At 51.0% G+C, this 121,896-nt stretch overlaps 2 protein-coding genes across 5 annotated transcripts; both read left to right on the forward strand.

The window, feature by feature from the left end:
* Window positions 1-58,456: 58,456 nt before the first annotated feature.
* GPR61 (G protein-coupled receptor 61) lies at window positions 58,457-69,993 on the forward strand. Of its 4 annotated transcripts, none has more exons than XR_008444806.1 (4): window positions 58,457-58,522; window positions 58,601-58,942; window positions 65,302-67,355; window positions 69,100-69,993. XR_008444806.1 is itself a non-coding variant. In XM_054026937.1 (4 exons), the coding sequence occupies exon 4, from the start codon at window positions 65,725-65,727 to the stop codon at window positions 67,072-67,074; it is 1,350 nt and encodes a 449-aa protein (XP_053882912.1). In that variant the 5' UTR covers window positions 58,457-58,522; window positions 58,601-58,942; window positions 61,210-61,384; window positions 65,302-65,724; the 3' UTR covers window positions 67,075-69,993. The 4 variants fall into 4 exon arrangements, 3 of the variants coding, with proteins under 3 accessions (XP_053882912.1, XP_053882911.1, XP_053882910.1); XM_054026937.1 differs by adding an exon at window positions 61,210-61,384 and having other exon boundaries at window positions 65,302-69,993; XM_054026936.1 differs by having other exon boundaries at window positions 65,302-69,993.
* A 9,681-nt stretch (window positions 69,994-79,674) lies between these two features.
* On the forward strand, window positions 79,675-121,359 carry GNAI3 (G protein subunit alpha i3). The gene is made up of 9 exons (XM_054025070.1): window positions 79,675-79,899; window positions 105,523-105,565; window positions 105,683-105,824; window positions 107,970-108,127; window positions 114,908-115,036; window positions 117,921-118,050; window positions 118,849-119,002; window positions 119,890-120,088; window positions 120,187-121,359. The coding sequence occupies exons 1-8, from the start codon at window positions 79,782-79,784 to the stop codon at window positions 120,078-120,080; spliced, it is 1,065 nt and encodes a 354-aa protein (XP_053881045.1). The 5' UTR covers window positions 79,675-79,781; the 3' UTR covers window positions 120,081-120,088; window positions 120,187-121,359.
* Window positions 121,360-121,896: the final 537 nt, after the last annotated feature.

Genomic DNA, 121,896 nt, shown 5'->3' on the forward strand with positions numbered 1-121,896 from the left:
CTATTTTCCTTTTCCTCCCTCTCTTAATCTCTTCACCCTCCCGCCCACTCATCCATCACTTGCCCCCCATCTCTTTCTCCCTCTAGTTTATACAATCTCTTTCCTTCTTCTCTTCCCTGCTCCCCTATCTCTCGCTTTCTCTCCCTGCGTCTCTGGCCCAAGGTCACCCCTCTATACAGCCGAATCAATGGCATTCTCTTCTAAAGCTGGCTTTGGCTGTGGTGCTTTGGCTGCAGTGAAGCAGAACAGAATGAGATGAGAATCCCTCCCCATTGGAGGGGAAGCACAGGGAGTGTCATCTTCAAAGGCTGAGTACAATCATGTATATTATCTTCAGAGCCAGCCCTGGCTGGATCTCCTTTACTCTGCCTTTGCGCTGTTCTGCAAGTACATGGGCTGCAAACATTCCAAGCACCGAGCACCCCTGGGACCTGGCCTCTGTTTTTCTCTCTATTACGTTATTTGTGGGCTTCTGATTAGTGCCTGGAATAAATAACGGCGCAATAATGATTTCCCTGATCACTGCCTGGCGGGAGTTAGAGGCTCTGCCATGCAGCTGGGATGCCGCAGCGTTGCGGAGGGTGCCTGCAGGGTGGTGGATTCTCAGCCATCTCACTCAAAATCACCCAGGCTTAGAGCTGAGCTAGTATCATTCCCTTCACCTGCACCCTGGGGCCACTCAAAGCGGAGGCACCCCCATCTCCTGTCCTGGCCAAAAGACCCCGGGACAGGGTAGATAAGGGGTTAATTTGCCCCCCAGTGTACCTGTGTTGGCTGGGAGGCCTCAGTAAAGAGGGAGAACCCAGGCTGTGGAATCCCAGGCTAGGGGTGGGGGAAGCTGTGGGAAGGGTGTCCTGCCTCCCTGGCCCCTTCAGCTGAATTCAGCATTTCAGAGCCAAGAGCCAGGCTGGTCTGACGTCATGCAGCTAATTAATAGAGTGCTGGGGGGAGGAAAGGATCCAGCCCCCAAGTCTGAACATCAGGACTTTAAAACCCAGGCCCAGATTCTACCGCCTGTGCACCCATCTCTTGCCTTCTCCCTCCCATGCCCAGTGGTGCTGCCCCTTCTCTGCATGCTCATCTGGGAGCAGTCGCTGTCCCAGTGCCAAAGCCACATCACTCCCTAGTTTCCCTTTCCTGCGGTGCTGGCGGGGGGACACAGACTTAGCACATGGGGCTGGTGGGCCAGGGAGGGACCCCAGCACAGTGGGTGGAGATTAGCGAGTAGATTAACTGCAGAAGTGAAAGGAGATCAAGATAACAGATTACAAGGGAGGAGATTTATTGTGTTTCTCTCCTCCCCCTCTCCATAATCTCCCCCTTCATTTGGATTCTGTAGGTGGAAGATCTGCTACCTCTGGCCAGGGTCCAGAGAGTGAAAGTCCCTGTGATTAAGTGGTGTTGCAAGGGCACATGAACACAGAGTGCTGGGAGGGAATCAGTGTGGGCAGGACAGTGTGGGCATGAACTATAAGGTGGATAGAAATAGAAAACTGGCTAGATCGTCGGGCTCAGAGGGTAGTGATCAACTGCTTGATGTCTAGTTGGCAGCCGGTATCAAGAGGAGTGCCCCAAGGGTCGGTCCTGGGGGCCGGTTTTGTTCAATATCTTCATTAATGATCCGGAGGATGGTGTGGACTGCACCCTCAGCAAGTTTGCAGATGACACTAAACTGGGGGGAGAGGTAGATACGCTGGAGGGTAGGGATCGGATACAGAGGGTCCTAGACAAATTAGAGGATTGGGCCAAAAGAAATCTGATGAGGTTCAACAAGGACAAGTGCAGAGTTCTACATTGAGGATGGAAGAATCCCATGCACTGCTACAGACTAGGGACTGAATGGCTAAGCAGCAGTTCTGCAGAAAAGGACCTGGGAATTACAGTGGATGAGAAGCTGGATATGAGTCAGCAGTGTGCTCTTGTTGCCAAGAAGGCCAACGGCATATTGGGGCTGTGTTAGTAGGATCATTGCCAGCAGATCGAGGGAAGTGATTATTCCCCTCTATTTGGCACTGGTGAGGGGACACCTGGAGTATTGTGTCCAGTTTTGGGCCCCCCACTATAGAAGGGATGTGGACAAATTGGAGAGAGTCCAGTGGAGAGCAACGAAAATGATTAGGAGGCTGGGGCACATGACTTATGAGGAGAGGCTGAGGGAACTGGGGTTATTTAGTCTGCAGAAGAGAAGAGTGAGGCAGGATTTGATAGCAGCCTTCAACTACCTGAGGGAAGGTTCCAAGGAGGATGGAACTCAGCTGTTCTCAGTGGTGGCAGATGACAGAACAAGGAGCAATGGTCTCAAGTTGCAGTGGGGGAGGTCTAGATTGGATATTAGGAAAAACTATTTCACTAGGAGGATGGTGAAGCACTGGAATGGGTTGCCTAGGGAGGTGGTGGAATCTCCATCCTTAGAGGTTTTTAAGGCCCAGCTTGACAAAGCCCTGGCTGGGATGATTTAGTTGGTGTTGGTCCTGCTTTGAGCAGGGATTGGACTAGATTACCTCCTGAGGTCTCTTCCAACCCTAATCTTCTATGATTCTATGGCAGGAGAGGGGCGTGCAAGTGACCAGACAGCAAGTGTGAAAAATCAGGATGGGGGTGGGGGGTAATAGGAGCCTATATAAGAAAAAGACCCAAAAATTGGGACTGTCCCTATAAAATCGGGACATCTGGTCACCCTTGTCCAGAGTGAGTGGACTCCCTGAGGGGGCTCACGGTGAGAGACAGGCGTGCTAAGGCTCAGAGAGGTGCGGTTCCAGGAGGTGGAGGGGCTTAACCCCCAAGAAAGAGTGGACCCCCAAGAAGGGCTGTCTCACTGAAGGGGATTCCTCCCAGGGACCGTACGGGGCCAAGAGTGGGCACAACCTGGGAGTCCGTGATACCCACTTTTGTCAAAAAAGTCAGGACGGCCAGGACAGTGCTTAAAAAAGGGACTGTCCCAGCCAAAACAGGACATATATGGTCACCCTATCCCTTCAGCATATGATCCTAACTCAGCATATCTCGGGCTCTGGTGGGTCAGGTGTCTTGAACGTAGCAGCTCTTCTTTTAGGTTACCAGCCAGGGGAAAAATCGCCAACCTGGCCATTTGCATGTTCTCTGACATGACCTGTATCCTCAGCCTGCAGACTCCCTGGATTCAAATCCTGGGCCATTACTCAGAGAGATACAGTCATTTCCCAAAAGGACATCAGTGCTGGTATCTTGGAGGACCCCAGCTACTAGCCACCCCAATCTGTGCAGGGATCTGAGCCATAGGCAGGGTAAATGGCTTCATATTTGAGACCTTCACTCAAGTGACTCATCACCTCACCATTTAATGGGCTTGCACCACACACAGTCTGACAAGAGTTCTCTCTGTCCCAGGAATGTCTCCACCTCAGGAATGTCTTTCCATTGACCACCACCACTTTCCTCTCCCATTGGGGATCAGAGGTGTCTGAGCCCTAAAGAGTACAAGAGGATATGTACATGGGGCCCTGGAGTGGGACCCTGTCTACCACCCTCTGTGCCCCCAAGGAGCTGGCTGGCTCCAAAAGGTCACTCACCCAGTCAGGGCCGGCTCCAGCATTTCTGCTGCCCCAAGCAAAAAAAAAAAAAAAAAAAGCCGCGATCGGCAGCGGCAGTTCAGCGGCAGGTCCTTTGCTCCTAGAGGGAGTGAGGGACCTGCCGCCCCCGAATTGCCGCAGGTGCCGCCCCTTTCCCTTGGCTGCCCCAAGCACCTGCTTGTTAAGCTGGTGCCTGGAGCCAGCCCTGCATCCAGTTAAATCTCTAAGTCTGGGCGCACCGAGGCTGAGTTAGCCCCTCTGTCCTGGACAGTCTGGCAGACAAAGGCATAACAAGATCCAGTGGTTGGAAGTGGAAGCCACAGACATTCAGATTGGAAATAAGGCGGAAATAACAGTGAATTTTACTTAACTACTGGAGCAACTTTCCAAGACTCATGGTGGATTCGTCATCCCTGGGAAATTGTTCAATCCAGACTGGCTGTTTTTCTCAAAGCTCTGCTCTGGGGATTCTTTCAGGGTCATTCTCTGGCCTAAGATCCCTTCTACCAGAGCCTCTCCAAGAGGGGCAGGGCCTGGCTCTGTCTGTAGGTGGATTTGTCATTGTGTGGGAGTTTGGGTGCATGTCTTTCGGCCTGTCTGTGTGTGGGAGAAGGTGTAGCTATGTGTGTGGTGCCCGTGTTTGTGGGGGGAAGTGTGTGTCCATCTGTGTTCTGCCCCTCTAAGCTTCAGCAGCTTTACAACACGGCCATTTGTCTGTGTTCACTCCGCACCTGCCCTTGTTAAGGTGGCCAGGTGGGCCAATTAACCACCTAGGCTGCACCTGGAGGAGCCAGAAAGCATGAAGACTAATTCATGATGACACTGACCAGGACAGACACAGGCTGGCTGGTATAATGCCGGGTAGCTGAGGGCAGAAGGGGGCTGCAGTCCCTCTCTCTGAGGCTCTGGAGAGAAGGGAGCTGGGCTGAAGGGAAGAGTATACCTGGAGCGGGTGGAGAAGCAGCCTGATAGAGGCAGTGTAGGAAGCAGTCCATGGAAACAGCAGCAAGGTGCAGGACAGTGCAGACCTTGGCCACTGGTTGTAGGGTCCCTGGGCTGGAACCTGGAGACGATGGCAAGGCCGGGTTCCCCTACCAGCTACTGGGGAAGTGACACCATTGAGGGGCAGTGAATTGGAAAATTGCCTGAGACAGTTGGGTATGGAGAGACTTTGGGCAGAAGGGGAAAAATACGGTGAGCTGGCTGGTGGGCCAAGCCATGAAGCTGGAGCAGTTGAGTCCCAAGGGAGAGAGAGAGAAATGGAGCATGCACCTGGCAGAGCTAATCCCCATGCTCCAGTGGTGAGTAGAGCTCCCGGGACAACCCCGTTCAGTGGGGGCTAGTCAGGGATAACAGGCAGCAGGAGATGGGGTTAGACTGAGTCTCAACAAGCCACACAGTCCCCTTTTGCTTTGCGGTGCTGCCGCTCAACCCCTGCAGAGGCAGCGAGGCCCTGTCCCTGCTGCAGTGGCCGGTGCTGTGGCAGGGGCAGACCTGCAGTTCTCCTGCAGCCAGCGCAGCCCTGGCCAGCTGACCACAGTTCAAGCTCCCTCTCCACGCTGGGAGCTGAGCACACTGCCTCCACCCACAGGGAGCAGACACCAAAGCTCAGGACACTGCCTGTGAACAGGGTTACACTGACACCTTGAAGAGCTGGGCCCGATGCCTGGAGCATTGTAGAAATGGTTCACGCTGGGGCCCATCTAGTGTGAGGACTCGGCAGTTCTTCCCCTAATCAGGGATTGTTCACCTGGGATCAGGACCGTCCCTCTCAACTTCATCCTCTGATGTGAGGTGGAGCCAGCTGACGGTGGGGAATCACAGAAGGGTTAATCAGCCACATGCCCGTCAGAATCAGCCAATGGGAGTTTGTTCTGATGAAGAATGCTTGAGTTTCATTGAATGAGTGTATTGTCACTTTTCCTCTTGGAGCTGTTGAGCAGGGAGCAGTCCTGGTCAGAGCTGCATGCCCCAGCTCCCACCTTCTCCTGCAGGTTCCATGAAGCTTGGCTGAATTCAGACCATTAACTCATAATGATGCCCTTATCTGTCAGCTCTTTGGGGCAGGGGCCATCTCTTTGTTATACACGTGAACAGCGCCTGGCATGAGAAGGCCCCGATCTGTGATTCGGCCCCTATGTGCTATGCAATGTGAATATTCAGTATGTTGAGTTAACATAAGAACGGCCATATTGGGTCAGGGTTCATCTAGTCTTCCGACAGGGACCTGGTGCCAGGTGCTTCAGAGGCAATGAACACAGCAACTTCAAGTGATCCATCCCCTGTCGCCCATTCCCAGCTTCTGGCAACCACAGGCTAGGGACACCCAGAGCATGGGGTTGCATCCCTGACCATTTCCCCCCCAGATCAGCAGATCACCAGCACTTGTTAATCCAGATCCTCAGCGATCAGGAACATGATGCTTTGGTACAGCACAAGGGCTGAAGTAATCCTAATGGAGAGTCACTTGCATGCGTTGGGGAGCTGAAGGTGCAAAGTTATGCCCTTTCTCTTTTGAGTTGGACCAGCCATAACCCTTGACTTGCTTCCAAAACTCAAACTACTCCTTCTGTTCTGAAGCGTAGACATGACCTGTTCTCAGAGGCCAACCCTTATGTTTGATTTCCTTGTTCCAATTTTTGTTCCAATCTGTAACTTACTTGGTTTTCTTAGCGAGACAAAGTGGGTGAGGTGATATCTTCTATTGGACCAACTTCTGCTCATGAAAGAGACAAGCTTTCAAAGAGCTCTTCCTCAGGTTTCACACTGCCACTCCTAGTCAGATGGTGTCTTTGGAGTCAGAAGGGAACATTGTGATCATCTAGCATTATCTCCTGAGGCACGCAGGCCAGAGAACTGCCCTGAAATTATTCCTGTTTGAACTTACTAAAGTGTGTATTTTATAGCAGCGTGGCAGCATCACAACTTCTAGTTAAAGTTCAACCTCTTCTAACCTCTGAAATCGAGGCACTTAGTAGATTTCCTTTGAAATTTGGTGTGCCTCGGAAGGGTGCAGGGAAGGAACTCAATTTGGGTGTCATTTGGGTTGTGGAACCCAGGAGAAACCCAGGAGAAAAAAATAGCCATTTTTTCAACAAGTTTCTAGGTGTTTTTTGTTTTTATTTTGGGGTTTTTCGTTTGTTTTGCGCAGAGCTCGAGATCAAACCGTTGAGGAGATGCGGGTCCGAATAAGACCCCACTGAAGATGAAAAGTGGGAGTGAACCTGCCCAAGAGCTTTTGGCTTAGTATTGCTTTGGGCAGAGGGGTGTGTGTGTGTATGTGAAGAGAGATCACAGAAACTGAGAACAGACAAGGCCCAGTCAGGGAGGGAGAGGCAGGAAAGCACAGCAGGAGCCTATCAGCACAGTGTGACCCTGGGAAAAGCCAGAGAGAGCTTTTGGGCTCTGATGTTGGCTCCTTTGGTTCTTGATTTCTTCTGCGTTCAGAGACATGGGCTGTGGTACGTTCCTTGTAAATAAACCAGATTCCAGCAAAGTCAGTACCAGACTCCATCAATTGCTGCTTCCAGTTGGCACATCCTCAGGGCCCCAAACTTTGACGACCCAGTGAGATTAAAAAGGGGCCATGCTGAGGTGAGGAGCAGAACCCGGTTTCCACGGGGAGAGGTTGTGAGCTGGTTGTTCTGTTGAGCCCAGGGGGAACACCTAATGGAGGTGCTTGCAGAAATGAGAAATGGCCAATGGGCTTTCACATCAGACTTGAAATAGGAGCTGGAGATGACACAAAAGAATTTAAAACAAGACCTGGAGGTTTCACTAAAGGAACTAAAGCAGCACTGGTGGGTTCCTTGTAGACGGAGGTTAAGTCTCTGTTGGAGCAACAACTCCAGCCAGGTTGACAGGCCCAGCTGCAAAGCTCCCAGGCTGGAAGGAGAGGACAGATCAAAGAGGTGCCAGCAACCTGACCGCCACAGACCAGGAGTTCTTCCATGAAATAGAGGAGACCCCACGAGCATTAGCTAGCAGTTGGTGGAGGGATAGCTCAGTAGTTTGAGCATTGGCCTGCTAACCCCAGGGTTGTGAGCCCAATCCTTGAAGGGGCCACTTAGGAATCTGAGACAAAAATCTGTCTGGGGATTGGTCCTGCTTTGAGCAGGGGGTTGGACTAGATGACCTTCTGAGATGAGTTGCAGCAAGGCCTTCCCAGAAGTGTCACAACCAGAACTTAATTTGTGCCAGGGTTGAGCCCCCCGCCCCCCCCCAGCACCTCTGGGCTTGCTGCATCAGTTATGAATGTAAAAGAATTTCTTGAGCTTCGGCACCTCTTTCATTCCAAATTCAGCACTGGTCACCAGGAGCGCCACCAGCTTTTCTGCTGCCCTAGGCAGCAGAAGGTCCCACCCCAAATGCCGCCCCCCCACAGAGGCGGCGGAAGGTACCACCGCGGTCGCCGCCCCCCAAATTGTAGTGCCCTAGGCGACCGCCTATGTCGCCTAATGGGTTGCGCCAGCCCTGCTGGTCACAACATCTAACTTTTAGGCACCTAGAAATTCACCAGAACAACACTGCGATCCACAGACCTTGAGTCAGGTGCCCAGGCTCTGAAGCAATGAATGGGAGAGCTAGGCGCTTGGAATGGGACCCACGGGACAGGGAGCTGCTTTAGGTAGCCAGTGGGTGATACCGAGAAGTAGAGCACTACGTGAATACAAATTTATACCCGCGAATGCGGATATCTGTGGATATAAATCGGTATCCGTGGAACCGCAGGACTCTTCTGGGAACTGCAGTGGCGACGCTGGCAGCTCCTCCAGTGTGGCTGTACCAACCCCATCCACTGGGGCAGGCAGTGGAGCACCAGGCTCACCGGCACTCTTGTGTTCAAGCAGTGTGCACGTCCCCAGACAGAAGATGCAGACACTGCGTGGAAGGGACAGGGGTGGGGCTGGGGCCAGTACAGCTGCACCAGAGGAGCTGCTGGCTCTGGGCGCTGGCTCCTGGGAGCAGCAGCCCTATGTTCTGTTCCTTTCGCCACTGCAGTTCCCGGGAGAGCCGTCTGGTTCTGTGGATACCGATTTATGTCTGCGGATACCCACATCCGCGGGTACACATTTGTATCCACACAGGGCTCTCCTACCAAGGAGAGCCCTGCCCCTCTTTAGGAGATAGGTGCCTATGGCTGGGCTGCAGGACAGCACCTAGCTGTGCTTACACAATCTACAAAGGGGAACCTGCCACCCAGCTCAGGCTGCTCCAGGCACCTACGTCATTTCTTCCTGCAGTGAGTTAGGCGCCTGCCTCGCTCTACACAAAATGACCAGAGGAGCCGCTGCTGCCACCTACCTTCTAACTCTTAGCCCCATGTTAGAGCACTCAACTGGGAGGATGGCGACCCAGGTTCAAGTTCCCATGCTGCTAGGGGGAAAGAAACGATTGGCACCAGGGTCTCCGACCTCTAGGGATAGGTGTGCTAGCCACTGGGCTAGGGGATATTCGGAGGTAGGGCTCCTTCAGTCTCTCCTGTTCCACTGGCTAAATAATGATAGTGGATTAACTCAAGGAGGCTGGATCCTGGGTTTCCCTCTTCTCAGATGGCTGCTCTACCCACTGGGATGAGCCATTCTCATGTGTGCTCTGCGGAGGGGCTGACTTTGTGATTTCCCTGTGGGTGCTGGACCCCTGCTGTGCCCCAGGCTCCACCCCTTTCCTTGTGCCTCCTGTAGACTGCTGAACAGCTGATCACCGCTAAGGGGGAGGAGCTGATCCATGGGGCTGCCAGTGGGTGCTGAGCACCCACTATTTTTTTTCTGTGGGTGCCCCAGCCCCAGAGCACCCACGGAGTCACTGCCTATGGTGCTCTGTCTGGCCTGCTGACTGTTCCACTGTGGCTAGCTACGTAACTAGGCATTGGGCCAGAGAAGAGACAAGTGGGAATGACTCTGTAGCATGGTGGTTGGGGAGACCCGGGGCTAGTCCACCTGCTCCAAGGGCTCTTTCATTATTTATCCCCAGGGGAATGGTGTCAACAGGAGAAACTGAGGGACCCTGCATCAGAAGATCCCATAGCTCACTGGTTAGGGCATCCATCCCTTGAGAGACAGGAAATCACTGTCCAAATTGGCTCTAACCACTGGGTTAAAAGTTATAAGGGTGGGGTGGGTGCGTGGCACCTCCTCCTGCCAGATACTGCCTGAGCCCTGCTCTGGGGGCTGTGCCCTGAGGCTGCCTACCCCACGGGGATCTGCATTAGGCAGCGGAAGGCCCATCTTCCCCAGTGTGGCTCGCCCTGGGGCTTAGGTGGGAGACAGACATCTGGACACCTGGAGAGAGCCAGCCATGCACAAGTGAGTTTAGGCACCTACAAGGTTCAGAGGGAGTTTTGTGGAGCACAGTGGGGTTCCGATGCTTAAACCCGTCACTTAGGTGCCTATGTATCTCTGTGCAGGGGGGAGGGGCCCATATCTGGCTCCCAGGCTCACCGCCATTAACGCTGTTCAATTCAATAACTTACTTTTCAGTCATGTGATCCCAGTCAGCTTCTGGTACGGCTCTGGCGAAAAATAGGGAAAACAAAGGTCAAAATTAGTAATGACCTTAAGCCAGTCTAGATCCCCCAGAGCTACTTACGCCCACTCAGCAGTGTGGTGGGGGGTGTAAAGAAACCTACACTGGTGTAACCTGCACACTGAGAATCTGGAAGAGGTCGCAGAAGGTGCATGGTGCAGCGCAGAGAGACCTCCTGACATTGCTGGTCTTGCTGCACTCCTTGCCCTGAAGTCAGTGTGGGCTCAGGGATTGACACCAACAGGAGATCTCGCCATGTGACTGATTGTCCTGCTCTGGAGCCCCATTGCCCTCTTCCATGTGAGATGTGACTGTGCCAGTGGGCAATGCTGCTCTTTCCTGCACCATTTTGCCCTTCTCTGGAGGTGTGTTGTGTCCAATGGGTTTGTTCTCTGTAGAGTATGTGAGTCCCTAGACCTTAGAGCTGGAGACCAGAGAGTGGCTGCTACAAACTCCAGGGTTAAAAACCAAAATCCAGGCCCACTGGCAGATGTTGCTGCTGAGATAAGAACACTTTGCGGCTCTGACTTCTTTGAGCCTTCCTGGAGACAGATCAGGGCTGCTGGAAGCAGCTGGCATCTCTCCACAAAAAAGGCAGATTTGAGCGTAGCCCATTGCCTTGGCTGCAGAGCCCGAGTTCTCATTTTCTGGGCTGCAGAAGGCTCTGGAATCTGGCTCTTGGCAGTTCTGCTGTGGTGGCTACCGGCAGCGACCAGAGCGACCGCGCTGTCTAGGGAAGTGGGTGTGCATCCCCCATGGCACCACCAAAAGTCTGGAACTTGCTCCCCAGCCCTTGGTGTAAAACAGCCCAACTCTGATGCTCTCCCAACATGATTCATTAATAGCACCTAGCTCTCAGATAGCATTTTTCAGCTGGAGAGCTCAAAACAGAGCACTAGCATTACCCCCACTTTAGAGATGGGGAAACTGAGGTAGAGAGAGAAGGGCAGTGTCTTGCCCAAGGTCACCCAGCAGCCTCCTATCATTTTTGGGAAGGATGATGTGGATGAGAGGATTTTCCATTTTGATTGTCTGCTGACTGAGGTCTATTGTTAGCACTGGGTACTGAAGGCCGCTGGCTAGCGGGGGTACCTTTAGTGTGTATATTAGTACTGAATGCTGCTGGGGTGATTGTACATTGAATTCATTGGGAGGTGGTGTGACCTAGTGGACTGGGAGGTGAAAGCCCTGCCTTCTATTCCTGACTCTGGCCTGCTGGTGACAAGTCGCTTCCCTGCTCCATGCCTCAGTTTACCCACCTATAAAATGGGGACAATGGTACCGACCCTCCTGTGAAGGACTCTGAGATCTATGATGAAAAGCGCTGTATCAGAACTAGAAGCTGTTAAGAACTGTCCAGGCGCCAGAGCTTTCCCTGCAGAGTGCAGACACTGGCTCGGCCCAGTGACCCATGCAGGAGCTGGTTAGTACATGCTGGACTGCTGGCTGAGACTGCTCAAGACTGCCTGGCCCAGGGGGCGGACAGGGCTGGAGGTTGTTCAATGCTGGCACACCTCCTGGCCACCCCGGATCTGCACTCCTCACACCCTCTCACCACAGCGTCACCCGGCTGCCCAGAGAAGAGCTGGTGTGTGATTGGTGGGCACTTGTTGCCACCCTTGGAGGATGGGTGAACCCTTTAAAGACACAGGCCATGCTGGCAAGACAGCCCTGCAGACCCAGCTCTGCCCTTGTCCCGCAGTACCAATACTCTGTCCTCCCTCCCTCGGCTCTCACCGGAATCTAGCCTCACCACCCCGGTGGGATCTCTCTGCTGGGGGGACGCTGACACTCAGGGAGGTGAAGTAATTTGCCCAAGGCCACAGTGGGGACACAGGCTGAGCGTTGCCGCGCCTAACGATAGGTGTCCCCAGGCTCCCGGTACAACATGGAGGAGAGCCTGGTGCCTATGGGATGGATTCCCAGATGCCAGCCCGCTGAGTGGAGAACCGCCTAAACCAGCCAAGAGGACATGCCCAGGAGGGGGAGGGGGGGCTAAGCCCTGCCCCAATGGGAGTTAGGCACCTATCTCTACTTGGGATGCTCAGTCGCGAACCCGCTCTTGGAGTCAGCGCCGAGGCGGGTCAGCCCCTGCTCAAAATCACATATAAAAAAGGAGGCAGCAGCAGCCCCCCATAATCCCGGGATTAGATGGAAACCAGGATGTAAGTCCCTGCTCCGGGTCAGGCAGAGGGGAGAGCTGAATCTAGGCCATCTGCATCCCCTGGGGGTGCTCTAAGCACAGCCTCCTCCTGCAGCCCTGCTGGTGTGGAGCCAGATTCAGGAGGTGGCCTCCAAAACCACCCCCAGGGTCAGGCCGCACAGGTGCGGGGACGTGTGGCCTGAGGGTCCTGCGCCAGGTGAGGCTCTGAGCAGCTTTGGGTGTGCGCCACCAGCTGGAAAGTCGTGGATGGTGCTGTAGAAATTAGCCCTGAGAGGTGAGGCAGGAGCTGAACGGGGGGGCGAGGATTTTAATGTTTGGCAGAGGCAGGTGGATGCCTTGATCCCTTTGTGGAGCTAGCCCACAGTGACAGAGCTGAGGACAGATCCTGGGGTGCTGACCCCCTGTGCCCTGCTTGAACCAATAGAAAACACTTCCCTCCCTGACTTCTGACTGCCGGTTCCTCTTCTCTAACCACCAGACCATGCTGCGAGTTCCAAGGAGCCCTAGCAGCTCTTGATAATGTTCGTTCTCCTCCCCACTTTGTTCACTCTCTTGTTGTGGGGCCTGCACATCCACCCTGGCACTGAGCCACTTTAGCAAACACAGCTGTCAGTCTCCCTGCTGACATACGCTGGGCAAACAGAATGGCTGGGGTGCCCTCTGGGCGCTCAGCACTTGTGCAGGTGATGGCTGAAGCCAAGCACCCCACCCTCTCGCCTGCTTCCTTTCTCCTTTCCCAACAGCAATCAGCAATCATCCATCCCAGCTAACATTTACCATGCCTCCCCCGCTCCCACCCACTCATCCCTTCTTGAGGGGCTGGGCTTCCATTTGCCTTCCCAGGGAAGGCGTAGGAGGGATGAAGGACGCTTAGGAAGAGGATCCGTCAGCTGATCAGTGCAGATGGAGCCCAGAATTGCTATAAACATAGAGGCAGGACTGGGTTTTCTCTGCAGGGGAAGATGCTCCCTTACTGACTGAGCCCAGGACGACGCCAGGAGAGAGCACATCCAGAGGGTGAATGGTGAACATTTAACAAGTGTGTAGGGTGGGAGGGCTCTTTCCTTCCAGTGTCCCCTGCTCTCATCAGGCTGATTTGTTTTACATGGAGAACCCAGGGGTCCTGTGGACAGGTCACCCTGTGTCAAGGAGGCTCTCCAGGTAGCAGTGTAAAGCCAGCTACCAGTGGATGGACTAGGAGACTGCGCTCCACACTCGGCTCCCAGCAGGAGGATGGAGTCCAGGCTCGTCTCTCTGCTGGGCAGGGCTGGGGCTGGTGAGTGGTAGCATATGCATTAACCCTGAATTCAATGAATGGTGATTCCACTCCGCCAAGATTGGTAGAGATGGGCCCGAGCTGCAGTCTCTGGCTCAGAACCTGGCACTGCTAATGTCCACGGGCGGCGTTCAGATCCGGTGTTTGGGTCAGACCTGCTCTGTGAAATAATAACTCAGTGCTCCATATTCACCCCACCCGGTAACACCCCGAGAGTTGTCCTGGGCCCATCTAAGGCATGGGAAAGTCCTGGGACTTGGCCAAGGTCACACAAGGGGAGTGAATCCTGCAGCCCTGACTCCCACATCCCCTGCTCTAACCACTAGGCCACATCCCCTCCCCATTAACCCCTTCTCTCCCTGACTCCCACATCCCCTCTCCCATTAGCCCAGAGGGTAAAATACAGCCTTGCCATACTATCAGGAGGGGACTGCAGAGCTGGAGGTCTGGCCACTGAAGACCAGCACCCACCCGCCCCCAGTAAGGCTCAGCTGTGCCACACTGGCTACTGCTCTCCTTCCTCCCAGGTAGCCGCAGCATTGTTAACACACAACTGTGCCCAGGCGCAAACACCCAGCACCACAAGAGACGCTGACAAAGCCCAGTACAGGAACTTGAGCCACCAGAGCTGAGGGGGTGAGCTAGCCAGATGTCACCCAGCTATGACATCATGAGCTCAGGGGCTGATTAGTGCCAGTTACTGGATTCTAATGAACAGGACCGCTTTTTTGCCGCCCCAAGCTGCGAAGAGAAGAAAGAAAAGAAAAGCCGTGATCAGCAGCACTTCAGCGGCTATTCTACTGCGCCGCTTCATTCTTCAGCAGCAATTCTGTGGCCGGTCCTTCCCTCCGACCCGGATGTGCCTCCCCAAGCACCAGTTTGCTGCGCTGGTGCCTGGAGCCAGCCCTGCTAATTAAACAGAGTCTCCAGCCCTGGCAAGGGGCATTAGGGTCCATCCCAGCTCTGCTCACCTCACCTCTCCCCAGCTGCTGCTGCAAGCCACAGGGGCTGAGCATGTTGTTTCTCAGCAGAGCAGGTCAAAGGTGACTTCCGCTGTGATCTTCAGAGCGGGGAGGTGGGCTCCCCTGGGTTCACACTCGTGAAAGGGAAACTAAACAGGGCCCGACTGCCCCTACCCTGATCCTCTCTTTTGTCTTGGGGAACTGGGAGCCACATGGCACAACAGGGCCCTGATCCCTTACGGAGGCCTCCTGCGTGTGATTGCTGCACTACTAATATAGGGTTACCATCTGTCCGGGTTTTTCAGCGTTAAATGGCCGTCCGGGGGGGATTTCTAATCAAGTAGAAATGTCCGGGATTTCCCCCTTCCCCTCATGCGGAGTGCGGCGCGGCTGATTGGACGCCTGGCCTGATTGAAAGCCGCTCACAGCCACTAGGGCCTCTAGCAGCCAGAGTCCCTCCCCCTTCCCCTCCTCCCCCACAGAGCAGTGCGGCTGTGTTTGATTCCACGTGAAGCCTGCATTTCTCCCTCTCCCGGGTGAGCGGGGGGGAGCAGGGCAGGCGGCAGGGTGTGTGTGTGTGTAGAGGCTGCAGGGGCAGGGCAGGCAAGGCAGGGGGCGCAGAGGCTGCAGGGGCGGGGGGTGCAGAGGCTGCAGGGCAAGTGGGGAGCGGGGGGGCGCAGAGGCTGCAGGGCGAGTGGGGAGCAGGGGGCACAGAGGCTGCAGGGGTGGGGGGGCACAGAGGCTGCAGGGCGAGTGGGGAGCAGAGGGGCACAGAGGCTGCAGGGGCGGGGGGGTGCAGAGGCTGCAGGGTGAGGAGAAGCAGGGCAGGCAAGGGCATAGGGGCTGTGGGGCGAGTGGGGAGCAGGGAAGCACTTAGCAACCCCCAACCTAGATCAGATCGGGAGGGAGGAGGGGGAATGCGGGGTGCTCAGAGGAGGGGGCAAAGTTGGGGCAGGGACTTTGGGGAAGGGGTTGGAATGGGGGCGGAGAAGGGGCGGGGCTGGGGGCAGGGAAGGGCGGAGTTGGGGTTGGGCCGGGGCCCCGTGGAGTGTCCTCTTTTTTAAATGTTTGAATATGGTAACCCTAACTAATAAACAGTAATTCAGCCAAGCTAAGCATGCTGCCCACCCAGAAATGCTGTGCTGGGCCCCATTCCCCGAGCTAGGCTGCCCTCCCTCAGAGAGCTGCAAGGGCTGTGCTCCCAGCTGGGATGGGGGGATGCCTGGGCTTCAAACGATCTACCAGCTGCAGCTGCTGGGAAACCCAGCCTCCGGGGGGTTGGGCAACCTGGCCAGGCGGGAAGTGCTGGCAGAGCTGTGAGGAAAGCTGTCAAGAGAGCAAAGCTGTGGGGGCGAGGGCAGAGCCAAGGAACAGAGCATCATGCCTGGGCCCAAGCCTGCTGCATCTGCAGCCCGGAATTCCCCCCATCGCGGGTACAGGCTGCAAAGTAGCATAAATGAGAAGAAAAGGCCATGGGGGTGGCTGTGGGGACCTGAGCCCGGGCTGACAGCTCATGCTGACTTGTTTTTGGAAGGCAAGGATGCATGCTGAATGAAGGTCAAAGCTAATAGAGGGATGCAGCTGGGGGAGGGGGGACCTCTTAAAGCAACATGCCTTGCTTTGATCTGCAAAGACAGAGCTCTCCTTTAAAGGCTGCGGCAGGCCCCTGCAAGGCTGCCGTGAGCCCCACGCTGTGATTCTCAGGGAGGCACAGGACATAGTGCATAGTGCAGGCCAGAGCCCGGCCCCCAGGGGTTCCTGCATCCAACCCAGAGCTTGTCGCCGAGCTAGAGCAGGGCTTGCAGAGCCGTCCGATTGCAGATTATAGACTCCAAGAGATGGAGGATCACCCGCCTGACTCTCAGTTTGCATTTCCAGCTGGTGGAGCTCACCCTGCCCCAGGGATCACCATTCCAAGGACAAGATGGCAGCTGAGTCTAGGTTAGGTTGTAGTCTCTTTGGAGCAGAGGCCAGGGCTGGTGTTCTGTTGGAAAGTGCTTATCACAGTGTTGCTGGCACCAGCGGCAGTGAACAGTGACAACAGCACTCAGACTGCCTCTGCCCTGCCGCAGCCCAGGTACATTGACAGCAGTAAGAACTGAACCTGGGACTTCTGGTTCTAAACACATGAGCTGCCACTACCTGAGCTGAAAGATACACCTCTGTCAGCCCAGCCTGTATAAAGCTCAGCAGCTTGATACATGGCCCTGCCACCACCAGAGCGGGACAGAAGGCCAAGCAGCCTGGACGTGGGTCATACCTCGGAGGGAGGGAGGTAGTACCCTTTGTGACTGGGACACCTGTCCACAAAGCACTAGTTGGAGACCCAGAAAACTCACTTCACGTGAGCCTCTGAATGGCCATCAGGTGGTGATCCCTGGACCATTTAGCCAAGGGGTTTGGGTGAACCAGATCTGGATCCAAACTATCCCAGCAATGGGGTTCGATTGTCACCAACTTGGAGGGGATCAAACTGGTGAGTTAAAGCTTTAAAACCTCCCCATTGCTAATAGCATGAAGCTCCCCTGGGGCTAGCACTGTTGGGAGCCGAATGTAGATGGCTCCTTGGCCCCAGCAGTGTTAGTGGCACGGAGTAGCCCAGCAGAGAAAGCTGTTGTCTGTGCAAACCAGGGTACGTTTAGGAGGCAAGAACCGCAGGGCGTGTCACTGGGGCTAGCTCGGCGTCCAGGGGAAGGTCGCTTGTCCTGGGTGAACTGACAACAACGCTGATGGATGGATCCCTGCAACTTGACAATCACACCCCAGAGGCTTGACACTGTGATAGGGAAGCGAGCGAGGCCACATGTTGAAGTGAGAGTGTGTCAGGGGAGCGGGGAGAGATCTGCATGGGGAGGGACGCTGGAGCTTTTGGCTGATAGTCAGTGGATAAAGATTCTTTTCAAGGAAGAGCCTTTTGTCAGCTGAGGTTCAGGTGCTCCCATTGCACAGCGGGGCTAAGGCAGCTATGAGTGAATTCCGGCAAGGAGGGGGCGGGAGGGAGGCATGGGGGGTACGAGGCCTGCCTTTTATTAAGGTTGTCCGACACGTCCCATTACAAGATCTTGTTTTCACTTTGTCCCAGGGTGACCGGCCCCTTTAAGGGGAGTGGAGGGGTAGTCCAATGTACCCATGACTCATCAGCTGCCTCTCAGCTGGAGCTGAAGAGAAGACACCTGGCCATATGAATGGGGGGAAATCAGGAAAGGGGTAGCTGTGAGAGGTGCAGGGAAGGGCTGCTGGGGATTGCTGCTGCTGAGAGCCACTGGGAAGAGCAAGAGGTGAAGAACATTCCTGGGGAGGACCTGCCAGGTAGAGCCCTGTGTGGATACAAAAAAGTGTATCCGCATCCGAGCCGCGGCCATCCTGGGGAAAATCTGCCCAAATCTGGCCGAGGTATAAGTCTTTGAAAAATCTCAGGCAACCTGAATTCTGGCATTCCCTAACCTTTGAATGCCTGGCTTTGCACCCTTAGGCTTCTTTTAATGTCGCTTTTGGAGGTAATATACTATGAAAGGTGGGCCCCAGTCAGCACCGCTCATATGAGTGGTTCGGATGGACCAAGCACTATCTCCCTCCTCCTTCGGGGCGCTCTGCATTCATCACCCAGCTCTCACAGTGGAGAGTGTTCAGCTATTTTAATACCAGTAATGCTGAGCTATTATTGCCGATAGACGGCAAAGCATTTTACAGAGGGCGGCCATGCCCATTGACCCCATTTGACAGATGGGGAAACTGAGGCATGGGATGGGGTCAGACTCAAGAGCAGAAATGAGGTTTTCTGACTCCCAGTGGCTAAGCAAGGCTCTGGGTGTGCGTAAGCCCATAAATACTCAGGCTCCCCCACGCTAAGCATTAGACCATGCTCCTTCTGTCACAGAGCCGTCTTCACCATGTTTTATTCCTAATGGTTCTTCCCCATCAGCCGGCAGAGCCTGGCTCTGAAACCCCGGCCAGCCGCAGGCCCTCCAAAGGGTGCATGTAACCGTTCTCGGTGCGGCCCCTGTGTATCACCCAGAGGCAGGGAGGGCCAGTCCCTACGGCCTGGCCAGTGTGCAAGGAGCCGAAATCTGCTGCATGGATAGAGGACGACGGGGCTTCAGCCAACGTGCGGGGAGCCAGAGCCGTGGCTGCAGGGACTCGGAGCCAAGAGCGGCAGGCGCAGTTCAACTTGTGCTGTCACTAAAGTCAATGAGTTCGATGCTACTGATGTGGGTCTAAATCAGGAGTGATCCCACTGGGCCTGATTCCCCTTTCCCTCCCCCTGGTGTAAATCAGGAGTGATCCCACTGGGCCTGATTCCCCTTTCCCTCCCCCTGGTGTAAGTCAGGAGTGACCTGTCCCCTCTCACTGGCTGTGCTGTAGTCCGGGGTAGCTATGTTGAAGTCAATGGAGTTTCTGTGGACGGGGCTGCACAGAGGTTTTGGAGGCCCAGGGCAAAATCTGAACCCAACCCCCCGACTCTTCCAAAAAAAAAACCACTTAGGGGAGGCCCCAGGGTGGTGGGGGTGGAGAGTGAGCCTGCCCCACACTCGCCCCGCAGTGGCAGCTGCTGTCCCACAGGGCTGGGCCTGGCTCACCACCCCGGACCTTGCGATATGGTGCACGGGGTCGCAGCACCCCGCTCCGAGGGCCATGGGGCTGAACCTGAGCATTTCTATGGCCCCATGTGTCAGGTCATAACACTGCTGGGTTTGGGAGCCCTATGAGACAGGGGCCTGGGGCAAACTGCCCCTTTTGCCCCTCATCTGGGCGGCCCTGCCTGTGGGGTGAGAGGAGAATGGGCCCGAGCCTTTGTGTGTGCAGGTCTCAGAGTTTGCAGCCATCAGCTCAGGGCTGGTGCTAGCTGTTTTTCTTTCTCTTCCTTCACTGGCTAGTGGATGTGAGAGCTGGCCAGAGATGCCCGACCAAGCCCCCTGGTGGCTGAGGGGACATTCTGGCCCCGTTTGAACAGGACAAAACTCCCATTGGCTTCAGGGAGCCCCACCTCTCACCCTGAGTCCTCTGTGTATCTGCAGAACAGCTCCAGCAGGGGGATCTTTCCCTGCAGCTGCTCTGACTGGTGGGACCCCATCTAAGGGGGAGCGCGGAGCTATTCACCACAGCCCATGCAGTGCTTGGCTTTGCTGTTGGGTGGGTGATATGTCACGCTTGTGAAATTTGGATCTGGCCCCTCCTAGGCGGCTTGTCAGCTTCCTGTGTTAGTGAGCATGTAACCTGGCTCCTTGGAGCTCTCCCTACACATGAGGGTCAGCATGGACTATTTGAAGGAGATGGTTCATTCCTTGGAATATATGTTTAACGGCACGCCCCGTCCCCCACTGCATGGGAGTTCAGCTCTCCTGGGGTTCTCCGAGTGCGGGGTAGAACCATCCTGCTGGCCATGGCTGGGGGTAGGTGCCCAAAGAAGCCAGGGAAAGCCCTGTGTGCTGGCGGCATGGGCCGGTGCAGCACTCCTCTTGGAGAGTTGATGCCTCACAGAGTTTGGCCGGAGGACCCCAGTGCACTCCGGATTCTACTCCTGGGGGTGGGTGGTTTTTGAAACCCTGCTGGCTGTAGCAGATGGCAGGCGGTGATCTCCCTGGAGAGAATGGGTGGCTGAGACTGCAGTGTGGTGCAGGTGGGCGGAGGGAGACAGCTGGTAGGTTCTTCTCTGCGTTTCAGATTACTGCGTGCTGGCAACGGACATGGGGGGAAGCTGAGACAACACCGCTCCTCCGAGCAGGGAGCTGGCTTGAATGAAGATGACAGCTCTCATGAGGTGAGGGTTAGGTTTTCCAGCACCGGGGCTATGATCTGGGACGGAGGAGACTCAGTGAGCTGTCAGATCTTATGATCTCACCAGTAGGTACTACTGCCTTTGAGATAATCACCCCCCCACCCCAGCGGTGAGAAGGGCAGTTGGGATTTCATAGTGCTAGGCCAGAAGGGACCAGTCTGAGCTCCTGTGTAGCACCAGCCATTGAATCGCGCCCAGGTGCCCCTCTATGGAGCCCAGTAACTTGGGTTAGTCCAAAGCATTTCTCTTCTCAGGAGACAAACCTGGCCACAGGCAGAGAGCAGGAGAGATCGAGCTGCCACCAAGGCCCTTGCAATGGCAGGGAATTGAGAGATGCCCAGATGGTCCCAGCAGATAATCCATGCCCTAGGAAGCAGAGGAAGGTCACATTGGCAGGACCTTGGGGAAAATTCCTTCCCAACCCCAAACCTGGCAATCAGTTATGCTTTGAACATGTGAGCCAGACCCACCAGCCAGGCACCTAAGAAAGAGGATTGTCTGTAGGAGGGCTACAAGGCTTACAAATGTCCTCTGCTCACCCAGAATAATTCATGGGCCCATTTCCCAAAGGTGGATCCATGCTGGGAGAGGGTGGGAGTTAGAACAGGAGCCTTCTATCTGCAGATGGCAGGGAGAGAGGGCTGACAGCAAGGGAGATGTACTGTACTGACGTTGTGGGTGTGCCAGAGAGAGAGAGATGTTGCCCTCTAGTGGCTGGGTCCATAGACAGGATAATGGACCTATTATGGTGTCCCTCAGGAGAGGCCTCCTTGAGCTCTCATAATAGAAGTTTGGGGAGGTGCAGTGGCAGGCTTTGTGCCCCAGATCCACGTGTATATGTCTTTTCCCTGGATCACACGGACTTGGTGCTTACCCCTCCAGCTGAGCCAGAAGAACTGCTCTAGGGTGGCCTAGCCTTCTGTACCTCCTCTGCCAACAGGATAGAGAAGCCGAGTGTGACCCCTGCTGTAAATGCCAGTGGAGATCCTGGGACTAAGTGACCTACCAGCATCACACAGTCTGTGGTAGAGCAGGGACTTGAACCTACATCTCCGTGTCCTAGGCTAGCACCCTAGCCACTGGGCCATCCTTCCTTTCTCGCTGGGATTCTTATTCTTTACAATTTCCATAACAAGTGATGTCTCCATGCTGCTTCTACCAAGGGCTTCAATATGACACAAGGATAAAAGGTTCTTTGAGGCTGGGTCCATCTCTTTGTTATATGTATCTACAGCACCTTGCACAATGGGGCCAAGAACCCTGATTGGGTCCTGTAGGACCTACTGCAGTGCAAATCATCATAGCCCTCATGATCTTTTTTGGGAAATTTCAACCCAGAAGCATTGGAAAATTCCAAACTAGGGGCTTAGAATGGAAACTATTTAGTAACCTTACCTCCGTCAGCATTACTGAGCCCTGAGTGTGAGTTACAGAGATCCACAAACATGCACAGACTTCCTCTGAGGAACTGTATTACAGCTGTGTTGGTGACCAGTGAGTTCCGTGCCCCAGCACGGTGCAAAGGGGCATGGTGCTGTAGGAATTGGAGCTGATGACCCACTCTGTGGGAAGTGCTCTTTGCTCTGTCGGTATCAAGTCCATGCCCCAACTCGCTGCTAGGGGGCGTTGTGCTGCTGGAGGTTCCTTGTGGCTAAGGCCTGTAGCTGAGTCTCTGAGGCTATCCCCTCTCCCACCCCCCGCACCTTCTCAAAGGAAACAAGCAAACAGAAGGGCAGCCCTGACTACAGCGTGTCTCTGGGGGACACTAGGAATTAATAGCAGATCCGGGGTTGTGCTCTGGAGCCCGATCTGAGAACATATTGAATTATTGATGGGATAGTGGCAGGAACCAACCAAACCCCGACGTCCGTTTCTCAAAGCTGATATGTAACCGTGACAGTGCAGGAGAAGGCTGGGTTCACACATGTTCCAGTCAATGATTGCTGGTAAGAATTCAGTCAGATTTGTAAAATCTTCTCTGGGGGGTGGGGAGAGAGAGCGTGGTCTAGTGGTTAAAGGCCAGGACCGAGCCTCAGGAAGCTGTTCTCCGTTCTTGTCACTGACTCAGTCGGCCCAGCCACCATTATCAGTTCGGTCCCCAGGTAGGGGGACCCTAGGGTTCCTTGCTGACGCTGAGCTCTCCTGTAGCAACATCTGCTTTCTGTCATCTCCAGCTGCTAGGAGACTGTCCCACTCTCCCCTGGTGGATGACGACCGACCTCAATGATTCATGCTGTCGTTACTTCTTGGCTGGAGTACAGCGGTGTGACAGACCTGGGCATGAAGCCTTCAGCGCTTGAGGAACTCCAACGGGTACAGAACATTGCAAGGCATCTTCTCAGCAGCCTGGGGCTGCCGTGAGTACATCACACCTGTCCTCTGCTCCCTACGCTGGTGTGCCATTGAATATAAATCCAGTTCATGGTCTCTGTTCAAGGCGCTCCGTGGCCTGGGTCCAGAGTATCTACAGCTCCAGGACACAGACCACAGTTGACAACTCTGCTCCTCTGGCCCAACTGAACTCTCCACAATGGAGGTAAAGCTCGTCTGTGCAGGAGACACAGCTTCCTTGGGGGCCATTCCCAGGCTGTGGAACGAACCACCCAGAACAAAGGGCCATCCCAAACCTCCCCACCTCCGCTCCAAGTGTGAGGCATGTTTCTCTGACCTCCCTCTTCTTGCATCAATACAGAGCAACAAGTGTATCTAAAAAACAAACGCCCCACCCCAGCACCCTATCCAGTGGAGATGCTTCAATCCACACTTCTCCCCCTGGGGAGAGGAGAGAAAACGAGTGCGTGACAGCTGGGTCGTCATGTCACGTAATGCTCAGACACAGCAGTGACGAATGTGGTATAAGAACAGGTAGAGAACAGAACCCGGGGAAAGCCATCTCACTTTCACGTGCCTCAGTTTCCCCATTTGTAAAACAGGGATACCAATCCCGATGGGGCACCAGAGGTGTGGGGCCACAGTCACCAATGTACAGAATGTTTCTTAATGTCCTTGGGTCAAAGATGCTCTAGGAACAAAGGATTATTTTGGGAAATGGTCTGAATCAGAGTTTGATACCGACACAAGTTGCAGTGGGGGAGGTCCAGGTTGGATATCAGGAAAAACTATTTCACTAGGAGGGTGGTGAAACACTGGAATGCGTTACCTAGGGAGGTGGTGGAGTCTCCTTCCTTGGAGGTTTTTAAGGCCCGGCTTGACAAAGCCCTGGCTGGGATGATTTAGCTGGGAATTGGTCCTGCTTTGAGCAGGGGGTTGGACTAGATGACCTCTTGAGGTCCCTTCCAACTCTGATATTCTATGATTCTATGATTCTATGACTTGGCCCATTGTTAGCTGGCAGTATCTGGCCATCATTAATTAACTGTCCTGTGGTGGTTCAGCCAGGAAGCGGCACGGGGTGATTGGAGCTAGGTCTATCCTGATGCTTGTGAGATGACCAAGCCCAGCCTGTCCACCAGCAGATGGTGTGTCCAAGAGTGGGTGTGCTCAAGTCTGCACTTTCAGCAGCCCGCTGTAGTGGTGTAACTACAGTCAACTAATGTAGATGGGCCAAACCACACTGAACAGGGATTTGCTTTCCTTTCCCTGCTCTTTGGAACTAGGGTGCAAATCCTGGGTGCAAATCAAAGCTCACAGTAGTTCTGCTTCTCTAGCCCACCACCACCTAACTCCTATTTAGCTTTCTTATCCATAGATCTCAAAGCCTTTTACAAAGGAGGCCAGTATCACTATCCCCATTTCACAGATGGGGAAACTGAGGCCCAGAGCCTTGTCGAGGGTCACCCAGTGGGCCAGTGGGCAGAGCCAGGACTAGAACCCAGCTATCCTGGTGAAACTGAAGCACAGAAAGGGGAAGTGAAGTCACTCAGAGGCAAAGCTGGGACTAGGGCTCTAGTTACTAGACCACACTCCCTCAGAACAGACCACACTGTATCCTTCCCTAATGGAAATAGTTTGGGTGACTTTACAATCAGTGAGCAAACACTAATAATGCCTAGCTTTTATATAGCATTTTTGATCAGCCTACAGGCCCTTTACAAAGGAGGTCAGATTCATTATACAGATAGGGAAACTGAGGCACAGAGCGGTGAAGTGACTCACCCAAGGTCCCCCAGCAGGAAGACACTTTGGGCCAGATATTCAGCAGGTGTAAATGGGTGCCGCTCTGTTGATGGCAATGGAGCTACTCCCATTTACACCAGCTAAGGATCTGGCCCATTTACATGTGGCCCCCTGCACCTAGGAGCTGGACATGCCAGACCCTTCTCAGAGCTGCCTGAGGTAAGCGCAACCTGGAGCCTAGCCCATTTACACCAGCTAAGGATCTGGCCCTTTCTTTGCTGCGGCGCTTGCCCGTTTGCACACAGGCAGCGGTGGGGTGGGAATGGTGCCAAGGGGGCTTAAGGGCCAGCTGGAGCACCAGGTGTTTGGCATTTCAGAGAGCCAGGCCCGTCGAAATCTGATTACTGCAAGAGCTGCTCCCGAGCTCTGTTTAAAGCCGTGCCTGAGAACAGCCGCACAGCTTGTTATTTAATGATCAGTTGCAGTGCTGGTGCCAGCGTGCTCCGTGGGCAGCAACAGGATGGAAGCTATGGAAACCAGGGGTAGGGATGGGCTCATGGGAGGAGCGAGGGGGGTGTACAGTGAATTGGGCCCAGAGAGCAGTGACATGGTAGAGGTGCGATGGAGGGACAGGCGTGGCATGGGGGGAATCATGCAGAGGAATGGAGTGGGGGCTGCAGGTAGGGGAGTAGAAGAAGTGGGGCAGAGAATCAAGCTCTGAGAGGTGGCCGGAGTGTGGGGCAGGCTCAGGGAAATGAGACCCTGCAGGACCCAGTTTCAAACCCCTCCCCTGGTGGGTGGTTGCACAGAGCACTGGGTGGAGAGGTTTTGTTTCTGGATAAATTGCAGGGGCAGGTTCCCTCTCTCTGAACCCTGAGGGGCCTTGTTTCTGTCTCTCTCCCTGGCTGGCTTTTCTGAGCAGGATGGGGTGGTGGGGTGCAGCGCTTGCTCTGGGGATGTGCTGCAGACTGTGGGTGTTCTCAGCTGGCACAGGGTTCAGAGCCATATGCATAGCCGATGGTGACGTACCCTCTCCATAAACACCAACGCTGTGTCCTCCTCTGGCACCTTCTGGCTGGGAATCCTGGCCATTAGCTAGTTAACCCTCTTATCACATCAGTATCACCCCCATATCCAAATGGGGAAACTGAGGCCAAGAGTGGGGCAGTGAACTGCCCAAGGTCGGATGGTGTCCTGACTACCAGCTCCTTCCTTTATTATAGCCACTAGTCCCCTCTCCCCTCCCACAGCTAGGAATAGAACCCAGGAGTCCTGACACCCAGCCCCCACTGCTCTAACCACTAGACCCCACTTCCCTCCCACAGCTGGGAATAGAACCCAGGAGTCCTCACTCCCAGCTCTGCTGCTCTAATCACTAGCTAGTACCACCTCTATAAACCTGGGCTCTTCCTCATGCCCTGTGAAGCCCATCTGGTTCCACGTCGTGGAATGGGAGCGGGATCAGGCACTGAAGCAGGAGTAGTAAGGAGGCCGGTGTCTGCAGGGGTGGCAAGGAACCTTCCCAGGGATTGAGCCATGATCACACAGCCATGATCTAGTATCTGCAGAAAGCGCTCCCTGGCCCAGCACTGGCCAGGGGTGCGCCGCAGATTTGGAAGCTCATGGAGCACTTGAGTCAGTTCTTACAGGCCCTCCTCCCATTGTAGGTAGCACTGGAGAGCAGGGACCTGTAGCCAGGGCCGGCTCTAGGTTTTTTGCTGCTCCAAGCAAAAAAAATTTTGGCTGCCCCCCCCGCACCCTCCTGCCGCCCCAGCCCTGGGTCACTGGTAACTCACTCCCAGGGCGGGTCATTCAGCAGGAATTTTGGATGTGCACAGAACACAGACAGGATTGGTTCCCATATGGTTACAGAACTGCAGTAGAGTGGAACAATTTTTGTGTGATTGAAGGCTATCTGGATGCATATTATAAGACTGTCCTACATAAATGAGAAAAAGTTGAGGTGCCTTTATTATTCTTTTCTTCCATTCTTTGTTTCTATGGGGAATTTGCCAATGCAATATCACTGTCTTCCTTTTAAACAAATAAAACTAAAACTTAAAAATAATAATAATAAAAAAAAGCAATGGCTGTTGAAAATAGCAATTCCAGTCCTAATCACACTGGGAAGCATTTCTTGCTCAATTTATTCTACTTTTTCCTACAGCAAGTTACAGTGGATCAGTATATTTGATTTGGGGGAAATGAAGTAACAGCTGCCCAAATTGAGCTTGAGCACTCCTGAATTTTGAGGGTGTTCAAATCTGGAAGGCAGGTGCTGGATTCCCTTTCTGAATATTAGCTAAATCTAGAAAAGAAAAGTCAATTTCTGCTTCCATGGCTCAGAAGTGTAAATCCTCCTACGTTCCTGGTACTGTATCTAAAGCTGCCCAGTCTAGTAGAGCCTCCCCTCCCTTACTTTTCATTTTAAATTCTAGTGGGATCCACGTACCTGCCTTGCTAGGCTTCAGATAGAGAGGTGCAATGTCCATTTAGTCCACCCAATTCTTTCTTTGGGGGAGAGCCCAGGGCTGGGGCAGCAGGAGGTGCGGGGGGGGGGGAAGAACCCAGGCTGGGGTAACAGGAGGTGCAGGTGGGGGGAAGAGCCCAGGGCTGGGGCAGCACGGGGGGTGTGTGTGTCGGGGGTAGAGCCCAGGGCTGGGGTGGCAGGAGATGCAGGTGCGGGGAGAACCCAGGGCTGGGGCTGCAGGGGGGTGCAGGTGGGGGCCACAGCTGGGGCAGCAGGGGGTGTGGGCAGGGGAGAGTCCAGGGCTGGGGCAACACAGGGGTGCGGGAGGAGCCCAGGGCTGCGGTGGGGGGCGGCAAAAAACATAGAGCTGGCTCTGTTCCTACCATTTACAGCAAACTGCAGCATGAGGTTTCAGTTCTACACTCCTTCCCCCTCCCTTTCCTGTTAATTGTGGCCAAAGGAATGCTGGGAAATGTAGTTCTTTCCCTGCTCCAGGGCTGGCTCTATAGGCAGGGAGCTAACCAAGGAACTACAGCTCCCAGGGCTTCCTGTTGGTTCTCAGCTCTCACTCTGGATTCTTGTGCCCCTGCAAATTTGTCGCCCCAAGCACCTGCTTGCTTTGCTGATGCCTACAGCCGGCCCTGCCTGTAGCTAGCTGAGCTGCCCACAGTGAGCCCCAGTGGCGAACCCACTTGGCCTGTGTGGCTCTCCAGTAGGGTTACCATATTTTGTGCCTCCAAAAGGAGGACACTCCACGGGGCCCTGGCCCCGCCCCCGGCCCCGCCCCAACTCCACCCCTTCCCCAAAGTCTCCGCCCCCTCCCCTGCTTCCCGTGAACATTTGATTCGCGGGAAGCCTGAAGCAGGTAAGGGGGGTGTGGGGGGAGGAGGCACAGCCCAGTCTGGCCCCTCCGGCGTCTCCAGCTGGGTTGGCTCGGGCCCTGGGGTGCCGAGCACCCCCGGCCCGCCCAGCACTGCCGGTCCCCGGCCTGGCCCCGCACCGCCGGCCCGTCCCCCGAGCCCCCGGCCCGGCCCGGCCCCGCACCGCCGGCCCGTCCCCAGAGCCCCCGGCCCGGCCCCGCACCGCCGGCCCGGCCCGGCCCCCGAGCCCCCGGCCCGGCACCGCTCCGCCGGCCCGGCCCCTGAGCCCCCGGCCCCGCTCCGCCGGCCCGGCCCCCGAGCCCCCGGCACCGCTCCACTGGCCCGACCCCCGGCACCGCTCCGCCGGCCCGGCCCCCGGCCCGGCACCGCTCCGCCGGCCTGGCGCCCGAGCTCCCGGCCCAGCCCGGCACCGCTCCGCCGGCCCGGCCCCCGAGCCCCCGGCCCGGCCCCCGAGCCCCTGGCCCGGCCCGGCACCGCACCGCCGGCCCGGCCCGATTTTCCCGGACATGTGTGGCTTTTTGGGATTTCCCCCCGGATGGGGATTTAGAGCCCAAAAAGCCGGACATGTCCGGGAAAATCCGGACGTATGGTAACCCTACTCTCCAGGTACCTGCAAGGCTCCTCCGGCTAGCAGCAGCCAGGCCCCGATTCAAAATCATTAGTAAGACTCACACAAAGAGGTGAGGGGAAGGGAAGGTGGTGCTGCACATGGGCAGGAGAGAGACAGGCTCTGGGGCTGGGATTGTTGGGGAACGGGGAACCCCAGCACATGTAGGGATGCTGGGTGTCCAGTTTACAACCAGAACGCCTGGTCGAAAAGGGACCCTGGTGGCTCTGATCAGCACTACTGACCAGGCCGTTAAAAGTCCAGTTGGCGCAGCAGGGCTAAGGCAGGCTCCCTGTTTGCCCTGGCTCCGCGCATGTCCCGGGAAGCTGCTGGCATGTCCCGGTGGCTTCTAGGCGTAGGGGCGGCCACAGGGGTTCCACACGCTGCCCCCACCCCCGGTGCTGGCTTTGCAGCTCCCACTGGCCGGGAGGCAGGCAGGGGCAGCGCACAGAGCACCCTGGCCCCTCCACTTAGGAGCTGGACATGCCAGCCCCTTCCCAGAGCTGCCTAAGGTAAGTGCCACCTGGAGCCTGCACCCAAACCCCCTCTCGTGCTCCAACTCCCTGCCCCAGATCGGAAGCCCCTCCCACACCCAAACTCCCTCCTGGAGCCTCACCCCCTCCTGCACCCCAACCCTCTGCCCCAGCCCAGAGCCTCCTCCCACACCCAAACTCCCTCCTGGAGCCCATCCCCCCTTACCCCAACCCCCAGTCCTGAGCCCCCTTCTGCACCCCAAACCCCTCATCCCTGGCCCCACCCCGATGCCTACATCCCCAGCCAGAGCCGCACCCCAACCCCCTGTCCCAGCCCTGAGCCCCCTCCTGCACTTTGAACCCCTCAGCCCCATCCCAGAGCTCGCACCCCCAGCTGGAGCCCTCAACCCCTCCTGCACCCCAACCCTCTGCCCCAGCCCTGAGCCCCCTCCCACATCCTGAATCCCTCATTTCTGGCCCCACCCTGGAGCCCGCATCCCATGCTGGAGCACTCACCCCCTTCTGCACCCCAGCGTCCTGCCCGAGCCTGATGAATGTGAATGGGGGGAGGGAGGATGGAGTGAATTGGCCTCAGAGAAAGGGCGGGGCAGTGGCAGGGCCTTGGGGAAAGGGCAGGGCTAGGGTGTTCGGTTTTGTGAGATTAGAAAGTTGGCAACTCTAACACATGCCATGCTAGGCCCAGAGCTCAGCTTTGCAAAAGAACTTTGCAGCTCCTATTTAGCTGGCTTTCTCCCTTTTCTCTTCCACTATCCCTGCTTTCTCCATCACCAAATTAATGGCCAGGAGAGCTCAGCATGCTGGATGCGCGCTGGGCCCTGTGGGCTTTGGAGAATCTGGCCTTTATTCAGGTACCTAGTGGGGAGATGATCTCTGTGGAAAATCCAGCCTCAGTTGTGGACACTGAGCATTTGAAAAATCTGGTCCGGAGCTCTTTGGAAAATCTAGCTTGGCTTTTTCCCAGCGGAAAGAGAGCCCAGCTCCTACATCAGCAACGGAGCAGCTGTGTTTGCAGAAAGCCAGCAACACATGCAGGTACCAGCCCTAGGGAATGGGAGCTTTCTGTAAACACGGACTGCAGGTAACTGTGCGCCTTGGCTACAGATTCACTGCAACCATTAGCAAGGGTGACAGGTTTCAGAGTGGTAGTCGTGTTAGTCGGTATCAGCAAAAACAACAAGGAGTCCTTGTAGCACCTTAGAGACTAACAAATTTATTTGGGCATAAGCTTTCATGGGCTAAAACCCACTTCATCAGATGCATGAAGTGAAAAATACAGGAGCAGGTGTAAATACAGTCCTTGCCTACAGGCAGCCCCCCAACCTGAAGCAAATACTCAACAGCAACTACACACCACACCACAGAAACACTAACCCAGGAACCAACCCCTGCTACAAACCGCAGTGCTAACTCTGTCCACATATCTCTAGATCATTTAATGATCTGGAGGATGGTGTGGACTGCACTCTCAGCAAGTTTGCAGATGACACTAAACTAGGAGGCGTGGTAGATACACTAGAGGGTAGGGATCGGATACAGAGGGACCTAGACAAATTAGAGGATTGGGCAGAAAAAAACCTGATGAGGTTCAACAAGGACAAGTGCAGAGTCCTGCACTTAGGACGGAAGAATCCCATGCACTGCTACAGACTAGGGACCGAATGGCTAGGTAGCAGTTCTGCTGAAAAGGACCTAGGGGTCACAGTGGACGAGAAGCTGGATATGAGTCAACAGTGTGCTCTTGTTGCCAAGAAGGCTAACGGCATTTTGGGCTGTATAAGTAGGGGCATTGCCAGCAGATCGAGGAACGTGATCGTTCCCCTTTATTCGACATTGGTGAGGCCTCATCTGGAATACTGTGTCCAGTTTTGGGCCCCACACTACAAGAAGGATGTGGAAAAATTGGAAAGAGTCCAGCGGAGGGCAACAAAAATGATTAGGGGTCTGGAGCACATGACTTATGAGGAGAGGCTGAGAGAACTGGGATTGTTTAGTCTCCAGAAGAGAAGAATGAGGGGGGATTTGATAGCAGCCTTCAACTACCTGAAGGGGGGTTCCAAAGAGGATGGAGCTCGGCTGTTCTCAGTGGTGGCAGATGACAGAACAAGGAGCAATGGTCTCAAGTTGCGGTGGGGGAGGTCCAGGTTGGATATCAGGAAAAACTATTTCACTAGGAGGGTGGTGAAACACTGGAATGCGTTACCTAGGGAGGTGGTGGAGTCTCCTTCCTTGGAGGTTTTTAAGGCCCGGCTTGACAAAGCCCTGGCTGGGATGATTTAGCTGGGAATTGGTCCTGCTTTGAGCAGGGGGTTGGATTAGATGACCTCTTGAGGTCCCTTCCAACTCTGATATTCTATGATTCTATGATTCTATATCTATTTAAGGGACACCATCATAGGACCTAACCACATCAGCCACACCATCTGAGGCTCATTCACCTGCACATCTACCAATGTGATATATGCCATCATGTGCCAGCAATGCCCCTCTGCCATGTACATTGGCCAAACTGGACAGTCTCTATGCAAAAGAATAAATGGACACAAATCTGACATCAGTAGGAAAGCACTTCAATCTCCCTGGTTACTCAATAACAGACTTAAAAGTGGCAATTCTTCAACAAAAAACAACTTCAAAAACAGACTCCAACGTGAAGCTGCAGAACTGGAATTCATTTGCAAACTGGACACCATCAGATTAGGCCTGAATAAAGACTGGGAGTGGTTGGGTCATTACAAAACCTAAACTTAATTTCCCCAATACTAATTTCTCCCTACTGTTACTCACACCTTTTTGTCAACTGATACAAAATGCCGCAGCGTCTCCTCAGCAACACAGGCTACCACACGCACCTCCAACCTGGCCTCCGCTCACTCTGCCGGCATCGCAGAGAACAGCAGACAAGGTCAAGGGCTCAGTCCTTCAAGGGAGATCCTGGGCCTGGGGTATGTATGAGAGGCTAGAGCCCACAACTCCAGGGTACAAACCTTGGCCACCAGCTCTGCTCCGCTGGTCAGCGAACTCGCCACAATCAGAGCAAAACTTGGCTGGGTGGGAGCCAGTGCTTTCGAGGGCTGTCCCCAAACTGTGGAATGAGCTTCCCCGGGAGCCAGCCCAGCTCCCACTCCTAGTGCACGGCACCTTTCTTTGACCTGCCTTCTCTACCACAAACACAGAGCAACGCATGTGTGTGTCCGTGTGTGTGTGTCCGTGTGCGTTTGTCCATGTGCATCCATATTCTAAAAACATTCCCCAGCCCCCCAGGCACTCCCCATCACACATCTCTCCACCTGGGACGAGGAGCAGAGGACAGACAGGTGGCAGAGGTCAGTCATGCGTCATACATGGCTGGAAGGCACTCAGATACATGGTGATGAGCTCAGTACTAGAACACAGACAGAACAGACCAGGAAGAGTAACAAGAAGAGTTTCTTCAGGTATGTTAGCAACAAGAAGAAAATCAAGGAAAGTGTGAGCCCCTTACTGAATGAGGGAGGCAACTTAGTGACAGAGGATGTGGAAAAAGCTAATGTACTCAATGCTTTTTTTGCCTCTGTCTTCACAAACAAGGTCAGCTCCCAGACTACTGCACTGGGCAGCACAGTATGGGGAGGAGGTGACCAGCCTTCTGTGGAGAAAGAAGTGGTTCAGGACTATTTAGAAAAACTGGACGAGCACAAGTCCATGGGGCCGGATGCGCTTCATCTGAGGGTGCTAAAGGAGTTGGCAGATATGATTGCAGAGCCATTGGCTACTATCTTTGAAAACTCATGGCGATCGGGGGAGGTCCTGGATGACTGGAAAAAGGCTAATGAAGTGCCCATCTTTAAAAAAGGGAAGAAGGAGGATCCGGGGAACTACAGGCCAGTCAGCCTCACCTCAGTCCCTGGAAAAATCATGGAGCAGGTCCTCAGGGAATCAATTCTGAAGCACTTAGAGGAGAGGAAAGTGATCAGGAACAGTCAGCATGGGTTCATCAAGGGCAAGTCATGCCTGACTAACCTAATTGCCTTCTATGAGGAGATAACTGGCTCTGTGGATGAGGGGAAAACAGTGGATGTGTTATTCCTTGACTTTAGCAAAGCTTTTGATACAGTCTCCCACAGTATTCTTGCCAGCAAGTGGAAGAAGTATGGGCTGGATGAATGGACTATAATGTGGATAGAAAGCTGGCTAGATCGTCGGGCTCAACGGGTAGTGATCAGTGGCTCCATGTCTAGTTGGCAGCTGGTATCAAGCGGAGTGCCCCAAGGGTCGGTCCTGGGGACGGTTTTGTTCAAAATCTTCATTAATGATCTGGAGGATGGCATGGATTGCACTCTCAGCAAGTTTGCAGATGACACTAAACTGGGAGGAGTGGTAAATACGCTAGAGGGTAGGGATAGGATACAGAGGGACCTAGACAAATTAGAGGATTGGACCAAAAGAAACCTGATGAGGTTCAACAAGGACAAGTGCAGAGTCCTGCACTTAGGACGGAAGAATCCCATTCACTGTTACAGACTAGGGACCGACTGGCTAGGAAGCAGTTCTGCAGAAAAGGACCTAGGGGTTACAGTGGACGAGAAGCTAGATATGAGTTAACAGTGTGCCCTTGTTGCCAAGAAGGCTAACGGCATTTTGGGCTGTATAAGTAGGGGCATTGGCAGCAGGTTGAGGGATGTGATCATTCCCCTCTATTCGACATTGGTGAGGCCTCATCTGGAGAACTGTGTCCAGTTTTGGGCCCCACACTACAAGAAGGATGTGGAAAAATTGGAAAGAGTCCAGCAGAGGGCAACAAAAATGATTAGGGGTCTGGAGCACATGACTTATAAGGAGAGGCTGAGGGAATTGGGATTGTTTAGTCTGAAGAAGAGAAGAATGAGGCGGGATTTGATAGCTGCTTTCAACTACCTGAAAGGGGGTTCCAAAGAGGATGGATCTGGACTGTTCTCCAGATGACAGAACAAGGAGCAATGGTCTCAAGTTGTAGTGGGGGAGGTTTAGATTGGATATTAGGAAAACTTTTTCACCAGGAGGGTGGTGAAGCACTGGAATGGGTTACCTAGGGAGGAGGTGGAACGTCCTTCCTTAGAGGTTTTTAAGGTCAGACTTGACAAAGCCCTGGCTGGGATTATTTAATTGGGAATTGGTCGTGCTTTGAGCAGGGGGTTGGACTAGATGACCTCCTGAGGTCCCTTCCAACCCTGATAGTCTATGATTCTATTATTCTAAGAGCAAAGGGGATGTGAGAGAGAACTGGAGTGAGACCCACTGTGATCCAAGCACAGGGGCAGCATAGAGGGGCAGAGTGTGCCCCTGGATTGGCCAGTAGCATGTGGGCTGGGAAGCTGTATAGCTGGCTGGGGTGGGAAAGGGCCCAGAGCTGCAGATGGCAAAGCAGCCCATGCTACCTGGCTGGAGCAAAGGACGTGCTCCACCCACATATCCTCTGCCTCCCCTGTTCCCCACCTGCAGATACTTAGGGGGCGATGCCCTCCCACATGCACGCTGCCCCCAGGGGCACTGGTGCACATCCCGGCACAGCACTGTAATACACATGGATGCAGCAGCCCCCCAGTAGTGCAGCAGGCTGGTTGGGAGCATGGGACTCAGAGAGGAACAAGGCCCCCTCATGCAGGGTGGCTGGCTCAAGGGAGTTGGGGCCTTTCCCTGCTAGGGCGCTGGTTCCATCTGATGGCTGTTTGGGGGGAGTCTCAGTCCAGTTCCTGGCTGTCAGGGCCCCTCGTTGGCAGCCTGAGGGCCATGGAGACTGTGCTCTTGTCCCCCTCGGGGGGGGGGGGGTCTGTGACAGAGTGCTGGCAGGAGCACCCTGGTCACTGAGGCAGTTCTGTCGCAGAGAAGATGACAGGATTAATTGGAATGAATTAAGCTGAAATGGAGGCGATTGGTGAGGTCATTAGTGCCATTTGGGGAGGATCTATACTGGGCAGCAAGAGGACGTATAGGGGAGAGCCCAGAGGTGAGCTGGGCATGGCAGATAAAGTTGGGGGGAGGGCTGCGCTGTGTTCTGCAGTGAGTGGACTCTCAAAGTGCCCATGAGTAAAAGACATGGACTCTGCATGTTGTGAATAAGAGCCCAGGAAAAGGAGCCAGGCAGTGTGGCACAGCACAGTCATAGAATATCAGGGTTGGAAGGGACCTCAGAGGTCATCTAGTCCAACCCCCTGCTCAAAGCAGGACTAATCCCCAGACTGAAATTTGCCCTAGATCCCTAAATGCCCCCTAAATAATCCCATTGGAGAAAGCCAATGCTCAAACCACTGAGCTATCCCTCCACCCAGTCCTCCCTCTACTGGGGATAACTATTCTCTGGGGCTGCTGGTCAGTTCTCCCCCACACCCCAACACACCTGCCCCTTCCCCTGATCTACCAGCCCAGGCCAGCACGAAACCATCAGCTCTCATCCCAGTGCAATCTGCTCCCTGCAGTCAGGATGTCAGCACAGCTACACCCCCGGTGGGCCCAGGCTCCTGCTGCGCCCTCACAGCACGTGGCTGGGGACCTGTCATGCATGACAGGGCTGTGCCCTGCACAGATGGAGACCCCTCTGGATGTCAGTTGCTCAGTAAACACCCAGCGGCTGGCTCATGCAGGGGACATGTCATCTGCTGACCCTGTGCAAGCTGCTGTGAGCCTGGAGCTGTCGCAAGAGTGCCCCCTGCAGGCTCTGCAGCACAGAGCAACTCAGCCAAAGAGGCGTAGCCCCATAAGTGCCAGGACTGGGGGATGTCCCACTAAAGCAGGGCTGCTGGGGTGTTTGATAGCATTGTGTCCCCGAGGGAAGGATCTGGTTCCTGCCCTCTGGCCCTGGGAGAAGCAGTCACAGCAGAGCGTGTCTGCTATGGGATTTCTGCAGTTGCTATGCCTGTTCACCCTCTGCCAGGCAGCCGGATCTAATGCTGATCACCCTCAGTCTGTAGCTGTCTCCTTTCCCCCGCAGCCCTGAGGCTGGAGGCTTGAACAGAGGAGCTGGGCTTTCTTTGGCTTTTGATGGCACAAGCATCAGTGAGCAGCTCCTGCTTTCCAGCTGCGGGAGCCAGGAGCTGTCAGCTAAGCAGTGCCAGTAGGGCACAGCGCGCTTGGTGCTGTACCTCCTGTGGTTAGCAATCAGTCACTGACATGGACGCCAGGTTTGTATAATTTTTGGTGGTGCCCAGAATGGGTCCAAGCAGAGTCGTTCCGTCCATAGGACGGATTGGGGCAACTGCCCCGGGCCCCATGCTTAGGGGGGCCCCACACTTCAGGGGGACCCGGGGTCTAGGGTGGCCTAGGAGGTTAGCGGGGGGCCTGGTGCCAGCAGCAGTGTGCGACTAGGCCCCAGCCTGTCCCACTCTGTCAAGGCTGCTTCCCCACTCTGAATTTTAGGGTACAAATGTGGGGGCCTGCATGAAAACTTCTAACCTTAACTACCAGCTTAGATCTGGTCCGCTGCCACCATTCCCAAGTGGAGTCCCTTCCCTGGGAAGCCTTGAAAACTTTTCACCAATTCCCTGGTGAATACAGATCCAAACCCCTTGGATCTTAAAGCAGGGAGAAATGAACCATCCCCCCTCCTTCCTTTCACCAACTCCTGGTGAATACAGTTCCAATCCCCTGGGATCTAAAACAAGGAAAAATCAATCAGGTTCTCAAAAAGAAGGCTTTTAATTAAAGAAAAAGGTAAAAATCATCTCTGTAAAATCAGTATGGAAAATAACTTTACAGGGTAATCAAACTTAAAGAGCTCAGAGGACTCCCCTCTAGTCTTAGGTTCAAAGTATAGCAAACAAAGATAAACACTTTAGTAAAAGGTACATTTACAAGTTGAGAAAACAAAGGAAAACTAACACGCCTTGCCTGGCTATTTACTTACAAGTTTGAAATAGGAGAGACTTGTTTAGAAAGATGTGGAGAACCTGGATTGATGTCTGGTCCCTCTCAGTCCCAAGAGCGAACAAACTCCCAAACAAAGAGCACAAACAAAAGCCTTCTCCTCCGCAAGATTTGAAAGTATCTTGTCCCCTTATTGGTCCTTTGGGTCAGATGCCAGCCAGGTTACCTGAGCTTCTTAACCCTTTACAGGGGAAAGGATTTTGGAGTCTCTGGCCAGGAGGGATTTTATAGTACTGTACACAGGACAGCTGTTACCCTTCCCTTTATATTTATGACACACTCCATCCTGCCCTGCCAGCTCCCGGTGTTGCTTGGGGGAGGGGGCAAAAGCCGGAAAGAGGCAGGGCAGGGGCTTGGATGAAGGGGTGGAATGGGGGAGGGGTGGAGGTGGAGAAGGGGTGGTAGGGTGACCAGATGTCCTGATTTTATAGGGACAGTCCCGATTTTGGGGTCTTTTTCTTATATGGGCTCCTATTACCCCCCACCACCTGTCCCGATTTTTCACATTTGCTGTCTGGTCACCCTAAGGGGCGGGAAGAGGCAGGGTGGGGCCGGGTCACTCGCTGCTGCCAGCACCAGGCCCCCCGCTAGTCCCCGAGGCCACCATGGACCCTGAGTCCCCCTGAAGTGCGGGGCCCGTGGCAGTCCACCCTATGGACGGGACAGCTCTGAAAATATAAGTCCGAACATTGGGGAGCTGGGCCCACATTCCTGAATATTGGTGGAGCACGGGCACCATGGGCCCATATAACTCGCTGCCTATGCTCACTGAACTGGGCTCCAGCTTTGCCTGCAGATGGCACCGAACCTCCGCCCGTGCAGGAGGTTGGGGGGACTGGCTCTCCAAGCTGTGCTGCTCCTTGTCCATCTGTGGATCCAGGGATCCATCACCAGGGGGAGGGGGATGCAGGCCACAGGGAAATATCTTGTGTCCCCACCAGCCCTGCAGATTATGCCAGCAACGTAGTGCAGCTCAGGGCTGTAGTACAGCTCTGTGCCCCCCCCCCCCCCCCGATGGGAACCCCTTTACAGGGTTAATATAAGCCAAGCTCTGGCTGTTTCTCTGTGCTGACCACTCTGGCGCTCAAATGCTCTTGTGCCTCTAGCCTGGCTACAGCGGTCGGTCACTACAAGCCAGGTCATTTCCAGAGCACTTCTAGAGGAGTCTGACCCAGCATCTGGCCCAAGCTTGGGGAAAGTTCACACTCCAATCCAAAGTGTGCAGCTGCTCCTCCAACTGTGACGGCCAAAGCCAGCCCCGGCCCAGCCCGTAATGGCATTTGGATCTGAACTTTGCAGCTAGGCAGCAGCTTTAGCTCTTGCTGTGTGTATCACTGGGCAGGTAAGTTACTCTGCCCGCTGCCCACCTACAAGCCCCTGGTGCTACCGAGGCTGCTCGCGGGGCTCGCACAGGCGAGGATTTAGCTGCTGGCCTTCGTGCCAAGACTGCGGTAGAGTTGCAGCTACAAAGGTCACGGGCGTGAGTGGGAATCTCTCCATTGACTCCAAAGGGACTTTGGGTGCAGCCCTATGGGAGTAGGGTGACCAGATGTCCCAATTTTATAGGGACAGTCCCGATTTTGGGGTCTTTTTCTCATATAGGCTCTTATTACCCCCCACCCGTCCCGATTTTTCACACTTGCTGTCTGGTCGCCCTATCTGGGAGAATCAGTTGCTCACTGACTGCTTGGGAACAGACCACAGGGTCCTAGCTCCCCCATCCGCCCCGGGGAGCTGGGCTGCAGCTCCTGGCTTACACCACAGCACAGGCGCCGACTTTCTTCTTTCTGGCAGGGTGCTCCCCCCGGCTCCACCCCAAGGCCCCACTGCCACTCTGTCCCCTCCCCCCAAGGCCCCACCCTCACCACGCCTCTTCCTGCCCCCACTCCACCTCCTCCCCTGAGGCCCCGCCCTTGCCCTGTATCTTCCTGTCCCCGATCCACCCCCTTCCCGAGCGTGCCCCGCCCTCACTCCACCTCTTCCCGCCCCCACTCCACCCCTCCTCCCAGCGCCTTCCGCCCACCACCAAACAGTTGATCGGCGGGTGGCTGGTGGGTGCTGAGCACACACTATTTTTTTTCCATGGGTGCTCCGGCCCCAGAGCTCCCATGGAGTTGGTGCCTATGCACTGCATCTCCTTCCTGCTCTCCCCCAGCACTGGGAGCCGACCACAGGGCCACGTGGTGAGTCAGGCATTGCTGTTAGCTGTGCCTGTTGCAACAAAGGCCCGACGCCAATACCTGGGGTGAGCCAGAATCCAGCTCCCCATTCCCTACCTCAGTCCTGCCAGCCCCAGAGCGCCCCCAGTGAGGTGACGGTGCCAGTCGTATCAGGTGTACATTTCTAACAGTTTCAGAGTAACAGCCGTGTTAGTCTGTATCCGCAAAAAGAAGAACAGGAGTACTTGTGGCACCTTAGAGACTAACAAATTTATTAGAGCATAAGCTTTCGTGGACTACAGCCCACTTCTTCGGATGCATATAGAATGGAACATATAATGAGGAGATATATATACACACATACAGAGAGCATAAACAGGTGGGAGTTGTCTTACCAACTCTGAGAGGCCAATTAATTAAGAAAAAAAAAAAAAAAACTTTTGAAGTGATAATCAAGCTAGCCGAGTACAGACAGTGTGATAAGAAGTGTGAGAGTACTTACAAGGGGAGATAGTCAACGTTTGTAATGGCTCAGCCATTCCCAGTCCTTATTCAAACCGGAGTTGATTGTGTCTAGTTTGCATATCAATTCTAGCTCTGCAGTCTCTCTTTGGAGTCTGTTTTTGAAGTTTTTCTGTTGTAATATAGCCACCCGCAGGTCTGTCACTGAATGACCAGACAGGTTAAAGTGTTCTCCCACTGGTTTTTGAGTATTTTGATTCCTGATGTCAGATTTGTGTCCATTAATTCTTTTGCGTAGAGACTGTCCGGTTTGGCCAATGTACATGGCAGAGGGGCATTGCTGGCACATGATGGCATAGATCACATTGGTAGATGTGCAGGTGAACGAGCCCCTGATGGTATGGCTGATGTGATTAGGTCCTATGATGATGTCACTTGAATAGATATGTGGACAGAGTTGGCATCGGGGTTTGTTACAAGGATAGGTTCCTGGGTTAGTGGTTTTGTTCAGTGATGTGTGGTTGCTGGTGAGTATTTGCTTTAGGTTGGGGGGTTGTCTGTAAGCGAGGACAGGTCTGTCTCCCAAGATCTGTGAGAGTAAAGGATCATCTTTCAGGATAGGTTGTAGATCTCTGATGATGCGCTGGAGAGGTTTTAGTTGGGGGCTGAAGGTGACAGCTAGTGGTGTTCTGTTATTTTCTTTGTTGGGCCTGTCTTGTAGGAGGTGACTTCTGGGTACTCGTCTGGCTCTGTCAATCTGTTTTTTCACTTCAGCAGGTGGGTATTGTAGTTTTAAGAATGCTTGATAGAGATCTTGTAGGTGCTTGTCTCTATCCGAGGGATTGGAGCAAATGCGGTTATATCTTAGAGCTTGGCTGTAGACAATGGATCGTGTGGTGTGTCCTGGATGGAAGCTGGAGGCATGTAGGTAAGTGTAGCGGTCAGTAGGTTTCCGGTATAGGGTGGTATTGATGTGACCATCGCTTATTAGCACAGTAGTGTCCAGGAAATGGACCGCTTGTGTGGATTGATCTAGGCTGAGGTTGATGGTGGGATGGAAATTATTGAAATCATGGTGAAATTCCTCAAGGGCTTCTTTTCCATGGGTCCAGATGATGAAGATGTCATCAATGTAGCGCAAGTAGAGTAGGGGCGTTAGGGGACGAGAGCTAAGGAAGCGTTGTTCTAAGTCAGCCATAAAAATGTTGGCATATTGTGGGGCCATGCGGGTACCCATAGCAGTGCCGCTGACTTGAAGGTATATATTGTCCCCAAATGATAGCGATCAATCCTGAGAGCTGACCAAGGGTCATGGTGGGTTCTCCCTCACTGACCAGATGAGCTGTTTGTCTCAAAGCTCAGCTCTGGGAATGACTGGGGGCAGTTCCCTGGCCTGTGATATGCGGGAGGTTGGACGAGATGATGACATTGTTCCCTCTGGTCCTGGAATCTAGGAAACCTCTGCATCCCTCTGCAGTGACCCCTACTGGCTAGTGCAGGGCTTCGGTTTAGACACTACGGACCCTTCTCACACAGCAGGGACAACTCTCCCAGCACAGGGCCCAGCACTGGGGGCACAGGTCGGTAGCATGAAACTGACTGAGGCAGATTCTTGTGGCTTCAACAGACTCTCCCGCAGTGTGTTGGGGGGAAATCTGCCCCCAGTCCCAGAACCCCCTTGCACCCTGTGCCCCAGACGTGGCCTGCGGCCTGGTGCCCACTGAAATAAAGCGTGCCGGGGGTGCTGAAGCTGCAGTAATGCTGCCCCCCTGTGGCACAGTGCTGCATATGCAAGGTGGAATGCCCAGCAGAAGACTTGCCCCTGTTAGGAAAATGGTTGTCTGTCTGTTCTCGTGTTCCCCCAAGATTCCTACCCTGGCACAATATCACCCCGGCTTCAGTGTTGTTAAGCCAACTCCTTCACCGGCATTTACACTGGCAGGAATGGATTCTTGGAGCAGGTGGGCAAACCTCAGCTGAAGCCGGTTAAATCACTTTAAGCTGGGTAACATTTTATAATGGTATCGTGCTATTATCTGAAGCATGGTAGGGGAGTGGATTTGGTCCTGTTATAGAAAGGCTGCTTTAACCACCGGCGTTTGCCTTGGAATTTCCTTTTTGCGTCCCTGACAGCCTGGATGAAGGGTGACCCAGTGGTTACAGGGCTCTGGAAACCTGCATTCAGTTCCATGCCCTGCTGCACACTCCTTGCGTGACCTTGGGCACGTCACTTAGGGTATATCTACAACACAACACAACACCAGCAGCTGGCCCAGGTCGGCTGTCTCAGGCTCGTGGGGCTTGGGCTATAGCGCTATCGAACTGCGGTGTGGATGCTTGGGTTGGAGCCTGAGCTCTGGGACTCTATGGGATGGGGAGGGGGCTCAGAGGCCAGGCTCCAGTCTGAGCCCGAGCGTCTCCATTGCAGTGCTATAGCCGTGCAGCCAGAGTCCAAGTCACCTGACATGGGCCAGCTGCCTTTGTTCCACTCAGGGCAGATGTACCCTTAGGCTCAGATCCTCAGGTGCCTAACTCTCATTGAAATCAATGGGCCTAAGTGCCTCTAAGCATGTGGGGCTGATTTCCCCTCCGCACAATGGGGAGAATAGCCCGGCTCAGCCTCCCAGGATGAGATGTATGGCAAGTCACAGGCAGTGATAGTACCGCTCTGCTCAGCATTGGTTAGGCCTCATCTGGAGGACTGTGTCCAGTTTGGTCATCGCTGTGTAGAAAGGATGTAGAGAAACTGGAAAGGATCCAGAGGCGAGTGAAAAAAATTATCAAAGGATGGAATCATGGGCGGTGGGTATCATAGGCTGGGGAGGCTGTGCCTCCCCAAACAGCCAGGCGTGGCCCCGCCCACACTCTGCCTCCAGATCCCTCCCCCGCTTGCCGCTCGCCGCAGCTCCAGTCTCCCTGTCGTGTGGCCCCGGGTTGGGCCACGCCGCCCGCCCTCCTGGCGCTCTGGGGACTAGGGCCGCACCGCCTGCCCTCCCATCGCTCCGGGGCTGGGGTTGTGCTGCCCGCCCTCCTGGCGCTTGGGGGGGGGCCGCCTCTGGGCTCCAGCGGGGGGCGACATGGCATGGGTGAAAGGGGCGGGGCTGAGGGCTAGCTTCCCCCGGCTGATGATTCATGCGCCACCCATGGATGGAATGCAAGTCCTATGAGCAAAGGCTGAAGGAACTGCGTGTTTAGTTTGCAAAAGAGGAGATTAAGGGAGGACTTGATAACGGTCTTCAGATACTTGAAAAGCTGCCATAAAAAAGATGGAGAAAAGTTGTTCTCTCTTGCCACAGAGGGCAGGACAAGAGGCAATGGGGTCAAACTACAGGTATAAATACATGAAAGGATGGGGGTTACTGTACCAAGTGTGAGGTCAGTCTAACAAGATAAATCAATTAACAGCAGGATACCAAGGGAGGAAAAATAACTTTTGAAGTGGTAAGAGAGTGGCCCATTACAGACAGTTGACAAGAAGGTGTGAGTAACAGTAGGGAGAAATTAGTATTGGGGAAATTAAGTTTAGGTTTTGTAATGACCCAACCACTCCCAGTCTTTATTCAGTCCTAATCTGATGGTGTCCAGTTTGCAAATTAATTCCAGTTCTCTCTCTGACACCACATTCTACAGGCCATTATCCTCTGACCCCACTGAGGATTACTATGTAGCCATGTTAGACGAAGGTTTCTGACCGTCAGAGGGGTGAAATATTGGAACGGCCTTCCGAGGGAAACGGTGGGGGCGACGGACCTGTCTGGTTTTAAGATTAAGTTAGATAAGTTTATGGAGGGAATGGTTTAATGGTTAAACATAGTAGCCGAGGAAAACCAAGCAATGGTACGTAAATAGCATAATGGCCAACAAGGGCCAGGCTAGAGACTCTTGCCTACATGCTCGGGGTAGTACTGATCACCATATTTGGGGTCGGGAAGGAATTTTCCTCCAGGGTAGATTGGCTGAGCCTCTGGAGGTTTTTCGCCTTCCTCCGCAGCATGGGGCAGGGATCACTAGCAGGAGGGTCTCTGCCGATTGAGGTCACTAAAACACAGGATTGGGGACTTCAATGGCAGAGTCCAGGGAAGGGTCATGTGGCCTGCAGCATGCAGGGGGTCAGACCAGATGATCATAATGGTCCCTTCTGACCTTGAAGTCTATGAGTCTATGAGTCTATCTGACGAAGTGAGTATTCACTCACGAAAGCTTATGCTCCAATACGTTTGTTAGTCTGTAAGGTGCCACAGGACTCTTTGTCACTTTTTACAAAAGAAACTACACCATCTGCTCAAGAAACTCCCTAAAGAAGCACAGGAACAAATCTACACTGACACACCCTTAGAGCCCCAACCAGGGGTATTCTACCTGCTACCCAAAATCCATAAACCTGGGAATCCTGGATGCCCCATCATCTCAGGCATTGGCACCCTGATAGAGGTTTATCTGACTATGTAGACTCTCTCCTCAAGCCCTACACTACCAGCACTCAGCACTCCCAGCTATCTTCGAGACACTACTGACTTCCCGAGGAAACGACAATCCTTTGGTGATCTTCCAGAAAACACCATCCTGGCCACTATGGATGTAGAAGCCCTCTACACCAATGTTCCACACAAAGATGGACTACAAGCCATCAGGAATAGCACCCCCGATACCATCACGGCACACCTGGTAGCTGAACTTTGTGACTTTGTCCTCACCCATAACTATTTCAGATTTGGGGACAATTTATACCTTCAAGTCAGCGGGCCTGCTATGGGTACCCACATGGCCCCACAGTATGCCAACATTTTTATGGCTGACTTAGAACATCGCTTCCTCAGCTCTCGTCCCCTTACGCCCCTACTCTACTTGCGCTACATTGATGACATCTTCATCATCTGGACCCATGGAAAGGAGGCCCTTGAGGAATTCCACCAAGATTTCAACGATTTCCACCCTACCATCAACCTCACCCTGGACCAGTCCACACAAGAGGTCCACTTCCTAGACACTACTGTGCTAATAAGTGATGGTCACATAAACACCACCCTATACTGGAAACCTAGTGACCTCTATACTTACCTACATGCCTCCAGCTTTCATCCAGACCACATCACATGATCCATTGTCTACAGCCAAGCTCTAAGATACAACCGCATTTGCTCCGATCCCTCAGACAGAGACAAACTCCTACAGAATCTCTATCAAGCATTCTTAAAACTGCAATACCCATCTGGTGAAGTGAAGAAACAGATTGACAGAGCCGGAAGTGTACCGAGAAGTCACCTACTACAAGACAGGCCCAACAAAGAAAGTAACAGAACGCCACTAGCCATCACCTACAGCCGCCAACTAAAACCTCTCCAGCGCATCATCAAGGATCTACAACCTATCCTGAAGGACGATCCGTCACTCTCACAGACCTTGGGGACAGGCCAGTCCTCGCTTACAGACAGCCCCCCAACCTGAAGCGAATACTCACCAGCAACTACACACCACACAACAAAAACACCAACCCAGGAACCAAACCCTGCTGCAAACCCCGGTGCTAACTCTGTCTATTCAAGGGATACCATCATAGGACCTAACCACATCAGCCACACCATCTGAGGCTCGTTCACCTGCACATCTACCAATGTGATATATGCCATCATGTGCCAGCAATGCTCCTCTGCCATGTACATTGGCCAAACTGGACAGTCTCTACGCAAAAGAATAAATGACACAAATCTGACATCAGGAATCATAACATTCAAAAACCAGTAGGAGAACACTTCAGTCTCTCTGGTCACTCAATAACAGACCTCAAAGTGTCAATTCTTCAACAAAAAAACTTCAAAAACAGACTCCAACGTGAAGCTGCAGAACTGGAATTAATTTGCAACCTGGATACCATCAGATTAGGCCTGAATAAAGACTGGGAGTGGTTGGGTCATCACAAAACCTAAACTTAATTTCCCCAATACTAATTTCTCCCTACTGTTACTCACACCTTCTTGTTAACTGTCGGTAATGGGCCATTCTCTTACCACTTCAGAAGTTATTTTTCCTCCCTTGGTATCCTGCTGTTACTTGATTTATCTTGTTAGACTGGCCTAACACTTGGTAAAGCAACCCCCATCCTTTCATGTATTTATACCTGCTCCTGTATTTTTCACTTCATACATCTGATGAAGTGGGTTCTAGCCCACAAAAGCTTATCACCTGGATCAATCAGTCTTCAGCTGTCGTTAAGACTGCACCGATCACATCACATCTGCCATTCTTCTCCCATTCTTGCCTTTCTTCTCCATGTTCATCCAAAATGTTTAACGATGTCATCTTCCAATCTTCTTGAAGGCCGACCAGGTGGTCTTTTCTTTTCTCGCGGGTACCACTCAGTAATGATTGCGGTCCACCTATTGTCTGTGAATCATGCTATGTGGCCCGCCCATCGTATCTTATTATATCTGTTTTCCACGACAATATCTTTCACACTGCTGCGTTCTCTAATCATTTCATTTGGAATATGATCCAGAAGGGAAATTCCCAACATAGCTCGTTTCATTGCCCTTTCAGCTACCGACAGCCGCTGTTCTCTCTTCGTCAGTGCCCACGTTTCACTGCCATACAGCATGGCTGGCAGCACTGTTGAATTGAAGATATTTGTACATGTGGTCTTGTTGATTTTTCCTTTGAGGACGTCCTTGATGGAATTAAACGCACACCATCCTGCCCGAATCCTTCGCGAGAGTTCTCCGTTCATGTCTTGGCGCATATTAACTTCTTGGCCCAAATATATGTACTGTTCCACTTCTTCAATTTCTTCTCCTGTTACCATTATTCAGGCTTTTTGTAAGACGTCTGATCGCATGTATTTCGTTTTGCAATGGTTCATTTTCAGACTGACCTGACTGCTTTTCTTGTCGAGTCTTCGTAGCATGCTCTGCAGTTGGTTGCTGCTTTCGGCAATTAGTACGATGTCGTCCACAAATCTGAGATAAGATAATCGTTCTCCATTTATATTAACACCACTCCTCCAATTGATCTTGTTCACGAAAGCTTATGCCCAAATAAATTTGTTAGTCTCTAAGGTGCCACAAGAACTCCTCATTTTTTTTTGCTGATACAGACTAACACGGCTACCACTGAAACCTTTCTACAAACTGAAGCTCTAAACAAAGGACTGAATGACCCATCAAGCTGTGGATGTATCCTGTCTTCCGACAGTGGCCAATGCCAGGTGCCCCAGAGGGAATGACCAGAACAGGTAATTGCCAAGTGATCCATCCCCTGTCGCCCATTCCCTGATTCTGGCAAACAGAGGCTAGGGACACCATCCCTGTCCATCCTGGCTAGTAGCCATTGATAGATCTATCCTCCATGAACTTATCTAGTTCTTTCTTGAACCCCGTTATAGTGTTGGCCTTCACAACATCCTCTGGCAATAGCTTTGGGTGCTTCAAGTGCAGAAAATTGGGGCACATAAGGAGGTTCTGCCCCTTGAGAGAGGGCAAGTCCCTGGGGGCGGATGCTGCGGATCTGGGAAGACTGGGCATATTAGAAGGCTCTGTCCCACCAAGAACTTGACTCGGGGGGCAAAGATGTTAGCCTGGGGACAGGCAGGGCCCCAGGAACAGGAAGCTGGCCGAGTTCTAGCTGCAGAGGCTGAGGGCTTGTTTGCACACGCACTGATGTAGCTACACCGCTGCAGCTCTTAGTGAAGATGCTACCAATGCCGATGGGAGAGCTTCTCCACTCAGCATGGGTTCTCCACCTCCCCGAGAAGCAGTAGTTCTGTCGATGGGAGAAGCCCTCCTGCCCACATAGTGCTGTCTATACCAGGAGCTCGGTCAGTGTAACTGCATCACTCAGGGGTGGTGACTTAGCTATGCTGACAGGTCTGGCATGTGGACCGGGCCTGCATCTGGAAAGCCATCTGAGGCAGGTGGAGGTTGAGAGAAACAGCTTTACTGATCAGCGAGCCAGGGTCGCTGGCCTGTGGAAGGAGTTCCCTGGGCTGTGCTGGGCAAGGGTCGAACAAGGGGGGAATAGAAACGACAGGCTCTGCAGCCTTGGCAGTACCAGCTCCCAGTGCAGTGGCCAAGCCTCCGTGGTATTGGAGACCGTGGCCATTACGAGTCTAGTTGCTGTGAGGGACAGGTACAAAAGGGAGTTGCAGGAGGCACTCAGAAACAAACAGCAGCTAAAAAGAGACCTAGAGGAGACCAGGCTGCGTAAGAGAGGGCCCTGCACAGGCTGGAGCTGATGGTACCAGACAGTGCAGCGAGGTTGTGAGGTGAAGCTAGCTGCTGTGGGGGAAGCCAGGCCATATGCCCTCCCAGGCAAAGAGGAGAACAGGGGCAGGGAGGAAGAAATGATGCTGAAAGAGGTGGTGGAGAGGTTCCAGCTCTCCAGCACAGAGAAGGTATGCCCAACCAGCTCTCCAGCACAGAAAGTGCCCAGCTGAGAGAGGGGCCAGAGGGCTGGCCGAGAGGAAAGCAGCCTGTCTGGGCTCAGCAGAGGAAATAATAGGGAGATGATGTAGCACCTGCCTTGGGGATAGGATGGCTGCAGGGTGGGAGGACTGGTGCAGGGTGACCAGCCCCTTTAAAGGGAAATGGGCCAGCCCCCTCTGTGCCATAATTAAATAGATGCTTCCAAACAGGGGCCTCATTTGCTATGGGGCAAGGGGAAGAGTCTCTCCCACCCGGACCTTGGTTTGCTCCCTGCCAATGTTTCATAGGTCTGTACACTCCATTATGTCTTCCACTCTCCCTCCACCCCTCAGACTTGCAAGATATAATCATAGAATCTTAGGACTGGAAGGGACCTCTAGAGGTCTGTGACAGGTTTCCCTAGGGTGCAACCTGAAACTGGGGTACCACTGAGTCCTCTGGCAAAGCGACCTGGGCTCCCTCTCTCAGGCTAGGTCTACAGTACCGGGGGAGGGGGGGGTGTCGACCTAAGATACTAGGGTTACCATATCTCATAAATAAAAAAAGAGGACCCTCCACGGGCCATGGCCCCGCCCATTTCCCCATCCCTAGCCCCGCCCCAACTCCGCCCCTTCCCCCACCCTAACTCCGCCCCCTCCTCCCTCCCACTCCCAGCCAGGGGGAAAGGGCTGCCCCAGTGCTACCAGCTTCACGGTTTGCCGGGCAGCCCCCAGACCCTGTGCCCCCGGCCGGCGCTTCCCCAGCGCAGCTGGAGCCCCAGCGCGCAGGGTCTGGAGGCTGTCCAGCAAACCGTGAAGCTGGTAGCGCTCTGGCTTTGGGCAGCCCCTATGCCTCCGGACCCTGCGCCCCCAGCCGGGCACTTCCCCTCCGGGGCTCCGGCGGCTCTGCGTAACTTACACTGTATAAGTTACACAGAGCCGAAGAGGAGCAGAGCCCCCGCAGCTGGAGGCTCTGCTCCTCTTAGGCTCTAAGAGCCGGGCTGCCCCAGCGCTACCGGCTTCGGGCAGCCCCCGTGCCTCCGGACCCTGCGCCGCCGGAGCCCGGGAGGGGAAGTGCCTGGCTGGCGGCGCAGGGTCCGGAGGCAAGGGGGCTGCCTGAAGCCGGTAGCTCTCGGGCAGCCCGGTTCTTAAACAGAGCCTCTGTGTCAGTTACACACAGCCCAGGGGGCTGGAGGCTTTGCTCCTCTTTGGCTCTGTGTAACTGACACTGGATCAGTTACACAGAGCCCCGGGGGCTGGAGGCTCCAGCCGCCCCCGCTCTGTTTAAGAGCTGGGCTGCCCGAGCGCTACCGGCTTCGGGCAGCCCCGTGCCTCCAGATCCTGCACCCCCAGCCGGGCACTTCCCGTCCCGGGCTCCGGCGGCGCAGGGTCTGGAGGCACGGGGCTGCCCGAAGCCGGTAGCGCTTGGGCAGCCCGGCTCTTAAATAGAGCGGGGTCGGCTGGAGCCTCCAGCCGCCGGGGCTGTGTGTAACTGACACAGTGTCAGTTACACAGAGCCCCAGCCGCTGGAGGCTCTGTTTAAGAGCCGGGTTGCCCCAGAGCTACCGGCTTCGGGCAGCCCCGTGCCTGGAGACCCTGCGCCGCCGGAGCCCGGGACGGGAAGTGCCCGGCTGGGGGCGCAGGATCTGGAGGCACGGGGCTGCCCGAAGCCGGTAGCGCTTGGGCAGCCCGGCTCTTAAATAGAGCAGGGGCGGCTGGAGCCTCCAGCCGCCGGGGCTGTGTGTAACTGACACAGTGTCAGTTACACAGAGCCCCAGCCGCTGGAGGCTCTGTTTAAGAACCGGGCTGCCCGAGCGCTACCGGCTTCGGGCAGCCCCGTGCCTCCAGACCCTGCGCCCCCAGCCGGGCACTTCCCCTCCCGGGCTCCGGTGGCGCAGGGTCTGCAGGCACGGGGCTGCCCGAAGCCGGTAGCGTTCAGGCAGCCCGGCTCTTAAACAGAGCCGCCATTTTCCCGGACATGTTTGGCTTTTTGGCAATTCCCCCCGGACGGGGGTTTGACTGACGAAAAGCCGGACATGTCCGGGAAAAAGAGGACGTATGGTAACCCTATAAGATACGCAACTTCAGCTACATGACTAGCGTAGCTGAAGCTGCGTATTTTAGGTCGACTTACCTGGCTGTGAGGACGGCGGCGAGTCGACCGCTGCCGAGCTGCCATCGACTCTGCTTCCGCCTCTTGCCGCGGTGGATTTCTGGAATCGACGGCAGAGCCATCGGGGATCGATTTTATCACGTCTTCACTAGACGCGATAAGTCGATCCCCAATAGATCGATTGCTACCCGCCAATCCGGCGGGTAGTGAAGACAAGCCCTAACTGTGCTGCTGTGACAAGCTGCAGTCTGCTCTCCGTCCTGCTCTCCCACAGACATTCCCACAGGCAGGGACACACCCAGCTGCAGTTACATGAAGGCTTCTCCCTAGCGTAGGACCCCAGAGCTGTACCATCTTGTCCTGATCAAAAGCCTGACCACTGGGTTTATTACCCAGTCCATCCCTCCCTCCATGTGGAGAGGACAATGCAGCAGTTTTTGTTCCTGAGCAGATTCCTCCAAGCACTTCAAGCAAAACACACTGTTTTAGGTAAAAATATAAAGCAGATTTATTAACTACTGAAAATTGTAAAGTGATTATAAGTAGTGAGCGTACATATATAAGCAGATTACCTAAGAAATAAACAAAACATTCAATCCAAGCTTTATAAATTAGATAGGATTTGAATCACAAAGCAGTGTCTCACCCTGTTAGCTACAAGCAGGTTGCAACTTTTGCATATACAGACAGGAATTCTTCTGTCCTGCCCTTCCCCAGTTCAGTCTTTGGTCCTCCGGTATTTTCAGGTGTTGTGTTATAGAGGGATTGAGGTCCAGCGATGATGTCATTTCCCCTTTTTATAGCTTCTTCCATGTGGAAGAAACTTCATTGTCCCAAACAAAGCCCCCAGCACAGTTTGTGGAAAAGTACAGGCACCAAAATGGAGTCCAAATATCACATGACTTAGTCACATGTCCTTGCATGCTTGGATGAGTCATAGCAGCCATTACCTATATTTTGGCTGAAGTGTCCACAGGAAAGCTTATCAGGTGAGGCTCAACTTTTCCCGTGGCCCATTGTTTTTGCTGATGATCCATTACCTTGGGTAGCCCCCTCACAATGTGCTGGCTAGACTGGATGTAAACTACTTTGTGGGTGTTACCCAGGAGCAAACACATTTGAAATATAGATGTGTAGTCAATATTTATAACTCCAGATACAAAAATGATAAGAACATAAGAACAGACATACTAGGTCAGACCAAAGGTCCATCTAGCCTGTCTTCCAACAATGGCCAATGCCAGGTGCCCCAGAGGGAATGAACAGAACAAGTAATCATCAAGTGATCCATCCCCTGACGCTCATTCCCAGCTTCTGGCAAACAGAGGCTAGGGACGCCATCCCTGCCCATCCAGGCAAATAGCCATTGATGGACCTATCCTCCATGAATTTATCTAGTTCTTTTTTGAACTGTGTTATTGTCTTGACTTTCACAAATGCATACACACATGATAATCATATTCAGCAAACCATAACTTTTCCATTGACACCTCACATGATATATTTTGTACAAGCTGCATCATAATTATATTATAGCCATATCATAATCATATGACTATGGGGAATATGGGGTGCAGAGTGTCACAAGGTCATCTAGTCCAGCCCCCTGCACTCATGGCAGGACTAAGTATTATCTAGACCATCCCTGACAAGCGTTTGTCTAACCTGCTCGTAATCTCCAATGATGGAGATTCCACAACCTCCCTGGGCAATTTGTTCCAGTGCTTAACCACCCTGACAGTTAGGAAGTTTTTCCTAATGTCTAACCTAAGCCACCCTTGCTGCAATTTAAGCCCATCACTTCTTGTCCTATCCTCATAGGTTAAGAAGAATAATTCTTCTCCCTCCTCCTTGTAACAACCTCTTATGTACTTGAAAACTGTTATCATGTCCCCTCTCAGTCTTCTCTTCTCCAGACTAAACAAACCCAATTTTTTCAATCTTCCCTCAGATCATGTTTCTAGACTTTAATCATTTTTGTTGCTCTTCTCTTGACTTCCTCCAATTTGTCCACATCTTTCCTGAAATGTGATGCCCAGAACTGGACACAATACTCCAGTTGAAGCCTAATCAGCGCGGAGTAGAGTGGAAGAATTACTTCTCGTGTCTTGCTTACAACACTCCTGCTAATACATCCCAGAATGATGTTTGCTTTTTTTGCAGCAGTGTTCCTGATTCATATTTAGTTTGTGAGCAACTCATTGTTCTTTGCTAAGTGGAGTACTTTGCATTTGTCCTTATTGAATTTCATCCTATTTACTTCAGACCATGTCTCCAGTTTGTCCAGATCATTTAGAATTTTAATCCTAACTTCCAAAGCAGTTACAACCCCTCCCAGCTTGGTATCATCCACAAACTTTATAAGTGTTCGTTCTGTGCCATTATCTAAATAATTAATGAAGATATTGAACAGAACCGGATCCCTGCGGGACACTACTTGATATGCCCTTCCAGTTTGACTGTGAACTACTGATAACTACTCTCTGGGAATGATTTTACAGCCAACTATGCACCCACCTTATATTAGCTCCATCTAGGTTGTATTTCCCTAGTTTGTTTATGAGAAGGTCATGCAAGATAGTACCAAAAGCCTAACTAAAGTCAAGATATACCACATCTACCACTTCCCCCCCATCCACAAGGCTTGTTACCCATCAAAGAAAGCTATCAGGTTGGTTTGACATGATTTGTTCTTGATAAATCCATGCTGTTACCTATGTCTTCTTATTCTTTAAGTATTTGAAATTGATTGTGCTAATGTAATCCCATAGCATATTCTATGCACTGACACAACTTCCCGCCTCCCTGAATTGTTCTGAAATGACACTTCTGCTTCCCAGCCTGATGGGGTGGGACTAAGGGGGTCAGGAACTAGCTGCATGGTCACCTGGGCTGTATAAAAGGGAGAGGAGACATCAGTGTGGGGTATGGAATGGCTGGGTGGCTGCTCGCTCCTGTGGAAGGCTCTCAGCCAGGATCTGCAGGAGGCCAGGCACTCCAGAGGAACCAGCCTGGTGCTCCATACTAGAGCAGAAAAAGCCTCTCAAAAAGAGCCCAGAAAGGGGGTGAGAACAGGGCTCAGAGGGTGGGCTGAAGAGCTACCCCCAAAGGGCAGAAGAACCTTTTTGTTTGCTGGGACTCTGGGTAGGTGACCTCAGAAGGTGTGGAGTTTGTTGGTGCCTTAGCTGGACAGCTAAGCCACATGCCCAACCCTGACCAGTGTGGGGAGAGCCAAGAAGACCCATCTTGGGGAAGAAAACAGAGGCAAGGAATGTTGGCAGTGCCTGCTTGGCCAGGAGGGGGCAGTATGGGCCAGGGCCAGAATCACGCTGATATAAATGAAGATGGCGCCATCAATATCAATAGAGTTAAGCTGATTTACACCAGCTGAGGAGCTGGCCCTGAGTACGTAAGCCCCTGGGTCTCCTGAAGGATTGCATCCTGCCTGGGTCTGTTCCACCCTTCGTTGTCAGCCAGGTGTGTTCTCATCCAAGCCCTTGCGGCTCCCTTAGGTTGAGATGCCGTCTGACACCTCCTGTGTCAGCCTGCGGCACTTGGGTGAGACGCGGCCATTTAAGGACATAGCTCATCCTCGAGAGCAGCTGCCTCCTCCTCATCTGTGCTGGGTGGCTCTTGTTCTATTTATTGACGTTGCTCTGTGGGTGAGTTGAGCTAGGAAAGGATGCCTGCATTGCAGCGTCTCTCTGGGTTTGCATTGTCCTCTCTGCCCTCCCAGTAGCTTGGGGATCGCTAGGGCGTCCATAACATTTGTGGGCCCGACCCACCAGCGGAGGTCCTGGGCCATCAGATGGACATCTCTGCTCATTGCAAAGCTCCGACACTCACAGTGGACTCCACTGCACTTTTGCCAACTCAGGCCACAACAGCCTCCCAGGCCGAGCCCCTCTGGGAAGAGCCGCTCCAAAGCCTGGCCTGGTTCTTTCAGCTGCTTCGGTTTACTCAACTGTCTGCAGCATTCCTGCCTCCATGACATCCACCAGGTGCCTAGATTGGTTACACCAACTCTCCAGGCCTTGTTGGGCACAGACACTGCCTGAGCATTGTTTCTTGTTGTGCACAGATAGAGTCTGACATCTCACTGCCCCACAGTCCCTGGCTGCTTATCAGGGGGCACTAGTGGCTTGTGGTTAAAGGAACCTCTTGTCCCTAGCTATGGCTCAGTCACTAATGATCTCCACACCCAAATGGAAGCAAGAGAGTCTTGCTTGAAGCAAACATAGCAAGGCGCAATATCACAGTGTCCCAGGGCTTTATCAAACTATCAGGCCCTTACAAAGATGCTCCTCAATCAGTGTTACTGGTATCTCTGCCAACAACAGTCGGTGTCCCAGCATCATGGAGAGTCGTGGAGCCGTCTCACTCGCCACAGTGTCTGGTCTGGGGGGGCTCTCCAGGTCGAGGTAGAAGATCACTCTGAGAGGGTGCAGTGACTCGAGCCAGCCGGATGGATGGATCGCTGCCTAGGTTCATCTCCATTCTGGAATGGATTCAGGAGATGTTCTTCGTTCCACGGCTTGTACTCCCAAATTCAGGCTCCTGCATTACTCATTTATACAGTATCCCAAATACCCTAGGTATTTCTGGTGCAGCATATACTGTTCTGTATCAACCTGCTTCTGGCTTCACTTAGTGACTCCTGATTCACATCGGAGTGAGAGGAGAATCAGGCCCAGTGGGATGACTCCTGATTCACTCCGGCGTGAGTGAGGGGGAAGCAGGCCCAGTGGAGTGACTCTTGATTCACACCAGTGTCAGTGAGGGGGGGAATCAAGCCCAGTGGGGTGACTCTTGATTCGCACCGGGGTGAGTGAGGAGGGATTCAAGCCCCCTATTAATTCAGTCATAGCCTGAACCCATGTTTAAAAAAGTTCGGCTAACTTGGTTAAAGCACCATGCAGACTGACTTCCCGGATTTACTGGTGCTGGGTCTGGCCAGTGACCCAGGTCAGAACAGCACAATTACCATGTCCTCACACCTTATCCTAGCAGCGAAGTGGCCTGCGTCCATGACCTTGTGTTATTTGCCTGTCAGACCCTCAGCCATGCACATCAGAGTAGCAGGGCTGACCCGGTGCAGACACGGGGATTGGCACCAGAGGGGAGTCTGGCCCACTGACTCCAATGCAGCTATTTACATCAGTGGGTGTTTTGGCCCACTGATGCCAATGGAGTTATGCCGATTTACACCAGCTGGGGATCTGGTCCACTGACACATCAAGTGCATTCAGGTCGGTATGCAGCTGTTCCTGGCGGTACGGGTAACTGGCTGGAATCCTGCAGGGCCATACTGTGCTGGGTGGGCTAGGTATGGGGCTGCCTGGGTCTCTCCGTCTGGAGGGGGGCAGGCAGATGGTCTGTAGAAGGGTCCGTGACTGATTTGCAGCCGAAGATGGTTTCCCAGTTGTGAGCCCGGTTAGCGCTGGTCCTTTGTACCCCAGCTGGCCAGCCCTGATCAAAGCAGCCCAGCATCCTCAGCTGTGCATGAAGACTTGGGGCTGAAGGTCAGCAGCTGCCTAGGGAGGAGCAGCCCCCTTGTTTTGTCCAGGGAGAGCTGGGAAGGACGAGCCCTCCTTTCCCATCAGGGATCTTCCCCGTGTCTCCCCCTCTGCCACTCATTAATATCCCTGCTGCTAGCAGCACTCGCTCCCCTACTACGGTGCTGGGAACACAGGTCATTTGAGGTCCCTCTGTTTCTAATCTAGTTTGGAAGGATTTATTTTTGGGTTCTTGTAACCTAGCAATAGGTGCACGTGACCAGCGGTGGCTGCAGCCTGAATATGCATTACCTTCTCCAAGCTGCTACTCAGCAGCCGAGGAGCCCGTGCAGCCAACGCAGGCAGCTACAAAGGATTTGCCATGCTCGGCCTTCTCTCTTGTTCTGACCGTGGCTGCTAGTGGCCTAGCCAGCTAGTCAGGGCCAGTGCTGCAAGGGAGATGGTTGAGCACTGGCAGAGCTGAGGACACTGCTGGGAGGAAGATCACAGCCCTGAGGTCCTGGCTGGTCCTGCCAGGGCCCTGCTATGAGGGAGCTCACAGCTGTAGTCTCACTGGTGCTAGCCTCGTGCAGTGGCAAAGAGGGAACAGATGAAAAGCAGCAGCATAAGCCCCCAAACCTATTAAAATGAATAAAAGACCAGGCTGAAATGATGACCAGTCTGCTTGCTGGGGTCATGTTACTGGCTGTGTTGGGGGAGATGCCACGAAGCAGCCTACAGTTTCCAGGGGAGAAGTAGATGCTAAAAAAAGTCATGCTAGTGCCATGAAGGAAGCTAAGCAGGACCAGATACTTTGCCCTTCAGGAGCAGCTGCCAGCTGCAGCTCCGGGCAGGAGGAGACACACCTGTGCTGGGTGCCCCTGCCCAGCTGCCAGGGTGCCCTGGGAGAGGTTGGAGGAACCAGAGAGTTTATTCTCTGAATGGTTTAATCTGCATCGTTTCTCCATTTCCATGTGCCTTTCCCAGAGCTGCTGCTAATCCTGTGCATTGTCGGCTCCATGCTACAGAGAAGGTTGCCAGTTTTGGTTGGACGTATGCCTGGAGGTTTCAGCGCATGACATAATCTTTAATTGCAGATTCATCTTTAATTCCTAGGGGAAACTGAGGCAAGGGGAGGGGACATGACCTGCGCAGGGTGCCCAGAGAGGCAGTAGCTGAGCTGGGAAGCAGAGGTCGGATGGTCCCATCATTAATCCAGCAGCCTGGGACTCGGGAGAGCTTGGTTCAATTCCTGCCTCTACCACAGGTTCCCCAGGAGACTTTGGGCCACGGTTAGAAGAGAGAGTTCAGGACCAGGAGAGGGGTCAGGGCTGGGAAGCCTGAGCGAGGTAGGCACCACCCTGTCACTAGGGTACCTAAGGCCCAGACCAAGGGGAGTTAGGCACTAAGTCCCTATACGAATAGAGGCTTTAAGTCCCACCCCGTCAGCATTTCACCATGGCTGGCTGGCTTCTGCAAATGCCTTTCCGAGCCACTTGACTCTCCCCATGTGTCGGATGTGAGGCTGTGGGTAGATTCCCCTGAGCAGCAGGGTGTCGAGGAGTTAGGTGCTGTGCTACCTAAAATCCCTTTCAGAACCTAGGCCTTCCACTCCCCAGGCTTAATTCCCCTTCTGTAACATGGGGCTAATTCCTTTCTCCCTCCTTGTCAGCTTGTGGGCTCTTCAAAGTAAGACTGTCTCCGACTCTGTGTGTCTGGGCAGTGCCTGGCACGCTGGGGTCCTGATCTCGGCTGGAGCCCCTAGGCATGGCATGGCTGTGAGGCTACTACAAACAATAACCCAGGAGTCCTAGTCCCCAGCCCCATGCTTAGTCCACTAGCCCACAGTTGCTGCCCAAGCTGGGTGTTCCCTGGCTGGAAACCAGGGCCCTTGGCCCTCAAGGGTTAGACTCATACACAGTGCCTTGCCCCCAAACACTCTCCCCCTTTCCCTGTCACCATCTAGCCCCCAGTCCCAGACTCCTCCCTCACTCCCCAATGCTGCTGCTGAGACATCAGACCGCTCCCATTCTCAACTCAATCCTGCTGCACCTCACTGGCCTTCCCCACTCCCCTCTCTGCCTCCTCCACTCCATTCCAGACAGGGCCCTTTCTGCTGCCCCCATCCCCCGCTCCTTGGGGGGTCACTACCCATCTTCCCCCTCTCCTGGAGGTTGCTCCTGACCCTGACGCTGCTCATCGTTTCAGCCCCAACCCTTCCCTTCTGATTCCCTTGTGTCCTTCACCCCCTGGGCTTTGTGCCTTCTTCCAGGCTGTCCCTACACGACATACAGATTCCCGATGGAAATGCCTCTCTCACCCACTAAAGCTTCACCTACCCCAGCTACACTGTGTCTGCCCCTGGGCTGGGCCACCAGGGCTGTGTAATCCCCATGGCACCTCACCTGTGGTCCCGTCCCTTACACAGGAGAGGTAACAATACACCTGTCTTCTCTAGCAATCAGCTTTATGAAGGAGGGCAAGTATCATTGCTCCTTTGTTACACAGGAGGAAACTGAGGCACAGAGAGAGAGTGAGTGGGGAACGCAACTTGCAGGGTATATGTGGCCCAGCCAGGACTAGAACCCAGGAGTCCTGACTCCTAGGCCTGTGCCCTACCCATTGGATCATGCTATTGCCATTTTTAAATCGTTCGTGTGTGGTTTGGGTTCAGAGGAGTCAGCTGTGCTGCTGGAGTTTCTGACCTTCATGGTCTGGGCATGTTCCATTGCCCAACGTGGTAGTAGGGGTATCTGCTCCTGGAAGTGCTGTCCTCCGTCACCTGGGCACGCCCCACCTCTGCAATGGCATTAGAGAGCACTGGGCACACTGGGCCATCAGTGGGGGTGTGTTTCATGCTCTGCCCCCAGCCCAGTGCTAGGACATGCTGTTCCTGGTGCAGGCACTGCTGGCAGAAGCCGGACGCAGCCTGGAGGAAGCTGTTAAAGGCAATGGTTCTGACTCTCTTGGGAACGCTGTGGGGCTGGCCTGGCATTAGAAGGAGGCTGGATGCTTTGCAGGCAAGGCCTTGACCTGCACTCCTTATCCCTGGTGTGAGCCGTGGACAGGGGCAGGACCAGGTATATCAAACTGCAAATAAGGAGGCCTTTAGGACCCAGAAATCTTGATGATCTCCAAGCTGCCGGCTGCCTCTCACCCTTCACTGCAGTGGCTCTGTGCATCATCTCCAGTGGAGGAGCATCAGCTGAGAGGTCCCCAGTACTCTGGCAAGCTGCACAGGGAAAGGTAGGAGCTGATGCCTGGATTGGGGACAGGAGAGGGCTGGGTCCGGCTAGGCTGCAGCATTTCTCTCTGCATCCCCAGGTATCTGGAGTGTCTCGGTCGATGGGAGAAACGCACAGAGCCAAGTCGAGTCTCCTGACTGAAACCTCAAGGAGCTGGAGCAGAACCGGAGCTGGGCACCCGAGCTCTGGCCACCCGGGACTCCAGAATCCATTTTAATGGAGGGGCGAGGACCTGAGCTGGGCGGAGGCAGCCCTTCAGAGGTTCACGCTGGAAGCCAGTTCAGCAGCACCAGGGCGAAGGAATGAGCAGGGCCAGGCTGGATTTCACTCTGCTCGCCTAGCCTGGCTCTCTTCCCTTCCGCCCCTGGCCGGGGCCTGCTGGCAGGATGCTGGGGCTCGCTGCGCAGGTGGAAAGCACAGGGTAAGAATCCTGCCCCTGCAAGGGGAAGGGCACGTGGACAGAAGTGAAGGGTCCAGTGGGAGGCTGTGGGGGCAGCCTGGGCAGGAACAGGGAAGGAGGGTCACCCTTGGATTGATCAGGTTGGCTCATGCGAACTGGGCACAGCATCACGGTGGGCATCCGCTGGGTAGAGAGCAGCCTGCCTAGGGGCCTGGGCGAGTAAAGCATCCTGTGTTCAGGGGCTGATCGGGACCAAGATCGGAGCAGTGAGAGTGGAGGGAGCTGGGGGTGGGCAGGGGAAAGAGAACACAGAACACACCAGCCAGCCATCTCGCCCTGTACCCTGCATCTCATGGTGCCCAACACCAGATGCTGCAGATGAAGGATAATGTTGTAATACCATTCCCCCAGAAGGGGGTTCTTCCTGACCCCCAACTGGCAATCAGCTGGCACCCTGAAGCACAAGAACTGATAGACCTCTGATCCCAATCAGTACCGCTACAGCCACAGTGCCTGTGGGTGTGACTCCAGTGAGTTCGCTGTAGTTGCACCTGCTCCGGCTAGGGCTGAGCATTCCCCAGTGTTATTATCCCAGTGCCTTTGCCTTGCCTGTCCCACAGCACTATGCCTCAGGAACATGCACCAGTGTCGGGTGGGTCGGGCGGGGGAGAGATTTGCTGAATTTGAACAGGTTTCATCTGCTAGGAAAGGTGCTTGGTGACAGAGTCGCCCATTTACTACCATGCTGCTCCTCTGGGGGGGAACGGGCTCTTGAGGGCTGGTGGACGTCCTCCGTTGTCGTGGGTGGCTACATGGACTGGGGGAGAAGCTCCCAGCGTGAATCACACAAAGGTAGAGCTGCCTCGCAGTCTTTTTGATCTGGATTGCATGCACTTCCCCTTACTCCCTGCTTTGTGCCAGCTAGACCCTGCAAATGCCAGCACTGGGTGCCTGCAGCCCCAGTAGGAAACTGCAAAGGCCCATTTGTGCTGAGATCCCATTTACTGTTGTGAACTAAACACGGCTGGGCTAGGTGAGTCATTCAGTAGGGGGCTAACTCCACTGCTCCAGCATGGCCCTTGGGGGCAATGGACGGTAAGCAGCATTATGAGTGGAGTCCGTGCTGACCCCAATGCCACAGTATGGTGCTAGGTGTTGTGTTGCTGCTAGAAGTACTGTGGGTGAATCAATGGGGGCGCTCTTCCCTCTGAGTCAGGGCTGACCCCAATTCTTCAGCCTACTGTTAGCGGGTGCTGTGCCCTACTTCTCATTTATGCTCTAGCCCCTTTACATTGCAGTAAGAGTAAATTACTCCCAATTTCAGATCCCTTCCCACTGCCAGAGTAGTACTGGGAAGACTTATGTTGCTGAGAATTAGGCCTGACATTTTTAATCGGCAATAACATTAATTGTACAGTATCCAACCATCCTTTTTTCCAAGTCAGTCCTACGGTGCAAGCCAGGCAGTGCGTTGCTGTTTCCCCATTTAGGGATGCTTGACTGATCAGCAGATTTCTGAGCCGGTAACAGCTGTATTACAGTAACTCCTCACTTAAAGTCGTCCTGGTTAACATTGTTTCGTTATTAGGTTGCTGATCTATTACAGAACATACTCATTTGAAGTCGTGAAATGTTCTGTTATAAGGTAGTTTGGCTCACCCTGCTCCACCCGCCCAGCGCTCCTGCCAGGGAGCGGTGTCAGGGTGCGGGGGCTTGCCCCGTTCCACCCACCCGGTGTTCCAGCCTGGGAGTGGGCAAGCCCCTGTCCCCACTCCCCGGCAGGAGTGCCAGGCGGGCGGAAGAGGGCCAGCCCCCATGCCCCAACCCCGCTCCCTGTCTGGAATGCCAGGTGGGCGGAGTGGGACAAGCCCCAGCGCCCCAACCCCACTCCCCGGCAAGAGCACTGGGTGGGCGGAGCAGGGCAAGCCCCCATGCCCCGACCCTGCCCCTGCCTCAACCAAGCTTCACAATCATCATTGGTGATACAGTATTAAATTGTTTGTTTAAAATTATTTAAAACTTATACAGGATACATATATAATGTCTTTTGTCTGGTGAAAAAAAATTCCCTGGAACCTAACCCCCCCATTTACATTAGTTCTTAAAGGGAAATTGGATTCGCTTAACATTGCTTCACTTAAAGTAGCATTTTTCAGGAACATAACTACAGCGTTAAGCAAGGAGTTACTCTACTGAATTCCATCAGTGGTCAATATCTAACTATTCAGACGGCTGCAAATGTTGTTGCTGTTTGCTGAAATGTTGCCCTGTCTGTTCTTTCCCTGTAGGTGCCCTCCTCCCCAGGTGCTGCTTTCAGCAGATCCATTAACCACTACTTCACCTGTTGGGGAGTTTTCCATCAGAGCAATTCCGTGTTTAGGAATCAAATTTAGGGCCAGATCTTCAGCCTTAGTTCCATTGGAGTCTATGGAGCAAAGCCAATGATCACCAGCTGAGGATCTGGTATGTCTGAGCTCTCCCACACCATTAGATTCAGGATACATAGCTCTGCTGAAGCTGCCATCTGAGCACCCAGAACTAGATCTGTGTGGAGAATGGGAGTTCTGTGCTGCAAAGGATTTTGAGATTTCAAAATCTGGCTTCATTCTGAATCCGAGTGAAAACTGAACATTTTGAAATTCTCCACTCAGGAAAATTCTGAAAAGAAATTCATTTTCAGTCCCTTGTGCTTCGATTTTTTTTTCAACTTTGTGTGATGTTAGAATATCGTACCAACCAAAATCAGCGAAAATGAAAAGTTATTTAAAAACAAAATATTGAAATGTTTTGTTCTAAAAATGTCAAAATGGAACATTGCAACATTGCTGCAACTCCCCCTACCCAATAAAATTGCAGCAAAATTGACCAGATTTCACAGAGTGTTTCAATTTCAATGGAAGTGCATTTTCCCAGGGAATATGATTCCATCAAAGTTCCTTCAACTGGCTCTCCCCAGACCCTTTGGAGTCACATGCGTTTCCACAGCTGGTGGCAATAAGTTCCCTTCTAAGCTTGAGGCTTAGCCCATGTCTACGCTACTGGTGCTGCGGTGACATAGCTATGACACTGTAGCACTGTGGTGTAGATGGTTCCTACGGCAACGGAAGTGGTTTTCCCATCACTGTAGAAAATTCACCTTTCCAAGTGGCGGTAGCTACATGGATGGAAGCATTCTCCTGCCGACCTAGCCACATCTAGACTGGAGGGTTTTCCACACCCCTGAGCAAAGTCACTATGTCAATCAGTGTTAAGTTTAGACCAGGCATTGATGTTCGTTTTTTTTTTTTTTTTCCATTTTGGCTAATTTCATCAAGCTGCATGTGCCTGGTGCACTATTTTAGGTTGGGTGCATGCTGACAAGTTGTATTGCATCACTACATTGATCAGGGATGTGAAAAACCCACCCCTGAGCATGGGAGCTATGCCAACTAAAGCCCCAGTGCAGATACAGCTCCGTCGGTGGAAGAGGGTCTCCATTGACATAGCTAACTTTGTTCAGAGAGGTGGCGTTCCTGAGTCACAGAAATCCCCCTTCCGGCAGCATAGGCTGCGGCTATGCTATGGGATTATGGCAGTCTGGCCTCCATAGTGTAGATATACCCTGATGCTGGTGTCACAGGGTGAGGTGGCTCTTCAAGGCCTGGTCTACACTAAAAAGTTAAGTTGATCCGGCTAAGTTACCCAGGGTGGGAAAAATCTCCCCCCCCACCCCCCCCCCCGAGTGATGTAGTCAGCTGACCTGACCCCCAGTGTAGACAGTAGTAGGGCAACAGAAGAATTCATCCGCTCTCGCCTCTCAGGGAGGTGGATTCCTACTCCAGCTGGCAAGCCCCTCTCATGGCTGAAGTGAGTGGCTACACTGTTGTGCTTGTGCCACTGTAGCAGTTTGTGTAGATGTGAAGCTGGGGCCCAGTCCACCTTCCCAGGTGGAGGGAATAAGTCCTGGGGTTTAGGGTTTACAGTGGACTTGAAGTTGAACCCAGAAGAGGTGGGCTTAGCTGGAGGGCTAAGTCACTAGTGACCTGACAGCACTGGGAGCTGATGAATGACTGACACTAAGGGGAAAGTGAGGCAGAGTCTGATGCTGGGTTTGGAGAACTCCTGCTATAACAGGATTATCCCATATGACCCATTGATAGGAACTGCTGTTATATTCAGAGGGGTAGCATGCAAGTAAGCCATACTTATTACAGAGATGTGTAAGGTGCCCAGCACTGTGATTCTCAGTGATACTGAGGCTCATTTATGAAGCTCTAGCAGCAAGATGCACTGGTAGAAATAACTGTATCAAGTATGGGGCACTGAAGAATCGGATCCCCTGAGTCCTGTGGGGTTTTATACCTCTCAGAAAATGGGCTCTGATCTCTGTTGTGAGCATGAAAGATCTTAGAGTGCTTTCTCCCAAAAGTAAGGATGTGAACCTGATGTCCTGGCCAAATTCCAGGTTAGGTAATTACATTCGGATGGCCTAAATTCCCCTTGTAGTTTCAAGTGGATATGGTCTTCTTCACTCTCTGTGCTCAGCAACGGGGCAGTGTTGTGGTGTGATGTTAAACAGCTGCTGTGCTCCACTCCAGAAGTGTTTGCATTTCAACTGTGAGCAAAGTGATTCCTACCTAGCTAAAGCCTGTGAAATACTTTGGCATTCCCTTGGGATGGAAGGTGCTGTGTGATTGTAAGGTACTAGTTTACCATCTGATAGGGGAACAATCCCAACTCCTGTCCTTTCAGGGAGGTTATTTTTCTGGTATACTTTGTAAACTGGGCGGAGGCTCCACAGGGGACACTTCCACTCCCTGTGCGAGGACAACACCAGCCAGTTTCTGAGTGACAGGAAACTCCCAAACGCTGGGATGGCCAGGAACGGGAACCCACTGACATACACAAGCCCATGAAATATGCTAGACCTCTGATAATGGGGGACTCCCAAGATTCACTGCTTCCCTGAGAATGGTAGGCAAGGGGTATGGAACACCCTACGCCCCCAATAATGAGGCTACCTCTCAAATATAATGGATGCCTAAGAAACAGGAGATCCCCTAGAATACGCTGAACATCCCCAACATCACAGACCCCTGGCAATACACTGAAGGCTCATACACCAGGGAATCCCAAGCACTCTGAAACATACAGGCCCCTTGGACGAGATCTGGCGAGCTCAGGCGCAGACCCAGCCGGCACAGCCACCAGTGAGAGCTGGAGCCACAGGGCTAGGACCTGGTGTAAATCCACTTTGCTCCAGTGATCAATATAGAGCTATGGCCCTTCAGTGGAGTGGTGCTGATTACACCAGCTGAGAATCTTGGACAATTTCAGGGCTAGCTGAGAGCAGGGAGGTGGGGATGGCCGGAGGAGGTTGATGGGGCATCAGCCACCATGAGCTGGAAACGCCACTGGCCCTCTGTGGATGGTTTCTTTCTGTGGGTGAGCATAGCTCAACCTTCCTCTGCCTTTCCTGGGATCTGGGGTATGGAACAGCCACGCACTATTCCGAGGCAGCCCTGGGGCTCCCAGTGCGACGGGTTGGTGGAGAATCCTGAAAGAACCCGAAACTCCCATGACATTGTTGCAGAGTCAGCAGGCCCCGCTGGTGAGGTGAAAGAAATGTAGGGACCTGGGGATCACCAGACTGGATCAGACCGAGGGCCCATCTAGTCCAGGATCCTTTCTGGGACAGTGACCAGCACCAGTTGCTTCAGAGGAAGGTGCAGGCAGGGCCGGCTATAGGCACCAGCGTTCCAAGCATGGGGTTGGGGCGGCACTTTTCAAGGGGTGGCATTCCGGCCCTTTGGGGTAGCACCTTTGCTTCAGCGGCGGCACTCCAGGTTTTGTGTTGTTGTTTTTTGAGGCGGCACTTGGCACTCCAGATTTTTTTTTTTTTTTTTTTTGCTTGGGGCGGCAAAAAACCTGGAGCTGGTCCTGGGTGCAGGAAACCCACAGTAATAGGCAGACATGGGGCAATATGCCCCCCCACCCGCCCTGGGAAAATCTCGCCCATTCCCTAATAATGATAAAGGGTTTACCCCATCCATTTTGGGATCTTAGGAGATACCCCTGGAGTTGGAAACCAGGGTCCAAAGCTGGGAGGAGCCCTTGGAGCAGCAGAGGGGCTGGAATCCTCCCAAACTCAAAGTGGTTTCATGGATTAGCAGCATCAGATAGGACCCTGGGGGGCAGAACCTGACCACTGTCCTCGGTGTGTACTCAGATCTGCGTCCCTGATTCAGCAAAGCACTTACGAACATGCTTGAGTGTACGCATGTGCTCCAGTGTGTCCGTCCTTTCAGCAAAATTCCCATTGTCACCACAAGCCCAGGGTTTGGCCCTGGCTCTCGGCTTAGCCGATGCAGTGATTAACGTGGAATTACATTTCTTTGTAGGTGCTAAGCTTTGCTGCGGAAAAGCGAGCAGCAAGATGAGATACCAGGAGGGCTGAAAACAGGTGGGAGACCCTTAGCCAGCGCACAGCCCCATCTGCAATCCCATGGCCTTTCTGGACCAGAAGGCATCACTCACCCAAGCACAATCCAGCAGGACAGAGACAAGGGTGCGAAATTCGGTGCAGCTGAGCAGCAGGATGGCCAGTGTAACCCAGCGGCATCGGGAAGTGTAAATGCCCTTGGAGCATGGACTTGTCCTCTGGGGCTTGGCAGCTGGTGAAGGAGCCAGCCAGAATGTGAGTCTGTGGACTGGGATTGCTCCCTCTCCACTGGCTAATTCTCTTTGATTACTCTAGGGGACCCAGAATAGGATGGATGATGGACCTGTGAGGGGAGGTGCCGTGGGCGTCGACACCAGTCTCCATGGAGCCTTCACTCCCTACACAGTGGGTGTGGAATTCCTCCAGGCCTGGAAGACTGCTCCATATGTCCCAGAGCACCATGCATCCCAATTCCACCCTAGACACCAAGACCAGGGACGTGGCCTCAGAATCCATTGGGCTCTTCTTCATGCTCTTGATTGACCTGACGGCCATTGTAGGCAATGTGGCCGTGATGACCGTCATCATCAAGACACCAGCACTGAGGAAGTTTGTCTTTGTTTTCCACCTCTGTCTGGTGGACCTCTTGGCAGCCCTGACCCTCATGCCTCTGGCCATGCTGTCCAGCTCCGCCTTCTTCAACAGCACCATCTTCGGCGAGGCCATGTGCCGTGTCTACCTCTTCCTGAGTGTCTGCTTCATCAGCATGTGCATCCTCTCCATCTCGGCCATCAACGTGGAGCGCTACTACTATGTGGTGCACCCCATGCGCTATGAGGTCAAGATGACCGTTGGCCTGGTGGTCTGCGTCCTGGTGGGGGTGTGGATCAAGGCAGTGGTCATGTCCGTCATCCCTGTCCTGGGCTGGCTCTCCCTGGATCGTTTCAGCACCTCCCCAGCCTACAGTGGCCGGAGCTGCTCACTGCAGTGGAGCCAGAGCTCCTACTGCAAGTTCTTTGTGGTTTTCTTTGCCATCTTCTACTTCCTCCTGCCTGTCCTGATCATCCTAGTGGTCTACTGTAGCATGTTCAAGGTGGCCAGGGTGGCTGCCATGCACCATGGCCCACTCCCCACCTGGATGGATACACCGCGGCAGCGATCAGAATCCCTCAGTAGCAGGTCCACCATGGTGACCAGCTCGGGTGCCCCTCGGACTACCCCTCAGAGGACGTTTGGGGGTGGGAAGGCTGCTATCATTCTCCTAGCAGTTGGAGGGCAGTTCCTCTTCTGCTGGATGCCCTATTTCTCCTTCCATCTCTATTCGGCTCTGAGCTCTCAGTCCTTCCCTGGCCGGCAGGTGGAGAGTGTAGTCACCTGGATTGGCTACTTTTGCTTCACTTCCAACCCTTTCTTTTACGGGTGCCTCAACCGGCAGATCCGCGGGGAGCTCAGCAGGCACCTCACATGCTTCTTCAAGCAGCCGCCAGAGGAGGACCTCCGGCTGCCCAGCCGCGAAGGCTCCATCGAGGAGAACTTCTTGCAGTTCCTGCAGGGGACAGGCTGCAACACAGAGAGCAGGAACGTTCTTGCCCACCCCTCTCCCAAAAGGGAGCCGCCCGGCGTCGATTTCCGAATCCCCGGGCAGATTGCAGAGGAGACCTCGGAGTTCCTCGACCAGCACATCATGGTCTCCGACAGCTATATTCAGGCCGTGCCCAAGCCCGAGCTGTAGCAGACCTTTGCACTTGACAACCTAGTCTTTCTGATGTGTGGAATAATGCAGAACCCCCAGCTGTCGACAGGGCATGATTTCCTAATAAACACAACCGTGGCGACTGACGCGTCCTCCCTCCACCTGAGCACCCACGCTGACAAGCAGCTGGTTCTGGTGGCTGAGTCATTTTGGCTGGCTAAGATCAATATCGTAGCATTTCTATGATTTGTCCCTTTTCCACTTGGAGCAGAAACAGCCTCTTGGGTTAAAAATTCCCTGGAATTTCCTATTTGTCCCTTGTAAGTTTCCAAAAGGCCCTGGCTCAGATGTGAGGGGCTGGACTAGCTGATCTCTCGAGGTCCCTTCCAGCTCTATGTTTCTATGAGTCTATGAAAAGAGCATTGATTTTTTATTGATTTTTTTATCTCTAATTCAATATCCTCTAAACCCTTTATGATCTGATTCCTACCCTTCAACTGTGTCGTGTCCCTAGCCTCTGTTCATCAGAGGGTGGAGATGGATGGCAGGAAAGAGATCACTTGATCATTGCCTGTTAAGTTCACTCCCTCTGGCATTGGCCACTGTCGGCAGACAGGATACTGGGCTGGATGGACCTTTGGTCTGACCCAGTATGGCCATTCTTATGTTATGTTCTTAACTGCGTGAACCTACCTCCATCCCAGTTAAGATTACCACCTTGGTCATATTTTAAAAATGGACACTCCAGCAGGAATGCCAGAACCTCCCCTGCCCTGCCTCTTCCCCCCAAGGCCCCACCCCTGCTCTGCCTCTTCCCCCCAAACCCTGCCCCTGCCCTCCTCTGCCCCCATTCCCTCCTCTTTCTCCCTCCCTTCCATCGCTCACTGCTTTTCCCCTCCCACCTTCCCCCCGCCTCCCCAAGGGTCAGGAGGGACTCGCCTGCAGAGCCCGGAATAGAATAGAAGATCAGGGTTGGAAGGGACCTCAGGAGGTCATCTAGTCCAGCCCCCTGCTCAAAGCAGGACCAATCCCCAACTAAATCATCCCAGCCAGGGCTTTGTCAAGCCTGACCTTAAGCTTCAGAATGGGAGCTTCAGCCACCTGCGACACAGGTAGGAGGCGGCCCCGGCTGAGTAGGGGCTGGTGCAGGTGATGACCCAGTGCCTCCCCCGCCCACAGTAACCAGACTTTGGGTGTCCAGTCAGTAGTTCTGACTGGACACCGTCAGGTCCCCTTTTCTACTGGACTTTCTGGTCGAAAACTGAGCACCTCGCCACCCTAATCTCAGTAGGAAAAGGGAGACCGCTGGGATCCCCGCCACCATGCCGCTTCCCTGATTTGACTCCACTGAGATCCCTTCGGGGAGGAGGGAGAGCACAAGCTTGGGCCAGGACGTTCCTGGCTGGGCCTTGGACAAGGCACAGCGGAGCCACGTGTCTGTGGAAGGAGCAGGTGGAGACTCAGGCGAACCCGTTCAAGGGAATGTAGCTGAACTAGTGACCTTTGATCAGGCCATGAGACAAGGGTTTCCTAGGAGCCAGCCCCATCTCCTCCCACCCAGCCCCCAGACTCCAACACAGCCTCCCACCAGGCATGCCCTGAACCTAGCGCAGGCTCCAGCACAATCTCCCTCCCTATCCCGTGGTCTTCCAGCAACCCCTCCCCAGCTTGGCCCAGGCTCCTTGCTCTGTCTCAAGCTCCTCCAAAGTGCTGCTGGACTGATGACACCTGCCCAGCAGGAGGTGGGCTGTGGGTCTCTTCCCCACTCCCCAGCACCTCAAGTGCTGGGCCCTAGGCTCCCCCCAACCCGCACTCTTCTCCCACCCTGTCCCGCAGTGCTGCTCCATGGCCTGGGATTGGATCCCCTGCCCTTGAACCCAAGGGGAGCCCCCGCCCATGCATGGCCCAGCTCAGACACCAGATACAGCCTTCGCCCCAGAGAACAGAGCTGCTGCTAGATGGGAAGCCGTGCCCCAGGGCAGGCTGTCCCGGGCGCTGGGTAGGGGGAAGGGAACAGGGATAGTGATTTGTTTGTATTGACATTAATCATCTTTTCCCTTCCAGAACCGCCCCCTCTGGTCTGTCTGCCTGTGGCAGAGGGGACTCTAACGCAAGGAGCCCATGTGACGCGTGAGTGGGGCAGCCGCAGGGCTAAGTCATCCCCGCTGGTTGGTCCCCTCATGGGATCTTTGATCACTGGCAGAGACTTAGGAACCGTAATCAGAGCCAGGCTGAACCTGAGCCTTTGCCCATCACACGGCCCAAGGTAGGGGCGAGGTGGGATCCAAGCTGCATTTATCCAAACACCTTCTCTGCTTGGGTCTGGCCTTGCCCCTCTCTGTCAAACAAAATGGGGGTGGGGGAGGGTTTGAGTCTGGCAAGACCTCAGTGGTCAAACTTTGGGCTTGCCGAACAAGGGAGCAGTTCCAATCCCGGTCCTATTTATTTGACCCCGCCCCCAGGCAATTCAGTGCAGAGCAATGGGGCAGGGGGAGGGGAGAGGGGTTCTGGTTTTGTCTCATCTCAGCTCTTGAGAGCCAGAGAGGAGAATGGCATTCACATCTCAGCCCATGAACAAAGATCTGCTCAGTCAACCAGCCTCAGCCTGCTGGGATCCCTGGCAAAACTGCCCTGGGGCATGGACAGAACGGGGACAGAGCCCCATGTAATCAGCAAGCCTTTCCCAGCTGGGCTGGAGAATGGGAAATAGCCAGGAGAAGAGGCCCAGCCACCTTTGCCATGGGATTATGCACTAACCTCAGCTGGGGGGTATCCTGATCTCAGAGCCTGCAGGGGCTCGCTCTGGCTGGGAGCGCTCTCTCCAGGCGGGTCCTGTGCGCTAAGCTGGTGAGCCAGCACACCCAGCTGAGCAGAACCGTCTGAGCTCCGTCACCGCTTCCCGAGGACTAGGACTCTCGAGGATGTTCATGTTGGACGGTTTCAACCTGGAGCACCAAATAAAACTCTTTATTATGAAACATGGCTCCCTGCCTGCGTGGGACCTGGTGGGCTCTGAGCCCTGCCGCTCAGAACAAAGGGTCCTGAACAGGACGCCAGGAATGTCATCCTGCTCCAATGGGGCTTTTAGCTGTGGCCAGGTGGGTCTTGCTCTAATGGAAACTAGTCTCTCTCTCTCCTGGCCTTGTCAGCTGTAGCTGAGCTCAGGACAGGGCAGGGTCAGTGATTTCAGCACAGGGCTCTGGTCACAAATCCGGAGTCAGGTGAATTGCATTCTGTGCCCCATGTGACCTTGGGTCCGTAACATGCCAAGAGCCCCCCAAGTGGGCATGAAGCTAGATTCCCAAATCCACATTGAGGCACTTAAGGAAGCAGTCTGGTTGTCCCATGGTACTGAGTGCCCAGCAGCTCCCCTTGACCCCCATTCGAGCTTTGGGTGCTCAGCACCTGAGAAAATTAGGCTCAAGACTGCTCCATGCCTCAGTTTCCTCCTTTGTGGACCAGGGATGAGGATACTGACCTGCCTCGCCACAGGCTCGGAGCCTGAACTCAGATGCAATGCTTGGGTAGAGCAGGCTGGCAGAGCAAGGAGCACTCTGTCAACTGGGGCCGTTTCTCCAGAGATCTCAAAGCACGTCACAGAGGTGGGTGAGTGCTAGTACCGGCCCCGTTACAGCTGGGGCAGCGAAGACACAGAATTGGTGACGTGACAGTGAGCTCATAGCAGAGCTGAGAATGGGACTCAGGAGTCCTGCCTCCTCATCCATTCACCTAGCCGCCTATGTGCAGGACCCTGGCGGGCAGAGGGCTGCTAGTGGGCTGTGAGCTCTGGCCCTTGCTCTTCCTGGAGCAGTGGGACTCAGGCAGGCTGCTGGGCTCCCCTGAGACTACCTTACTGAAATGTGCCAGGGGCTAGAGCACCAGGGCAGAGGAAGAGCTGCAGCCCTTCGCCCAGATTCACAAAGGGACTTAGGCGCCTCCGTAGGCATGCACAGACCTGCCCGAGTCCTGGCACTATCCCACAGCGAATGAGCTGCTCAGAGCCCTGGCAGGATTCTCAGACTAGGCATTCCCCACTTAGCTCACCTGCAGGCACTTGACCCAGACCCTTCCCCAGCCTAGCTAAGGGCCTGAACCACTAGGCTCTACTGTCAGTCTCTGGCCCAGTGAACACTATTTATACTCAGTGGAGCAGCAGACAGCCCCCGCCCAGTGTACCCTGAGGATTGGGGCACTCACCAGCCAGCTGGCAGACCTAAATTGGGCTCAAGTCCCAGCTTCCAATCAAGCAGAGACGAGACTTGAAGACAGGTGAGTGCCCAGGCTGGAACGGGGTGGGGTCTCTGCTTATTCCTAAGAAAGGCTTGACTTGCTGGCATGTTTAACTCCCGGAGGGAGCTCCAGCTGGGGATCTGGAGCAGAGAGGGGCTCCTCCGTCAAGCACCCAAGGCCCAGATGAATTGGAAGTGTGAATCTGGGCTTAAGCCCTGCCCCTCCCCTCTGCATGTCAGCTGGCTTAGGCAGCTCCCCGCTCAGCGTGCTAGTTTCTGAGGCTCCCTCCCCAAGCACTCGTTGTTCAGGGAATCTGGGGGCTGTGACTCACAGGGCACCTAGGAGCTAGGTCCTGCCTTCGGAAGGGGAGTTTGGCAACTGGCATCTGCACGCTTGGTAGCCAGTGTCCAATAGCCACAAACAGGATAATCATGAGGGAAGGCAGTAGTGTCTAGTGGTTAGAGCAGGGGAACGCTGCCTGAGTCTCTCTGGGTGAGTCATGGCCCTCTCTGTGTCTTTGTAACAATGGGCAGTGCCACTACAGGGGCCTCGGCTGTAATAGCTGGGTCTCACTTTGGGCATTGGGCTGTGATACAGGCGGTTGGACAGTGATGTGGGGGTCCCCTCTGGCCTGGAGTGCCATCACCCTAAGAACTTTATGACTCATTTACACTCCTCCCCAGAGTGGTGTGCGATTCAGCCAGTTGGTCTAGCACCCAGGAGTGACATGGGTGCTAATGAGTGTGAAGTGCTTTGAGATCCCCAGGAAACAGGCATTGGGCTGGTGCGAATGATTGTGACAGCGGATAGTGCAGACAGACAGAGACACTGTGAGAGGCAGCCCAGGCCGGGGATGCAGGACAGCTGTGTTCTAGCCATGGCTCTGCTACTGGCTCACTCTTCTGCGCCCTTCCCCCCCCGTCCATGCTGTTTGAGGCAGGGGCTGTATGTGCAGCACCCAGCACGATGGGGCTGTTGCCTCGCTCAAGGCCTCCTTGTTTCACTGTATGATGAATAATAACTCTAGGGAGCTGCAGGGCTTGAGTTGTGACTGTGTTGCACCAGCAGACGCACTGCCAGCAGAAGCCCTCCATGCCCAGCTGGGGATCCCAGAGGAGGAAGACGTCTGAGGGATGCAGCTTTCATCTCCTGTTGTTGGCTGCAGCCTGGGCAAGTGGCCTTTTCAAAAACCAATCTTTGCACATTTTTGCTAAGGGGGCCTCACGCGGGGGTGGGGGCAGCTCCATCTGGGGGGCCTGAGTCCCATGTGTTCCACATACACCCCTGGAGCCTTTTGTTCTCCTCCCCAGGCTAGCCTTGCTGGGTCTCTCTGGTAGAAGGTGCCTCTGGCCCTGGTACATGGTCAGGTTCTGAGCCTCAAGGCACTGTGGTGCATGGCAGGCTCTGAGGCACCTGGCTCAGTTCCTCCCCTCTGGGATCAGGCCCCCTGGCTGGGAATGCACTCAGCGAGCACGGTGTTTGCAGCCAGAAAGCTGAACCCCAACTGCCTTGTGATAGATCAAATGTCCTGGCAACCCTGCTCTTGGGATCCCTCCTGGGGAGTCTCTCTAGGGCCTGCAGGCCGAGCCACCCCACATACGAGTGAGTCCTTCCTGAATGGAGCATGGCTCTGGATGCACCAGCCCAGGCACTGTACACATACGCACGTGATCTCATGCACACACTCCCAGCACCTCCTGCACAGTCCATCCTCCCCACCACCCTCTTGTTCTCCTGCAGGATCCAGCAGCTCTAACCTTTCACACTCTTCAGAGCCTCCCTGTGCGCGCTGGCTCACGCGCTCATCCCTTGGAGCCTGGAGCCTCCAGAAATAGCTCTGCTTTGAAGAGCACTTCCCCCACACCTGGGCAGGGCAGAGCAGCTTGTGTCTTGCAATCGGTGCGATAAGCTGCTCTATGGGTAACGGAGAAGGGACATGGGAGCCACGCCAGCACCAGGCTCTGCAGGTGCAAGGGAGAGATGCTGGCCTCTCTCGAATCTGGATGGAGCAGCTTCTCTTGGGATGGCTGAGGAGTTTAGATCCTCTGCCCTTTCCTCCTCCCCTGGGGATCCTGGCTCAGACACGAAGGAAGGGTTGGCTCCTGTAATATAGGGGGAGCTCCAACTGCACAGTCATTTGGTCCCTGGCTTTCCTAGCTACTCTGACAGCCTGCCTGAGCCCTGCGTGGCCACAGCTCACTCTCCATCCCCATCTCGCCATGTGATATTCCTGCCTTGGGGACTGGAGTTTTGCTCATTCCTAGAGCAGGAGCAGCAAGAGCAAGACCCCCACCACTCCTGGCCCTCAGCACCTCCCTACCATGGAGTGAGGGGGAGTCCGGCCAGGTCTGAGACTGCCGAGTGCCACAGGGAGGGTCCCTGAGCCCCCCAATGCATTTCACTAGCCCACAGACTGGAACCTACTGGATACAAGCCCATGGCCAGTCCCGCAAGCCCTGCAGCACCCCCGGGCTGTGTCCGACTGAGTTCAGTGAGGCTCGGGAGGGTGTAAGCCAGGGCTGGCATTGCCCCCTTGGGTGTAAAATGCATTTGAAACCCACCTCCCACTACAGGGCTGCTGGCAGTTTTCTGAATCAGGGAGGAAATGGGAGTTAACCACTTCATTACTGAGCCTGCAGGAGCAAAAGGGATGTCAGGGCTGACCCCTGAGCCACTTACCTCCACTTTGCTGAAGCACAGGGTGGGCCAGCATCAGGTCAAAGGTTAAAACTAAACACCCCTCCCCCCCAGTCCTTCACACATGGTTGTTGCTCCATATGCTGCCTAACCCCCTTCCGGTACTGACAAGGTGCAAACACAGGTTAAGTTCCTTCCCTCTCCCAACCTCCCCAACTCTCCTGCAGCCTCCAGCTCTCTCCTTCCGCTCTCTCCCTGGCTACTTGAACTGAAGGCCTCCCACAGCACTCCACCTGGCACACGCATCCCCAGCCAATAGGCCCCTCCTGGGCTGGGATTTTACTGGCCACGGCCAAACCGGTGGGTCTATGGTTAAGCCTCTACACAAATGCCTGGTTATCAGAGGGGCTGCGCACTCCCAGCTCCCATCCAGTTACACCAGCGATGCACCAGGCCCATTGTTGGTGCACCCCTGAACGGCACACACACACACACCCCCCTTGCCTCTGATGGAATCCAGAGACCGGCTTGGGGTTTTCTTCCAACGGTGCTGGGTGTTATGGAGAGTAACAGGCACAAGAGGGCAGTAGAATGCCCTTTTTGGTGACTTCTTTTTATTTGGTGAACAGATTGGGGAAGGCCAGTGGCAGCCACAATATTTCTTGTGTTTGATGGCTGTTCTGGGAGCAGCTGCAAGAGTCCCCCTGTCTGGGGAAGAGACAGGGGCTGCGTTCTGTCCCCTAATGCGGAGTTGGGTGGGTTTATACATCAGGGCTGGGGAAGAGTTAGATGTTCTTGCCATCCTAGTTTGGTGGGCATACTCCATCAGTGCTAGCTATTGGCAAGGGGCATTGGGCTCCTTGCTTGGGTGAGCACGTGACTTGGGGGTGGGTAACAAAGAGCCGTTCGCCTCAAGGTCACTGACTGGAATGCACCCATTGGCAGTGACTCAGAGGTGCTGCTATCGCAGGGTGATTCTTTTCCCCAGGAGAGGTGAGTTTGGTGAATCTCAGGCTGGCTCCCCACAGACAGGCGTCTTCATCACAAAAGTTGGCACTAGGCTTGGCACTAGTGGGTGGCAACCTCGGCACAGCCACCAAGGACTTAATAGAGACTGAATACACCTTTGGAGGGTGTCCTTTGGGTTAGGACCAGGGCCGGCTCCAGGTTTTTTGCTGCCCCAAGCAAAAAAAAAAGGATGGAGTGCTGCCCCTTGAAAAGAGCCGCCCGCAAAGGGCCGGAATGCCGCTCCTTGAAAAGGGCCGCCCCAAGCACATGCTTGGAACGCTGGTGCCTAGAGCCGGCCCTGGTTAGGTCTGAGACATGTGAGCAGGGGGCACTGTGGGAGAGTAGCATGTCTTGAAACTGCCAGGGCATTGAGGAGCCCATTGCCAAGAGCTTTCAGGCTGGGCATCAAATTCATACCAAAAATATAAGAGTCCCTCCAAGATGTAACATCTGCAGCATGTTACCTGAACCCTCTACAAGTTTAAAAGTGGGAGAAGACAATTGTACCTTCTCTGGGCACATGGTCTCCACTGCCACCCCTGAGTCCTCCAGATGCACTTACAGCCTGCTCCCTCTTCACTGTTGGTAAGGATCTGGCCGTGAGGGGTACCCTATAGGAGCTTAGCTAGACTGCCACAAATGGGGTCCTGCATAGCAGCCAATGTGCCATCAGCCCCTGGTGCTGTTGGGAGGCTGGGCCCAGCACAAAGGCGAAAAAGCCCCCTCGTGGCAGCCCCAGGACAGCTGCTCTGGCCCTGCAGTAGTCTGCCTATCTTGTGCCGCCCGATCCAGCTTGGTCACTCCTTTCTGTTCACCCTTTTCAGGGCACATAGAATCCTGCAATGGAGTAGCACCGTAGGTTAGGAGATGGGCCTTCAGGGTCTTCCTTTGCTCAGATTCTTCCCTGTTCATGGGGAGGGTTTATGTCCGCTTCATTCCCCCGACCTTGGTGTTGGCAGGGGAACCCAGGCCATGCCAGCCCTCTTCACCAGGTTCCAATCCAGGGCGGCAGCTAAGTCCTGTGCCCAAAGTGCTACTCTGCTGCCTCCCTGGGTCGCTTCCTCACCAGTCCCATTTCCCAATGATACAACAATAACCATCAAATATCTGGTTTCAGAGGGGTAGCTGTGTTAGTCGGAATCAGCAAAAACAACAAGGAGTCCTTGTGGCACCTTGGAGACTAACAAATTTATTTGGGCATAAGCTTTCGTGGGCTATATCCCACTTTATCAGATGCATGGAGTTAAAAATACAGTAGGGAGGTATAAATATACAGCACATGAAAAGATGGGAGTTGCCTTACCAAGTGGGGGGTCAGTGCTAACACGGCCAATTCAATCAGGGTGGATGTGGCCCATTCCCAACAGTTGACAAGAAGGTGTGAGTATCAACAGAGGGAAAATTACTTTTTGTAGTGACCCAGCCACTCCCAGTTTTTAGTCAGGCCTAATTTGATGGTGTCAAGTTTGCAAATTAATTCCAGTTCTGCAGTTTCTCATTGAAGTCTGTTTTTGAAGTTTTGTTGTTGAAGAATGGCCACTTTTAAGTCTGTCATTGAGTGTCCAGGGAGATTGAAGTGCTCTCCTACTGGTTTTTGAATGTTACAATTCTTGATGTCTGATTTGTGTCCATTTGTTCTTTTGTGTAGAGACTGTCCAGTTTGACCAATATATATGGCAGAGGGGCACAAGATGGGATATATATCGCATTGGTAGATATGCAGGTGAACGAGCCCCTGATGGTGTGGCTGATGTGGTTAGGTCCTATGATGGTGTCCTTTGAATAGATATGCGGACAGAGTTGGTAACAGGGTTTGTTGCAGGGATTGGTTCCTGTGTTAGTGTTTCGTGGTGTGGTGTGTAGTTGCTGGTGAGTATTTGCTTCAGGTTGGGGGGCTGTCTGTAAGCGAGGACTGGCCTGTCTCCAAAGGTCTGTGAGAGTGAGGGATTGTCCTCCAGGATAGGTTTTAGATCCTTGTTGTTTTTTTCATCAAATAACTGAAATCAAAGGTGAAGTCTCTGACCTCCTGAGTCTCTCCTTGGTCTGGGAAAGTCTCTACAGAGTCACAGGCAGCAGGGCCCCTGGTGTATTCCATCCGACAAGCTCAGGGCATAGGTCACTTAACCTCCACTGCCTACTAAGTTGGCTTGCACTAATCCTGGGCCATCTGGGCCCTGAGCACCTGCTTACCCCCTTCCTTACCAGTGTGGGGTTTGTATACCCTTGTCACACACTCCAAAGGGAAACAAGTGAGGAGCACAATGAGCTGGGCAGACAAAGAGCAAGCAGCAGATGATGTTTTGTAGCTCAGAGCCCTACTTTGTGTTCAGTCCATAGCTCATGTTGGCGCCTCATGTAAAAGGGCTAATGCATATCCCTTGCCAGCTGTGTAGCTGGAGACTTCATAGATTCCAAGGCCAGAAGGGATCACTGTGATTGTCTCATCTGACCTCCTGTATAACACAGGCCGGAGAACTGCCCCCAAATAATTCCTAGATCAGAGCTTTTAGAAAAAATATAGGGTTACCATACCTCCTAAATAAAAAAAGAGGACCCTCCATGGGCCCTGGCCCCGCCCATTTCCCCACCCCCTAGCCCCACCCAACTCCGCCCCTTCTCCACCCTAACTCCGCCCCCTCCTCCCTTCCACTCCCAGCCAGGGGGAAAGGGCTGCCCCAGTGCTACCGGCTTCAGGGTTTGCCGGGCAGCCCCCAGACCCTGCGCCCCCAGCCAGTGCTTCCCCAGCGCAGCTGGAGCCTGGGAGGGGAAGCGCCCAGCCGGGGGCGCAGGGTCTGGAGGCTGCCCGGCAAACCGTGAAGCCAGTAGCGCTCGGGCTTCGGGCAGCCCCTGTGCCTCCAGACCCTGCGCCCCCAGCCGGGCACTTTCCCTCCCGGGCTCCGGCGGCGCAGGGTCCGGAGGCCGGTAGCGCTCGGGCAGCCCGGCTCTTAAACAGAGCCGAAGAGGAGCAGAGCCTCCAGCCGCGGTGGCTCTGCGTAACTTACACTGTGTAAGTTACACAGAGCGGAAGAGGAGCAGAGCCGCTGTGGCTGGAGGCTCTGCTCCTCTTCGTAGGGTTACCATATTTCCACAAACAAAAAAGAGGACACTGGGGGGGGGAAGCCCCGCCCTAGCCCCGCCCCATCCACTCCCTCCCACTTCCCACCCCCTGACTGCTCCCCTCAGAACCCCAACCCCCCCTGCTTCTTGTCCCCTGACTGCCCCCTGCTGAGAACCCCCTACCCTAACTGCCTGCCCCCAGGACCCTACCTGCCCCCTTATCCACTCGCATGGGTGGCAGGGTTGTAGAAATTTTGGTGGTGCCCAGAACCCCCCACCCCACCTGCCTAAGGCTCTGGGAGGGGGGTTGGAGGTCTGGGGTGCAGGTCCTGGGCTGGGGATTAGGGTGCAGGAGGGGTGCAGGTTCTGGGATAGAGTTTGGGTGCTGGGTGCAGGCTCCGGGCTGGGGTAGGGGGTGGGTGTGCAGGAGGGAGTGAGGGGTGCAGGCTCTGGGATGGAGTTTGGGGGTGAGAGGCGGTGCAAAGGGAGGGGGTGCAGGCTTTGGGAGGAAGTTTGAGGGCAGGAGGGGGGGTGTGGGAAGGGGGAGGGGGATTGGGAGGGAGTTTGGGGATAGGAGGGGATGCAGGGGTGAGGGCTGTGGGTCTGGGGATGAGGGGTTCATGATGCAGGAGGGGGCTCAGGGATGGAGCAGAGGATTAGGGTGTGTGGGGATGAGGGCTGGGGGGTTTGGGGTGTTGGAGAGGCTCAGGGCTAGGGTGGAAGGGCAGGGTAAGGGCAGCCTGTCTTCCCATTAGTGGATGGGGGCACTAGGACCCGGGGGCAGCAGACAGCAGTTGCTGCTAGCTCTGGCAGTACACGCAGACAAGGGAGAGGCAGACAGGGAGGGGGGACCCACGGAGGGGGGGGATGTGCAGAGGGGGGATGGCAGGTGGAGGCTGGGGACTGCCCCCCCCCCCCGACTCCTCTTACCATTCTGGCTCCACGTGGGTCTGTTTGTGTGTTACACAGGACTACAGAGAGAGGGAGGGGGGAGCAGGGGTGGGCTCTAGCTGCTGGAGGCCAATGGGAGTGGGTCAATTGGTCTAGCCGCCCAATCAGCAGCCACACTCTGCATGGAAGGGAGGGAGGGAGGCGAGGGAGAAAAAAACCCCGGACATTTTAACCTTGTTACCAATTCCTCCCGGACGGCTATTTAGAGACACAAAAGCCGGACATGTCCGGGGAAATACGGACGGATGGTAACCCTACTCTTCGGTTCTGTGTAACTTACACAGTGTAAGTTACGCAGAGTCGCCGCGGCTGGAGGCTCTGCTCCTCTTCGGCTCCGTGTGCGCTACTGGCTTCGGGCAGCCCCCGTGCCTCCGGACCCTGCGCCACCGGAGCCCGGGCGGGGAAGTGCCTGGCTGGCGGCGCAGGGTCTGGAGGCACGGGGGCTGCCCAAAGCCGGTAGCTATCGGGCAGCCCGGCTCTTAAACAGAGCCAAAGAGGAGCAGAGCCTCCAGGCGCGGCGGCTCTGCTCCTCCCCGACTCTTAAGCTCTGCCATGCGATGGTGCCCTTCAGCACATAAGACTACAAGTCCCAATATGCAATGCGGCGGGGGCGTCTCCGGATAGATCCCAGCATGCAACGCTCTAGGCCCATGGGCTGAGCCTGATGGGTGTGTGTGCAGAACTACATTTCCCAGGGTGCGCCGCGCTCCCAGACTCGGCTAGCGGGCAGGAGGCCCCGGAGCGGATATCCGGCTCCGCCTCACATACAGCCGCTCTTGGGTAGCCGGGCTGAGGAGAGCGAGTAGCGCGTCCCGGAGCCCCGCCGACCCCTAGAGCCCCGCGCGGTGCGGCCCGGCTCCGCCATGGGCTGCACGCTGAGCGCCGAGGACAAGGCGGCGGTGGAGCGGAGCAAGATGATCGACCGCAACCTACGGGAGGACGGCGAGAAGGCGTCCAAGGAGGTGAAGCTGCTACTGCTCGGTGAGGAGGGGCCGGCGAGGCGGGGGGCTCGGGCCGGATCCTGTCCCTGCGGGAGGGGGAGGGGCGCCGCGCCGTCCTGAAGGGGGGGGGGGCGCCACCGCGCCAGCTCCCTGGCCGCGCACAGCGCTCGGACTGCGGCCGGCCGGTCGGTCGAACGAGCTACCCGGGGCTGGTTGCCCTCCCCCGCTCCCGGTTAGGGGCGGTAGACCTGCAAGCTCATCCAGGACTGAATGGCTCCAGGGCCTCCCCCTGGCTGCCCCTGCTGGGATGGGCGGTGGCGCGGGGCTCCCCCCCCCCCCCCGGAAGCCCCCAGCGGCGCTGCTGGCCGGGAATAGCTCTCTGTGCAGTCAGGGGCGGGGGGACTTGGCAGCTCAGTTTGCTGTTGCGGAGAGAGGGCTTCAGAATCGGGCATTGATCCTTCGTGTGGGTGTGCTCTGAACGTGACTCTCTGGAAGTGGCCTTGTGTGTGCCCCTTCTCCAGGTGAGAGCGGCTCCTTTTCACAAGCAAAAGGGCTAGTACCTGGCAGCTGGTGGTCAGACTAGGTTCACCAACCGTTGTGATAGTAGCTCGATGCCTCAGTCAAAATAGAATTCGGCTCCTTTCATGACTAAGGCTATGGCTATGCTATGGCTTTTGTCGGCAAAACTTCGGTCAGTCGGGGGTGTGAAAAAAACATCTCCCTGACCAACATAACTTTCACCAACAAAAGTGCCGGTGTGGACAGTGCTATGTTGCCTGGAGAGCGTCTTCTGTCAACATAGCTAATGCTGCTCATTGGGGATGTTTTAATTATGCTGGCAGGAGAGCTTTCTCCCCCGCCGGCATAGAATGGCTACATGAGATCTTACAGTGGCACAGCTGTGCCGCAGTAAGGTCCATAGTGTAGACGTGGCCTAACTGGTCTCTGCAGTGCTTGCAGGAGTGAAGTATAATGTTTTATTGTCACCAAAGTCAGAGCTCTGGACATGTGCAGGAAGCATATCCTCTGAGTAAGGAGATGCTATTTTTACATAGGGTCACTTTTCTGACGTTAACATTTTAATGTGCTGCAAGAATATTTGTCTGCAATCCAGTATTTACTTATTGGAGATTGCTGACTTGTGTTTTTTCAGTATAGTTCTTTGAACAGATTAATATTTTGAGGCTACAAATAAATTGCCATGTTCTCTGTTTTTATTAACCCTATTGGAGGCTTGTGCATGGGGTATAATGAAGAATCCTGAGATAAAAGGAAGCAAATGAAAATTAAGGATTGTCTATTGGGGGAAATTGCTGAATAGCGAAATCTGTCAAATCGTAATAGACTCCCAAGTGAAACAGTGGCAGTCCCATTTCTTGAGTCATTTAAAATGAGCTAAAGAATAAAGTGTGAGGAATAACCTTGCATTTATTGGGGTGGAAGGTGGATTAGCTGATGTCTGTATTTCATCATCAGTTGTTTGAAGTTTACAATTTTAGTTAGAGACATGATATCGCTCTAGCGTGGGTATTGACGTACTTAGAAGTACATATACTAGTGAGCTTCTCTCATTTGTGTGGGAAATGTTACACTAAGATTTCTGGTTTCCTAAGGGGAGACAGCCATGGGAATCCTGAGAGCAACATGTGTATTGCTTAACTTGTTTTCACCTGTGTGTACTGTGTTGAGGCACTGAAGTTCTTGGTCCTTTGTGTGCATAGAAAAGATTTTGATTGGCTATATGTGGTGATAGGTCTTCTTCCTTGAGGGTTTGTTCCTTTGTGTCAAGTGAAAAAATTCTCTAAGTAGGAGTTGCAAAATCTGTAGAGAAGGGACTTTGAATGGGATTAGTAACCTTTTTGATACTGTGTACATGGGGTTTTTTATGTGCCATGATGCTGGAATGCAGCTAACACTGAAATGCCACTTTGAAAGGAATTTGCAGAGGTGTCAGCATTTATGCCTATACATAAGAGGCCTAAGTAATATACAGAAAAGCTGTACAAATCAAAACAAGTAGCAATGTTCACGCAGAGTGGGAGAGACTTTTCAAAAGCATGAATTGTGGTTATGCACCTAACTATTATTGTCTTTCAGTGGCTGTTAGGCCAATTAACGGCCATTTGTGCTTTTGAAAATGTCTGCATATAACTCATTTAAAAAAAAAATCCTAGCTTAGTAAGGTCTCTGAATTAAAGGATTTTACGAAGATGTTTGCTCTCTATGTATTTGGTAATATACAGCAAAAACAACAATCAATTGCTAGGATAAAATGCATGCTTTAGTCATTTCATTAACATTTCAAAAAGCTAGACAAATAGCACGTGAATTTTAAATAGTTTGAGATAGCATTTTTCTTTCAAAAATTAATATAAAAATGTCTTGATTTGAAGCAAGGTAGCTCACTTTGTTAAATTGTAAGAGACCTTTGGAGTGTTTAATAACTGGAGCAAGCCACTCAATGCTGATGCAGAGTAGTTTAGAAGAAATGTATTGCTTTACGTAAAGTCCAAACCCACTCTGTAATCCTCTTTTTAAAATTCAGGAATACTTTGAAGGTGAGAAGACTCCATATAAATCTTCCCAGCATCTATTCAAATAAGTGGCCTAGTTTTGCACTTCTCTGCAGAATTACGTAGGTTGGGAAAGCTCACATAGGCAAGGTCTAGTCATTTTCCCCTGCCTCAGCCTTTTAACAGAATCTTCAATATTATGACACTTCTAAATCGCTACATCGTTCAACATGTGGGTGACACCATATCTCAGGATTCTAACTGCATTTGACTTCTTCCCCGCCCCTTTTAAAGAGAGAGATTCTCCAATTTTTGGACTAGCCTTATTTCAGCTACACATCCTGTTACTACAGGCTTTTTTTGTTCCTCTGGGTTTCTACTGTTCTTTTTTGCTGTTGATTTGGTTTTACCCTTATTGAGAGCAGCCCAGAAGTGGAAGGAAAAATAGGATGCTAAGTTGTCTAGTCTTGCTCACTAATCCCTTTCATGGCGGCTCTTGGGTCATCAGTGTAACCTGGTGAATTATATAACCATATTTGCATTTCTGTAGCACCTTTCATACAAGGGTGTCAGATTACTTTACTTTACAAATAATACTTGTTTCACAACCCTGCCTGTTAGGTAGCAAAGTGTTACACCAGGGGTTGGCAACCTATGGCATGTGCTGAAGGCGGCATGTGAGCTGATTTTCAGTGGCACTCACACTGCCCGGGTCTTGGCCACCAGACCAGGGGGCTCTGCATTTTAATTTAATTTTAAATGAAGTTTCTTAAACATTTTAAAAACCTTATTTACTTTACAGACAGCAATAGTTGTTATATATTATAGACTTATAGAAAGAGATCTTCTAAAAAACGTTTAAATGTATTACTGGCATGCGAAACCTTAAATTAAAGTGAATAAATGAAGACTCGACACACCACTTCTGAAAGGTTGCTGACCCCTGTGTTAGACCAATTTTAGACAAAAGGAAACGTAAGAAGAGAGTAGTGACTTGACCAAGATCACACAAGACCTTGTCTGCACTAGGTAATTGTCCTGTTGCTGACTGCTGTTAATGGGTCTCTTTGAACCAGTGCTGAAAATGGCTTTAACTGGTGGTAGATACTGGTCTTCAGCAACATTATAGAAAACATTGTTGACATCTACTGTCGGCAGCAGGTCAATCTCTGAGCATATGGGAGGCTGTGGGAGAGCAGGGAATAGAACCCAGGAATTCTCGCTCAGACCTCTACTCTAGACAGTACTCCTTCCTTTCTATTGGTTTGTTACCAGTGCCTCCAGGAAAATGCTACTGTGCAGGAACAGACATGCAATTTAGCTAATGTATAATTCTGTGGGATTTTCCTGTTATGGTGAGCAGCAAAGTGTGGGAGGGTATGGAAATTGTATGATTTTTGCCTACTCAGTTTAACTCTTACCAGTGCTGTAAGTAGGGCCCATCGTTTTCAGTTTGTTTTATTTAATTTTTCCTGGGAATTTCAGTGTGTATTACCACAACAAAAACGGGTGAAAATGCATGCGCAAAACTATTTATTTTGGGGGGTAAATATCTGTTTATTTTGGTGGATAGAAAGACTGGAAAAGTATTCAGGAGATTAATTCTTTGAATTCCGTTCATCAATGTGGTTTGCTGCAGAAACTGAAACGGAACTTTATACACAATGCCACCTCTGAGTTTAAGAAAACAATGCATCTCTAATCCCCAAACACAACTTTTCAGTTGAATAAACAGTTTACTGTCGTAGACTTAGTCTAATACTTCTATAAATATTTACATTTAATAATTGGGCCATACCATTTGCAGCGCATACACTCAACTTCGGCCTTTTCTCCTTTTTTTGTGTTTTTAAAACTTTTGAATAATTCCTTGTGTTCTGAAACGTATTCCAATACAGATTGTTTTCTTCACGTTTTAGTGTGTCAGATCTTTAAACCGTTATCTGCTAACAGCTTGAAATGTGGATGTGGTGGACATGAGATTCATCCGTACTTTCAGCTGTGCAGGCACTTCAGAGCTTGCGTGCGTGCTGCCTGTTTGTTGTGTGTATCTTCTAGTCTAATCATAACCTTCCTTCAACAGGCAGCTTTGCATATATGCACAGACTAGTGTATTACTGTAATGCGGATCTCAGGCACTGTATTATATTTTCCTAATACAACAATTTTTTTTTAATATTTGAATATACAAAAGTAGGGTGAAAATTGGAAAAAAATGAATAATACTTTTTGTAAAACCTGGGAAATTTTCGGTAAAAATGAGTTTAAACTGAAAATGAAGGGGCTTAGCTGTAAGTTATGCCATATGGTATAAATTTACTGTATCGCTGCTTTTTTTTAAAAAAAAAGTTCATCATATCAAGTGACAAATACATTATTGGCTGTAGAAGGCAGTTCTGTTGTTGAATCCAGTCAGTATCACTCCTCTGTTAGGAACTGTAACCTGGCGCAGACTCACCCGGCGGTGCCTCCTGCTGGTCTCTTCCGGGAATTAGCTCTTCCAGTGTCCTGGAGCGCCCCCTGCAGGCCGGTAATGCGCCTTGCCACTGGCCCCATGTCCTTCCCAGGACTCCAGTGCTCCTTTCTCTGGGTGCTGCCCCCTGGCAGTACCCCACAGTTCTGTGTCTCCCCCTCCCAGGGGAACCCCCACCCACTATCCCCACTTCACCTCAGTCTTGGCTACTGCCCAGTCTCCATCTAGCCTCTGTTCACTGAGGGAGACTGCAGTATCAGCCACTCATCATAGGCAAAGGGATTTGGACCTGCTGCTTCTGCCTACCTGTGGGCTGCCCCCTGCAACACCATACCTAATAGGCCTTACCAGGCCTGCAGCCTGGGACTTTCCTAGGCCGGAGCTCCCCGGCTCCCTTGGCCTTTCCCCAGCCCTGCTCCACTCCAGATACCTGGTTAAGCTTCCTGCAGCCAGGCCCTTCTCTCTCTGAAGGGGGGGGGGAGAGAAGAGAGAGAGTGAGTTCCTGGCTCAAGCCTTTACAGGGCCAGCTGAGGGCCAGCTGGCCCTCCAAATCAGCCCAGGCATCTTGCCCTTCCACAGCCCTCCTCCAGGGCTGTTTTAAACCCCTCAGGGCAGGAGCGGATAACCACCCCGCTACAGGAACATTCTGCTAGATGGCATCTTTTCCGACGCATCTTTCCCCTGTTTGAACTGTTCATGCATAACATGCATTTTTACCAGTCTTTTTTTATCACTCCCTAGTTCTATGGTACTTGAACATAATTCAAAAACGCAATCCATACAAAATTGAAACCGAAGCCCATCCTAAACAACCCTGATCTACGTAACCAGTTAACCCAAGAGACAGTCTACAAAGAACACCCCCCACCTTCTCTAGCGACCTGATCCACCAGTTATTTCTTAGCCCTTCCCTGAGCTCAAGATAATAGGCTTTGTGTTGTGCCATGAAGGTCAACAAGTTTTGGCTATTTGTTGCGGGGTGTGGGGGAGTCAGGGCCCTGCACCCCTCTTCCCGAGATTCACTGCGACTCTCAACCAGCCAGTAAAGCAGAAGGTTTATTTAAGGACAGGAACACAGTCTCAAGCAGAGCGTGTAGGTACGACCAGACCCCCTCAATTAGGTCCCTCTGGGAGGTTCAGGGAGCTTAGACCCCAGCTTGGGGTTCCCTGCGTTGCACCACCCAGCCCAAACCGAAACTAAACTCCAAACTCCTCCCGCTGCTCCTCTCCTTTGTTCAGTCTCCCGGGCAGAAGGTGTTAATTCTCCCCACCCCCGTTCCTGGCTCAGGTTACAGCTCAGGTAGCTTCCTTCAAGGGAAGTCCCCTCTCCTCACTGCAATCCCCCTGCAACATTCCCAGGTCAAATCTGCCCCACTCCCTGCTCCGTCACATCTCTCCCCCCTTCGAGACTGAACTGAGCGGGGTCACTCTGACCAGTGACCTGGGGAAGTTCAGGGCTCCCTCTCCGGGACAATGCATCCGCTATCAGGTTGTCACGTCCCTTCACATGGACCACGTCCATGTCATAATCCTGCAGGAGCAGGCTCCATCTCAGGAGCTTGGCGTTGGCTCCTTTCATCTGGTGCAGCCAGGTCAGGGGAGAGTGGTCGGTGTGCACGGTGAAGTGACGCCCAAAGAGATATGGCTCTAGTTTCTTGAGGGCCCACACCATGGCCAGGCATTCCTTCTCGATGGCCGCGTAGTTCTGCTCCCGGGGTAGCAACTTCTTGCTCAGGTACACGATGGGGTGTCTCTCCCCCTTTTCATCCTCCTGCATTAACACCGCCCCCAGTCCTGTGTCGGAGGCGTCAGTGAACACCATAAAGGGCTTGTCAAAGTCTGGGTTTGCCAGAACTGGGCCACTGACCAGAGCCTCCTTCAGCGCCCGGAGAGCCTCCTGGCACTCCTCAGTCCAGACCACTTTGTCTGGCTTCCCCTTCTTGCACAGCTCAGTGATGGGGGCGGCTATGGCGCTAAAGTGGGGCACGAACCTCCGATAGTACCCTGCCATCCCAATAAAGGCTTGGACCTGCTTTTTGGTTTGAGGAGCGGGCCAGTCTCTGATCACCTCCACTTTGGCTGGTTCCGGCTTTAGGCAGCCGCTTCCCACCCGGTGGCCTAGGTAGGATACCTCAGCCATCCCCACCTTGCACTTCTCCGGTTTTACGGTCAGCCCAGCCTTCTGGAGTCGGTCCAGCACTTGTCTAACCTGGGATATGTGGTCCTCCCAGGTCTGGCTAAAGACACAGATGTCATCGATATACGCCACGGCAAAACTCTCCATCCCCCTCAGTAGCTGATCCACCAGGCGCTGGAAGGTGGCCGGCGCTCCCTTGAGGCTGAAGGGCAGGGTCAGGAACTCATAGAGCCCCAGAGGGGTGACAAAGGCCGATTTCAGCCTGGCATCTGCATCCAGCGGCACTTGCCAATAGCCCTTTGTAAGATCCATGGTGGTAAGGTACCGAGCACCTCCCAGCTTGTCTAGGAGCTCGTCTGACCTGGGCATGGGGTAGGCATCGGCTACAGTGATGGCATTGAGCTTCCGATAGTCCACACAGAACCGGATCGACCCGTCCTTTTTGGGGACCAGCACCACCGGCGAGGCCCAAGGGCTGGAAGACGGCTGGATCACCCCCAAAGCCAGCATGTCACTGACCTCTCTTTCCAGGTCCTGAGCAGTTTTCCCTGTGGCTCGGAAGGGGGAGCATTTTATAGGCGGGTGCGATCCTGTCTGCACCCGGTGGACAGTCAGATTAGTGCGTCCAGGCTGGCTGGAAAACAGCTGTTGGTACAGATGCAGCACCCCTCCGATCTCAGCTCGCTGGGCAGGGGTTAGCCGATCAGAGAGGGGAATTGCTTCCAGGGGGAAGCCAACTCTTGTCCCAGGGAATAGATCTACTAAAGGGTCATCTCCCTGCCCCTCCCAATGTCCACACACGGCCAACACCATATCCCCCCCGACATAATATGGATTCATCATATTCACATGGTACACCCGGTGGTGGTGTGCCCGGTTCGACAGCTCCACCACATAGTTTACCTCGTTTAGTTGCTTGACAACCTTGAAGGGCCCTTCCCAAGCGGCCTGGAGTTTGTTTTTCCTCACGGGGATGAGGACCATCACCTGATCCCCAGAGGCGAAGGCGCGGGCCCGTGCTGTGCGGTCATACCAGACCTTCTGCTTCCTCTGGGCTCTGGCCAGATTCTCCCTGGCCAGGCCCATGAGCTCGGCAAGTCGTTCCCGGAAGGTCAGGACATACTCCACCACCGACTCTCCGTCAGGAGTGGCCTTCCCCTCCCATTCGTCTCTCATCAGGTCCAGGGGCCCCCTTACCCGCCTTCCATATAGCAGTTCGAAAGGCGAAAACCCGGTAGACTCCTGGGGTACTTCCCTGTACGCAAACAGCAGGTGAGGTAAGTACTTGTCCCAGTCCTGCGGGTGCTGATTCATAAATGTTTTCAGCATCATTTTTAGCGTCCCATTGAACCTCTCCACCAGCCCGTTGGATTGGGGGTGATATGCTGAGGCCCAGTTGTGCCGGACCCCACATCTCTCCCACAAGCACCGGAGTAGGGCCGACATGAAGTTGGACCCTTGGTCCGTCAAGACTTCCTTGGGGAACCCCACTCGGCTGAAAATGGTCAGCAGCGCATCTGCCACAGTGTCTGCTTCAATGGACGATAAGGGCACTGCCTCGGGGTAGCGGGTGGCGAAATCTACCACCACCAGGATGTATTTCTTCCCAGACCGGGTCGTCTTGCTGAGAGGTCCCACTATGTCCATGGCCACCTTCTGGAAAGGCTCCTCTATGATGGGCAAAGGTCTCAATGCTGCCTTCCCCTTATCCCGGGCCTTCCCCACCCTCTGGCAGGGGTCACAGGATCGGCAGTACTGCCTGACGTTGGTGAAGACCCCAGGCCAGTAAAAGTTCTGTAGCAGCCTCTGTCTGGTGCGCCGGATCCCCTGGTGCCCTGCGAGAGGGATGTCATGGGCCAGGTACAGTAGCTTGTGGTGAAACTTCTGGGGAACCACCAGCTGCCTCCTGATCCCCCACGACTCCACTTCCCCTGGGGGAGCCCATTCTCGGTACAGGAACCCCTTCTCCCACAGGAACCTCTCCTTGCATCCTCTCCTCATGGTCTGTACCACACTGAGGTCAGCCAGGCCCCTTAGCTTCCGCAGGGAGGGGTCCTTCTGCAACTTGGCCTGGAACTCGGTGGCTGGGGAAGGGATGGGGACCTGCTCCCTCTCGTCGGCTGGGTCGGAAGCCCCAGCCACCCCGAGGCCTGTCCTTGGGTGTTCCCTCCCCACCCGGGAAGGGTTCGGTGCCTCCGGTGGGACATCCTTCCCAAGGTCAGGGCGTAGTGCCCCTCGCCGGCTCTGGCTACGGGTCACGACTAAGGCGGTCTGGGGGCTGCTTGGCCAGTCCTCTAGGTCCCCCCCCATCAACACCTCAGTGGGCAAATGGTGGTGCACTCCCACGTCCTTGGGGCCCTCCTTGGCCCCCCATTTCAGGTGTACCCTCGCTACGGGAACCTTGAATGGGGTCCCGCCCACCCCGGTCAGGGTCAGGAAGGTGTTGGGCACCACCCGATCTGGGGCCACCACCTCGGGCCGGGCCAGTGTCACCTCTGCGCCCGTGTCCCAGTATCCATAAACTTTCTTCCCATCCACCTCCAGGGGGACAAGGCACTCGCTCCGCAGGGACAGCCCCGCGCCAACCCTGTAAACGGAGAACTTTGAATCCGGAGCATCTGGCCCCCCAGAGAAGCTGGCCTGGGGCCCTTCTCTCTCTGGAGCAGTTGATAAGCTGCCAGCCCCTCTTGCGTGAGAAGCCTGCCCCTCATCCGTCTGGGCCTCTACCAAGTTAACCCGGTGCAGGTTCGGTCTGCTCAGTCTGTCCTTGAGCTTGGGGCACTGGGCCCGAACGTGGCCTCTTCGGCCGCAGTAATAGCAGCTCATGTCCCGTGGGTCCCCTCGAGCCGGTCGGTTGTCCCTGATGCTGGGCATTCCCCGTGGGAGGGGATTCCCCATATTCCCCCTTTGGGAGGTCCCAGGGTGACTCTCTCTCTGCATCGCGGCGGGCATGTTCCTTTGGGGCTCCTCCCTGCCACCCCCTGACCGGCTCTTTACAAACTCATCAGCCAGCTGCCCTGCGTGTCGCGGGTTCTCTGGCTTTCTGTCCACCAACCACAGCCTCAGGTCGGATGGGCACCGCTCATACAGTTGCTCCAGTACCAGCAGTTTAATCAGGTCCTCCTTCGTCTGGGCCCCACCAGCCCACTTGCTGGCGTATCTTTCCATTCGGGCGGCTAGTTGCAGATATGAGATCTCAGGGGTTTTATCTTGACTCCGGAACCTTTCCCGGTACATTTCAGGAGTCAGCCCAAACTCACGTAGCAGGGCCTTTTTGAATAGTTCGTAGTCCCCTTTCTCTGCCTCTCCCAGTTGGCGGTACAATGCCACAGCTTTGGGGTCCAGTAAGGGGGTAAGGACCCGGAGTCTGTCCGCGGGATCAACCCGGTGCAGCTCGCAGGCCGTCTCAAAGGCCTCCAGGAAGTCATCCATGTCCTCCCCCTCCTTGCGTGGGGCCAGGATGCACTTATCAAAGCTCCGTGCAGTCCTGGGTCCCCCCTCACTCACCGCAGCCGGGGGTTCGCTGCCCCTCAGTCTCGCCAGTTCCAGTTCATGCTGTCTCTGTCTCTCTTCATGCTGATGCTGTCTCTCTTCATGCTGTCTCTGTTGTTCACGATCCTCCAGCTCTCTCAGTTTTAGCTCTTTCTCCCATTCCAGCCAATTCCGCTCCCCGGATGCCGAACGTCGCCGGGAGGATCCTCTGCTGGCCGGCGAGCTTCGCCGGGAGGCTCCCCTGCTGGCCGGGGGGGTCACGGCGCCCTCGGTATTTGCTGGGCTCCTCCCCACCCTTCCCCTAGGCATAGGAGGGAGGGGTCTCGGGAAGCCCTCAGCAGCCGGCTGACCACTCCCAGCTGGGACAGACACTGGTGCCTGCGCTGCATTTGCCAGGCTGCTTCCCTGAGACCCAGGGATCAGTTCATTCGCGCGATCTTCCGCCTCCAGCTGGGCAATGAGCTGTTCTTTGGTGAGCCTCCCAATGCACAGCCCCCTCTGCTTGCACAGCTCCACCAGGTCGCTCTTTAGCCGCTTGGCATACATCTTCCTGCTGGCCACTCACCGGCCGGTGTGCTCACAGCTCCCCACAGTTCCCAGGGAGACCCCTAGTGTGCCAGCCCTTCTCGAGGTCACCACCTCTCTGCCAGGGTCGAGCTGCAGACTCCTCCGCCCCTGGGACCACTCGCTGCGATCCCCCCGGGGGACCCTGTTACTGCAAAAGTCCTTCTCGCTGGTCACACACTCCCGGGGTAATAACCGTCTCTCTCTCACTCTTCAGCACGCCTGGTCCCCGTCAATCCCCCTTCGTTTTACTGCTCCCCAGTCACTTACTGCAGGAAGCGCCGTCCACGGGGTGCAGTAGATCCCGCCGCTGCCACCAGTTGTTGCGGGGTGTGGGGGAGTCAGGGCCCTGCACCCCTCTTCCCGAGATTCACTGCGACTCTCAACCAGCCAGTAAAGCAGAAGGTTTATTTAAGGACAGGAACACAGTCTCAAGCAGAGCGTGTAGGTACGACCAGACCCCCTCAATTAGGTCCCTCTGGGAGGTTCAGGGAGCTTAGACCCCAGCTTGGGGTTCCCTGCGTTGCACCACCCAGCCCAAACCGAAACTAAACTCCAAACTCCTCCCGCTGCTCCTCTCCTTTGTTCAGTCTCCCGGGCAGAAGGTGTTAATTCTCCCCACCCCCGTTCCTGGCTCAGGTTACAGCTCAGGTAGCTTCCTTCAAGGGAAGTCCCCTCTCCTCACTGCAATCCCCCTGCAACATTCCCAGGTCAAATCTGCCCCGCTCCCTGCTCCGTCACACTATTTCTGACCAAAGGGCTGGAGGATGAACTCCAAGGGTGAGGGCCATTCATTGAAAATGCCTTGCCACTACTTCCTTGTAAACTAGGAAGTCAAGTGTTTTAGTGCCACAGCTGATCAGCTCTGGACAGTATCTCAAAAACAGGACATCTAGGGTTTCATAGGGCAAAATTCTCAAACTCTGCCTAAAACTGGAGGGCAGACAGTGCACTAATGTAACAAGGTCATCTAATACAAGTTGGGTTTCTATACAGTACCTAAATCTCAACCCAGATTGTGAGGAGGCTTGTCTAAGGCATTCTGATTCATGAATTACAAGTTCTTCTTACACTTCCAGAACTTCATTGGGTGACACAGGGAATCGTCATGTCCCCTCCATATTGCCCTCCTATTCTATACTCCCTCTGCTTTTTCCCCCCCTCCCCCCCCCCCCCGCCAAAGAGCTGAAGTATTTACCTACAAAACATTTAATCAGTCATCACAAAGTGAAAGGCTTTAATTTTCTAGAGGTTCAGGAGACGACCCTGATCCATCAGGCTATCTGCCAATCAGAGTAAATCCACTGTCAGACTTTATGGCATAAGAATAAAAATGTGGTGAAGTCTGTGAGCTTTGGAATGAGACTTGTGCCATGGTGCTTTGCAGTCTTCTCTCTTGCTTCTTGTGTCTTAGGTCATCCGTAAACCATTTGTGTGGAAGAGAGACATTTTTGGCGTCGTTATCATATTAATAGCTGAGGACAAACAATTTATAAAGTACTGCTTAACCATTGGTGGATCTATATATCCTGCCCCTCAAAAGCTTTCTGGGCATGCTTGTTCCTTTAATCTTCGACGCATAGCATCAAACAAGTTTTGTCCAACTAGAAACGGGTGCCCCAAAGACAAGTCCTCTTTTCTGTAAGTTAAACAAGTCACTACCAAGTTAATCCCCTGGCAGAAAGCATTTTATATTCCTCGTATATGTATGATTCAAAAGCAATCTCATAAGGATTTCAAAAGTGTCTACAATTTAAATATTTACAAATTGTTGTTACACATTCTGTTCTATAGTGACTTTGCTATGTCCCATTTCATAAGAAGCAGAATGGGGACATTCCTGTTACATCCAACTTCCTCAATTTTTAATGTCATAACTTTCTGCTGTTTCCAGTATTGAAACTAGCAGTAGTGTGCATCTGATTTCTAATCTTATTTCAGTGGTTAAACTGGTCACAACCCCCAGGTTGGCTCATGAAAGACAATGGGGGGGGAGGGGAGGGGTTCACAAGCATGAATGCTTCGTTAGTCTGTGGCCATGTCTACACTTACAAGCTTACAGTGGCACAACTGTACCAATACAGCTGGGCTGCTGTAAGAGTGCTCATGTAGCCACATTATGCTGATGGGAGAGCGCTCTCCTGTTGACATAATTGCTACCGCCACTCATTGAGCTGGTTTTATGTCAGCAGGAGAGAGTTTCCTGCCGCCGTAGCGCTGTGCATGCGAGCGCTTATGCCAGCAAAACATATGTCACTCAGGGGTATGTGTATTTTTTTATTTTGTTTTTTTTAACACCCCTAAGTGACAAAAATGTTGCCAGCATAAGTGCTACCGTAGACATAGCCTAAAGTGAAGAAAATCTCCCTCCTTTTCACCCCACGCCCTGTTACCTTTTTAAGATCAAGTATTCTGTCTGTTCTTATAACAGACACAAATTATATAGGCTTAGCAATGCATTGATGTTGATACTTTTTTACTCTGTTTTTATAGTACTGTAAATGGTAAGGGGCTTGTGAATTTTTTTTTTTTTACTTCAGATAAGGGGTTGCCACCCTGAAAAGATTGAGAAGAACTGCCTTATTTGATCTGGCTGTCAGAGGATGAGTGTGTGTGATTACTACATATGATGTGTTTAAGTTACTTCAAGAATGAATATTTTCAACTTAGTTCTTATGTCATTCAATAGAAAAAAGCCTTTGTGAAAGGACATTAAGAGGAAGACTTTAGTCATGTGATGGAGTAGATGTTTGAAGTACTTCCAGCTAAAAGATTGACTCAGGAATGCTGCAACATTTTAGTCCCTTTCATTCTCCTGCATATTTAAGTTTGACAGCAGGGCTTGAGGTAAACCTGTGTAGGTGAGAAAGAGGCAGCTAAAGCAGTTTACCTGGGAGATGTGTTTATTTGACCTTTTGTCAAGCAATCTGTTTAGTGCTTTTCATGACTAGTATCAATAGGTGTCTTGTGTTCCATGTTGGTAATGTTGGTTTAATTAGCTTAAACTAAGGCTGCAGTGTGAAGTGCTGTAAAAACAACTACAAAACAAAAAGGCAAGGATGGTGGTGGTAGTATGCATAGTTCAAGATGCATAGAAGTGGTCTATAATGCTTTAGTTGTATTAAAAAATCCCTCTCTGGAGAGGAAATGAGACCCTGCTGAGCTTTTGCGATCTTATGGATTTGCTCTGTTATCGACCATGGATGTAGTTGCGCTGGTGCAAGCCCCTAGTAGAGATAGGTACAGCTAGTATTTGCACTGGTGGAATTTACACCAGTTGGCCATTGATGGCTGGAATTCGAGCAAACCCTGGTGTGGACAAGGCCCTGAAATCCCGCGCACTTGAGTAATAAAAGTTACTACAGAGAACTTTTTTCCAGAGGGTCTGGCTAGAGAATCTTGCCCGCATGCTCAGGGTTCAGCTGAGCGCCATATTTGGGGTCAGGAAGGAATTTTCCTCCAGGGTAGATTGGCAGAGGCCCTGGAGGTTTTTCGCCTTCCTCCGCAGCATGGGGCAGGGGTCGCTTGCTGGAGGATTCTCAGTGATTTGAAGTCTTTAAATCATGATTTGGGGACTTCAGCAGCTGAGTCAAGGGAGAGAATTCTTCCAGGAGTGGGTGGGTCAGCTTTTGTGGCCTGCATCATGCGGGAGGTCAGACTAGATGATCATAATGGTCCCTTCTGACCTTAGAGTCTGAGTCTATAATAAGGCTTTGAGCAATCTGTCAGGTTTGTGAAGGCCATTCTTTGCATTTGGGGCTAATTTTGTGTGCTAGAGATGTGCTCCATTGTCAATATTCATGTGTAGTGTGGAAACTAACAATTCTGCTATAAATCAAGTTTTATCTATTTTCTATTACTTTCTGTTGGATTCCATCATCTTGCTGCCCATAACTAATCATTACGGTTTTGTAGCTAGTGATGGTTAGTAACAAGTTCAAACTGCTTCAGTGATGAATGCTGCAATTTAAATATTATTGCACATAGTTTTTTGAATGCAGAGAGCCTTCCGGCATAATCAAATATCCTGTTTTTGCTGATATGCTCATAGGCTATAAAGGGAATAAGCAACTTTACTGTGATGTAGAGCTTTAGAGTAGAATAAGATCCTCAGAGAATCATGGAAGAATATCCGCATCGGAGACCCTGTCTAACTGTAAAACTATAAAGCTGAACTGATTACAACACAATTGTTCCTTAACCCCATTACAACATGGCCAACAAGTTGTAATGCAGCTGAGACCTTACTTCATCCCCGTAACCATGTTGAAACCTGAGTCTAGGCTACAACTTTTAGTGCTTTTATAGCTGAATCTGGGAATGACTGTTCTGACCCAGTTCCGAGAGTTGGTTAAAGCATTCCACAAAAGACTGTTAGATTTGAATTAAGGATAATTAATACATCTTGTTTAGACACCTCCCTCCCCCCACATAATTAGTTTCTTGTTCTGCAGTTTTTATCTAAAAATCTATTTATAATGTTGATAATTCCATATATCAATATTTCTTTCAGTGACTTTTAATTAGAGAGTAGGTTGTCTAGTCAACCCTAATAGTTTCTAATTGCTAAATCAAGTTTCCTAATCTGTAATGTCCTGATATGTCTGGATCCTTTTTTGAAAGGCTGCTTTGGATTTTACTTAAACATTATGAAAGGTCACAAGATGTAATATTTTTCACCACATACAAAGTGTAAATTTTATCTATATCTTTGAATTCAGCATTTTTCAGCTTCCTGTTGGCCATCCTGCCTTAAAGTGACCTCATTTGTGAAATAGTATTATATGGAACTCTTAAATAAGTTTCTAGCCTGTTTTTATGCTGGCATGGGCAAATTAGCTCTTGTTCTACTTAGTTTGTTTATTTATTGATTGATTGGCAGGCATGACCATTGCGCTCAAGTACAAGACACACTAACTATGTCAAGTACTTCCAAGTTTTCTTGCAGGGCACCCTCTCAAGTATAATTTCAAAAGCCTTGAGGCAGTTGTTACACATTCAATCCCTTAAGTAAAAAGTAGGTTAATAAAACAGTACTATGAAACTTTTGACTTTTGGGCATTTAAAATTAACAGTATTTTGAATGTTAACTTTAATGTCTTTGATACAGATACAGTGTAATGGTCCCATAACCTGGCTTGTGCAATTAAAATTGAGATGGATTGGATGACCTATTGCTATATTTAACTTCTGTGCCTAATATTAACTCTAATTACTTGGATGCTGTGAATTTTCAATCGGTGTTATATGAACTTAAATTATTGTATTTTAATTTCCTATCTCTGAAAAATAAATCTGTTTCCTGCAGAAATAAACACACATGATTGTGCATCTACCCTATTACTAACTTTTGGTGCAGATAAACTGTTTGCATGGGGCGATTTTTTAACCTAACACTTTTACAGAAGAGGAGGTAGTGTCTTGTTATGCCGTACTGGGTGGATGTAATATTTTTGCCTTTGGCCTCTGACTTGAGATCCTATCTGACTTAGAGAGATAGTGGTGTGATGAATGCATCCTGTCATATTATTATGATTAACTTCCTTCCTAACAGCCTCAGCTTTTAATGGAGCAGTGTGGGTGCTGGCCACTCTCTCAAACTATCTGATTAGCCCCTTTCCTATTTGACAGTAGGACTGGTTGTCTGACCTGCTTTACTCTCCTCCTGATGGCCTCACTTCCTCTGCCCTCAACCTTGTCTGCTTTAGCAGCAGTAGCATATGGTTTCTAGTTTTGTCACGGAAGAGTCTATTGCAAGTCACACTGATTCTAAATGCTGTAGTTGATTAAGAGCAGGGATTGGCAACCTTTGGCCCCCGGCTCGCCAGGGTAAGCACCCTGGTGGGCCGGGCCAGTTTGTTTACCTGCCGTGTCCGCAGGTTTGGCCGATCGTGTCTCCCACTGGCCGTGGTTCACTGCCCCAGGCCAGTTGGGGCTGTGGGAAGTGGCGCAGGGCGAGGGATGTGCTGGCCGCCGCTTCCCACCGCCCTCATCCGCCTGGAGCGGCAAACCTGCGGACGCAGCAGGTAAACAAACTGGCCCGGCCCACCAGGGTGCTTACCCAGGCAGGCTGCGTGCCAAAGGTTGTCAATCCCTGATTTAGAGGAAAGAATGCTGCTTTTAAACCTTCAAGTATTTTGGGTATTTTAAACCAGGAAAGTAGTGTACTGGAAAGTGTAAGCCTTTCTGTGTTTGAAGGGAAGTATTCAAGTTCACTTGCTTGGGAGAAACATTGAATAAGGGATAAGAAAGGGAGATAAGTCATCAGACCCAAAGGGATGTTAAGTCACTCCCACTTCGCACTTGTAATTTTTCTCCAGATACTATAGAAAGACACACATTAGACTCTCCAGAGTTATTGGAAATCTTGTTACAGCAATATAAGGCTGACTTTGGTCTCTGTTAGCATACCAGAAGAAAAATTGTGCATTTCAGATCATGCGTGTGGCCTGTGTCCAAAGCAGGAGAATTTGGCATAATTTGAGGCGAATCAAATAAGCTGTTTCTCACCTATGGGCCTTAGAGGAAAAATGATGCCATTGACTTTTTAAAAAGTCTACCCCCCTGCTGCCAATCCACTCACAGGTGTTTTTGCAGCTTCTAGGAGAAAGTGGTCTGAACAAGGACCAGATTTCTCTGTAGAAATTTTTCAACCCTGTCCAGCTTTGCCCACTCCCTTTCGCAGCCCAGGTTAATGCAGTCTTGAGTTGGTTCCCAAACAAGGATTTTAGACTAGTGATCGGTCACTGCTTCCAAAGCAATAATGTTTACTGGGTAAAAAGTGAAAGTGTCTAAAAGGCATATTTAATTTCTGGTCCAACACAATGGGGTGGTTTCAAATATTTTTGATACTATTGCATTCATTTAGTTTTCTATACCCAGAATATTGGAACACCCAATCATCTAATTGCTATCCAAAGCGGTTTCTTGGCAGTTTACTGATCAATTTTGGCTTCTTGTGAGGGTTGGATTTTTCTTCATGTTTCAGAAAGGCATCTGGCTTCCTTTAAGGAAGTGGTTGGTTAATAATGTCCCCCTTTGCATAAATGCGTCTACTGATGCTATTACTAATATGGGGCTGACCACCAAGCTGCAGTGTATAGTGCTCCCCCCTGAAGCCGATGGGAATTCTGTGCATGGGCCTTTGTTTAGCCTCTATGGGTATATCTACACTGCAATTAGATACCTGCAGCTGGCCCATGCCTGCTGGCTTGGGCTGCAGGCCTGTTTAATTATGATGTAGATGTACGGGCTTGGGCTGAAGCCCGTGGTCTGGGACCATCCCACTTTGCAGGGTCCTAGAACCTGGATATCTACACTGCAGTTAAACAGCCTCTTAGCTCAAGCCCCACGAGCCTGCCCGAGTCAGCTGGCATGGGACAGCCATGGGTTTTTAATTGCAGTATAGACATGCCCTTAAATAGCTGTTAAAGAAATGTGGTAACTAGAGGTAGACTTGCTGTTCTACCCCTCAGCATAATGGTGAAAGAAGCCCTACAATACAAATTCTAATAGTTGACCATGTATAAAATATCCCATTAAAGACCTTGGTGCAAGCTCTTGGGTTTTTTGTGGGTAGAGGTGGAATGGATGTCTGCCTGTGGGAGCACCCCAGGTTTTGGCCTGGTTTCCATAGGGAGCTAAAGCAATTCTGTCATGGGCTTCCTGATTACCTGATAACCTAGCAGTGATGACACTGGTTCTAAACAAGTTACCCTTTGATGTGAACCTGTGTTCCCCCCCCCCATTGTTAAATTGAGTTCTGTCTCATTTTTCAATCACCTCTTCTTTGTACTTTTGCATAGATGCGAACAGAGCCCTGGGGTTCATTGTCCTCATACTGCTAATTTTGAAGAAGGGAATTGAGACTTCTATTCTCCACGTAATTACATCATCCCTGCTCTGAAATTGGTTAACCAGAGTCAGCTTAGATTTCTCATGCTGAAATGCGATCTTCTGGGTAGCTGTTCTAATCAAAGCAAAAGGAACAGCCTCACGTATATTTTTGCTAGTGAAAATGTCTAAATAATGCTTCTGAATTCCAGTTATTTTTGAGCCCAGTAAAATACGGACTCTTATTTCCTGAGCTCTAAGCCTTTGAAAGCTTTATAATTTTTACATCTGGTCAGGATCTGCTTCTTATCCCTAAGTAAGAGGATGCATGCAGGACCCACAAGAACATCCGATGTAATGTTATCCAATCACACTAGCCTACTTGGAAAACTGATATTTGTCATGAAAAATCACAGTGGAAAAGTGTTTTTTTTCTGTTGTATTTAAATTCCTACTTTGTTAATAATTTAGAGGTGGTTGGGTACATCCAGACTACCCACCATATTGGCAGGTAGCGATCGATTTATCAGGGATCGATATATCGCGTCTTAACGAGACACAATATATCAATCCCCGAACGTGCTCCCCGTCGACTCCGGAACTCCACCGGAGCGAGTGGCGGTAGCGGAGTCGACGGGGGAGCCGCGGCCGTCGATCCCGTGCCGTGAGGACTCAAGGTAAATCGATCTAAGATACTTCGACTTCAGCTACGCTATTCACGTAGCTGAAGTTGCATATCTTAGATTGATTTCCTCCCCCCTCCACACCCCCAGTGTAGACCAGACCGTTATCTTGTACTTTAGGATTAAGTTTTTCAAGTCATGTTTAAACAGAATATACATCATAATGACTGAAGCTGGCTGAAAGCAATAAATAAAGTAATCAGTTTATTGGTTGGGACAGTCTTGGTACAGAATTGAGTCCACTTCTAAGTGATCTGGAAAAAGAAGGAAGATTGAAATGTGAGAGGTATGCTAATCTTTGCAGATATCTAACTAGGAGGAGTTGTGAATGCCCCTGGAAACAAAAATAACACCGGGACCTAGCGAGATTGGAAACGTATGTGGAAAATGTAATTAAGTTGGTAAAATGCAAGCTAATACATCTTGGTTGGGGTTGTAGGGGAGAGAAGAACAATCTAAAGCACAGATATTCAAAGTGAGAGAGAAACCTGAAATGGCCTGTACAGAAATACAAGTTATAAAGCTGAGCACAAATAGGCCCTCTTTATGCACCTGCAGTATAGCATCTGGTGCTGGACATCTCATTACCAGGAAGACTGGACTGCCACATTGGAAGGAGCGCACAGGGCAAAAAATCACTAGGGGTCTGGAAGGTTGTCTTGAGGGCAGGTTTAGAATGGTTATTGTGATACTTGGCACAGAGTGGCTGTTACAGGTGCTGAGAGGTGAAATTGAGAGGGAGAACTTGGACTCAATATCAGGAAAGACTCCTTCGGGGGAACAGTATCCCAGAGAAGGTGGTAGAAGCCCAGTCACTTGTGAAATTTGAAGCTAGACTGGCTGACCTAGTGTGCTGTAGGAGACAATCCTGCTGCCCCTGGCAGGTGGAGAGGACCAGATGGCCTAAAATGTTTTCTCTGACTACTTTTTTAGAAGGAAGCAGATGACAGATGCTCTCATCTGATACAGTTTGAGGACCACTTTTTTTTTTTTTTTTTTTTTCGCCCTTTTAAGATACATTGGGGCTGACTTGGTGGATGAGAGGGAAAGATTTAAACAAAAGGAAATATACATTATTTTTTTAATTAGAATATCATTACAGCCTACTACTTGGCCCTATAGTGAAGTTACTGATAGTGTAATTTTATGACACTTTGTCAGTGAAATAACCGGTATCACACATTCAGTATTGACTGTGTTGCAGAAATAGATAACTTTAAGATAAATTGAGGAAACTTAATAGCAAACATAGCAATGAGAAATGAGTGTCATTTGAGAATGCATCATTTGAATCTGCATGAGAATTCCAGCTACCAGAAGTTTTTGTGATGGGGATAGTCTTTTTTTTTTTTTTTTTTTTTTTTTTTTTTTTTTTTTATATATATGAAACTGTATACACTGCTGCTCAAAATACATTGAAGCTATTCTTCAAATATCCCCTCTATTTGTAAGGGGAATTTAGAGGATCACTGTCAAAATAAAATGAATCTGTGTGTCCCCTTGCTCCCAGTGTGAAAATTCCAAAAGGGAATATATAGAATATTGGAACCACTAAATTCTTAGGCTTAACCTTAAATATTTTTCTTTATTGAAAGCATGAGGAGCAGTGGAAGAAACACAGCAAAGTTCTCAGAGAAATAGACATTCCTGACGTCATCTCTGTTGAAATGCACACTGCTCAGAAATGATGGGCAGCCATTTTGGCAGTACAGAGGGAAGAGAACAAGAGAGCTAGCTTACTAAATGGAAGATATTTTTGTAAGGAAAAATCACATTGATTCTTAAAGGAGCATTACTAAAGTCATCTGTGAAAGCTGAAGTTTTTAAGTGTTTCATTAGCCTCAGTGCTTTTCAGTCTTGCAGTATCTTTTGTGGCAGATGTCTGCTCATAATCCTTGGAGAGAACAAACATTCTTTGAGACCCGGTGTAAAGTCCTCTTTCTGTTCCCATTGTTTGCCATTTATTGTTTGCCTTAGCAGCAGGATCCAGATAGATATCCTGTACTGTCTGAGACTGAACCGGAAGTATCTCAGTATTTGATGTGTAAGTAATGAATGAGGCTGAGCCACATGAAATACTGTTTAAAATATTGAGCTGCCTTTCATTACTTCATGCCTTGGGTTGGGTCAAAGACAGAACAGCTGACAACTCATTACTGGTACTTTGCCTCAACAGAACAGAGCTGCTCATGATGAAATACATCTAAAGTCAGCATTTCCCCTCACCCCCAGACTAATGACTAATTGAGTCTGATTGTACTACCCATGCTGCCTTGGAAGCAAACTTTCTGTCTTGTGGGACAGCTATCAGCATTACTATCCGGATGGGCATTCTGAGGCAGGTAAACAAGTAGCATCTTCCAATCAGCTCTGAGCATTTTAGGGAGTTTACACTCTAACTTGGGATGGCCTCAGGCAGTAAATCTGATTAAATCAACATATGTGCTCAATAGCAGAACTCGTAAAGAACGCATGTACCTGAACTACCGTATGGATTAAGGCTTACCCTTTGAAACTCCGTGGTTTTGTATTACAGAGGTACCTAGAGGCTCTGTTGTGCAAGGCACTGTGTAAGTGCATAGTAATAGATAAACTAGTCACCCAAAGAGTGGGGAAAAAGAAGTGGTATGCCCATTTTGCAGGTGGGGAACTGAGGCACAAAGATGAAGCGACTTGCCTACAGACACATGAGCTCTGTAGCAGAACTGCAGATTGAGCCAGATCTCTGGAAGCTCAGTGCCTTCACCACAAGAGCCATTCTTCCTCTTGGTAATTGTAAACACCATTAATTAAAGCTTTAGGCACTGAATCAATCTACTGTCAAATACACTGAGGCATGTAGAAGCTGGTCTGTACCTACTGTGTTCAGCCACCAAAGGTTTTCAAGCAATACTGTGACCACTTGTTCAGTCCAAAACAATCTAAACTACAATTGGGAAATACAAACTTGAGTATAAAGTTACCCTGGCAGATAATGGGAAACTTAATTTTGTAACAAATTGCTATTATATTACCTATGGTAGACTTTAATAAAGTGGTTGAATCCAGGGATAAATTTCAGTTTGTCCTGTTGCCAGGGCAAACATGGCAGAAAAAATATAATTTTTATTATCCTCTAGAAAGACTGCAGGTATTGTCCAATTCAATTTCTGGCATAGTTATTGTCTGTTATCCTGCTTCCAGGGCGACAACAGTTTTCCCTGTTCAAGTTTGCACAATATTTCCATAACTAACGAATAGCTGCTTGTATTTGGCTATTGCGTAAGTGTTTAGAAAATCAGGTAGTTGTATGTTTGCTCTTTCCATTTCTCTCTAACTAATCGCCATTTGTACCTTGAGACTTAACGTTCTCATGCAAGTACTCTTAATTCTCTTCCATACTAGCCCAACATTTTATCCTGGTTTAAAAAAACTGTTCAAAATTATAAAGGAACTGGAAAAAGTTCAGCAAAGTTGAAACACATCTGTAAAATTCAATACAAAGTAATTTTTATCTGTTATACAAAAGTTGTTATAACAAAGTCACCTCTCTAATCTTCAGAAATCCAAGCTGCAGATTTCCTTTTTTCTCCGGCAGCATGTGACATCAAGTACCAAGAACAGACGGAATGTACCAAGTGACTCTTTCAAACCTTGTTCATGGTTCTCCCTGGGAGTTCAAATTTCCTGACATCTTAAGGATGTAATAACTAAACTTGAATTCAGCAGTTTCTCTATCAATGGCTGTCCTCTTTATCTCTATTTGAATCTAGCAAAAAAAATTTGGAACTTTATTCTGGAGGACATGCCTCCCAGGGGAAGCATTAGAAGCTTCTGCTATATCGATAGTGACAAGAACATATATAAAAGCCCAGATTTCACTTGACATAATTACCAAGATTCTAGAGACCAGATGCTCTGGCATACTTATGCTAGAAGCAAACAGGAGGTTGGGTCGTATAATCAGTCTTAAAATACTGAGAACCCCATGAGCCACAAGTCCAAACTTAGGCAGGCTTCTCTTCAGCCTTCTGTGGATAATAGAATTCTAGTTTACTGAGTGCTTCTTTTAGATGAGACCTTAAACTGATGTCCTGTTTTCTCTGTGTGAAAATTAGAACCGTTAGCACTTTTTATTGAAAAGTATTGTTTGCTCCAGAATGTTTGTCTAAAGCTTACCTGCAACTCCACTTCTGTGCTCTTTGCTCTGAGAGTTGGTTATCACGTCCACTCTCCAGGGGGCTGCCTTTCTGCAGGGTGTGTGTCACTTGTAAAGCACTGTGGGATGCTCCAAAATGAAAAGCAAAGTATCTAAATGTAGAACATTCTAGAGGCAAATAGTTAAGACGACTCTGGGCTGGATCTGTGAACTTCTGGGAAGGTGAGTCGTCTTCACCGTTATGTAATCAGCAAAATGATTCCACACGAAGACACATTCTTGAGGAGGGGTGTATGCCAAATGGTACAGCTGGGAGGCCTGGTATCTAGCCAAGAAGATCATCCTGAGGCAAACTTTCACTTCTCATTATCTTTGGAACCTTCTGTCCTAAAAGTTTCCAAGACTGCTGTCCTAAAATGGGGAAAAGCCTTCCTTGCTTGTGACTGCTTTATGCAAAACAAGATTATGATCTGACATGTAAGGAATTCTTTAGTTCAGTCCTATCCTATCATTACAACAAACAGTGTTATTGCTATTTTAGGTTAGGTTTCCATAAACTGCCACAGAATAGAATCTGGGCTTCAGTAGACTCTTCCACTTCCAGGAAGACAGATCGCTGGTGCAGAAGGTGGGGATGCTGGAACTTGTCAGTAGACTGGGTTTCTATCACATCTTGCTTATGATCCATCATTTTGATGTTTCAGAACTAGCAAACAAAGTGAACCTAGGCATTGATTTTAAGATTAGACAATGTGTAAATGCAAGTTAGCACGTTGGAATATTACTGTGGCGGCTGTTTGCCATCTGATTTCCCTTGGTGCAGCAGTTTTTTTTCTCTTCTTGCCCACTTGCACTGCTAGGAATTATCCTCAAGACCAAGTGTAGTAAAGTCAGAGTATAGTCGTCTTGTGCATATTGGCTTCTGAATCACAGAAGATCACGCTGCTTGAAACCTATGGCCCAGATTGGCGTGGGAAATGAAAGTGAATACAAACATTTCAAACTTTGCTGTCTCATGTTCTGTACATAATGGGAAGGTGCAGGAATATTTTGCCATGGTGAAAATCTTGAACTTCCTTGGTGTGCCATTTGCACCTGGGAAACTATTGACTAATACTTAGATGGCTAGAGCAGGGGCCTAGGAGCCTCTGCTGCCAATTTGCTGAGACACCTAGGTCATCACTTAACCTCTGTCCCAGGCTTCCTCACCTTTAAAATAGTAAGATAGCGATCTACCTCACTAGGTGGTTGAAGCTTACTGTCATAAAGTGCTATGAGATCATTGGCTGAATGGTATCTTAGCAGTTCAAAGTGTTAATGCCTGTTACTTACACTGCTCTGTATCCTTCAAATTCATGTGCGTAATGGGAGCACTGCCTTAGGAGATCATTAGTGTATTGCAGGAAGAGGTGATGGATCGGCCGGTGTACAAACTGAAGTACCTTCGCCCTCCCTCCTACCCTCCCCCCCATTTTATAGTCCTATCTGCCTGGAAGATGGAGAGTAAATAAGTAGTCAGCACTTTGGAAATTCAGAAGTGTAACCTTCCTTGTTCTGTGAACAGGTGAGCACTTGGTTGTCAGCATTCATAAACAAGCTGAGAATACAAACTGAGCATTGTGTACTGGTGTCTGGTCTCTCCAGGGAGCCACTGTCAGAGGTGGATCACTGCGGGGAATAGCTGTTGTGGAGATGTTTAACTATTGAGTTTGCACAATTAAGTTCTTCACTTTAATCCCAATCAACATCTAGATGTGGGGCTACATCTCACTTTGGCTCTTAGTTTTAATTTGAAGTTAAAACTAACATGAGTTTGTATGTACTTTTCAGGTGCAGGAGAGTCTGGTAAAAGCACCATTGTGAAGCAGATGAAGTAAGTAGAAGCCTAAATATTTAAATTGGTATAAATTGCATTTCTGTATTAGATGAAATAAGAAATCAACATTGTCGTCCTGATTTCGCTTGTGATTATGGCTTGTTTTTGTTTCAGGATCATCCATGAGGATGGCTATTCAGAGGAAGAATGCAAACAGTATAAAGTGGTTGTCTACAGCAATACTATTCAGTCTATCATTGCAATAATAAGAGCCATGGGAAGGCTAAAGATAGACTTTGGGGAAGTTGCCAGAGCAGTGAGTATTTCACTCATTTCCTTTAGCTTGCTTCTGTAATGTAGATCATGTTAATGAAGATCTGAAGTTCAGTCCATGGAACATGTGGTGGAAATATTTTTAAGCCACAAGATAGCAGTAGTGGAATATATCTGATAATCTATAAAGTATTAGTAACACCCTGCATGGAGTATCTTATTGCAGATACAGAAAGGAGCCCGTGACAACTTTTTGAACTTATTTCTAATACAAAATACTTGGATTCAGCTCAGGTTACTACATTTTTAACAAAAGACTCTTATGGATTAATTTAAAATATGTGGCCTCCTGCATCAGTGTTCAGTAGTATTTCAGAAAGTTATGCCCCTTTAAATTTTTAATCTAAATCAGATTCTAATGAGTTTTCACAACTTAAAAATGATTAAGAGCATCACAAAGATAACTCTGACTTTCTCCTTTCCAAATTATATGGTTTCCTCCTCCGTGATATCACTAAAATTTCCCCCCTCTGAGTCCCTCCTATCTAGCAAACTTGCTGGCATTTCTTCTCTGCTTTCTCCCCCCCACAAAAGTCAAGAAAGAATGAGACCAAATGAAGGAAATCCCAGGAGACACTTGAAAAGGTGGCACAAATACAAAAGAGCAGGAAGTAAATAGTGTAATTGTGGGATAAAGCCCCCAGGATGTCCCTGTCCACAAACACAAGCCTCTCTCCTTAGTCCAGTTGTGCTTTCAGCCTGGGCTAGCTGGCATGGCTGGGAGTGAGGTTAGAGCCCTGGTTCTGCTTTCACTATGGCTGGTATCCTGTCCATTTTGCAGGGGTGATCCAGGCTAAAGCACTCAAGTGCTGATAGTCCTCCAGTGCCTTCGTACAGTTCTCCTATGTGCCCAGAAGGACAGGCAGTTCCTCCCACAACTTACTGGGAAAGAATCCTAGAGCAGCTCAGTGTACTGCAGCCCATAGAGCCCTGGGATATGTCCCCAGCTGTCCTAGCGAGACACAGAAAAGTGCTGCACCAGGGAAGGCTCTAACTCGGGTAGGGATTTGCAGTGTGGTTGCATAAACCCAGGCCAGATATTGATCAGTTGGACTAACTCTGCAGTGACATGCCCAGGTGCCAACTCTAAGGGTATTACCCTACAGGCTACCTTGGTTCTTTGTTAACTCTATGCCCTGCAGCAGCATTCTAAGGACTGATTTCAGGAGAAAGTAAGTATTGGGAGCAGACCGGCTCTTCAAGTTGGGGGACTTGCTGGGAGAGTAAAAGGGCCTTGCAACATTACCCCTTAAATAGAACTGATACAAGTTGCATCATCACAGAAACTTCAAAGTAGGTCAGCCTATTTCTCAGTTGCAAATCTGGCTGATAATTTCCCTATTGAAAAACGAGAGCCTATATTAAATTTTCTGACAAGTGTTTTCATGTAATCCAATGCAAACAAACACTGGAATCCTGAGCGGTCCCTATCCTTCCTCCCTGTGAAATGTTCCCAATAAGAAATTGGAATTCCTCTTTCTTTTGACAGTCCTTAAGAGAGATGGCAATTCTTCAAAGCTCTAAAACCTTTAATCACCCAGTATTTGCTTTTGATGCTGGATTTTTCCCTGCTGGGGTATTATACAGTATGGCCTCTAATAAACAGTAAATTGTAGTTTTAGACAGGAAAAGCTTTAATTCCTTCTGTAGCGTGTTGTACAGGACTGGTATTCTTTTGAAAGCCAGCAGCACTTCTGAGGAGATGTGCCATGCACAAGATGTAATGCTGAAGGTTCATATTGCCCCATGTACCTCATTAAAAACGTTAAACATTGCCTGTTAAGTTGGAACTATGATCCTCCTCTCAGAAGAGAGGGTTCACGGTGCTATGGGCATGCTGTATGCCACAGATGACCACCACCTCCCTCTGATTAACACATCCTGCTTGCCTGAAACCAGGTGCTCTTGGGCAGTTTGCCTCTTGCTCGGTCCATGTGTTTCTGGTTGAAGGAGGAATATTGATTTAACAGAGTGAGTAGACGGAACGGGGAGGGGAATCTAGCTATGCCCGTCACGAACCTATCACTGGTGCAACTGCAAGCGTTTGTGGTGGTGAAGGCTCATTTTAGCTTGTAGTGGTGTTAAGTATGGAGTATGACTGAATCTTCCTTTCACCCTCTTCCTGCAGGACGATGCCCGTCAGTTGTTTGTGTTGGCTGGAAGTGCTGAGGAAGGAGTGATGACTCCTGAGCTAGCTGGAGTGATTAAACGATTATGGCGAGATGCTGGGGTCCAAGCCTGCTTCAGCAGATCAAGAGAGTATCAACTTAATGACTCGGCATCCTAGTAAGAGACCTTTACTGGCAGTGTTTTGTGTAGCAATCACACGACTTATGACTGTTGTGGGCACAGCAATGGGTACTTCCAGTGCCGAGGTGCTCCTCTAAAGGACAGTCAGAAAACACTTAATGGGGGTACAATTCACGCTTCAGGAAGTGTTTACCTAAGATGGGTAGATTGGCAGGATGGGATATGCTGGGACAGGAGGGGATTGGCTCTAAATACTTAGTCCTGCCTCAGGTCACCTAGTCCAGTCGCCTGCTCTGTTGAGAGCTCTTCCAGTCCTACATGTCGATGATTCTGTGGCTCCATGCTCCAGCTGATCAAAATAGATGTTGCAATGAAAAGGAAAGGGATCAACTGCCTCCATTATAGAATTTATTGCTGTCTTCCCCTTATCACATGAAAAACTTACTTGTATTTCTAATGTCATGAATAAATTAACTTTGTCGGTTTGCCTTCCCAGTGTAAAAGTAGCTTAGTCTGTTTGTAAACGTCAGTGTAGTGAGACAAGTTGTAGCTTATCTGGAAGATGATTTGAGATCGCCTCAGTATTAATGTAAGGATTAGTATTTCCTGGAAACTAGACTCATAATTAAGCTACCAAATATGTAATGAACAGCGTTTAAATGTGAGGTCCTAAAACCAGTATAGGAAAATACATTTTCGTGCAGTTCTTCATTTTAGTAACTTTTACCTGGTTTCTTCTGGTGTTGTACCAGATGGGAAACAATTTCAGGCAAAAGGGGTAGTTCTATATTTTAGCTCATTCTGGCAGCCCTGACGCTTCCCATTATGAGAACCTGTTTTCGGTTGCTTACAACTTTGCCAAACTTTAACTGTTTGGGTTTAAGTTTTCCATGCTGGGTGTCTGGAATTTTGGTGACCTTTTCTTTGGAAAACTCTACTGCCCCCTTGCTTTTTGCAGGGATTTTAAAATTTGGCAGGGGTCTAGCCTTTGTGCCAGGGATGTGGCTTTTGCCAGCCCTGTGAAAATCCATCGAAAATCCACCAAATTATAAGCCTTTGAAAAATTGCAGTTTGCACATGCTCACTAGAGACTCCTTTCTGGCAGCCAAATTCCCTGAAGATTCTGTCCATGCTGAGTAGAAGTTTCCCTGCAGTTGCAGTTTTGGGCTGCTGGGGATCATGTTTTGGTCCTGTGAGCAGGGAGCCTCTCTCTCCTGTGCTCTCATTGACCTCCTCTTCAGGGCCAGTGTACCATGGAAGAAGCTGCCTGATTCAAAGGCTAGAGCTGGATTTGTGGGGTGGTGGGATGGCAGGGAAGTAGGTTGGGACAAAGAAGTAGGGTGGATGTAGACTTGGAATTAGGGTGAAGGGAAAGACATGATGAAGGCAAGGGAAGTGAGTCGGTATGTTCAGGTGGGGGCGGGGGAGACACTGAGATTGAGTCGCCGAGGGGGGTGGTGATTAGAAGTGACTGGAACTGAGAGGGAGGGGAAGAAGTGTGTTTTTTGGGGAGAAGGGGAAAGGAGATGACACTGATCTGATGAGGAGCCAGGTTGCTGAGGTCAACTGGGATTGGCTGGGCAAAGAGGGCAGGACAAGGAGCTGGGAGGGTGATGACTACTTTGAGAGTAGATGAGAAGTCTGGGTAGGGAGATTGCGGGGGGGAGGGGAGGAGGACACAAATTGGCTGAGGAGCCGAGGTGTGGGGAGTAGTAGGATTGGCTGAGGTGGGGAAGAGACAGAACTAGAGGACAGGGCTGGGATGGGGTGGGAGGAAAGGAAATGAGCTGAAGAGTCTGTGCCCACTGGAGCACACTCCCCTCCTGAGTCTCACCATTCATCTGCTATCAGTAAATATCTGGAAACCTTCTAAATGGCAGTGTCCCATTCTTCTCTAGGGCTGGTCGGATTAGCGGATGACAGTTTAGTCCAGCTGTCAAGTGTCAGAAGTCTGTGTGGTGGATCTAATGGTTCCAACCCTGCCAATGACCTCTGTGGGTGTCAGTATGATCCCACATGATGGAATTTCTGTTCTTTCATTTAAAAAACAAACAAAAAAAACCACTAGGAAATTACACAGAAAAATTACAAGAAATGAATGCTAATGTTGCAAAGTTAATCACCCCAAAGTTGGGAAATGCTGGAATTAAGATTACCTGTGCAGTCTGAATCCAGCCTCATTGTGCATATGCATTATGGTGCAATCTAATTATGTGATCACATGGTATTTTCTACACTTCAGTCTCATTCAGTTTACAGGATCAATCTGTCCAGCAAAAGGTGGGTGTTGTCTGTAATGCCCTCTGCTTCAGTTGTTGCAGAAGTTGGAAGATGTGTAGTGAATGAGACAGGATTGCAGGAAGAGAAAGGATGGGCTCCTGGGTAAAGCAGTCGAATGCTGCTCTGGGGAACTGGATTGTATCCCCCGCTGTGTCAGAGTCCCTATGTGATGCTGGGCAAGTCACTTAACCCAGGCTTTTCAGAGGTGGTTGGTAATCGCACGTTCCTACCTTTCCATTTGTGCTGTTGTATTTCGTGTACAATGGACTTTGTATTGTGTAAAGGGCCATCGAAGCATCGCCTTACCTGGTTGGGCGCCAGGCTATTCGCTGCCTCGGCTTCCCCTCACTCATGCACCTTACCTTCCTAGGAAGGACTCGCTGCCACATCAAATCATCTTTTTTTTCCAAGCAGTTTTATTCTTTATACAGAAAATGTAGGTGAAACAAAAGCAGATCCTCCACCCAACTCCCAGGGGCTTTCTACCTTGGTGCTGAAAGGAGAACACACCTTCCCTTTGTTCCCCCTGCTGCAGGGCGTACTTCAGGAACCCTTCCTCCCTCCTGCAGCTCCTCTCACCTGAGCTGTCCCAGCCCTTTATAGGGATCTCCTGACCCCTTCCCAGCTGGGCCTGGTAGTTGAAGGGACATATTCAGTTTGACAAAACTAATTAAATAAAATCTGTCCTTCCCTTCATTGGGGGTGCTGAAAGTCATGTTGAGTTTGGTGCATCCATTTCTACTTTTACCTAGCCACAACAGCTCCCTAACTTCAGCTAACCACAGCAGGGAAGGCACAGCCTATTTCTGCATACAGGGAATTCAATCTCCTATCGCAATGCCTGGCTCATCAGAACTTTGTCATGGGGCTGTTTTCCCTGAACATTATCTTCAGTTCAGGAAGGACTGGCTCCCGAGGGCTGCATAGGAAGGGATGAATGGATATTCTTTGGTTGTGAGTAAGAAGAGCTATAACTAGAGCAATATCTAGGACTTCTGTGAAGAAGAGCTTCTAGCCAGGCACTGAAAGATATTGTACCTCCCTGGTTCTCGTATCTTATGGGTGTTGGCCTTTTGGTACAGCCTTTCTAGAAAGCTTGTAGTTCAGTGGTCCCAAATACAGAACTATCTGAATACTGTCATGGGAATTTCATGCCCTCTTATATCCTCTCCTCAGTGTGGAGTCAGAAGGCAGTCTTCTGTGTTCTCTGCTTTTCCCTAGAGATATGTTAATGACAACTCCTCCCTTAGCTCAAGTTGTCACTACTCAGTATCCTACAGCCTCGTCCATAATAAATGCTTTGTATGAAACTTTGAGCTTTTAGCTGTTTGTTTGGCCTTGTAACCGTTCTTCCCAGTAGTTAAAGGAAACATGACTGCATTGTTAGGAAAATACCACCCTGGTGCTCATGTGAACATGCGGAGGAGGTAGAGCCTATTGTAGTCACCAACTGAATCCTGTCCAACTCATTGACGTCGTCTGCCAAAACCTGCCTGTCTCCTGAGCAGCTCTGTGAGAAATCAATGTTCTGCTTTGTACCGTGAGGTTCCTCCTGAATTTTGGATTCAGAGTAACCTGAAGCTGCCAGATTTTATTTGATTTCAAGTTGGAGCTATAAATCTCTGGACATGCGAGCATTGGGGAGCATCCCCAAAACTAGTATGAGTTCTCCTGGGAAACCTCAATGGTGAGCCAAGTCCTGGGCTTAATTATGAAAATTTCACCCCCTCTGTAGTTGAAATCTTAATTTTAGGACGTCCAGTTTTATAGGGGATAGTTGAAGCATGAAAACAAGCTTCCTCCAAAGAGAGGATGTGGGGTAGGGAGCAAATGTTTGTGTCAAAAATAGTGAAGAAATTATCTAACCTGGGCGCCCAAGGTTTTCCCGCACCTTGTTAGATAACTTCTTCACTACTTTTGACACAAACATTTGCTCCCTACCCCACATCCTCTCTTTGGAGGAAGCTTGTTTTCGTGCGGGAATGTTGTTAAACCAGGTAGGATATAGAAAGACTCTCATATTGGGATAAACACATCTGTTCTTTGAATGGTAGATAAATTTGTCTTGTCTTAGTTTGTCTTAACTTTTACCCACATAGTAGTGGGAAAACTGGATTATTAATATTAAAGTCTCCTAGTGTGGTCTCAGCATCATTCTCTTGTCCCCCACTTTCTCTTCTTGCATTTCTACTTTTTTTTTTTTTTTTTTTCAGGCTGACCGCTTTTACATGGTGTGCTATACAGAAGCCATGCGCACACAGATCTAGTTGCAGGTTGTAACTGACTAGGATTCTGCAGCTTTCCTCTGTAGAAAGCACTTCTTTGCAGGACAGTGCTGCATGGGTGTGGCTGCAGCCACTTCCCACACAGAGCAAACCACATCTGTCAAGTCATGGGCAGCTGATGCCAGATAAGGAAGTGCGATGAGGGAGCTTTTGTCGCTATGTGCGTAAGGGGAAAACTGAAGAGCGAAGGCTTACTTCCTGGTGTCAGGAGGGTCCTTTTGATGCTGCCAGTGTTCTGATCATTTTAAAATGCATTTCTGCCGACCAGGGAGGTTCAGATGAGTATTGGCCTGTAGCATTGTTCATTTCCACCTTTTTCGAATGACTTGGTTAAGATCTTTCATGGACTCTTAATGTAGTATTTTGTAGATTCTCTCCCCAATCAGTTGGACCAGGTTTGTCTGATCATTGTAAGTCACACTTCAAACACTAATGGAAACAAGGTGCTTACTGGACTAAAGTAGCTTTGTGTTGTAAGCATATGTGTGGGATTTCTCAATTCATTTGGTGGTAGATATTGACTGAAGTTATTTAACTCCTCCATCTGCTGTAGAAAGAGCTAATGAGAGAACGAAACCAGTTTTACTTCCAATAGGTCTTGTGCTAAAACCTGACAATGTAGTGAGTAGATTACAAGTGTGCTAATTGAGGAAGCAGAGCATCTGTTTAAATAATTTACTAGTTAGTCACATGCTTGTTATCAGAGCCAAGCTGTTACGGTGCCAGCTCTTGAGGTAGCACTTGCATTCTTCTACCAACGGGACACAGCTTGTTTAAAGTTTAATACTTATTGCCAGTGCTGTTACTTAATTCACTTGGCTCTGCTGTCTGGTTTGTGTAACTGCTTTTCCATTTGTGCTTTGCTGTTAAATTAGCTGCGTTCTGGTGTGTGTGATTAGCAGTTACATTTTCCTGTGGTGTTAAGCTAATCTGGACTAGAAATTCCCAGGATCTCTATTTCCCAGCAGAAATACACTTTAATCACAAGTCTGTTAAAGGTAACACTACCTACACCAAATGCAGTTATATAGTTTTTCTAAAACCTCATTAAAAATATGCAAGGGCACAGAATAGGGTATCTTGTAGACGGCTGAGAAGTTTACTCTTTGAACTAGTTGGCAACTTGTCTGTTTATGCTACTGAGTGGAAAGAAGGACGGTGTAGAACCAAACTGTGACAAATTATCCAATGGGGGGAGGAGGGAGGGTCTAGCCAGAAAATTTATCTACAAATAGTCCAAGAACTGGCAGGGCTAGAAGTGGGGGCAAAGGCTAAAGCCTGCTAGTTCAAAACCCACAGTTATAGATTACTCTGAGGTTGCCAAAGATAGAGGAGCTTGTGGTTAACGCCTTCTCTGAAATGGATGAAAGGCAGGAGCAGGATTTGTGGGACCAGACTTGAAAAGATGCACCCATTACATGCCTTGGAGCTCTAAAGGGGATGTTTGTATGAAGCTGGGAGTTGAAGGTGGTCTCAGTAGATACGCTGCTGCAGAGTGGCTGTGATGCTGCAGAGAGGAAAGGATTCCGCCCAGCAGCCTCTGGGGAGCTCCGGTGCATAGCCCAGCTATATGAGCGGGTTGCTTGAGCAAAGAGTTGGGCCTTGGGCAGTTCAGAATTCTGGACTCAGAGGGCCTGGAGGCACAGGAAGGCAGAAGTGCATCAGGTCACAAGTATTTTTGCCCCATAATAGCTAGAGATTGAGAGTTTGTTCTCCAGACATTAGTGGGTAAGGGTCCCCAAGTTGTCAAGGAAAGATTCCTGCTTGCTTTTGCCTGAGTGGGTGGCTGGATTTGTCATGTTTTGGATAGAGCTATGAACATGGCTTACTGTTTTGCCACATTCTGCCTTTTACCCTTTACAATGAGCAGAAAACTGGGCTTTATTCACTTCTCTTCTGGTACGTTAGTGTTAGTCTTTGGAGGCCTCCAGGCGAATTTCTTTAGCAAAAGGTATTAATTACAATGGGAATTCTGTGATCATTGTTTCTGCACTCTGTCTTCCACACTCTTATTCTATAGCCCAGCTTGAGCTTATGTCTAGCTGAGCACCATCTGTTACTGACCGATGCTATGTTAGCCTGGATAGTAAACGGCTATAGGAAACCCTAGAATAGAGGTGTGTGTTGGAGGTCTGGGCTGTGCTAACAGAACTAATGCACTTCACCATGACTTTCTTCTGCAGTTTATAAAAGATTCATAGGAAGGAAGCAGACTAAAAAAAACATGTCTTGGATTGTCTCTTTGGTTTAGCTACCTAAATGACTTGGATAGAATATCCCAGCAGACCTACATTCCAACTCAGCAAGACGTTCTGCGGACCAGAGTGAAGACTACAGGCATTGTGGAAACTCACTTCACCTTCAAGGACCTGTACTTCAAGTGAGTATGGTGCAGGCTACTGCAGGATGTCATTCCTCCCTGCAGATTGCATTGCTTTCTTCTGAGTGCACTGGTGCTTGGTGATGGTTGGTATCCAGTTTTCCCTTATTGTGGAGCCTTGTTCTCATTCAGCACTTTAAGTAAATTGTGACTAGATCCCCTTTGTCGTTAATTACTCTGTTCTTACTGGAGTTGCTCACTTGGGGGACTGCTGACTTTTTATTTACATTCTTTTGTTCTTTTCAGCTGCTTTTCTGTTGGAATCGCAAACACAGGTACTGAATGCTTGTTTACAGGATCAAAAACTACTAAAAGGACACTGTTGGCTACTGGTTTTAGTTTGCATTTAACCCCTTCATTTGATAAGATAAGAGCCCTTCCCTATAGCCTTGGTCTCCTGTCATTTGCAGTGCATTGTTTTCCTGTGTTTTTAAGGGAGCTGAAATTAATTTGGCTCTGACTGGCCTGCATGGCATTGTTAGCAAAACTTGAGATATAATAGTGCTGACTAACCCTGCTGCAAAACAGCAGGGGGCATGCATAAGTGTTGGCAAAAATGGCTGCCTTTATTGTGCAAGAGTGCAGGGGCAGGGACTTGCCGTCTATTGTAATACAAGTAAAACCTTTTGAAGTGGCACAGATACTGAGCCTAACCTTGACAGTGTCCCTTTAAGTATGATGAATCAGAGTTCCTTCTTTATCCTCCATACCAGCTGTTGTAGGGGGGGAAAGGGTAGAGTTAGCACAGGCTTCCCCAGCTTCCTATTTACTCTTCTAGCTAACTCTTGCTTTGGATTCTGAGCGTGTTCATTGACACACAAGCTAGAATTCTAAGTGGTAGACATTAGTGCTGTGTAACATTGTCCTAGGAAACTGCTGTTTGTATTATGGACCAGGTTCTTCCCTGTCTGGAATGCTGTTGTCAAGTTTTAGTTACATAAGGTCTTTAAATAAGCATTAATTTGCCAGCTATGATTTTGATCCTTCTGTGTAACGAGGTTTGAATGGGACATAGGAACAATCTAAACACTTGTGTATGAAATCTGACTCAGTGCACACTTCTTGGGGATATAGTGGCACCTTGGCTTCTGAGCTGTCTAACCGGTGACTTAATAACAGAAAATGCTTGCATACTTTGCATCAGAGCTATTTTTATGGCTATTGGTGAGCTCAGGGGAAACTTGTCTTCTTCCCTCACTATGTACAGGGATTAACATTGCTATGCTGTGCAGTGTTTTTTTTAAAAAAGCCACTTGTTTCTGACTCCTGGGAAACTGAGGTCAACGTAGCAGACTTTTATTTTCACCATTTCTGTGAATAGGGAAGATAGCTGGAAACTTTCTCTATCTACTGTGCAGTAGATGTTATCTAAGGCACTGCAACCCTCACCCAACTTCCTGTTGGGGCCTACAATCATGACTATATCCCTCTGTGTATCCATATGAATGGGATATAGATGTGAGAGTAGATACATGATGAGCGTAGAAGGGACCAGCCAAATCTTGGCTAAGAGGCAATTTCAGATCATATGGGCTTGGGTAGAGAGAGTTGTTATATTGCTAAATATATATATTTTAATTAAATCATTAAGGCTGAGCATTCATACCTCCCTTTAGGAGACTGGCTTATACAGGGCTAACAAGGCCTGCTTAGACTAATTGGGCATTGATAGTAACTGAGACACAAGGCATCTCATTTCAAAGGGATGGGGCCTGCTTAGGGAAATGCTTAAATAGATTTTAAACGCAAAGCAGCAGTCTTCTCTCTTGCAACCTACTGTATCTTCCTTTCATCCTGCAATGAAGTCACAATGTTGAATCTGGGACTGTGCTTCCCTACTGGACTGAGATGTTTTAAAGGCATGACTGTGAATTCAGGATCAACTTGGAGAAGTGAGGTTGAGAGGCACTGTTCTTTTTTCAGATATCTTTGCAATAACACTGAAGGTAATGGAGAACTTTACAAACTAAATAACCTGTATCTTTATACAAAATTCCCTCTTTCCTAGTGTAGTCCACTGGGATAGCGTGTTTTAAATAAAAGCATGGAGTTGCTGAGCCACAATTCTAGCCCTTTTGATCAGAATCATTAAATTGTGTTCCTGTTGGCAGACGCTGAATAGTCCCTCTCTTTGTCTGACTGCCTGTTTTCTCTGATTGTCAACTTGGATTTTGGTTTTGTACCTCTTGGATATTGACTTGTATCTGACCCAATTTAATTAATGATTGTGGGAAACCAGCAGAGAATACTGCCTCTCTTCAAAACACTTTGGAGAGGAGGGCATTGTAACTTTCGAATAAACTTGCATATTTTTGTTTTATAGCCAGAATCTTCCAGCAAAATTTAGGAATGTTTTGCCCCAAACTTTCAAACCCCTGTAGCTCATTAATTAAACTGCTGCAACACTCAATTTCTTAAATGTTCCATCAGCATCCCAATAGTAGGTCCAGGTCATGTTACCTCAGAACCAAGCAGAGGTAATTGGAAGAACTGACCTATGCAGTGTGGGTGCTTTGCATCCAGTGAACCAATGGGTTACTGCTGCAGGGAATGTGAGATAACAAACAAGGAAGAGTGCCAAAGTGAAGCAGCAGGTCCTATTCTTTCCACTCGAGATACTGTTGAGGGTTATTTCCAACTGGGAGGCATAGAACCTTCATATTTTAAATTAAAACCTTGAGTTCATTAGAAAAAATAATTAAAATCCCCTAAATTGGAGGATTTTAGTTTCTTCTGGCCTTATCGATGGAAAGGCTTTGTATCTCTACATTTCCCTTGCAATCTGCTTGCTGAAAGTACTTTGAAAAGTTTTCTTTGCAATTTCCTGCGAGTAGGAAGGTGAGTGCTGCATGACATCTGAGCCACTTTCCCTTCATTCTTCCAGGATGTTTGATGTTGGTGGCCAGCGATCAGAACGAAAGAAATGGATCCACTGCTTTGAAGGCGTGACAGCGATCATATTTTGTGTAGCCCTCAGTGATTATGACCTTGTCCTTGCAGAAGATGAAGAAATGGTATGTCACTGTCGTTACTAACACGTGGAAGTTAGCTTCAAGCTGCCCGACAGACTTTGTATCCAAGTTTATGGGACTCTAACCATATCTTGTTCTGTGCTAGTAGTGTGTTTCCCCTAAGTCATATGTCAATAGCACTATGCAGGGAATGAGCTTCTCAAGAGCAGCCTCTAGCCTCTTCCTCTACAAGAGCACATAATAACAAACACTGTAGGAAGTTAAGTATCCAGGGGGTAGCCGTGTTAGTCTGTATCCACAAAAATAACAAGGAGTCCGGTGGCACCTTAAAGACTAACAGATTTATTTGGGCATAAGCTTTCGTGGGTAAAAAACCTCACTTCAGGTGCACCTGAAGTGGTTTTTTACCCACAAAAGCGTATGCCCAAATAAATCTGTTAGTCTTTAAGGTGCCACCGGACTCCTCGTAGTTACTGTAGGAAGTGAGATTTTTCTCCGGGACCTATTGGCTGCTGTGACAACCACTACAAATACATGCTATCTTCGGAACCCGTGCCTCCCTGACAATCTGAGAAAGATTATGGGGTGGGGAAATGCTGAGGAAAATTTAAGACCTGGGGAGTTTCAACCTTTCCTGGACAGACCTCTGATCAGGGTCTAGCACAGTGCAGAATTACCTGACCACTGCCTGATGTAGCACCACTAACATTTGTGTGGTTGCACAGCAGTGACATGTCACATTTTGAACACTAGTAGCTTTGTTCTAAAGCTCATCAAAGAAAAACCCTCCTCCCAACTTACTGCTAGAATGATGCATAATTTTTTTTAATTACTTTTCAGAACCGAATGCATGAGAGTATGAAACTGTTTGACAGCATTTGTAACAACAAATGGTTTACAGACACGTCAATCATTCTCTTCCTGAACAAGAAAGACCTGTTTGAGGAAAAGATTAAGAGGAGCCCATTAACAATCTGCTACCCAGAGTACACAGGTGAGCTGGGCTAACAGGAATGAAGAAATAGAATGAAGGTGTCTCCCAGAGCCAGGCAGTTAAAATGCTCAGGAAATCCAAACTCACTTGAGCCTGTTTTTCCTTGGAAGTCCAGAGGACGGGAATGACTATACAGGCAAGGAGAGGGCTCTGTCTTGTGCTGGGCCAGTACACATCTAATGATTTAAAGGTGTTCAGAAGAGGCAAGGGCTAGCCCATCTGGGACATGGTCAGCACTGGTTCTCTTCTGAGCGGCTTTGGCTCCATGTGGAACCCTGGTCCACATTTTCATATGGCTTGGAGTATGGATAGAACAGATATCTGACCAGTTCATGTGCTCCCCGAAGCTGGGTCCCTTTGTGAGATGCAAAGGGTGGTGTAAGGATAACTGCGTTTCAGCTCAATGGAAATTCTGGAGACACTATAAAAGGAATCTGGGTAAATGCTAGAGCATTCATTTGCCCTAGCAACGAAAGTCCCCAATTCCTCCACTAGAGTACCCTTTGCAGTCACCTCCCTAATCCAAATGGTGTGCAGGCAGGTCGTTCTCCCTAATCTATCCCTCTATGCCTAGTCTTTTAAAGGTCAGACCCACATCTGCCCTCAAGTTTGACCCTCTTGGGGTTATGTCTAGTCCTAGCCCAACTGGTGGGGCCTCCATTCATACCTGTCACTTATTTCATCCCCTACTTCAATTTAGTAGTTTAATCTAGCGGGTGAAGCTGTACTGGTATTAAGTACTAGTGACCATTGACACAAAGGGGCTAAAGATAAGGTTGTAGCTTGCTAAAGCATGTGGTTGCAAGAAGCTTAACTTCTGCTTGAAAGATTTGAATCAAGCTGTCTCCTGCAAGCTGCTGGCTAAAGTCAGGTGTCCTATTTTCCAGGCTCTAATACCTATGAGGAGGCAGCTGCATACATTCAGTGTCAGTTTGAAGATCTGAACCGAAGAAAAGACACCAAGGAGATTTACACCCACTTCACCTGTGCCACTGACACAAAGAACGTGCAGTTTGTGTTTGATGCCGTTACAGATGTTATCATTAAAAACAACCTGAAGGAATGTGGACTCTATTAAGGAGGAAGGTAACACTGAGCTATCTAACTGCTTTGAGTTCTAGTATTACACTGACAACTCAATGTGGGGCTGGAATGTGCTTTTGCTAACAGTGTTCTTCTTTCAGTTTTTAAGACGTGGCGTTTTGAGAAGTAGACTGTTTTCTTTGCTGCCTCACGGACAGCTGCAAGCATGAACAGGACCAAGGGAATGAAAACAGCATGCAAAATTCTTGCATTCCTTAGCACAATCTTCTGTATTAGGACCTTTTTATTGATATGGGATGTTGAAGTTAAAGATCTCAAAATGGAACAACTGTTAAGTGTGATTTGATCATTCAGGCAGCAGTTGGATTGCATAATCTCAAATGTGTACAGCTGTTGTGAAATTGAGGTGCTGGATTCCAGAACTTCAGTATGTAGCTTTTCTCTTTCTTTGATTAACAAGCCACCACTAGTTTGTTTTTAAGATTTTTTTTCCATCAAGAAAACTATATAACTTTACTAAATTTTATTTCTTTATTTGCAAATGAATCTTGTTTTAAAAAACAAAAAATCACTTAACTATGCACATGATGTGACCAGATCATGCAGAAAGTATTCCTCTTAGTAGGAACTCTTTGTTTTTAATGCTTGGTATGGTCAGTTTAATATTTCTGCAATTATTTAAAAGATCCATAGAACTCTTATGACTATAGCTTCAGTTTCTTCTGATGTGTAACTTGTTACCATCCTGCTACAAATACCTTAAGGTTTTTAAAAGAGGTAGTGGAGGTTTCTGCAGCAGGATAACACGTCTTAACTTGTGGTTGGGGTTTATCTGGGCTATGCTGGTCACCAGATTACTGAGATTTGTACTGGGGTAGTAAGCTTTAAAGACTGCTTCTTGGGTGAAAATTTACCTAGGAATGCTTCCATCTGAAGGGACAAATTTGCTAAATTCCAAACTGGATGGAGCATACGTGCTGCTACAAAGCTACTAAATCAACCACTTAGATCCTTGTATGTTTGTTTTTTTCTTGATCTAAAGCAGTGGGGAATCTTGTAAAAGATGCACCTTGTTCTGCATTTTACCGTGGCCTTTTCTGTTCAGACTTCTAAACTGTATTGACAGCATGCCTTTACTTTGTAAATGTGGTGCCAAATTCCTGTTTGCCATTTGTTTTTACTGTAGTAATATTCTTAACAAGTCAGTGCATTCCTTTGCTGAAACCATTGCATTATGAGACTTTTCCCAATTTGTCATGTGTACAGTTTCAACCTGTTATAGTTGTTGGCAGTATTAAAATGGTGAGTAAACAGTTTAGCCTTTTTCTCTAGTTTATTCCAACTATTTCTGGAAATGTGCTCCCATATTATGTGCTCTGTCCACATTGGTCTGTTTGCAAAAATGAGATGCGCAGCTAGTAGTGAATAAGATGGGACTAAGCAAGAGCTACTAACTTTTGATTACAGGACCTCTAGACCTACTGGTGGCTTGTACAGGGCTGTCTTCTGCTGCCAGTGGCTTGGATAGAGATCAGCAGACATCCTATGTCGCTCATCACATCTACATCACATCTGATGGCAAGTCTCTTGCTAGAGTCCTAGTTCCTCACTTGAATGCAATGGAAAAAATAATGTCCAAAGCCAATCTGTTACAATAGGTGGATATGTGTCAGCTTGAAGAATGTTTGCCTGGAAGTACAGCACCACTACCCTGCTAGCACTTCAAACTCCAGGGGAAGAACCTCAGCTGGTCATTAACCCATACTCTGTGCCTTGCATAACATTCCCAACAAGTGGCAGCATTCAGTAGTTGTAAACGACTCGTTTTAATCTGGAAATCCCCTTCAACT

The sequence above is a fragment of the Malaclemys terrapin genome, chromosome 4 (genome assembly GCF_027887155.1).
Source record: "Malaclemys terrapin pileata isolate rMalTer1 chromosome 4, rMalTer1.hap1, whole genome shotgun sequence".
Lineage (NCBI taxonomy): Eukaryota > Metazoa > Chordata > Testudines > Emydidae > Malaclemys > Malaclemys terrapin.

Coding starts and splice junctions, on each gene's coding strand:
- GPR61 (XM_054026937.1), top strand. CDS start 65,725: ATGGAGCCTTCACTCCCTACACAGTGGGTGTGGAATTCCTCCAGGCCT.
- GNAI3 (XM_054025070.1), top strand. CDS start 79,782: ATGGGCTGCACGCTGAGCGCCGAGGACAAGGCGGCGGTGGAGCGGAGC. Junction 79,900..105,522: donor GGTGAAGCTGCTACTGCTCG/GTGAGGAGGGGC, acceptor TGTACTTTTCAG/GTGCAGGAGAGTCTGGTAAA. Junction 105,566..105,682: donor ACCATTGTGAAGCAGATGAA/GTAAGTAGAAGC, acceptor TTTTTGTTTCAG/GATCATCCATGAGGATGGCT.